Below are 144,179 nucleotides of genomic sequence, written 5' to 3'. Positions count from 1 at the left end.
GAATGCCCTTAATTTGATTTTGAGTGCCAATGCCGTGCAACGCTAGTTATATAAATTCTATTAGGAATTTAAATATTCTTACCAGCTACATGGTACATGAAAACTCGCTGACTTCGCGCGTATTCATTTTGCCAAAATGGTATACATAACATGGGGGTAAGTATACCAAGGTCACATTTAACAACAAGATGTGCTTTGAGATCACATGCTTTACGGCTCGGAAACGAACCGGATGGTCACGGATATTTACGTGAATCGAAAGCGAGAATCACACTAATCAATTACCGATAATTGACGCTGACCAGTTAATAGCTACGAGAGGGATTTGTGAGACAGGATTTTGTATGCAACTTGTACACGCTCGTGCAATGGTAGAGCTTAACAAACAACTTCGATTTATCGATAATTCTATGCGTGTAGTCGTCGCCACTACTTTCCTTCGGATTACATGTTCAGTGCACAATTGTGCCGACGTAATGAAGGAAACGTCTGTGCAACAGAGAGAGAGGATTGTGTTCCTCGAAAGAGCACAGCGTTTATTTTGGATTACAACCCAAATGCCGCGAACGCCAAAGACTGACGTCGCACCAGCTGGGGCACCGCTCATCAATACCACTAGCAACAAGATTGTTGTTCCACTCAGCTCGACGCCGAAAAATAGCTTTTAGAAATTAATACCTGCACCCAAATGTGCAACACAACCCGTTAGTATAAGATGCTCACGAACTTGTCGTGTGTTTTTGATATAGGAAAACACGGAAAAATTTTCAAATAGAAGGCCTTATTATTAGTGCAATTGGTTTTAACCATAGACATAAAGCAACGTAAAGCGATGTATGCAATTTCGTAGAGAATTTTTATCTAGACACAAATCTACAATTTTTATTAAATTCTACCTGAGACTATTCCAGATAATAACTTTCAAGACTACTCACATTGGTTTATAAGCTAAACAACATTTACTCGAAACGCATTCAAAAATGCAACCCTAAGCTGACTTTTTTTTCTAGCGCCTCCTAGCAATTCCAAGCGTGATTTCCAACCCTTTGAGGGTTCTATAATTGCAATGGTTAGCCTTATGAAAAACGAAAATACAAAATGGTACAGATAGCAAAGACACTACTAGACCGCATTGCGATACACGTTAATAATAGCCGTTACCAGCCATCTTATTGGCTTAAAGGTCATTATGTGCATTGTTCTGTTGCCGACTCGCCCATCGCTAAAGCGGGTTTCATAGGACTTAGTGCCGCCTGCTGGTTTAGCGACTGTCGAAGTTCGTTATACTCGGTCCGGCATATGAAAGAAAGCCGAGAGAAAACACTCAGAAGCAGCCCAACCCAGACGACGCAAGGCCACATGCGATGGCCAACCGCTGACCTTAAATAACGCTCGCAAATTTCGGCGGAATCGTTAGGGAATTTCGACCTAACGCGTCCATCTAGCATCATCGCGCTTTTAAAGCCGCTTTCCGACCCATTGCTGCTTACCGTTTCGTCCATCCCGCCCATCTTTATCGTAACTGTAACCGTAAAATTACAAAGACTACCTTTTATCAACAGAGTAATTTCTAAACGACAATGAGACGTTGCATTACCTATATAGATAAATGACTTTACAGATATATTACAGAGATGTTATTACGGAGATTTATATATAGCTAATTCGAGATTCGTACAACACAGAACGTTGCCATTATCTATCTTGTTCATGCGGAGACTGCTGACCTAAAAATCATCATCTAGAGGTGACTTAGAAATCAGAATCAAACTGGGACAATCCTGTCATCTTTTCGACTTCGCGATCACAAAGTCCCTGCCACATGACCACTTCTTTTCCAGAAGTCTTGCACTGATGGGAAAAAAGTGTGGGAACGACATCGTCAACCCACTTTGCCCCGATTAAAATTGGTTTTTTGGCGTCGGTTGCCTTGCAAAGCGGAGCATATATCTGAGAAATAAGAACAGCAGCTAAATTACAGATGTCGCATGGTTAGCCCCCCTTGTAAGCCACACCGACAGCATGTTATTAGTTAATCCTCTTGCAAAGAACACATTTTCACAAAGAAAAATTGGGCGAAACGAGAATTGATCAGCGTACGACCCGATTACGATTAGCAGCTAGCCTTAGTCAACCGTACTCCTGACTCACTATCTACCTTCTGATCCGCCTATTGCTGATTTTGGTGTCGTCGATAAGCGAGCAAAACCCGTATAGTTGTGGAAGACAAATATGCATAGATAAAGCGAGCTTATAAACTGCCAAAATATTGGCCTTTACCAATATAGAAATATTTTTAGCAACATCGTTACATACGTGAATCGCACGTAGCAATGTAGTCAATGCGTGATCAAGAAAGGGTACAATTGCATTTCGTCTGTAGAGATGATTTTCAAGATTCGAAAACTTAGTTGATCTAAAAGAAAGTGAGTACGATACGTGGTACGCGTGATTACCGCGCGTGTTTCCCCAACGCTCCGACGACTAATTTCAGACACAGATGCACAAAAACAAATCCAGCGATTAAAATCGGCTTCAAAGATGGTTGCTGTGCTTCCGCTAAAATTTCCGCTATGCTGTTATGTTGTTTTACTTACTGTTATCTTGTACGAGAGCGCACGGCTATGCTTTGACCGTGCTTCCGCACTGTATTAAAAGAACTAAGGCTGAATTAAGGAATTATAGAACTAAGGCTGTTTGCGTCTACAAGGCAATTACTTAGGTTATGGGTCTGACCCTCAAAGGAAAAGACAGTGAGAATGTGAAGACTCTACGTACTGATAAGCTACTGGTGTTACAAAGGCCATATGGTAATGTAGGAAACCATATCTGTCGACAATACAAAACTGCGCTACCAAGTTGGTCGAAATCAGTAGTCACAACAAGGTTTGTTTTTTCGACCGTGCTGAGTGTTCGCCACAATGGGAGTTTCTGTGCATATTACTCTTTACCTAATAGCCTCCTCAGGCTATTACAGTGACTTTCTTCCCAAAATGTAGTTTAGCGTTACATTAGAAGTACCAGGCCGCTGGTGGGAGACTGGGAATGTATCGGCTACCGGCTAGGACTTGTTTTCATTTTGAGGCTTTTTCTGGGACAAGTGTGCAGCTTGTCGTCCAGGCCTAAGCTGAAGGTATTGCCTGTCTGTATGTGTTTCTTATGGGTCTAGGCCAACCAAAGCCGTAATGGTCCTTGAAGACGTGCGGAAGTCCATGAACGAAGTGGCTTTCCCCTAACAAATTGACCTTCTGTATGTTAATATTGAAATCCATACCGCCTCGGTTGAAACGCACCACTAACAAGATACCTAACGTTTTTTCCTAACCAGAAATTATGCTAAAAGAAAAAAAGACTATGCACCTCTACACGAACGCTTTAGTCTCTCAATCGTAATTAATAAAAAAAAAATAAATTTTCCTTGCTTCAGTTTAAAAGTCAAGCTAAGCTATGACGATGACAGAGTGACGAACATCGGAGATATCGATAATTGTATCTAGAGAGAACTTGCTACTACGAGAATAGATGAGGGAACCTGTTCGGCTTGCATGAGATTGTAGTGTTGACCGTTGTCCGAATAAGGGGAGCATTGAATTTATGATCCGTTATTAAACTCCAGTCAGGATAACTATGTAAGCTGACTGCTTATAGCAGTTCCTCTCTAATTATTCGTAAGGCTGTTCCATAACAGACTTCAAAAATGCGCGATGACGGAGTTACGGAATTGGTTTGCAAAGACGTAACATCTCTAGCCATCCAATCCATTACGGTTGTAAGCATCAGAGCTAGAGCTGCACAACAGTAGTGCAATCTTCCATATATTATAATCTTTACACTAAGTTAACTTCGTAGAACTTACTTCGGGGATACCGAAAACAACGAGGCAGTTTTGAATTAAAATTGAGCCTTAGATTATCAGGTACAACAATGAAAATACGAAAAAAAAATCTGTTTCGAACACTAATTAGAGCTTGCAAAAGCTTTTTTTTCTGCCATACCGATAGACAGAGTCGATAGATAATACGGTAGCTAGAGATTGGGGTGGTAGATTGGGGTCGATCGAATCGATCAACACTAACCCAGATATATTCCTAGAACATTATAATTTATGCAAAATATGTGATAGAAGTAATGATCTAGCTATGTTAGCATACAGAGTCAGGTAGCTATCGTCGCACGGATGAGAGATCTAATTAGAAAGTTAGCTGCTTGTTTTTGCAGTGAACGTAGAAAATGAGCGAGAAGATTTGTTTGTTGTGCTAGACTTTGCTTGTTAGAAATTGGCTGAGTCGCGTAAGGTACTAATCTAGCTACACATGCATGCACACACATACATACATACGTATATATACATGCACAGAGGTGAGGTTTCGAAAAGGCGGCCGCTTCTGCATTCGGCTTGCCCCGTTTTGGACCGATGCCTTTTCAGTGCTTCGTTTTTTGCACGTAACGACCCTCTTATTGTCACCGAACGAAAGCATTTGCGATTATTCCAAAGAAATTTAATAGCAAAAAAATGCCCATTCGTCGTTTAGCCATATTAGAACAGTTGAATCCGTCTAACCCAAACTACTTATAACAGGAAAATGTCAAAAAGACGATGAGTACCGCAACGTAACCCTGTTTAAAAGTAAAAAACTTATATTGAAAAAGAGTAAAAAATATTCAAATACAAAGATTGGCTAGTTTATCATTAGTCCACAATAGGTCCTGTTATGAATCCTAAAAATGCAATTAAAATTAATTTCGGTGACGTTTGTACAGTATAACGTTTGACACGTTCTGGACGTATTGTATTCAAATGAATTAATTTAAAAAACTTGGTAATCGCCAATATTTTATCCAGGAAAATTGTACTATATAGGTTAAACGCAAGCACAAATTACACTAATTTAAAACGCAGCCTAACTATTATATATTGATTCGATGTATTCAATATAAACCAGCTTCGACATGTATATGTAAACTTTCCTACCGAGTTTAGTAGAATTTGGTAGGAATTTTTGCCCGAGCAGATTTGCAGCCTCTTCGTCCAGAGGCTTTTTTTTCACACATTACGCTTTCTACATTTACGCCATCGCCATTGTAAACATCTTCCGTGACAAAGTAAAAATACATTTCAATTAAAATAGGTTACCCAGTAAGCTACAAAACTCGGCGTCTAATTACGATTGATGCCGGCCTCCCTGTATGGGGATAGACCGCTTAAATCATGCCATTGGTATTTTTTAAATTATTATATTATAGAAATTGCAGTTACGTTATTCTCTTGCTATTTAGCTTTGTAAACGTTTACTCTATGGGCTTTGTGCGAAAGTCTATAGTAGAAGCCTTTCTGGGCTATAGCGAAAGCCACACGAACGACTCAATAGAATGAAACGATCCATGGGAGTCAAAAAACCAAAATGAGGCTATCGTATAACTGCTTGGAAACATTTCGAGCTTTGATTTTCATCATTCAGCCGCTTTCATTGATATGGAAAAACAAAAAGAAAAAAAAAAAGATGTGTAACTTCACCACCTGCGCACCGCTAATCGTTCATCGGAAATACTTCCCGGATTACGTGTGCGTGTAGTCATGAAACAAATCCGTAATGAAATAGAAGTGATTAACGCTAAATACGTTCTCCGAGTATCACTTTCCCATCTAATGGCCGAACTCAGCCGACCAGGATTATAACTGCCGCTGACTTTCTGCATGACTTTGCAGTTACCTACGGGACAAGGCCAACGTTAGGCCGAGCATTCTCTACTTGGCTCATGCATGAGACCGATCAAAGGGTGAACATTGACTTGGCAATCGTGCAGTCATATAAAAATAGATAGCGAAGCCAACGGCCAAGTCAAACGGTCACACCAGCCGCTTCTTATGGCCTCCTCATATTGTTTAACAGTAGCGACTATATCATATGATTGCAATTGAATGAGCCTTACTTATAAACCCTAGTAACCGATCAGCGACAGGAGCACCTCGTTTGACTTAGATAGAATCTAAATCATTATTATTATCAAGAAATTTATAAAGATTACTGCTCTGGTCCAAATCCGTATGTCTCAAGGTCGATTCGTCAGCGTTCTTGTTCCCATTTAAATAAAAAAAAACGTAAATTATACGAGCAGTGTACATGTGTACGCACATTTCCTTCAAACCTCAGTGTTTTCAAGATAAGAAAATAAAACAATTCTGAATTTGAGTAATAAAACAGATGGTGTGTAAAGCACTAAGCATTTTATAACTAAAAAAATGTAGATGGAGACTCGAGCATTGTACGTTTTCACCCATGCCCGGCCAACAAATACGATCGTTGTGAACCCACACCGGATTGCCTTTCTCTGCCCGTTTAAACTGGCCGTTTGTATATCAACAGCTAATTTAAAGTGGGTAAATTCTGAAGGGATTTTAGAACTATTAAGACATTACGCGCTTGCTCTTTACTTCAAATCAGTATTCATATTATTGCCTAATTTTATTTTTTCGACGACGTTGTTTTTTAAATAGGGCATCCAAAAATCATACATAATCGGACTATTACGGATCTGTTCTACTGGCGTGAACGTACTCATATGGCATGTTATAACCATTTGTCTTAGGATTCGGCTTCTTTGCGCCGCTTCCGAGTGCCATGGAAGCCTGGTGCGGATCAGAGATTTGATGTGGCGGCGCACCACGAAGCCCAACGCGTAACTATTCTTCTACCCATATTAGCATTTCGTTCTTTTTTTTTTCACGCGGACACTAACTTACCGTGAGACAGACTACGGTAATTTTGCGATGGCGGCACAGTTAGCGAAGCTCATATATTATTTTGACTCATTATGAAATGGAATGGAAACAGGCGCCCAGTAATACTGGGGTGCTTTTCGCTTTCTCTCATGCCTACGTCCCTCAAGTCAGCGCTAACGGCCAGTGCACAGCTCACTTGCTTCGTTAGTCAGAGTCAGCCGTTCACTATTAAGGCATGTACTAATAACATTCCTTGGCTTCGTCTCGTCCGCGTTTGTGTTTCCACCGAATTCATTAAAACTTTTCAAATTCTACCAAACATAGCTCCGGCTTTATTCGTTCTACCGGTGGCTCTCGGTATTGCTGCGTACACGACTAATTTCATGAAAACTATTCTTCTCACAGCGAACTCGTAACAACCGACTATAACGCCGTTGTTTATTGACTGGCTTCATCGTTAGGACGTCCTGCTTCGGCCGGTCGCGTGTTTTCCGCGACTGTTTTTCCCCCATCTTTGTTCAGGAACTGACGCAAGCCAAACAGAACATTTAGCATAGGAACGTGATCGGGTGGTATCATGGATAACAAAAAAATAATAACCGGATGCAAGGAATAAACAAGGAGGTCGCGTTTTCTTAGCCATATATAATGGATTATATTGATCTAACAAAAAAAGTACTGACCGTTTTTCTAGTTGGATGCCTTTTGAGTCACATACCCCCAAATCATACGAGTCACGTCAGGTCGGCATTCGTGTTATTTAAAATCTGAGATTTGGTGGTAAAGAGTGCTGTTTTTGTCTGTTCTCTTGAAATATTTCTATATTAAAGTTGTTATTGTGCTAACCTCTATTCAGACTTAAAATAAAAACAAGGGAAAATTCCATAAGAATTCGCTGTATTTTACAATTAAGACAAAATGGTTATTAGGAAAATAAAATATTTCTAAAGTTAGATTTTCGAAAATAAAATTATCTCAAGGAAGAAAAGTCTGTAAGCGAACGATTAGCTAATAATAAAATTATGTTATTCAGGTCCATAAAAAAAGTTCCGCTGTTTGTGATTAAGGCGCATTATTAGAAGAAAAGTTACTGCCAAGCTTGAGCACGATGGATGCGTGAGTAGGCACCGTATTGCCATCCGTTACCAACCAGTTTTCAACCAAAGGAAGTTGGCTCCCAAAAGAAGTTCGAAATTTAAATACCGCACCAACTGACGAGAAGGAATTGCTCGATCATCGATGAATCTCTACAGAAAGGCAAAACAATCAAATCGCAAATGATAAAAAGTGGTACAAATAAAATAATATGCTTCAAAACCCAGGGAAGGTTATGCCTATGTTTAGTAGGATTTATAAGGAATCGTGCATTATGAATTGCTGCCACTTAAAAAACAACAATTATTTTTTCTGCTATCGACAGTTACCACGATTATAATAAGCGGTCAAAAAAGTCGAACGGAGCTTGCGCATACACATACATACTCAGCTGTCCGGCAAAAATTGAAAGAACGCGAACTGGAATTTCTAATGTACTTGCTATATAGCCCAAATCTTGTATCATTAAACCTGTTTCGGTCTTTATAATACCCTCTAGATAATGTTTCAATAAAAAAGTGTGAAAATCTTTTTTGCCAAGACATTATGGTGTCATTATAGAAATGGTGAAGGATCATTGACTAAAGTGACGCATATTTAGTATTTTAGGCTATCAAAAATACTTGCTTTAATTTTGTATAAAAGCGGTCAATAGATTTTCAACAGCCTAGAATGGATGTCGTAGAGAAGCAAACTTGAAAGGGGTATCTGGGCTTCGACCCCACTAACTACGATACGTAAGAGAGTATACATCTGTCGATATGCTCACTCACGTAATTATAGAGCTTTTTCAAGAAAAAAATAAAAACGTGATCATTTTTCTTCGTTAAATGACATTAGAATGGTGTCTCTGGTTTCCTTCGTCTAAGCGACCTTGGATAATTAATTTATTATTATTTAGAGCATGTTTAAACCTTGCGGTTTTGTAGGATTTAAATAAATACCTAATGTCTGTTATTATACTGAGCAGAATGCGTAAAATGCCTTTTCGCGTGGCTGTTGAAATCATATGTGCGACCAAATGAGCTTTTTAGCGAAATCTCTATGGCGCGCATAGCTTCTACTACCGGTAGAGGCGTCTCAATGCAATCCCCACAAAACGCAATTTTTATAACCCACTATTTTTTTGAATATGCAACAGCTTCAGCAAACAGGAAAAGCATCCATCGCTTCTGAAGTCGGACGAAATCAGGGTTTCGCAAACATTTTTTTAAGTAATGTCAACAAGTCGGTTTATCTGAGGTGAAAGCTACGTAGTGAACCTGCACGTTCAAACGACAAACGGAACAAAGTTTCATGAATTCATAGCTACATGTAAATAGAATTCAGCGTGGTTTAGCCTGGCATGCGGGAAACTTAGGAAAATTTCAAAAAAAACATATGTCGTTCAAGGTGTACCGGAAAAACGTCTACAAATGGAAGCGCAGACTACAAAAATAAAACATGCTTGTTCGACCATATCGTGTTGTGCAAGCATCTACGAATATTATAGGACTCTCAATGTATTAACACAATCCTGAAAAGATATCCTCAGCGAGTAAGAAGAGTTAGCAGCAGCGTGTTAATCTAGTAAGTGTCCCCGTGGCGAGCTCGTGATCATGCAGTGAGCACTTGGAAGACGTCCTGTATGTACTACCATGTTTAGCAAACCTGTATAATGGATGCATTCATAGTGGTTGCATCCGCCCTGGTTGGAGTAAAGCTTTAAAGATAAAACGAAGCCAACGATGTTCATCTTCTGGAGAGATATTATTAATAAAAGGACACATTAAAAACATATTACCTCAAGGTCATCGAGAGACTTGAAAGAGTATCTTAAATGAGCAGTATGGTTTCAGGATCGGCCGCTTATCATCTGCCCGATTGCTTGATGTTAATTGACTAAATACGGCCTGCTATGCAAGGTCAGGCGTTTCTATATGAAGGTATTTAATGTTATTCGAGCTTCGGTTCTGCTTCAAGAGGTGGAATACCGCTGAAACTTATTCGGGACGCGCTATTTCATCGTTGCAATCCTTTGCTGCAAAAACTCGAGTTCGATGAATGTTATTGAATATGAGGCCTTTCTACAAGCAGCAGAGCGTGCTCAGGAAGATAACCTGGGTTGAATACTCTTATATTGGCAGAGACTTCGGCTTATATAGGTTAACGATGTTTAAATAAATCGATGCCGATAACGTTGTCATATTCTCCTAAAACATCTAGGCTTCAGAGACAACAAGCGGTCGCTAAGTTGCTACCTTATTAGCATTAGTTAGGCCCTGAGATTAGGCTAGAATAAACGACATCAATAAAGTCCTATCGAAGAGATCGTATTGGTGTCATAGATAATCTGCAACTTTACCCAGTTGATCTATAAATCTATAAGGAATTTCGAATCACTTCTGTTTAATAATTAGTACGATATTATTGCACCAATTAACAAATGGTCCTTCAAGAAGGTAGAGGATGTTTTCGTGGCAGTGTCTGAAATTCCCCCTTTCCTTTGATTCAACTTTCAGCCTCATATAGTGAATAAATAATCTGGTATAATTTCTAACAAATCAAGTTTATAATCTGGACGGAATAAAGTCCGTGTACTGTAAGCGGCTTCTGCATTTACGCATGTTACGATGTTACAGGACGAGGTATCTCCTCAGCTTACGCCATTCAAGTCATAGGATACGATGGCTAACATAGATCCAACTTTCCACGAAACTAAGGCTATAACATATAGTATCGGAAGAAACTCATACCGCACAAATCTCTACGCTATCACCCGTTTCGCCGTTTATGAATTTCATTGCGACATACATCGGACTGCGCGTGCAGAATAACACGTGCTAGGCTATTTTCGCGTGCAGTACATCAATAGACCAAATCATATTTGATTTCCTCTTAATATTATGCGCTGTAGCATTAAGGAAGGATATTTCACAGAAAAGCAATATGAAAAAATAGACCAGACAAAAATAGTCTATTTGGTCTGTCACAAAGGACCACGTTTGTTCAAAGGGTCGAAGCAGACAAAGTGTCGAATACTATCTGCGTTGCTTATTTAACTACTATATATACATAATTAGAGCATTGGTAAGGCTACATTGGCCACTAACGATTTTGTGCGAACGAATCGGATTTTCAATATAGCTAATAAGAAAATTATATAGAAAAGGTTATGATTAAGGTCAAGGAAGATGCTACAGTCCTGATGCGTAATGTAAAGCTGAGTACCGAATGACTGACGTACGCAAAGGTGAGTTACGTTGCGTTTGAAGGGTGAAGGTCTAAAAACAACTTAACCATACTGAAGTCTGCAAAACATTCATAACTTCAAAATAATTATCTAACTATGGTAAATTTTAATCCATGATCTTGATTATCCACGACGGAAAGCATATGTCAACAATACCGTTTTCTTGTTTGAACGATGCGTTATGCCGACAGAGTCATCGATACATTTCTATCAACCTGCAACACGACGTTGACAGCTACGACGTGTGAAATTAATTTGTAAGCTTAGCTGAATCTTCGGGAATTTTCTCATTGAATAGCTTCGACGGTATCCGGTACCATTGCAACAATTTATGATGCATTTGTGTGTGTGTGTGTGTGTATGTATATCTAAAAAAAAATCAGAAAGTTGAACTGTATTATAATTTGAAATCAACGTATACTTGCTAGAGAAAAGTAATGGATCATCTAGTTTTACCTTCCCCTGTGTGTGTACATGTATATATATATGTGACTGAAATATTGTCGAATGAATTGGACCGAGGCAACTTCTTCATTCGCTCAAATCTTTTTTTACTTTCGTTACATTCCAACTCGCCTCATTGAATCTTGTTTCCGAAAAGCTTTCCTTAGGGTGACAGACGTACACTATTCTTCCGTGATCTCTTTGACGGTAGATCGCTCGGCTCTAGCACGGTAGGAAGTACCGGTTCTGTTTTGGTCCTGCTTCCCTTCTGAGAGGGTTTCCTTTTTGCTTTTATTAGTCGTTACTGTGGCTTTTTTTTTCTGTCCCTTCATCGTCTTGGCGTTTAGTTGAGGTACCGGCTCGCTAGCCAACTAGACATTAGACCACTTAGTCAACCCTTAACTAGGAGTTACACTGCCTATCCAAATCCTCAGCTAGATTCCATGATCTCTCTTCCACACGAGCACTACTGTGCCTTTTCCATCTCCCACCGCCGTCCTGTTCACTATGTGGGATTTCCTTGGCGATCAGGCGGAACCAATCGCTACCCAACTACCCCCCGGTTCTTGCTTCCCGAATGGCCATAAACTGTCCAACCTTAAGGCATCATACCCTACTGTTCTATGGTATAGTCTAGATCGAGAACACAAATGCGAAAAAGCGAACGGAATAACGAGAGTAGATAGTATTAGGATGATAAATCGGATGGTAGGGGGCGACTTGCCTCAGACGCCTTTCTTCGCTAGTCGACCACCCCGCGGCCATAACATCTTCCTGTAGATCGCACCGTTAATGTACAATAGATGAGAGACGCCATGTTTTCCAGTCACGCGTTGACGTAGCCTGTCAAGACTTCAGGCGGCAGCACCTCGAGTTACGCCAGGTCATATCGTGCGCCGCAGCTTCCCAGAAGGTTGAATAATCGACGTAATTCTCTTTTCGCTACCCTTGTTACCGCAAGCAGCAGTGGCGTAGCAACAAAAACAGTTTTTAATATACAGTGAAGGGCGACGTCTTAGCGGTCAGCGAGCTACCACCGGCTATCTTACAGGGTAGAGCTAGAAATGTTATGTTTAGCGAACGAACGGAACCACTAGCCGATTGCTCACATTATACGATTTATTATACATTTATTATTTTCAATTTTAAGAAGTAGTTTAGACGTTTTCGATCGGATATAATAGACACATAGGAAAAATAGATAAAGCAAATAGGCTCTGGAAGAACGTGGTTCAGTTTTATATAGATGTATATAGATGATTGAATGGAACCTTGGCGGTTCCATTCAAAGGGCTTCTAAACGACGAGAAATTCTAAATAAATTTATAATTAGACAAATTAGAATTTTAATTCTTTCCAACGCGTTTCCTCCGAAGATATCGCTGTTAACGGTGTTTTCAAGTCGTTGTTCGGTTGATCACCGACTGGAAATTGATTTTTTCCGCTGTTTTCAGCCAGACGTTCTCCACTGCATGCTTTTACCTGGCATGTTATATCTAGAGTGGGAAAAATTTGCACCTAACTCACTCTGCAACACTATTTATTCATCCATATCCTCACAGGGAGCATAGTTCGTTTTCTATATAAACGGCTCGCGCAGCCATGTTGTGTAGGGCGTCTGAAACTAACGGCGTACACGGTACATAGTAAACGAACGGAATGGTGTTAACAATTTAAAAGAACCAAACAATTTTATGACGCTCCATCAGATCAATAGGACCGTTTACTGATTCACACAGATGTCCGCAGTAATGGTATAGAGGGTGGGTCTATTGCACGCGTCCCATTCTAGTTAAACTGGCCTATTGAGGGCAGACCCTCCGTTTAAACAACGAAGCGTACGGGCCGGTCATAACAATCGTCTCCGTGACTAACAGTGGACGTGTGCCTATAGTTGTCTTGCAGCCCCAATCTGTCTGCAGCCTGAAGAGCTTTTCGCGTCTGTCTCTAACCGCCACTGGCCATCCAATGATATCATAGTGAAAAGGGCACATTTGCTTGAAATTGCCGATTCCCTAGAAACATCCGAGAAAATAACTTGTTCGCTCGAAATATTGAAATACACAGTGCAAAACGAATTGATCGGTCTGTATGATTACGACTCTGCATGCTGCCAGAACCACTTATCCGTCACTTGATCCGTTCCTAGTAACAGCAAGAGTAGTGGAACTTTTTTTATTTGCATCGATGCTGGAAATACTGCTTATTGGTACCGTGTTGGCATGTTTCGCTAACACAAAAATGTTAATATAACAAAAATTCGCCCATATATATATTATAGGCGCTATTCTCAATTGGTCTGTTCGTTCAGATTAACCCAACACCTGAAGCCGAGCGCGCTGGCCTGATTGGCACACAGGTGGTTCTGGTGGCCACTAATCAGAGAAGGCTAACTCTAGCTATAGGTAGCGCGAAGGCGGAAACTAGGTCACGCCATGGGCCTGATCTGTTTTGGCCCATGCTCTGTCGACAGCTGCCGAAGCCAGCGTATGATGTGACCAGTTCCCCGGAACTGTGCTTGCAGTGTGGACGCGGAAAAATTGTGACAACGAAATATCGCACCGATGACGCGTCACGGATATCTAAATCAAAGATGGCTACCCATAAGGAGACATTACGAGATCAAGATGCAGACTGACCTGTAATTATTTAGAAAGCACTAGCGTTGCATCAGGCAGCCAGCCTACGAATGGATACGCGATATGCGTCGCGCGCCTTTAGTACCTACAACAAAACAGCACTTCTATTACTACTACGAGACGTCTGTAAATAGAGTAAGCTAACGGATGCCATATATAACGGACAACGGTCAATGTTTCAGTAGCACGATACCGATGCGCGTATTAGCTTTGTATCACAGTCTGCACACATACGAATGCGTAGACGTACCGTACAATAATATTACGTATAGGTATAATAATTACTATGGATCTCTAGCTGGAATGGGTCGACCTTTTACCACAATTGCATCATCAGCATGATCAGTATTTAGCAAGAAAAAAAAATGGCAAGGCGTACTGTATCATGTACAGTATACTAATATATACAAGTAGTTATAGGTACGTGTAATCAGTAACTAAAAAGGAAAAACACGGTAAATAAGTTACGCACGTAGCGGCCACTTCAGAATAAGCCAATGGTGTTGAGTAATCAGCCGCATACAATGTACGTATGTGGTTACAAGCTATAGGCATTGCGTATTTTCCTCAGTAAACTATAAAGCAGGTGAACGCCAATAGATATTTCGCCGTCACGCTATTACCATATGCCTCGCCTTTAACGTAAGCCAGATACATCTAACTGTGATCCGTGAATAACATTCTAAGGTAGAATGGACAACTGATGCGCGCGTCCTCGGCGTTTGGAAGGCATTAGATCGTATTTGTGGATTCATTTTACCGTAATTATTGATCTGGCTGCCAGTTACGCGAAGGTAATCTGAATATATATTGGTAGATCACAGACAAAATAGAGTTTTTTTTACTTGCGTTTGTTCCGCATTTCATACCACATATTATACGTATCTGCTAAGCACGCCTTTTGCCCGTCACAGAATGTTTAGAAGGTCGCACAGTCTTGTCGGAACTTGATCAACATTTAAATTATACCGTGACTGCTATCTAAATGCAATTTTGCAGAAATGGCATGAGTAAAACGTTTTTACATAAGGAAAAAACGTCCACAATGGAGACCGCTTATATTCTATTGACATGTAGACCTCCTAAAATCGGGGAAGGGTGAAGAAGCTAAGGTGTACCCCCCTGTTCACAAATCATACGGAAAACGGTTTTAAAAATGATGCCCCCAGCCAATGAGACGAAATTTTATAGAATCCTGACGCGAAACTATAAAATGTCTCGTAGAAGAAAAAATGCAGCTTACGTCAGCCAAAAGGACACATGTGGAAAACACGTGGCTATGAAGTTGAGCCCTCACATGGCCAGTAGCCATGTTTTGGAAGTACTAAGGGCTTTAAAAGTTGGCTGAAATCTTCAATGGTTAATGCGACTTCAATTGAAATTCAATATGCTGTAACGTATGTTTTTTTTCGCTTTTTTTATATTGTAACATTTGATTTTTTGCTTTGAATAAAAAGCCACCTTTTAATAGAACGAAAAATTAGAATAGATTTCACCTATGTTTGCTCTAGCAATCGTCAAACTTAGATATATTTGCCTTTATACTTCGCAGCTCCCTGACAGCGGTCGGTAGTAAGTAAGAAGTTGATTTAGAATAAGCAGCTATGACAACAGGTTCATTTAATGAATGCGTCATTAAGAAATGATATATCTCGAACCACAGGATCTGGTCGCTAAAAATGTTTCCGAGGCGGCGATTTAATCAGGCAATCTCTATAAGTGGCATCGGGTGATGGTAAAAACTTACTAATCTCGCGTTTGCTCCAGAGTGCATTAGCAATTAGGAAAATTTCGAATATAAGCATTGATGTTCGTTGGGGACAACTTTGACCCGTACCTATTTTAGCTGCGGTGACGAAAAGCACTGGCGAAAATATTCTACCGCATCTCTGTAACGTGGTAAGATTGTTTGCAATGTCAACGTTTCGCTTAAACTGATAAACTTAAGTTAAAAAATCATTCACTAAACACGTCGTCTAGTAAGTCTTCAGCGTTCAATTCAATGAAGAACTTGCACGATCATTTCCACTGATTTGATTTGGGCATCTATATAAATGTAGCACCCAACGTCGAGAGGGTTTTTCAATAGTATTCTAAGTCAGTAAAGCTTATGAACATACCGGAATCTTCCTGGTTCTTCGCCTTTTCAAATAGTGATCTTTACGTGTTTTCGGTTCTCATAGTTACCGTTTTCTGCTATTACTACACTGCTATGGTTTACCGATAAGTTTGCAAATACTTTTTTGTGTGAAACCATTACTACGATTGGTACATTAGTTCCCTTGTTTCTATACGGCACTCTACTACTCTACTTCGTACCCTTTTTCTTACTGCCTGGCAACATTTATTTACTTTTGAAGCAAATAAAGTATATGCATAAACAGTTAAGGGGCATCGACGGCCTGTTGCTGCAACTTGTAAGCTGGCAAGACTTCTTTCCGTCTGCGGTTTGAGAGCATCATTTACATTGCATTCTTTTTACTACCGTATGTACATGGTCGGAGCGCTTCGGCTTAATACAAATGCTTTAAGTGTGCTATTTCTCAGTTCGACTCTATGGGCCGTGATGTTTCAGCATAAAAACCTAGGCAGAGTCTAGGTTCTCGGCTGTTATTAGTAGTCATATTTTTACATTTTTCGACACAGCCTACAATACTTCTAGATTTTTCGCCGACCTGTTTAGTCGGGTAAAAGCACCATTACTTTTTTTCTAGCAAACAACTGACTGAAAGTACGTGCGATAGCAGAGACATCCCGTATTTTGCCTAAACTTAATTTGTTGTTTTTTTTTTTTATTTTTCTCATGGAGGTCACGTGTATTTCTTTTAGCCTAATTTTCTATGATGTAATGACTTATTTTTTGCGAATCTAAAACCTTTTTTTCGCAGTTTTTCTTTGCAGTCGGCTAAAAACACGAACGCAGTGGCAGTATGCGATAGGCTCAAAATTTTACTAGTCTCCCCAAAGGACAAAACACAGATGTAGACATAAATTAGTAAGGGAAACTATCATACGACAGAACGAATATAATAAGAATAAGAATCTGAGCATGTCGGGCTAACTCCTTTACAAGAATGTTGTCTGAAGAATAATTTCTTCACACATCTTGCGACTAATACACTATCTGTATGTGCAGTCAAATTGAAATGAACCAAACAACTATAATAAGCTTTTAGCTCAAGTATTTACTGAATATCTTCCCGACACTCCACTTTCGTACGATTGATGCTGTTTTTGCTAGAAGCAAAACGAGCAGAATACGGTCAAAAGCATTAGTAGGTACATACGATACCGTTTTCAGTACGCAGAATTTGTGCAAAAAATGAAAACGATATTTGAGCGCTGTTATCTCAGTGAGGATCGATGTAAACATTGGAGTCAAGTCGTATGACCATTTTCTCGAAGGAAAACACGGGCGTCAGTTTAGGGTTAATGATCAAAGAACGCTTCATATGAAAACCCGAAAGGAGGTTCTGAAAACCACTATATCTGCTTGAGCATCAACGCCCAATGTTGATATGATGCGTAGCCCATTGAACTGAGGCAGTCGCCCGTCCTGACCGCGTAAGAATTCTCTATTGATACGCGGAAGAGCCTAAACATTAATAAGAGTCGGTGTCCTGCTGGAAGGCACATTAGCTAGCGTGTTGGGTTCACTCGTTCTCTTAGTCATTTCCTGTAAGGGCTATCCTGGACCTTTTATATCAGTGATTTTTTTAGCACTGGTCGTTGTCTGCTAGGTGACACGGTAAAAGCTATCGACGGGCCGGACGAAAGGCTCATTCACAATCTATTATGCATACTAGAATATCAAAACGTCTGCCATTTACGCGAGTCGTATTGCAACCATATACATGACCCAAGCCCTGAATGTCGTACATATATATATGTACGCTTGCTGGCAATTGATTCGCAAGAATTGTAGCTATAGAAGGTACGATGAAGCTAATATCCCTCTCATTCTATAAACATAATTGGTTAAATTCAAAGGTATTGAGTTTTTTCGATAATAGAGCTAATCAAGTTTATATATACATGAACCCCTTTTCATACTTTAACCATTTTTCAAGAATGTTTATGCTGCAAATTTCAGCTAGATATTTTATCAGATAATCGTATCCATAATAAGAAGTAATAGATATATATATATAATGCAAAAGGAGCAAAACATTGAATTTTCGTCCTGTCTATCACCCTTTATGTGCATCATCCTGTCCCCTGCAAAGGTATGTGTTACCAATACATATAAAACACAGCGCCATGGAACTTTCGTTATTATGTAAACTAAACTAATTGGTTACGGATAAGGAATCGGTGTTTGATTCGTGATCGGCACTTCATTTTTACCTTCGGTCGTTTACAATTTATTCTGAAGGTGCGAATTCTTACAAAATGATGCTTTATGGACATCGTTCGCTCCTGCCGTGCGCATTCTCCATTGTTTCTTGTTATATTGCATCCCGTGCGTTCCATGGCGAATCTGCAGTTAGGACTTCCCGACTGAAATCATATTGCGTTGATCTTGTGTAAGAATAGAAAAAAATTCATTTGTCGTTCCCGAAAATCAAACACGAATTTTGACAACAAACGTTGGTGAAAGCTGACATCCACGTGTACGCGTTTGATACGTACCATTTTTCATAGCGATTTCGCACGACGCACCCGACGGCGGTCTCTCAGCAACAGTACAAAATACGTGTTTGTATTTATGCGACGCCGCTACAAGAGAAGCAGCTGTTTCATGAGACCTACGTGCTTACAACACTGACATCAAACATGCCAAAACATGTGTTTGTTTTTCTATGGAAAAACAACAAGCAAAAACGCAATTATTATAATGAACTGTATGCCGACGCATATATATCATCTCAGCAGCTTTAACGACATTGGAAGCAATATCAAAAGGCGATCCTGAAAATGTATGCAACTAAATTGTAGTTCAGGATCAGCCAAGGCAATTTTACTTGGCCCTAGACAAGCAACTGCTACGATTATATAGCAGTTATATAATATATACACGATTCGAATCCAACAAGATCTACCTGAACTATTTGCCCCTACATATTGTCAGAGAATATTAAATAACTTCCAGGAGACTAATTAATGATTTCCATGCCAACTTTTATGTGGCCTTACATTCTAGGTATGGCACCGTACATAAAAACAAGAGATGACCAACTAGAAAAATGATAGATGACTAGCTAGCTATAAACAGGGTCTGGTTGTAAGCCTCAGCAAGAATATTTCCAGTGTTTAGTCGTACGAAGGGTCTCCCATATCTGCTAGGCATTTATGTGGGTCGGCAGCAGCAGCTTTCATAAACGTAAGATCGACGTTTCTGTTAGCTTCTTTTCGGGGTCATTGTTTATTACAACTGGCGTTGCTCCCTCTCATTTCATATTTTCCTGCCCTTCCCGCGCCTTTCTCATTGGTTGTAAATGGCCAACAATGCACCTGGCGACAATACAGATTTGCGATTCTGGAATGATGGCCATCGAGACTGCGAAGCGAATCGGATCGGATCAGATGTTAGCGAAGCCGATCGTAAATGCATTCCTGAATATATCCCCAGGACGTTTCAATGCGTTCGTTCTAAGTTATACCGTTGGTCTATTAATTGTAAGCGATTGTTCATTCAAATATCCTTTAGTATCTATAGTTTGGTATCTGGTAGCCTATATTGATAGCGATAGATTGCGTTGTGTACGAGTCGAACGACCTAAATACAGTATGGCATTATTATATGTGAAAGACATCACTGGATTCAATTAGCCATATTGTATATTAATCTGCTAATCAGACAAATTAACTTATCCAAAGATTTCCTCGGTCTACACATACGATAACGCTTACTTGTTAGCTAATGCATTTTACGTTTAGCCGGATATGCTGGATCTGAAGATCGTCGTAGGTACTAAACGATCCACAATATCAAAATTAGAAACGCCTAAGGCAGATAACTTACTTAAATTCAAGTGGTTCGTACTTGTTTATCGCACGACGAACGGAGAATCGGGCGTTCCATCTTGATCTGACCAGAAATCGTTCAGTATATATTGCTAAAAAAAAAAAACTACGTTAATAAAATATCTGATGAAAAACCAGAAATAAAATGTACAGATATTAGGTAGAAGCGCTACAGCTAGTGCAAGCTTTGCTCTAACCAGTACCCAATCACGTACAACACCTGCAAGAAACGTTTAGTTACATGACCACACCGTCGGACGTCAGTCAAAGTGAGGAGAAAAGTACGCTATTGCTTCTAGAATAACGTATACATAAGTTGTTAGGTAAAATTCGGACTAAATTAGCACGGACAGTCCGAACTTACTGAGTTCCCCTGCGTCGACGATTCTATGTCTGCCTCACATCTATATATGAGATAGCTAACCAACATCTGGCTTTATAATTTTCGTCAACGAGTTTTTTTTTGCTGGGATCGCCCACCAGAAAATGATCACGTGCGCTTCTAGCAAGCGACATAGTATAAGCCATGGAAATTTGTGAATACGAGTAGAGTACAGTAAACGAAACAGCTTACTGTGTAAACTTTTCTGTCGGTAAAGGATCGAACGTGAGTATCGTGGAAGACTTTATGGAAAGGTTAATGACTAAGCGTTCAGACTAAGCTAAACCGTACCCAGTACCAAAGTGTGTCCACGTTCGAAACTGGACTCAGACCACCACGTGTCCCTCAAGTTTCACTACAGCATCAGCGGGATCTGTAGTAAAACCCGACCTCTTTCAATGTTTTCGGGTGTTAGCATTCGGGTTTGATGTACATAGAAACGGTACACTTGCCTAATTCGGTAAAAATAATACGATAAATACATCTTGGTTTGGGGGAGCTTTTAAGACGAAGGCGTAAAGACGTTAGCTCTTCTTATGTTACTTCTGATTTGTGATGAAATAATAGCAGACGATCATATTTGCGATTATATCTGCGAAGGGATGCAATTGAACCTGAAGAGCACCATTTTGGAAGGCTGTATAGTTGATGGTGGCTGCTTGGTAGTCTGGGAGAGGTGTTATCCACCACAGCTTCGTGGGGCTGACTTTGTCGAACCATACAAACTATGCAAAGACTATTGTATATATACATATATATACAATAGGATAATAAAAAAGTCAGCTTTCTTTTGTTTTGATAGCTTCAATAGAGGTTTAGAATTATCAGCTCACTATATGATTGACCATAATTGCGCATGAGAGCTTTAATTGTACGCGAAAGAAAAACCTTGTTTGATGAAGGCAAATCGTACGTTCACAGGCCAACGCCAATAAGATACCTAAATTAGTTAGATTACCTAGAATTTTGTTCAAATATAGGTAACCAAAGTTTCTCTTGTCTCACTGCTCACATTTGGACAACTGCGTTCAATCCAACAGTCCCATGCTCGACACGCTATTATGTTGAGCGCACGTATTTTCTTCGTTGGTACTTACCCAGCAAACAAGGATGTATTTCTCTCAAAACTAATCAGTAGGATATGAGTCCTCCTATTAAATCCACTGTCACATCAGAGTTGTTGGGAACTCGCTGTAACGGATACGTAGGTGTTTTTTTTTTTCTTTTTGAAAAGGTCACAGCTTTCGATTTATTTGACTCGTAGGATATATCGATGCGACGCACGATTTCACTATTGTAGAACTGCAGGTCTTTCGTTGGTATCCGAATTCATATCATGCCTGTTAAACTTCAACGCGCCTTCGGTTGTAAACATTAGGTATAAATCGCTAAGGTTTTCTCACTGAATTTTATAGCAGCGGGTAACACAAGCGCGGGCTCCCGTTCGATTTGATAATGCCGAAGATGTTACATAAAAGTCAATTGTAACCAGTCGCAGGAAGCGTTTTTCGTTCAGAAAAAAAAACACCGTAATATAGCGTCTTTGGTAAAAATATATAAGGTAGCGCAATGTTTATGTTTGCTAAGAACTTGGTGGTCATGACAACAAATTTTACTATGTCGCAACTATATCCATTGCCTGTAAGGTTGAAGTATTGAGAGTGACGCGTTTCCCTGCTAAGTTTCCGGACCGGAAAGCGGTTTGCAAAACCGGAATCGAAGTACTATTCAAATAATAACTGTGCAGAAAAAACGTCACTTCAGAAGGTATTGCAATTAAAAAATGATATCGACTACCCCTTAAAAGTAGGCCACATGAACGCCTTAATATGAAGGCTTGAAATCTGGCGTAAACACAATCTGTTCCGCGTTGGGAACGAGCAGTGTCAAGCGATTAGACGGAGCACTTATTGGACGCTGGTGTCTCGTAGAACATATGTCACTATAAGCGATCACAATGATAGGACAAGAAACAGTAAACAAAAGGTCCCGTTGGCACGTACTACATCAAAGTAGCATAGTAACCTTCATCGACTAATACGTTTTTAAACTACTCTTTTCTCTATTGTAAAACCTCTCATTTCATTGTTTATGCTTTATTACCTCCCTTATAACATTCTCTACGTAATACTACGTTTTTATAATTTTTGAAACCTCTCACCACGAACGATGCCGCAATGGGCATCACTTCCTGAAGTATAACAGCCATCAGTTTCGAATATATTACCGGTAGGGGCTATAATTCCGTGACAATTTTTAGACCTGTTTCTAATTACTACGTCCGCCCTGCTACCAGAAGAGCATGAGCCACACCTACTACTGTATAGGTTATTAGGGTATCCCTTTGCACTTTTCTACTTGAACTTCCGTAAGCCGCTAGTTGCGTTGCGTGCAGCTTTTGCTTGCGTTTCCCATACTCGGCAATAGGAAGTCTCTTTTCTTTTTCCTAAGTTTCTTAAGTGGAAGTAGTGAATACGCTCCAATAGCCAACCATTTGTCATCGATTTGACGCGAGCACGGACCAATTCTCGAACGTTTGTTTGTCGACTCTGCAATTTTGCAGATTCCTCACTCGAATTACTAACGGATGAACGGATATTCCCTACCAAACGTACCAGCGGTGCGTTCACCCTTATAAGCAGCTTAGTTGGCAAAATCCCCTCAGCTCGCTACGGCGATGCTACTGTGGCTAGCAACGTCCTGATCCAGAACGATTCCCTATCACGACGCGTGTACCGTTAGTGGAACTAATCAGACATTTTATGACCATTTTCAACTGTTGCTTCCTATAAACTTATTCTAAAGGATTATTCGATTCAGAGTAATCCCAGAATATCGATTCAGATTGTTCTTCAATTTAGTGTTTGTCAGAGGTGAGGCAGTAACGTGCCAGCGCAGGGGATGCTGCAGTGAGTATATAACGAAGAATTACCGCACTGATCGTAGACGCCATTATCGACATCAGTAACTAAAGATATCGATAATAATGAAAGGTTCTAGTATTCAAAGTAGAACTGAGGGGCCAAAAAATACGCATGTGTCTTTTATTTTGCTCTACATATATGGCACACTGACTGTAATCACCCGCTCTATATAATGCTCATGTTAGCATTAACGGCCTTCGACTCCATTTCTTTCTTCATGAAGAACCTAACAAGATATATCTATTTTTCACTCAATAGTTATGGGGCTCAACTTGGGGCTTAAGTCCGCTACGCATTGACATGATACTAATCAAAACACGGCTCAGTCTGGATTACGACCCTGTGACCGCCCTGTGAAACCTCATGCGCCAACGAAGTTCTCTTGAGTTGTTTTCTACCTAGGCCTCGCTGTCTCTACCGAACTTTCCGATCCAATCATTTGTCGCTGTCCCAGACCGATATGGGCCATTGGTTATTGAATCTATCTTCTAATCGCATTACATAATGGCGCCGCCCTCCTCACTAGCACCTACCCATCTCCGATTAAGTAATCCTAATAGACAACTAGCTTGATGGGTGGGCCAGCACAAATGTATGCTTGAGCTGTTTAGGGGGGCTGGAAATAGTCAGTTGGTCAAATAGTTAGTAAATTAATCGGTGATGAAAAAAGTAGCGCTGCTCGTCACCAATACACGGGCACGGTATACATCATAACTAGTGACGTATATGTATATGTCTGTCTTGATATAGAATTACGAAGTATGACTGTACTTTAATGAGTAAGTGTAAATAACCTTGATCTGACGTAGGCAAAGCTTGCTTGATGAAGGCATGCTTGATCTGTTGAGGTCTGAAATCGTTATAATTTTCGTTATAGACTTTCGTGAGGTAAACGTACTTCGAAACTTCTCTTGCTACTATTCAATGCGTATGTTTGGCCTCATTTAATTGAACCTAAGTATAAATAAATAACCAACCTGGAAATACGGTGTTCCCCGCTGTCGGCTAGCCCTTGGTAATAGTTCTCGGATAGTGCATTATAGAAACTGAAGATTGGTCCGTTTAACAGAGAATGACTTCAAAACTGATCCGAGTAGTCTTCGTATACTCACTATGACTGATATTGAATATGAGTGAATATGATGAATTGTACAGTACCTACCGCGCCACTATGTCAATTATCATCGATTTCTGGCACAAATACCTACATCGTAGGTTGAGTCCTTTTTGTGTTGTGTCAACGAGTTCTAATTAAATTATTATTTAACACGTTCAAGTTAAAACTGTTATTAATAAATATTATAGATAGAGAATAATATTCGGTCATTAGATTTCATCAGCATCGCACTGAAGTCCTCAGCTGCTTGGCGAATCCACGTTATCAGATTTATGATCAGACTACTCATTGAACGAATACATATAAAAAAAAAAAAAGAGAGATTTTCTAGAACTGCCTTCCTTGACTTGTCCGTCTTTCAATACTAACAACGGTTTTTACATCTCCCTTTTGAAGTTCTTATTACATTTATAATTCTCCCCTGAGAGACTTTACGTCTCATGACGAGCACTTTGACTTATTTCTTGGGCTAGATTTGACCTAATCCAAGTATCTGGTCCTTGACAGGTTCTCTAGATTCGGCGCGAGATGTCCTTCTTTTACGCGTATCAAGAGCGTCCTTGATCGGGCCTCTAGCCAGCTGCTGAGAGTTAGAGTGCTCTCTGAGACACACAGCAAACAAGGCAGTGCGGATGGCTAGTGAGAAAGAGAAACGAAAAGAGGCATGCTGACGCTTAGGGGTTAGAAGGAAAAGATAGGACAGGTAGCAGCAGCAGCAGTCGTCCAAAAGCGCGTAAGCGTGAGATAAAATCTCTCCTTCTGAGGAAAGCTCCGCCGCTTCGTTACGCGCGAGACCAACGTTTGCAATGTGCGGTCGTAAGGAGATCTGTAGCTTTGACTAGTTCGGCACAGTCAGTGCCCAGTCATCTCAGGTTTGCTACTTGTAGAGATGATGGCGTTTCGAGGGCAACTGCCACGAAGCAATTTCCTACAAGACCTTTTGCTTGCCCGACCAGCCGGAACGCCGGAGGCGGTCTCTTCTGATGCTACTCTCACGGAAGCCACTGCTGCCGTCCTTAGAAGTGTTTTTTGTCGCTGGTTGTCTCTTTGATTGCTTCTTGCTGACGGTCTTCACGGTGGTGCACCAGCGAAAGGCGAGGACGAATAGAGTACGAAGTGAAAAGAAACTTCGGAAAAAAACTGCCGTTATGCCGGGTTGACGTCGGCAGCCCCCGAAACAGGATCGAAATCTATCTGGACAAAAAGACACAGCGAAGTAAGCTAGAGTATCACGCTAAGAATTTAGAGGGAATGCGAGAGAGAGAGAGAGAGAGAGAGAGAGAGAGACCGCACGTAGCGTGTGAAGGTCAAAAGCCATCAGAGCTGCTTTAGCTGCATGCTAAGATGGCCATGGAGCGCGGTTCTGAATGGACACCTAACATAGATGACGGGAAGCAACTTTTTCGGACTTGACTACGTTTGCTAGGTGAAATCTTTGTACGTAAGAGTATATTCTAGCATCGCAATTCGTATTTGTAAGCTAATATTGAATTAGGTACTGATACCAAAAAGGTCCCCTGATCGTAGGAACGAGGAATACGACGTTTATTTCGTCTAAAAGTTGTATTACACTAATGCCAAAAGACGTTCCCAAGCCACACGTTACGACACAGTGACATAGCACGATAATAGGGTTTGGATAGGTTTCTGAAATACTTTGCCACTGCTATTGCTTGGTTATCAGAACGTCCAAGGGCACATTTATTAGATTGCTAGAATATCTGGCATATTTGTCAAAATGATCGGATAACATACACTCTGAAAAGGTTTTTATTTATTTTTTTTTTTTTATTGAATGCTTGACCGTAGTCTATGTGTATTTTCGAGCTGGAAAGATTGTTAAATTACTAGTACGCTTTAGAATCAGGCAGGAAGCCTTTTTAGGTTTTAAAATTTAACAAAACCTACCTAGGCAGAAACATTCTGCCTAGCTGGGTAGTGAGGTCTCTTCCATGGAGGAGATTCCTACACTCTGCTTTAAAAACTGTTATTTTAGGACAGAGTTTGACGACGTCACCCAACGGAGCAGTCCTCCAGTTATAGAGTAGCTTTCCCATCATCGTAGAAAATTCTTTTCGAAATAACAAAATTCCTTCCACTTTAATGACTTGGAACGGTGCTACAAAATTATAGCCTTGTTTGGGTTCCTGTATAATCTGCGGCACATTTTGTCGCGGAAGTGCGAGCCTGAAGAGATAAACTGTCCTTACTCGTTGAATACTTTTTTCAGCAATGATTCATTTCATGTATCTGAGTGGAAATACGGTTTGCTTATAGCCTACTGGCTGGCGAGTGTAGTGATAGGCCAGCAAGGTTTATTGTGTAGCTATGGCCGTTATTACAGTCGACCGTACGCTTATTGGCTGTATGGAAACATAGTGCAAACTGACCACCATGATACCCCGAACGAGTTATTCTCTGAGAAACTACAAGCCTTTAACCGGAACGCGAAGTGGCCTTTGTGGGCAACTGGCATCGCGGCAAGATTCTAGCGGATATTAAAAAAATCTTCAAGAAGGTATTCTTGCGAACCACATGAAGGGACGACATCCCGCCTCGACGGACAGATGCTCGCGCCATGCACTGCGTCTGTACTTCTGTTTGCTGAACAAAAAAAGGACCATTATCAGCGAAAAACAAATAGCAATAGCCTACCAAGAGTTGTTGTTTAGAGTATTACGCAGAGTAGATGCATTAGGCGGCTTTTCGTCCTAGTACAAAAGGCACTGGAGCCGAGTAAGGAGGAGAGGTGAGCGATGGGGGCTGCCAACGAAACTACAACTGGAGGGAAAATTGGCCAACACGAAACAGAAATGAAGAGACAATCAAGTGTACACCTTCTGCGACATTTTAGACACCGTTTCACTAACAGCATCTTCGGCGCTTAGTTTAATGAATGTATCATACATTAAAGTTAAGAACAGCGCAGGACAGTGTGTTTGTAAAATGCTAAAGAATTGTTTTGAGTTTCAAGTCCGGTTCTGCCCTGAAGCGTCCCTTCAGACGACAAAACCACCTCGCATATTCAAACAATGCCGTCATCTTTGAAATCGTAGTACCAAATTAAGCTACGACACGATACAATTAGAGCATACATAAGAACTGAATATGGCTAATGAAGACCGAGTGATGTCAAATAGCGAAATCAGCTGCTCCTTTCTACATCTATGTTTGATTATGAGCAAAATGAGGAAATACATAAGTGCGCTGCCTAAAGAGTATTTGGGGTTTCGCTGCTGGTTAGCTGAGGGTGCCATTGACTGCCCATATTACTGATTAAAGAACAGCACAACGGTGTTCTAACTTAAACTATTCTCTTATTTAACTGAAAGCAAATTAACAGTAATTATTCTACAGAATACTTCGAAATGTGTTATGTCTTTATGTAGAATTGATTTGTATATTCTAAATTCCTCCATAAGTAATGAAAGTCTGTGAGGTTGACTTTGGAATTCAGGTTTTTCATGCAAAATAGGCTTACGCTTTATGCTAAGCCATCTAACAATAATGATGATGCTAGCATATGGCTATCAACGGATTTTTATAAAGGCTGCAAGATCGATTTACAAAAGGCTTGATTCGAACGGATCTTGCCAAGGTGGACTTCCTGATGACTGGCACCCTTTTCATGACCAGTATAACAATGCAGAAGGCAGTACACGTTAAGTGTCATTCATACATAGCTACACGTGCGTACATTGCTTACATACTTAACGGTCACAAAAAACTTCAGCAACATAACAATTCTACTTTTCATTTCTGTTATCTGTTTCATTAGCAGTTGATAATTCTAGAGAAATGCATCGAATCTTAAGGAGTGCCGTTGTTTCAATACAAACGGCAATCATTTGCTAGGCGTCAAACGGATTGAGTAGCTATGTTGAAAAAAGCCCAATGCTGTGGAACATGTCATTGAAATCCGTTACCCCTATGACGCTTTTCCTCACTTTAGTGTGGCATTCCGCTGAGCTTGAGAAGCAAGATAAAAATTTTAAAATGAGATCATTTTTCTATTAGTCCTCTGTTTGTTTGCTGACAATATCTGAGGAAGCGTAAAAGGTACTTACTTTTATTTAGATTTGGATTTCACGTCCAGTGCTGCTTCTGTTAATCTTTGTCTGAACTGATTGGCCTCAAACACAAAGAAAAGCTAGTCAACTCTAGGCTTAGAAGCTAAACCATCTCACGGGTTCTATACAAGCACTTTAGCATTACACACTGATGGAGCCACTATATATGACACTTCTACGGTTTCTAATAATCACGGTACTTTACCGCGTGTGCTCAAAAATATAAATTACTTCAATGAAAAGCGCAAATCGAGGGTACGGGGTAAAGCCTGTACGTTTTTGACGTTGTCTTCCGTAGTTGAATAATAAGCAATTTTTTAGCGTTATCCTTTTGGCACCTGTTTTTTTTTCTAAAAATGAATTGCTTTGAATAAAAATTCAAATCTTTATCAAATGTGTGCAGAAATCTTCTGCTGCGGAAAGATCGTCAAATTGATACAAGCAATTAATGTGCATTAGTTTTTTTTTTCATTAACGTGCTAACTAAAGGCATATTGATAGATATAAACAACTTAAAGAGGGTTGATGTACAATGGATCAGCTGATGGCCATGGCTTTCATGTTTTAAGGGTGTTGACAAGAAGGTGTGCACAGAGAACTATAATTTTTTTTTATAAAAGCGAACTGATAAGGTTCATTGAACTAACTGGCTAATTCGTAAATAGGTTGTAATCATGTTACGTGGCTAAATAGGGATACTGCACCCTAACGATCGCTTTTCTTTTAAAATTAGCTCACCTACATTACGTGGCACCTTAACCGAAATCGTAAAAGTTGAGATTTGAATCGATTTATATTTTCCATTTACGGCTTATTTTTGAGTTCACAGTGAAGCCCTAAGGTGTCATCTCGTATTTGGCGGATTTTGTCTTTGTACAGTCTATTGAGCGGTAAAAAAGGGCCAAATCTTCTTACAGCAAGATTGTGTATGAGGAAAAAACAAGAGAACCTTCATGAAGGAGTGTTTGCATAAGCACAGACTTAGTTGCTAGCGAGAAACGATAAGAAAGTTAGAGAAGAACCAAGTGGCTGGCTCGACTGAATGCATGCATTCATTGCTACTGAAGAACACCACAAAGGTTTCGAAATAGAGAAAATTATCAAAGTTACTTCCAATGTCGCCAAAACGATTAGATGACGTCTTACCTTTGGGCGCTTTCAAACGCCAGCATGCACTTATCAGGTATGGGCTGTTAACACTCAGCTAGGGGGCCAAGGTTATCGACGATAAACTTGCAGTATTTCGAAAATCTTCGATGGACTGACTCGGATATTGCGCAACGCTGGTTTCTCCTGCGCCCAAGCTTTGCTGGACCAAACAGAAGATATACGTGCCAGTAATGTCTCACGTCCGCAAACCCTACAAGGATTATTATGTGCACCACATATCTAATGTAAATTAAACTTGATTGTCAGGTAACACCTAACACTATCAGCTGCAGCCAACTTGAACGCTGTAGAAGTTGTCGGCTTCAACTTATAGGCTGTATTTGCCGATATTCGAAAATTGTTTGTTGCGCAAACATAGGCTCGGTAACATAGCGCAGCTAGATTAACATCGGTCTGCGATAACTGCAGAACTATGAAATAACAGGCTGCAGTATCGATTCAATGTTCAACATATTGAGCTATTAATGAATAGTAACTGAGATAAAAAGGAAAAATCAAATTTTTTTGACAAGGACGTGTTGAGAATCGATAATATCAGCTGATAACTTGCAGCCATCCTCTCGAGTGGGGTGCGATATACCTGCAACGCATACATTGAATTTGCAGGTAAAAAACATTCCTGACCGCGTATTGTGTAGCGAGCAAATCGATTCAGGATCGAATCTAAAAGAAATGCTTGCCTTTTGTGGACAGCGTCATCAAAGCAGAGGAAGTCACCAAAGCAGAAGTAAAAAATCGTCGAAAATCATCAGCCACTAGCGACTGTGAGGTAAAAGCATTGGATAATATGTGCCGGACATTTGCCTGCGTTATATCCGCAACAATAAATATAGTAGATATGGTCTAACGATAGGTGATGAGAGACTATCGATGTACTGTAAGATTAAATCAATAGTTTCCCTTTTTTAATACTTACTCTTCTCCATAGAAGCCAATAGATATTATAGGAAAATTAAACATTTTCGTTAACGCAATCTTTGTAAAATAAAACTGGTAGCTTATATTTCTTGTGGTAAACTCGTTTTGACCGCACGCACGGATCGGCTTAGTACAAGTGTGGCCTATGTTTTCGAGTAAAGGTTTATGCAGATGTTTCTGGCAGACCGTAGCCAAAGACAGATTTTATATGGGCATTTTAAGATATCGTTGCCCGTTTTCGAGACATATCTTTTGACTGCTGTTTTTCACTAAATATATAGGCTTGAGCCATCTGGTTCCCTCAAGTTCCCTCTACAGGCAGCTATCCAGGCCCTGATTTGCAGGTACCTGTCTAGGATCGTGTTCAGGCGAATTGTTCTCCGAAACAAATGTCAAACCATGGCGGCTGAATTTTTCGTTATCTTTTAACAACACATGTTACATATCACGTATCAGTTAGGCTACAGGACGATAAAGACGATGATTGCTTAGAAGCTTAAATTACTATAGCCGTATCGATCGATACATGTTTGTACCTGGCATTTTCCGTGTAGTATTATCTGGATTCTATAAAACCCAAACGGGTATCACACGCAGATATTAAAGCTATCGAAAACCACCACGAAAACACATCTGGCTAACTATAAATACAGAGAATAGCAATTTTAAAGTTTTTTTTTTTTCTAATTCAGAAACTATTTTGAAAACATGGAGATTTATACTAATACAGTTGCTACAGACTTCTTTTTCCTCTTTCTCTTATCAGCAACGGTAGTTAATTGCTTAAAACGTTACTGGATATATGTAGCAAGTGGTGTCCCTAATAATTCTACTTCAGTGTTCCGTAGTTTTGATGGTTTGAGCGAAAACCCCATCACAAATATATCCCACCCAACTTTCAATTCCTTTATAAATAGCTTGGTCCACACCCTTCAGACTTTCACGTTTGACAGCTATGATATACCGACAACTGGTCCAAAGCTTAAATGGCTCCGACCAGCCGGGCAGCTATAGCAACGATGGAAATGAACATCCTAGCCCACCACGAAAAAAAATTACATTTCTCGTCATTTTGACCGCCTTTTCTTGGCCAGAAGGAAGAAAAAGAAAGTGAAAGGCTATGCTTCGAAAATAAATTTTTTAAGGGTTTCTTCGACCGTCACACACCATATCAGGCCAATGAAATGTTTCAACTAGCTCTGTAAGCAATTCAATCTGAAGTTGATCCGATATGTATACGTGTATACCTACATAGACTATGCAGACATAGGCTGACCAATCAAGTCAATTCTGCTTTGGCGTTTGTGACTTAATGCACAAAATTCAAAATCAAGAGTCAATTTAATTAACGAGTCATACTAATACGGTTTAGTTGGAAATGATTACCAAGTAAAAAAAACACTATTGCCATATTATCTCAGAAGTATGCCTTTCCATTAAAATGAGCTGTATTCAGCCATTGTTTAATAGGTAAAGTATGTCTAAAAAAAAATGTCTAAAATAGCGATTCGAGAGATAATCGGCAGAAATATTGGGCTAGCAATTTGCACCATCCAAAGCATTGCTATACGAAAATAAGATTTATTATTGTTAAGATAAGGCATGGGCACTACGTATGTTTACTACGTTCTCTTACATTTGTTTGTAAAAGCTTCGTTCATTTTTATCAACGTCATTTTTATAGAGCGGTACGCTTGCCTGATCTCTTCGAACGGCCAGACAAATGGCGTCGCGGGCCGGTAAGAGCTTTCTAAATTTGCCCTTACACAACGCGAGTCCTTGCTTACCCAGAACAATGTATTATTTTGCATTGACACACGGTTCGACCACACACGAAGTCACTATCGTAAATACTAGGAGGCTACGTTGACTTAGGAGTGAAATCCTAGCTTATCAGATTCGTATACAAACTTCGAATAAAAGCGCTGCTTGCTATTGAATCGGGGCGCTCTAGACAAAGATTCCAGGTAACGTCGAGCGTGTGAATGATAAATCATCATTTGCTTTATCTGTGAGTAAATAGAAGGTCGCACTACGGAAGCATAGTAATTTACTTATACGTACGTTGAATTACCTAGCTTCACCGTAAACATTATACAATACGTGAAAAATAATTACTCCGTTTTTAGCAGACGCCTATTGTTTCTTCTGCAACGTATTTATTTTCTATTCGTTCACATTATAGAAGTTGAAAGGCGCTAGAGAACATACATTTTATAAGAGCCAGTTTATAAGAATCACAAGCGTATCGATCGAAGATAATGTCATCCAAGGGTTTGTCCTGCCTCTTGACCGCGACTGTATCATTTAATTTCGGTACGTGCGGCATCGAATTTGTACTGGAGAAGTATTTCAAAGGGAGAAGGCGAGGAATTGTAAATCAGCCATCAAGCAGCTGGCCCGACCCCTGTCGATATTCAAACACCGTGCTCTGACACTCGATAATCGTAATAGCTCGAGCCATAATGAAACTCTATTCTGTATAATTTTCGAAAAAACAACCCCCTCGATGCGGCAATATATCTAGGTCTGCCCGTAGCAGTGCAATGAATTATAGACTTTCGACCATGCTTGCGAAAATCATTGTTTTTCCAACAATGCCAAACGATTTCCGCAAATTACAATTTGTATTTGTTAGAAAAAAACCACGTTGCATAAACAAAAGTATCTGGGGCAATTTTGTCCCTTGTTAATTTATTAATTATAGCGACTATAGAAAGGGTCGTTCGTTGTGTTTAGATAACGGGTTGTGTCGAAATGTTTAGATAACTTGTTTGTATTGCATGATAAATTACAATTGTGAATTGTTTGACAGTAGCTCAGTTGATAGCAAGCCTACCAAACGAGAACATTCAAAATGGGAGTAGTAATAGGATATAATAATTCCGTTCAGCATAAACGTATACATATATCTATCTGTTTTGTCTAATCTACCTGCCTACCTATATATGTACCTAGGATTTGTGCTGGTATTAGCAGAATTTTAGCCTGTAAATAGGGACTAGTCATAGTTGAATACGAGTCGTTGCCACCAACTGTTAATTAGAATTCGCGGCGTCTACAAGGTTCAACTTATTCATCTCCGCAAGTAATTTGTCGTTGAACAAATGCCCAGCATGACTTATACACAGATTTAGATATGTTTCTATTAAATATTTGCTTCTTCTTACATCTGCTTCTTATTATGTATATATATATATATATATATATATATATATATATATATAGTGTATGGAGCTTATTAAGAGACCAAGAATTTATTAACTAGAACAACGCTTTATAGGTACTGTGATGCGAAGGCGCGAATAGGAGCAAAATGAAACCAGCACCATAGGCTCGTCGATAAGTTGTAAGTAACTTAAATCGCATTGTTGGTAGTTGTGCTACTATAGTCGCTTGTCGCTGCAAAGATCGCAGTGTTTGACGCTGCTACTGTCAAATAATAACGATGTGATCTAGCAGCGACTGAAGATTTTTTTTACCTTATGGCGCCTCTTTATGCACTAGATGCAGTATCGTCAGCTGACTTTGGCGGCCACCACCGCGCCCTGTTTACGGCCCTAGCGATGTATAACGCTTAATTAGGTGGCGTTTAGGTGGCGTGAGCTTTCGCACAGTGACGGAGTACTAGATGCAGCTGGCTAAGCGAACGTCGCATAGTGTTTGGCTTGGCCGCAATAGGTTGCAGTGACAGCGTCTTCGAGGCTCATGCACACATGCGTCGCACAGGCGCATAAGCTCGCTTGCCAGCCAGCCAGCCAGCTAGCCAGCTAGCTAGCTACCGATGAAGGCAACTCTGTCAAATAGTTTGGCAATACCACGTGTGTTCGTAATTTACAACGAACGACGAGATTGCAGTGGATCGGCAGGCTTGCTCTTTTCTCCTCTCGCGTTTTTGCCAAAACAAAGGCCAAGGTATCGGTAGCACTGGCTGAAAGGGTGTCGAGGACGAATTTAGATATTCCAGGCCATTTGCAAGCCTTCGTAGTAGAGCTGGACGGGCGGATGAACAAGCGAGAATATGAGAGAAGAGTTAGGTGACTGGTTAACTCCCACAACTTTTAGCGGTAAGTGTTCACGTTTCGCTTGCTTCTTTCTCGTCCGCTTTGTCGCCCCTTTGCTAACATATAGTATAGTATGTTTTCCAGAAAGCGGACGGTGGCAATAGGCGAACAGCGCAGTAGCTGCTGCTACTACTGAGTTTTTCGTCGAACTAGTCAGCTGGACTGAGGCAACTAGAAGGCCAACTAACTAGACGGGCCTGGATCTCTCTCTCTCTCCCTATCTCTCAGTTCGGCCTTGTCCGACCAGACTCGCGTCATACAAAAGGTCGGCAACGCGCGATTTCGGGAGCGTTGCTCGATCAAGCAAACTTAACGGCATCACTCACAGACTCGGAACCGGTGTCAATGCAGTCGGCGACGGCATCATGCGACCAGAACGTCCAACCACAGAGTGAAACGGGAAAAAAGGCAGAGAGCAAATCTTTCAGTTTAGTCGGACACTTTAATCTTGCAACGGAGTAGACAGAGTCAGACGAGAATGAGTCATTGGGTTTTCCAACAACACACAAGCCATTATTCTGGTAAATGGCATGGATTACCAGCCCTCCGATATACCCTTGTCAAGTGTTTGTTCATGTCTTTTTCATTGTTATTGCTCGCTACAAGTCTGTGTGTATGTATATGTACTACGGATACAATGGGTATCTTTACCAGAGTTTATCAGATACTTGACACCTGACCTATAGCGCTGTGATTATATCAAGGATAATTGGAACCGCGGTATTAATAATAAAGCGGAATTTTAATTTATTGTTTACAGTGTACAAACAACTACTAACAAAGCTAAACGAAATAAACCGAATGGCTCTGATACGAAAGGAGCACAGTGTTTCTAAGCCTCGAAGACTTCCCTGTTTGTAGGCAGGTTCTTCTACAAAGTTTACGCCGTATGGTTTTTATTTCTATTGGGTGATTGCTTTTGGAAATAATTTCGATTTTGTATAATACGATATACTACTGCGGAGCACGATCTGTGCTTTGTTAATGTACGTACCATACGGTATAAAGAAACTGCTGAATCCCTTTTTCTCTTGGATCCTCGTATGGGGAAACGCAGTCTTTTCACGTTCATTAACCGGTATTGAATACAACTCTTAATCTGCTCATTAAGCCAAAGTTCGTTCGAGTGATGATGGTATCCGAACAGCATTTGACACCGTGCACATGTTAGAAAGATCAAAGCAATGCGGAATACAAGGAGAATCTAGGCCGAGGTATCCAAGCAGGCTCAGAGGCCACTGACGAGTGACAAAAGAATGTACAGGCCAAAACGTCATGAATCCTTTTGCGCCTGCGTGCACAGTTAGGACTTACCTTCGGAAGGAAATGACCGTCATAAGCAATGTTTAATGCAAGTTTCGGGCTGTGACATGCCCTTACCTAGAAAAATAAAGAAGTCGCACACGTGACAAGGATCCATTAGGACTGGTCTATAACAATCGGGTGCAGTACCCAAAGTAATTTCTTTCGGAAAAAGTCTTCTTCAACATAATTCGAACAGCAGGCCCATTAAGCACTCCGTCGGGCTAATGAAAAAAAAATGATTCATCGAATATAGTGTGATTGCTTGTCAACCTCAAACCTACCTAGTTTGGAGCTCGCTTGAACCGTATGGAAAAACCCTGTATACAAACCCAATCCAGTTAAACAATTAGCATCGTATTACGTTTGATGTTACTGAGAAATGGTCGCGGTATTTATTGTGTTGTGACACTGGCGTTAGTAATGGCTGAGTCTGATATCTGAGGGTTCTTACAACAAGTTCTCGCTTTCGGTGTAGTTTATGTATTGCTAAATGTAAAGATGAATTACCTTTATGTACTTATGGAAGCAGTAGCTTTCGAGTTATGTGCGTTCGTACTTCATACATAAGATACAGGTTTGCGAGGGCCATATAAGGCGTTGTAACCTCCCAGACCGCATCTCGGTGTCTCCACAGCCTTTGACACGAAACACTGTACAGCGTAGTGGAAATTTCCAGCGGATAAAACTGAGCATCGCGATCATCTCTTCTATGCAGCGGTATTTGTCCATTCCTGCTCATTAATGTCGTCCAGCAGCCGTCACACTACAATGGTGCCAGATGTCCTCTTGAAGGCTCTCTATGTTCTGATTTTGGATATTGAGCTATTGTATGATGTTGCCTATATGTTCTCGTCTGTCTCTGAGCTGCTGCGTCCCTTTATCATTTCGTCTTATCCCCCTCCCCCTCCCCCCATCGTGCTGTTCTTGAATTCGAGCAAAGATAATCGTTGGTAGGGTATCACATGCTCCTGACAAAGTATGGTTTCTCACCGACTGTGGCACTGTTTCTAAAAACACTATTTCCGTTGTGTGTTGCTTAGAATTTGAGGGAAGAGCCAGAGGAAGCCCAGGCAGCACAAGCCGAGCGGAAGGATACGGCCGTTAGTTGGCGTCCTTGTCTTAGTGGTCTGATGCAACCGCGACGATAATTTGGAAGTGACAAGCTAAACGGGCGCATGGGAACAGTCGATCAATCGAGTCACTTATAGCAGTGATCCTTGCTGTTGCCATTTAAGTCGTTGATTCAAAGCTACCCTAGTAACGAAGTGTCGTCGGATTCGGTGGTAAGCGTCGGCGATATCGCCGGAACAGTGGCGCCTCGATCCTATATCGTTTTGCCTCCTTCAGTTGTCGTTGCGGCTCCGTTTTAGCTTCATTCGTGCTTAGTGTTCGCGTTCATTCGATTTCGTGTCTTGTTCCAAACAGAACAGAATATTCTCGATCTAAATTTCAGCTGTGGCCAATCAGAAGACCGAGGCCAAAACAAAGGTAAAAGCGGTGGTCAATTTAGCTCGTTGGAAGTAAACTAACTTGATTCTTTTTTTATCTAAAGAAGTGTTCACACATTGTGTTGCCTTTATCGCACTACAATACGAGCATTCAACCAATTAAGTTATTTGAGTGAAAAAAGCTACTGACATTAATGAGCTTCTCTGGAATAGCACCAGTATCGCGTCTATTTATTCAATGAGACATTACCCACCTATCAATTAAGTAGCTATATAGTTAGCTACTATTTTAATTGAACGTACCCAAATTAAGGATAATGCAAAACTATGTATTGGCTAAAGCGAGTGACACGTTCAGTTCTTGATTCTATGCAACAAGGCACGTGTGAAGTGAAACAGCTGAATCATCGGTGGCGCAACAATCGATGGCAGCTTAACAGAAACAAACTCCATTTCTCGAGTCACCTTTTTAAACTTTCAAGTTTCCAAAGTAACCCTTAAAAAAACCTCTACGTACATAAGCATTAATTTCGCTTATTTTTTGGCCTTCGAATCTAGCTTGTTTACAATCGAGGCTTAGTTCTCTTCTGCTCTGTACGACTACTATCAACAACAGCTCTGTCCAGGATAGCTCTGATTGGCAAAAGTTAAGTTATCGCTCCCTCAAGCAATTCTAATCTTCTTTTGTTAGTATATACAGTTGAAACATCAAAGCAATCTGAAGGTTGATGAACATGCTAGACGGCTGGCTAACGATTAATCAAATATAGTATAGCGAGAGAGAACAAAATATTAGGAACCTCTGTTATGGTCCACAAATGGACATCTTGAAGGAATAACTATGGCAGGACCTCAACAGAGAGCAGAGCACATTTGAAAATGTAAGCCGGCCTCTTAATGAGTAAATAAGTATACAATCTTCTCACTGGCTGCCCCGATCAATGAGACTAGGCACTTCAATAGACAAAAGGGATGCGTTGTCTTAAAAAACGGCACACACCTTGACATATCGATCCTTCATAGGGAGGCCGTGTTGCATAATACCAAAGATACTGGCTGACAGATATTGTGAAGCTGTTCTACGCGATCAATAACTATCACCTTAAACCCGACCTGTGGCGGATCGTCTTCCTAAGCGTCGGTTGCGATCACGTACTCGAAGGTTTTACTTTTTCAGTGAAAAAGTGTGCTCTTCTTTTTTTCCTTTTTGCTCAAATTTTGGCTTGATGCCTGTTGACGTGGCCTCACTTTGTCCTTTTAGAAACAATGGCAGCAAATGTCGCTGCTACAAGCCGCATCTTTGAGATGTGTGCACTAGCTAGATCTAAGACAAACAGTATCAGACGACGGCCGCGAGCGAGGCGGTGAGTGCATTCATGTACCGTGTGGATCGGCATAATCAGGAAACCTCCACGCTTTTCAGCGTAGACATGTACTTGCTATAGGATCGTGTTTGGGCCCTCTGGAGGTATCATTTGCTTGTTTGAAGTCTTCGTACCCAGCTTAGTTCAATTATAACGGTTGAATGAAATGCAAAACATCTATGGTACGGATAAGTACGGTTTATACTCAAGATGAATCCTAGAAAAGTTGAGAATCTATACGCACGTTGTTAGTAAGTAATAGCTTAACATTTTCGGTCGGGTTACTGGAAACGTTAGTATATGACCATCAGTTACTGTATAACGCCTATATTCGTCAATCCCTTTGGTTAAATACACTGCACTTGATCAAGTGGGACCAATATTATTTAATTCGGTCAACATATACCTACCTTCGGTGCAGCAAACATGGGTCAGGGCGCGATACCGTCCATTTACAATATCTCTACACTCTCCAAATGCTACAATATCAACCTTCCTTTCTAATATACATTTGTCTGTACTAATAATTTGCAATCACTAGAAAATAGACCAGCTCTGTTGCCGTATGCCAGTCCGTAGTAATAATCATCTTTTCACTAAACTTAAAAAAAGACACGTGAGGCGCTCTAGATTCGAAATCAGCCGTAGACGCAATTCGTCTTCTGCTGAGGGCCAGCCGTCTGAAGCAGCGCTTAAGGGGAATTTGACCTGGAGGAAAAACACAGTACTATCTCGCTGAGCTCGAAACGAGCCGCTTGAGCACGCGTGTTTTCCACGTTTGCTCGCTGTCTTCGAATCAGAGTGGTCGGATATAACAAGGTTGCTGTTATGGTAATAGTAAGTTACTTATCATAATTAAGTTTTCATGCTCTGCAACAAAGGCACACAAATTCAAAACTGAATAGTGGATTATTCGTGGTAGGGAAGCGTTTTCAAGCCTAAAATTAATGAAGAGACTTGTCTTTTGGGGAGTTCATTAATTAACTTTGTTTCAGACGTCTCACCCATTAGAAGCTTGGATGCACTTGGGTCGGTGAGGAAGTGTCTGTAAGTGTAACCATTTACTCGTTCTGCTTTTGATCACTCAAGGCACGTAATACATCGGAGAAAATTTTTAATATCTCAAAAATCGCAGCTTTACGGTTGACAGGATGCCTTCGTGTACTGTGATCACTCGATAGAAGCGACAGTTATACTTTCAGTATCCGAATGGAATATTTTCATTGGGGGTATATTGGGGGTTCACAGTACTCCTTTACAGCTAGTAGGGGAGGGCGGGTCAAAAATACTATTGTGCTTTTTCATGTGCAGTTCGTCGAAAAAGTAGGCTTATAATTATTCATATACAGCAACAGAACGGGTTTACAGCTTCATAGTGATGGCGTTAATCAAGTGATTACTCGTCATTGATTAACGAGGAACAAGTAGTCGGTAATTGGGTCGGAATTTTTGGTTATGATCGTTTGCCCTCGTATGCTATCAGTTTGTCCAAAAAATCTACATCCTTACGGATATCCGTTTTGGTCGAGGTTTTCAGCCGTTGGGGCTGCAACACGTGATATTCGTGAACATAAATCGACTTAACGTACATCCACGCTATGATATTCATGTATCACGCACGTAGTCGCTTATCTTACGCACGTTGAACGATGGGTTTCGTAGCTTCAGAATTGGCCCAAGATGAAAGTGTAAACGAGACAAAAGTAAATAGAACACGGGAAAAGGACCACTTTCGTGCTCTACATATAGTTAAGATTATAGAGAGAAGAGTAGAAAATCCTATAGACGGAGAGCTATCATAATAAAGCCCCTAGAAATAACAGTTGTAGCCAAATTCTAGTACTATCTCACATAATGCGGTTTCAACAGCATCATTGAATTTCTCAAAAGCTGCTTACTTTAGGTTTACATCTTAGCATAATATTTTGGTAAAGGTCCTGTAGCTTCGGCAAAGATACTTTGATTTCATCACACTATTTCCTATATACATATATATCTGACACAGTTAGACGGAATATTTACAATGCTCTAACAAAATCTTACACACGAACCTTCCTACGATATTATTGACTGTCTTATCATATCGTGGAACTTCCAGTTAAGAGCTTTAATCCGCGATGTAAACACTCTTCCTTAATCTACGGGTCAGACAGAGATCGCCCTTTCACCAGCGTGGCTGCGTTCATCCGATTAAGCTATCCAGTTTGCCCTGACGTTCGTTACCTGCAGACCGATTCAGACATTGGTACGAAATGCTGAAAATAAAATTACAATGGCTACCAAATCTTCTACTTGCCTATTACTTCAGATTAATTCGCCTAAATGGATATAACAGGCACCAGTTGATTAATATGACATTTCAAATAAGCGATTGTTGTGTATTTAATTCAGTAAAAAAAAGAACTAATTAAACACTGATTTAAGATAGACAGCGGAATTATTTAGAGGGCCCATTTCTTTTTCTACAATACACACAACATAATGACCCAATTACATATGTAGAGATCTTACGTAAACAGCGGCTGGGTGGTTGATTGTCGCAGTGTTAGTGCATTTCTTGGTATTCCAGAGCGCGCAAATTTCAAAAAAAGGGGCAAAGCAACTGACGAAATTTTCGGAAAATTAATGTAGCGAATGTCATTACGGTAAATACAAGACAAGCTTTTGCGATAATGTGATTATTCGCTTTCAACAAGGGAAGCATCGGCAAAGTAGCGAGGATATTAGCCACTTCAAGTTTTAACCATGCAAGACAAGAAGTTCGTGAAAATTGTCAAGGATGGAGGCATACGAGACCGCAAAGCCTTGAACGGATCGAGCCATAATGATCGATTGGCTTGAATTAAGCTTTGGGTATTCGTGAGAAAGTCAAATAGATTGCTGAACGTCAAATTCTGCACACGAAAGTCTCAGAAGCTTCCCTCAAGGCCATACGGTCCTATTTTAAGATCATGGAAGTTAATGTCTGTAGAAAAATTTCAGTTCCTCGTTTCATTTTTCCATAGTGCCTCAGACTTTAATCTGGGTCAAGTGATCGAGATCGTTCCTTCCATTGGGAAAGCACGCTGTGCCATGTTTGTGGGAAGTATAAGCCGTTCGTTGCCAACGACTCGGCGATTCACAGAGCTTTCGATTTCTGATAGTACACCTTACCTCTTGTGCTGCCGACGCCGTCATAAATGATATCCCTGCGTTTGGCTCAATGACTTTTTATTGTTATACAGGCGCACTATGAGCTTTTCGAAAGCTTCGTCAGTTAATTTTACGTTTGTTCCTTCGATATAAATTGCGTGAGACATAAAAAAAAAACTGTCTTCTATCACAGGTATACATTATGGCGGGTTCAGTTTTTTACTCAACTAATATATATTCATTACGGTAACAATAACGCATTATTATAATTCAATTAAATTGACGTAGGTTACCGCGGTGATCAGGCTTTCTTGATCGCCACAGTAGCTGTGTATTGCACCCATTTCTATATCGGTCGTTGTAATCAGTTAAGCGTTGGTTCTTCTTAGATCTTCATTTTGGTCGCTGTCAGGTACTCCCTACTCAACCGTCTGCACTGCATGCTGTACATATGTAGTTTGTGCAAGAGTAATTATATTAGGCTGCACAAACCAGGTATCCTTACAGTGAAATATATTTGGCAGAAAAGTTGAGTTTCGCCATTTCTCCCTATCTACACTCTCGAATGAGCACCATGGAAAAGAAAGCGACGCTATTGTTTCTGTCAGCTCAAGGCACCGATGCAATTCCATGGCATTCGTTGATGCCAAAGTGTTTCAACGATCCCTAGGTTGGTTTACGTGTATGCGGGTGCACGTGTTTCGACGCTCGTTCAAGACACGCGCTAAACCCAAATTCATCTTAGGTAGGTGGCCATTTGGGTTAAATGGCTGAAAAGTTGAATAGCTGTCTCTTGTCAGCCATTACGCAACGACCCGTCGGCGTGCAAGATAGGTTGTCTCCGATGACCAACGGTTGATGAGGTTGACTTTTTGCTTGAGCTGCAATACTGCGGCTACCTATGCCGTACAGTGATCTTGGGTTTCTCTAGGGCTATAGATTAACTGTAGAGACGACTGAGCAATTAACCAGGGGATGCCTAAACGTGCTTATGCAACGTATAGCATAGCCTGTTAAGGCCTAAGCTTCCTACGCAAGCCCAAATTTTAAGGCACGTGGATTTGAAACAGAATTTGGAATTTGATAGAGATCTTTGATAGGTTCTATGTTGTTCCGTGCGAACTTACTATAGTATGTGATCTGTTACAAATCGATCATGTTTATCCGGCGAGACGTCTTCATCCCGCGACCTCTATCCTCAGCATCCAATGAAATTAATTCCACATCGTGCTACCCGGATCTCGTCACGACCTTTTAGCAAATTGTGAAATTGTCGCTTAAACGCGCAGCTGAATTATACAAATTTCGGCGTCCGACGCCGTCGAAGGCGTCCTAGAGTCATAACGGCCCCGTTCGTCATGATGCGTACTTTGCTGTCATGAGCGCATTTTTAGCGATAACGTCTACCCGCCATATTCAATAAGGTTGACGCATACGTATTTCCCGCGGAAGATTAACAGATCTAGGATAGAAAAAAAGGCCTTCTTCTGGAGACATCACAGCCACTATACGTTCGCATGCGTTACAGCCTAAATTGTCCTGTTCGGTCAATACTGTCTTTTCAATGACACTTTCCTTTTGCTCGGAAATATAAATCGTTATCTCTTTTGACTGGAACGGTATAGGGTGATTTGCTTATAAACTTCTCGTAGTACATTGATCACTGATACCCATTGATGGGTTTGCCGCTCGATGCTCCGTCACACCATTTTTGAGCGATGCTATCGTGATTGCCGTAGAGACGGCAAGTTATATCCCATGTATCTGACTTAGCTCCTGGCCGGGTTCACCTGTTTAAAACAGGTTATCATCAATAACGTTCGTAAGTTCTCCATTGCGACTTAAAATATTCCCTGTACCCTCACACCTCAGTATGTGCTGACAAAACTAGAAATACAATTCAGTACGGATTTAGTAATGCTCTGCGTGTTTAAGTATAGTGATAACAATGAAACCTCAGCATTTAGAAAGCTTTCCTGCTAGTTGTAGGCCACCCCTGACAATGATCTACAAATAATAATTGTTTTTTTTTATCGGTGAATTGATGTCCCTTGAAAACAATAAGGGTTGTTATTACTGTGACTGATTTATCCAAGCATAGTAAGCACGCTATATGATACGAACAGCTAAAGACGACCGACAGGGTCGATATATACACGCGAGACGAAACATCGCTGATGGTTATAGGTTACCTCACAAGTTACTTTACGACTATTTGTGGACGATGAAGTTTTCAGTTTATAACGGTTTATATCTCAGAGGTGAGCTTGTTTACTTGTCAAAGCAAAGAAGTTCCGATAAGCGACAGTGTGGCTCCCTTGTCGACCTGACGCCCAAAGGGAATTTTCTTATAGTAATAGTAATTATTAACTATTATAATCTGTCGGTAATATTCGACACTGCTATCCAGGCGCCAGCGAATTACACTTTTTTTTTGCACTTATTTTGTGCACACATTTGCACTTAAATTGAGAATGGAGATAAAATCGTAGTTTTGTCGTAATACAGCTCGTACTAGTCATTACTAGTCTTATACGTCACATACTGAGGATGGGGCACACGTTTTAAATCTAAAGCTGGATTCAATTTGCCGCTCATTAGTTTCGTAGCATCAACGAAAAAAAATATATATATATTAAAGCTTTCCGAAGATTTAGGTGAAGGGGTAATTTAACGCGCTAGTAGAACCACGTGGAGCGTTTGTGCTCGCGTAGTGGGCTGCGTGTTTGGCTACTAAAGCAGAGGAATACGTGGTAGTCTAGGTTCGAATCCGGGCATGGGTACCTTTCGTGTCATACTAAAAATCGGCCCTCTGAGCGCTTAATGGCATTACGGTTTGTATAACTCGAAATATTTAGGTACATATAGAAATCCCGAGTCTTTGCTTAGTTCAGTGTCCATGCTCTTTTTTTTAGAACTCTATTTATTCATTGTATAAACCAAAAGGCATCAGAAAGCGTGAAAATTCCAGATGCCAGCTGGGAAGTCCTAACGAGCCCTCCTATTTCCTTGCTGCAATTATTACAGTCAGCCACCTAACCTAAACAGTCTCGCAATATGTAACGAATTACTCAAATAATCGCGACATCGACTGATCGTCTCGTCTGGTCTTGTCAGTCACCAGCTTGAAGTTCTAAGCTTTAGCACTGTATAAGCCGAAGCAGCTGTTAGCTCAGGGCCATCGAAAAATCCCAACTGCAACGGTCGCTGTAGCTGTAGCTGAAGCAGTGAAACTTCCATTGAAATCGACTCAAGAGGAAACGACGTAGAAGTTTGTCTATCTGAACTCGACTGTCTGCCTACGTGCCTCGTCAGCAGAACCTAACCGATTTCACTAACGCAGACGCGAGGCCACTGCTGAAAAGGTGGCATGGAAAAAGTGCTGGTCCGACAGCTTCACTACCTATTCATCTTGGAGAGCGCACGTCCTATCCACGCATTCCTACCACCGAATCAGCTTTCGACTTTTCTATTATTGAGTCGGGTCTGTTTCGTCTCGTGCCGTAGCAAGATTCCAACTAATTACTTCTGGACGCTCTCGCCCAGACATTATAACCTGGCCATGTATTTAGCCTCGGTCCTAATTAGAACAAAATTAGTCTTGACACCATCAAACATGAGTATACAGGCAAATATCCTCCTGCATAAATCAGTCATCATAATTATTTGGATAATTCGAAATCAACAAAACCTAGAATAGTTACTGTTCAGGCACGGTTTCCCCTCGTCCGTACAGGCAGAATTATTCAGGACCCCTATATATCAATGGATCGACGGTCAAATTGCGATACTTTTGGTGGGTGTTTCATTGTGGCCGTTCACCTCATTGCATTATAGAAATGCATAGATTTGAAAAGAACTATCCAAAGAACCTTTTTGACGGCAATCTATGAGAGTGTTCAATTTATAAATCGAGTGTGATACTGAATATTTCGGCCAATTGCTCTAATTATCCTTCAATGGACAAACAATTATTGATTAACAAAATTATTATAAGGCACCATACGTTTCTAATAATGTTCCTATTATTTTTGTTATTAATCGGACTTTCCAGTTCATCGTACAATGGCTTATTTTTATTAGAATTTAGCTTTCAGTATTTAACGGAACAGTTCAGCCGAACGCGAAGTATGTGGTAAAGCGCTTTGAGTTCTACTGATGTTGCCTTCTTAAATATCATTGTGGACGGCATATGCTGTTTAATAGATTCATATTTTCACCAGAGAAACAAGTCAGTATCAACTATTTGCGAAAGTACTATTTTGTACCACAAATTCTCTTTCAAGCAGAACTAAGGCTTTGTTCTATAACGACTTAGCGGCATGGGATTCACCCTGACAGGCCCAGGTTGAACATATACTTAACCCGTATTAGAAAAAAATTAGCATAAAAATAGGTTGCGTAGCAAAATTCCCACAGGGTAATAAAAGGAAATTCGCAGGCAGATCTCAGCCGTCAGTATAAAAAGGACATATAGAAAAAAGTATCCAGCTGACGGGAAAACCGTCAACGTCTTTAGGTCTGGGAAGTTAGTGAAATCAAGAAAAAAATAAACGCCTTTTTTCGTCAAATGACCATTGGCGAACTGTCTTAATTTCACGACGATATCCTACGTGTTTGCAATAATGTACGAATAAATGGAATAGTGTTTTGTATAGTAGCGGGATGTCGCTCTTCGGTAGAGTATATTTAGGCCTTTTGCTCTTCACCTACGGCCCCAAGCAGCGTCCAGATGCATATCTGTCTACCTATAATTTCGGAATGGGCTTCAATACAGAACTAGCTTTAGACACATATTGCCCTTTTTAAGGAATGAGATTTAAGAGATGATTTAGAGCTATAGCGAAAGGGTTAAGACTTGCGGGGCCGCCTACAGCAAACGCTTTCTTGGTGCTCATAATGGTTACCTCCATTGTATTTGACTAAATGAAGCCCTACCAATACCCTGAATGTGCCTGGTGCGACGGTGACGAGTTCGAATAGAAGACTCGTAAGGAAAGAGTTGATACCTAACCTTAAATTGTATAACCAGTTCTAGTTATTCCGGTATAGATTCGAGCACGACTCTGCACGCTGAGATTTACTCGATGAAAATCTCAGCGTGCAGAGTCGTGATGATCTTCTAACGACTATTGTAGTGTTCTCTATCCCAAAATGGAAGCTTTGACGCGCAGTTCCTATGGAAGTTCGAAAGGGGTCCATCAATGACTAATAATTATTAGTTTCTGTTTCACGCTAACATCGGATTTGGTATGCTATTGTGTGTTGTTAGTGGCAATCTAATTTCACATCGTTTTATTTTTTTCTCGAGATTGACGGTTTTCTCAATTTACGTAGACTAGTATTGCGGGCCTTTAGAATAAAGTTCAACCACTGTCGACCCAGATCTCTGGTTTCCAGTACTACGCGTCAACAGGAGACATGGTAGATGCATGTCGGATCAAATAGCCGGGGTCACTCTGTGTTCTCTACCACACTAGACGAGCTGTATCCTTACATCTATGAGCCTATTCTAGTTGTAGCATTGTCTGTTTGCAGCTCTCTGGCCCTTCTTAGTTGGCTTAGCCGTTCTTTCTTTCTTTCTTTCTGAAACCCTCGAAGGCTGCCGAAGCCCAAAAATGGCCTATCTGCCTGTTGTGTCGCAAATGAATTTAGCAGTTTTAACCTATCGTTTGGCATATCCCGCGGGCCTTGGTTTTGGAGTCACCTTCAGGTTACCGCCCCGTTTAAGCCTTCATTCTACCGATGTATCTTGCATCTTCCAACCCATGACATACTAACACCATGCGAAGAGCATCCGCGCTAGTGGCAGTGAACGCACGTGTCAGGCGAAACCCAATCTGCGTAGAACTGATTAGAAGTCGCTGCGCTCTGGCAGAATTTGAGTGGCCTACCTAGTGCCCAAGATAGTATAACCATATCGTAATCTTCAGTATAAGATCTTTAGGTCCGGCCCTGGACTCGTTCGCTTGAGTGGCCGCTCGCTCTGCTTGTTTTATTATCAGAGCTGTGGCTTCTCGTTTTTTTTTACTCCTTTCGGTCCTGCTTTCCGGAGTCTTCGCCTTACTTAGCTTTCACATCCTACGACAAAGCTCTAACTAGGATTAGGGTCGCCGACGTGCCGACTGTTCCATAGGCTTAAAGGACTCGCATAGCCATAGTTCACAGCATTTTCATCATTTTATGAATCCTATTTTTCTGATGTAACTAGTTCGAGCCATATTGGTGAGCCAAAAAGACCTATTAGCTCAGCCGCCAATGTTCAATAGCCTTCTTCTCACCTTTTTAGGACCGTGTTGAGGAGGGTCCTAGCGTTTTTTGCTTTGTTGATTTTACCTTTGCTACCTAGTTGCAGGTTTAGATAGCTAGCCTGTCGATGGCTGTCGAATCCGACAGATGAAGAAGGATGTTTGATAGCTTAGTCAATTCACTCTAGCAGTGTCTTTAGTGCATGCATTGTCTTGTTTATCTATTCGAGATGTATATCTCAATAAACCAATAAAATGCTCATGAGGAACTCATACTTACCCGAAGCCCCGACGTTGTAAGACAGATTTGTTACCTTTGGCACACGGACGGACCACATTTCGCTTCGCATCACAGGAAGCTCAACCCAATTACCAGCTGCCGCCTTACGGAGTGGCTTGATATATAACAAGTCGGTGATGCTCGGTACGTCTCTCCAGAGAGTGCTATGAGAACGCTAACTGAAACCCTTAGGAAACATTTCATACAATAACGAAATTAGTACACCAATCGAATCGTCAACGATCTCGACTTGACCATGTAGCTAAGTAGTGACCTAGAGTACCTTCGTTATACGTATATATATACAGAGGCAATCTTTTGACAGTTGGAGAAGCAATAAAAAAAATCTAAAATGGTCAACACAGTTGACACTCAGCAAAGGAATCCTTATACCATTTATATGTTCCTATTCAGCTATTTTATAAATATATATAGTACAAGGAATATAATTAAATGCATCCTGGATGCAATGCATGCTAATGTTATTGTATTGTCATATAGCATTTGCGGGAGAAATGATATGGGGGTGACAATGTTATAATAAGATTCTATCTTTGTTGCCTCCTGTGACCTGATCAAATATGAAACACTCTCGAACCGTTTGCTCGTTCGAACCAAAGAGATTTTTGCCTTACCATGTGTATATTCTAGTTATACAACTATTATTGTTTATTCTATTCAATACATTTGACCGAAATATTTAACGTCAATCGCAAAACTAGCTAATAAAACTTCAAGGAATTTGGAGTCCTCTAAGCAGACCGCCTAACAACAGGTTGAAAAGATCATCTTGCGTATGGATATTTTAGGCACGCTCGGCCGAGCTGTTGTCAGCATGTCCTTCTTTCTATTCATCCGTTGAAAATGCGTTAATCAAGTTGCTTCGAAGAACCTGTCTTACAAGTACAATTTTATAATACGCTATATAGGCGTCGAGAACGATTCTACGCAGCATCGCGTCCGACATGACGGAAAGACTAATTCAGGCCTGCTGCTATTCGTGAAAATGCGGAAATGGCGAACGCCATTCAGTGACGCAACACGTCAATCCGGAGAACGGAATATCCGAGCAATAACTCAGAAACAATCCTGATATTCGGATAGGCCTTTTTCAAGCGCAAAACACGTTCAACGCTACAACTGTCCATACATAATGCCTTAACGATATATTGTTTCTACCATTATCTCCTGCCTTTCCGTTTTGATTCAGTTCTCCAATGCTGGTTATTATCCAAGCTGACTAGAATCATCTTAAATTAACAGATATGCTGTGTTTGACGGGTATGAGAGGGTTTGTAGGCTGTTGACAAATGGCATAGCGACCCACAGAGCGAATATAAGTTGAATGATACGATACGATACGATACAATAAAACTGCATCAACTTCCGTTCCGTCCCGTAGAAATAAGTTGCAGTGCACGCTATTTTATCGTTGATTATATCTGCTATGGCACCATACAAGTGGAATATTCGTAATCAAGGGCAAATTCAGTGTGTTGATTACGCAGAACTGGATGTTAGTGGTAGTAACAGAGTGCTAAATTTATAGCTGTAGTTTGCACAGGGCCGACAACTAGTATATAATACACTAGAATTTTTTATTACGGGTACAATTATCCTCGCGGAGAAGGCTGTCGAAATATCTGAGCTCTTAATAACAGGCTATTAGAGTTGGTAAAATGCGTAAGAGAGAAACAACACATTTTCAGGGCGGCTTCGAGCATTACCTTCAATTTATTTTTCGAGCCCCAACAACCGAAAGCATATGAAAATAGTCGGACTCATTAATCGTTGCTACCATGCTTTTTCTTTGCTAGAACTCAGATGTCGCTCAAATAGTCATATCTACATGGGTGAACATCTTTGTTGTTTGTTGACGTAAGATCTCGAAAACGTTGTCCGATACCTTAGGTGATGCTCTGCTAGCAACAAAAGCTTTTTTTGTTGAAAAAAAAGCTTTTCTCGAAAAAAAAAAAACAAAAAAAAAGTATTCTCGACGCATCAGCTTCGCTATTATGCATGAAGCCTTTACAGCAGTGCGCAAAGCTTTTATTGCCTACTCATATCTAGAGCAAGATCTATATGAAAATGAATAACGTGTCCCCTGTGCTGTAATTTCGCAATTTTAGGACTTTTATTAGATAAAAAATATATATAGGCAAAACTATACTTGTGCAACAACAACAACGAAGTGATTCAACTAAAATAATTTATGAGGTATGACCGTATTGAACCCCTATAAAGTTTTTACACTTATGCATGAGTTCTAGTACGGACAAATGTGTCAGTTTATTCCTGCGAAGCGCAGAGTTCGCTCTGAAAGTGTGAGAATCCTCCATGGCTCGACTATCGAAACAGGGGGGTTCGTAGTGTTAATGTGTGCTCAGGCGCTGATTAAAGCACCAATAAAGAGCCGTAAGATTTTTTTCTTGTTCTAATTATTTTGGAAAGAATATTTCTACGCCTAGAAAGTCTAAACAAACAGCTTGTTAAATCAATAAGTGCCTCGTCACACGTCTGAAATACTCTACCGAAAATAGCGTTTATCGTCATTTTTTGGCACATCGATCATTATTTGTTGCTTTTGCCAATAAAACGTTCGCAGACGCCTGCTACCCTTTGGTCGCGCTTGGTGTCTAAGATGCATCCGTAAATACGACGATATGTCCATTCGTGACTATACTATAATAGTAGGATATTTCAATGAGATATTTTTTAGTTAGTCTGCCCGCATACCTAAGTATTTTCACGATATAGCAAAGTAATTGGAAGAATTTAGGTTCTCTTTTGGACGAATTTGTTTAGCTTAGTAAGCAAAAAGAAGCAAAAATTGCAGGCAAAACCCACCAGGTCAATAGCAGCGAGGCCTATTGCATATTTGTGCATCGAATCAGAACCTTTTCCAGGACTCAGCTTTTTAGTTATTGTCTCCGTGTGAGACAATAGTGTATTAAGCGAAACAGCGTATATCTTCAGTTTATAACGACATTCACAGTTAACTCTATATATAGAGGATATAAGGCTAGTTAGTAAGGCATGTAAAGATTGAATAGGAACAGAGTTGCTTGACTCAATCCAATGATGCTGTTAATATAATCTAATGTTACTATAACCTAAATATTTATTGCCGAACTGTTGAAGATCGAAAAAGTAAGTTAACCAAACAAATAGCCAACTTACAGTTAGTTATTTCGATAGATATGTAAACTGCAACTTAAGCGAACGTTCTACCGAAAGCTTTATTTGTTCTCGAATAAAGATTAAACGTTGTTCAAATCTTCTCGTACCTAGTCAAAATGCTATCAGTAATGTGTACGCACATTTGATCTAAGCCTGTGGCTGCATAGCATTGACAGATGGCTTGAAATAGCCACAGATCGCAGACTACAGGTTCCACCATTATACAATGGATAGATGATCCTCGTAAGACCGAGTATCTCGCGTGTTCAACTGTTCTAAATGTACCCCAGTTATGTATTTCACTCATTAAATAGATTTCTTATCCCTCTCCGAAAACAAATGTACAGACATCCTCGACGAGCAAGCGAAGTAGCATAAGCTAGCTACAAAGCGATGCTAGCGCTTAAAAAGGCTTTCTCTGACAGGTAAAACCTATCAGACTTTGATTACGTGCTTACGCAGTATAGGCACGCAGAGCTTTCTCGCATTTTGGGTTAAGCTGCACGTTTATCGTATTCCTAGCCGAGCCCTTTCGGTGAAAGTTTCTTTTTTGCACTAGTCTCGCGTGCATCTATAGATTCACACGTGGACGCATTGGTATCTACAGAGATGTTGAGTTTCGAGTATTGAAAAAGAAGACGAAAATGGCCAAAATCTCACATTGCCCGTCATGTTCGCAACGAAGAAAGAGAAAGGATATGCTGCGCGTTCGTCTGTGCTTCAGTGAGCAAAGCCAGCATCTGAGAAGCTTATACCGGTAGTTTGTCGCAGACGACCAAGTCAAGCGAAAAGTGCAACTTTGGCTTTGCCTGCGCAAGTATTTGAAGTTTGGCGGGGAAAATCCTGAGGCGGAGGAGTAAAAGTTGGTCGGCGCTCGGAAGACTCTGTGCCAAATTCGAAATAGGAATTCGAGGACATAGTGCTTTGAATTAATGAAATACAAGGGAAAACATTGTAGTTATTTATAAAAGACACGAACGAAATTGCAAGTACGTGCTGCAAAACTCAACCATACAGCATATTTGTGGTCAATAGCACATTAGGTTTGCCGTGCCCTGAATCCTTGCATAGATCGATAGACGTTCAAATATTACAATATTAATTATAGAACATATAAATGATATGAACAGTTATTCATAGGATAGGATAGGAGAACAGGATTCATAGGGCAACTCTTCTAGACTGCGCAGGAAACAGTATTTAGCAGTCCATCAAGTGGAAAGATTGCGTGCATTGTTAGCCTTTTAAGCTTAATTCTTTCGGTCTAGACTTAATCGATATCTCGCAGGAACACCACCATTCCCTAGTGGCCCACCCTTCGCCGTTTTCGGACAGCATCACCGACAGATGCCGTCTATAGGCATCCCTACGCGTCAAAGCGTTCTGCTGTAGATCGCTTCCATGACAAAGCCAGGGAGAAAGCCCCAGTGCCACTCCCTGTTTTCGACCGTCCAGGCTAAGTTGTCCTAGGCTTCGGCTTGATACCGACGGTCATTTCCACGGGAAAGGGGCCAGGGGCCCATTGTTGTTGTAATCAGTAGGATGTGACCCGGCCGGCCAATGGAATGCAGGACGTAACAACGAAGTATATATATATATATTATACACGGCCCGAAGTGGACTGCTGCGGCTATCCTACGCGTAACTTATCCCACATTTTCGGATAGACGTACATTGGCTCAGAAAATGCTACGCGGGATGCTACTAGCTAACACATGGAACAGCATGATCAGTATCTATGACCACGAAGCTATATGATGCGGGACGGCAGCTTTCTCAACCTCCAAGGAAAGCACGCAGACAGATAGATCGCCGTTGTGTGCTATGTCTGATGATATCTGAACTGGTAAAAGGTCATCGCGCTGCTTGCATTTCTCACAGGCGGTAAACAATACAACATAGTAACAGACTATGTAACGGCAGTTGTCGTATACTTTGTAAGAAGTATAGGTTCTGTAATACTTTATTTATCTATATGGTGCTGCGATGGTAAGGTGTTTGCCTCATGTAACTGGTAGGACCGAAAGGTTTGAATACAGATGCGACACTTTCCCCATAACAAAACCCGGCGAAAACGCTTTCCGCCGACCTCCCCAGACTACTTGTATTGAATTGCGTATTCTAATAGCTCCTTAAAGCAGCACGAAAACATCGGCGGCACAGTTTGTCGCAGAAGGCCTGTTGTCCATACCATTGAGTTTAGCTAAAATGATTTGGATCTGCATAGGTATCTAACAACGGGGATCTCAATAATAAGGGCTTATTATAGGCATGCATTACTGACGCAGGTCGAAGATTAAACAATGCAGCTTGCTATGTCAAGGCTGGTAGCAATGTTTAGGTGCCAGATGGATAAGGAATACCAAAGCGCTTTGCACGTAATCGCACAGCGACTGGTAGTAGTAGTAGCACACGCTGATCTATTGTTCTTGTCAATTGTTTACGCAGGTGAGCGTGCATACAGACGTGCGTAGGTACGTAACAGCAGTCATGCTGCATGCATGCCGCCATTCTTTTACGGAGGTAATTGGGAAGCCAAAAGTGCGATACGCGCAGTTTTGTTCCAGCCGAATGAATATTTCCCGACTTTTCACCAACAGATTGCTCAAATTAAATTGATCCAACAAACCACATGGAACGATTTATAGAGGGTAACGATACTGCAAAAAAAGTGCCGTCTTCAATTGAAAAGAACAGGGCCACTGTTTCGTTAACATTGATCGTACGCTTGCAATCGGCAGTTGTTAACATGCGTACATCTGTTTAGTGCACGCACCGAATAGCGTAAGCATCCATATGCAAAATGCAACGCGGATCACAAAAGATTCCTATTTGACAAACTACATCGGACTGGATTTTTTGATGTTTTTTTACAAATCGTACTTTCACTGTTAATACAAATTATAGCTTAGATAAAATCAAATTCACAAAACAGTCACTCGAACATTCGTAAAGCTTGTCGAGATCACAGCGAGCGAATGAGTATTGCGAATCATCGATAAATAATAATATCCTGCACTTATTTAGTGCGAAATTAAAAACGTACTGCCGTAGCCATCTTTAATCCCGTCAGACCATTTATAGATCTTTGTTTCAATATTCTGGTCAGCAGAGTCATGGGCTTGTTATTAGCACCTTACTCCTAGCACTAGGTTCGGCCTGGTTCGTGTCGGCTTTTGTTTATCAGTGTACGTTCTATTTCCAAATCACGTTCTTCTAAAACATCCCGGCCAGAATATGGGAGACAATATTGCCGTAAAGTTACTTCGTGAATGAACGCCATTCTTGCCCTATGAATTTCGTAAAAAGCTAGAGATTCATACATTGCGTAGATCCTATTGCGTTCTTAATTGTGCAGGCACGCTCGGTAGGCATACACGCTAAATATACTACGGGTAGCCTTAGGTAGTTAGAAACGAATAAAGGCGAACAGCTAAACCAGTAACGTGTCCCGGTTCGGTCGATATCATAGATTAGCAATATCATAAGCATATGTCGCCCGTCAGCGGAATTGTAGTCGGGAACTTCTGCAAGCTTCGGACAATTTTCTATGTTACATATCTAAGCATTACGTACACAAGACGAAGTCGATTTCCATATGAAAATAGATACTTCATTTTCGGCCAATCGCAGGAGGTAATACTGTGCTTTCTTTTGAAGGCATGCGTTCAGGTAAAGGTGTACAACAAATTTACCGACTTGGCGCAGTTAAACTTCTATTTTTCGTAATATGTTACGTGTGTTTTATGCAGAATTATTCATATACATTCATGAAATTCTCATGGAACGAATATTGCCTCAAAAATACCTTCAACAAAAACCTAAATGTTTTTATTTGTTCTGTAATTCTATTGAATATTGTATTTGGTCTCCATTTTTTAATACTGCTAATAATTTTCTATAGCATTTAATTTTATCATTTCAACACATATTGATATTGCTATATCTAGATGTCTTCTATTACACCATAACGCGCTCAACCATACGCTTGTGAATTGTTTGCTGAAGTATAGTCCGGCGATGAAGATTATCAGATAAAGAAGACAACCTAAAATAAAAGCATGTATCTACGGAAGTCATTACCTTGTTAATCTCGCTAGTAATGAAGAGCGACAACGTGGAGAAGGTCTTGCCAAGAGAGGCGCCATATGTAGCACTTTGTCAAACAGTTTCGGTTGGGCGTCTATACAGCAGCTTACAAACGTCATAGCATATGTCAAACACAGGTCAGGAAACTATCCAGGACGAAGTTCTCTATCGAGGCCCAAGTCTGCGTGTTTAATCGAGTGCGGCAAATTCAATTTTGACATGGGTGGCCTATGGTGGTTCTTTCCCGATCGTCTACAGGCCAAATCAAAGACACGGGGAAAAAAAAAGCAGTAAGAAAACAAGACGCGTACAATCGCAGCTAAACGGAAAAAAAACAGGAACACTAACTTATATTCAAACGTCATTCGACTTCAGCTACGCTTTGGCAATATAGCCTCGCGTTGCCCATAATAAGAAGCTTCTATATACATCGAACGCCAAGCGGCGGTACCGGAGGTTAGAGTCGAAATGTTTAGTACAAGTCTAGCCATATATGAACGAATTATATATTGAAAAGTAACCTTTTAAAGCAGTTCAATCGTTAACGTTGGATCACCTTGAATGTACGTTTTGCGGAGCATTAGTCGTATACATGTACATTTAGCCAGATCCCTGGACTGCCATTACATTACAGAACATTTAGAAGGCTATGGATACGTTAATTCAGTTTCGAAAACAAACAGATGACGATCATGGAGTACGCGGACTGAAGAGTAGTGAATAATGTAGATGTGCGTAGCGAACTAGTTTTGACAATGATGCTACAGCCGGCAGAGATGTATTTCTTTAAAGCGGGTTCATGATCAGGTAGATAGTTCTTGATCTGTGGGGCTTACCTACGCATCTCTCCAGCAGGTCTACGAAACAGCATGGTAACAACGGGATATAGTACGAATTTAGCAACGTTCAAATTTGTGCTAGCGATGGCCGCATGTTTGTGCTTACCATGGAGGTGCCTTCAAAGAGGTACTCATCAGCCACCCATGCTACGCCGTTCCCTGTCAGTGATAAGGTGCTATACAGTCACAAATTAGGGCGGTCGTAAATGTCAATGCTGCGCTAGGTTAACATGGTTAAAAATCACAATTACTAACTCTTCTCAGCATTGAGAAAATCGCATCGATCAGAACTGGAGTAGATTTTACGCGCCAAGTTTGTCTGCTGTCCTATATAAAGAAAGGGAAGCCAATGTACTAAGTATTGACAGCTATTTAGACTGACGTGCGCTAATGACCGAGGAGAGGGTAGGCAGTGAGTATTTCTGATGGTTCTTTGCGCTGATCGTACGGGGCCTACCAGGTTTAGGCTATCCTTAATAAGGCATCGTTGTCCCTCTGGTACGATGCAGACCACACCACAATTCATATTGCACGTTGTATGATGAGCAGTGATTCATACCGCAAAGCTCATAGATGCATAGAATACACGTAAAAAACTATGTGATGATTTTCCTTTATTAGCTCGGGGGACGCTAATGACTGTGACCTGGACGGAACAGTTCTTTATGCCCGGAGTGGAGTAGTTCCGCAGCTCTGTCATTAGATATTCAAGGAGCAAAAGCCACCTGATTCTCTCGATGGAGGCGAGCAATGCGTAGTATGACATATAGTATTGTGGATAGGCCAAAGGAATACATACCTAATATTCACAATGAACTGCTACGTCTCTGAAACAATGGTACACAAGGTTATCGAACCCTGTCGCAGAAGCACGACATGTGAGCGACACCACTGAAAGCATGCAAGTTGTTACCTACAAGGGACGACTGGTTCTGCTAGTAGACAATGGACGCATGTCTCTTTCCGCCTACGGTGAGACAACATCCTATCCTGTTTAGTAAAGGTATTTTTAAGTGTAGATGAGGGGTCTCGAACAGAAATAAGATAGGTCGTATATGTTGATTTCGAGGAACCTTATAACGTCGTATATTCACAAATTATGACTATACGTATACGTAGCGTATTGTTCAAAACGATGCTAAGACAAATACTACTGCGAAACAGGTCCTACTTGGGATGCGCACCTTGTACAATAGCGCATTATAAGATGGGAATAGCAAAGCTATTGGTGCGCCTCTAAGCATTTCTCTGACATAGATTTTGTTCCAGATACGATCTTTGGCTTGCTAAGACGATTGCGAGTTGGCGTTTACAGACCAGCTTCTTGAGTCCTGTTTTAGACGTCGTTGTCGTCTACGTACCCATGTTAAGCAGTTGCGGTCAACATTGTCTCGCTAAAAAAGTGCAACGATTCATTAATTCATTTGGCGAAATTTCATAGTTGTAGGCTGAACAATTATATGAATTATTAAATAGGCAAATAACAATTAAAGATAAATAAAAAAAGAAAAAAAAAACACTAGTTACTTTGTCGATATCAGCCGCGAAGGGCTTTTGATGTAAATCACCTTATACGAATGAGCTCGTTGTTATATTGACGAAATGTACCTAATGGTCGTGTGGCCCTGTTCGAGGTCGGTCAGTACTCGCTCCCAAAGGAAGAGACACGCTAAAAGGTAACATAACTTACGCGTTCTGTACTTCCCTATCTACAGTTCGTAATATTTCCAATAATTTGATACAATTAGAGAAGATACCGCACGTTCGAACTGATGCGGTGACATAATTGAAATAGCTAATTCGGACGGTCGTTGCAATAGGAACCACAGACAACACTGCAATTTGCAATCGCAGGTTTGATTGCATTTTGCTGTAGTGGTCGAAACAGCCATGCTGTTCTATATATATATATATATAGAAAAAGACCAGAGCAATTAACGTTATCTAAGGGTGACACAAAGGGAAAATGACGGGCTACACATGTCCATGGCGTGTTCCTTGAAACGATGCTTACACGAATTTGAAGGCACACCTGGATAATTCGGCCATTCAATATCTTCATTTTGCTGTTGTTGTTAGCCGAGGCTTTTTTTTTTTTTGTTTTTGACATAATTTCACTTCTGCATACGCGCAGAAATTAGTTGGTTAGTATTTATAGTTTCCATTTCTGAAGAGATTTGTGGCGTTTTTCTTATTTAGCCTTGTAGAAATATTGTGTGTTCACACAGCTATCTTGCCATAGCTCTAATTATGAATATTTTATTAATAATTTATGTTTATTTTACCGGGACCATTTGCGTTAGGTGTCGCGAGTGGTGAGCGAATATCGATCACCGTACTGAGAAATGTTAATGATGTTGTTTATATTTGACGTTCGTCAAAGAACATAGAAACTAATCATATATAGACCTTGTAGTAACTACCTGTGTGCTTAAGTCTAACTTGAATAGAATTCATTTTACGCCAAAAGATTACACTTTTTTTTCTGCGCATTGGTTTGGAATAGCCACTGGTTCAAGCCCTGTCATCAGCAGTAGCTAGGGAACATTTTCTTTTTATACCGGTAGCAAGTAGTTCGATGTACAATTGACTTGTAAGCCGTTTCAGTAGAAAAATTCTAGTATCAATTAAGCGCTAGCGAAAAGCTACACATTTGTCTATAAAGATTTTTCATGTCCAACTGCATGCCAGACGTAAATCCCTTCTAACACAACTTCATTTCAACATGTCTACGTTTTTACGCAATTTGAAAATCCTCGCCAATCTAAATGTATTCAAGTCTAATATGTTCGTACACCTAAAAACCATCGCACTGTAAAACTGCAAGGTTGAAGCCGCCCGTTTGACCCTGTTCTACACGGTGGCTTTGATTGAACTTAAAAAACTCCCTCCCATCTGGCTCACGCTACATGGCCGTGCTTGACTGTTCTGATTGGTGACAATGCTTTTCGTGAACCTGCTCTGCAAGGACGTCACATGCTCCGATGGGCTCGATGGCCCACGTACTTCCGGATATTGCAGGGGCTCTAAGTCGCGTCTTATTCGTTGCTTCAAGCTCCACGGAAGCACCAACGAACAGACAAGGAACAGTCGCCTGCAGGCTCGCCGTAGACGTCCTAACGCCAAAATGATCAAACCAACAAATTCAATATTTTCCGAAGGTTCCCGTCAACTTTTGTTTGATAACTGGGTCACTTGAAATGACTTGTCGTCTTTTGTGACGCAGCCTAGCTAATGAGCGCTATATGCTGCTGTATACTGTGACTTTGAGGGGTCAGTATTTCAATGGGCAGTGATGAATTTAAAAGCAACAGAATATTTTAGAAGTACGGGAACGCTATTGTTTGCCGTTATTATCTACACTATGGTTACCTAATACCGCTTGATTTCATTTATATATTGCCCCGACACTACATTTAAGATTTGGTCTTCATTGAAGATAAACCGGTAGAGCTAGCGGAAGTTTCTACTTCGACGCAAGCTGTCGACGGCTCGATTTTTGTGCGTTACAAGGGCATCAGGGCTTGGAGCGTCGCGGACGATCATTCAACCGAAAATACCACGAGTGCAGATACTTATACAAATAAACAGCAGCTTAGGCTGAAACGATGTGGAGGGAGAGGGAAAACGTAGAAGCACAGATATTTGCCACGGATCGTTGTCATCATATTATCTGTGCATCATTTTGCAAAGGATGTCAACCGTTCTGAAACCTAAAAAAATCCTGGCCTGAAAATACCTAAACGATAATTCGCTAAATACCTGTATACGATGTTGAGAGGCTGTATGACTAGGCGAAATTGCTTATATTTCGCCTGTGGGACTCTTTCTTCAACCCAGCCAGCCTAGTAAAAGGTAAAGACAAAATACGGATGTGTTCATGTTAATGTAAGCGAGTTAGCTATTTGCAGTTAGTCCTATACGGGAAATTGCCTGTGGCTTAGTGACATAACGGCAAAAACGTCTTTGTTTAACAAAACTAAAAATATATACGTATGCTTAAATACAGTTTTCGGCTATGACGAAGTCCAGTTCTCGAATCAAAGATTATTATTTTGATCCACCTGCTGCTGTTGAAGGCAGCTCCTCAAAATAGCAGTCAACCACTCACCACTAATTGTTAAGGATTCGCTAATTATTTCCATCTCCTCCTAGACAACGATTTCCGATTGACCAATTCAACATTTTTTCCAGCCGCCTCCGTTATGTTTCGGCTTTCGTTTGGATACGCTGTAACTGTTTTTTAGTTATTTGCCGTTCAGTATTTCTAAATAACCTGTCTTTTTGCAGGCCTCTTGCTACTAAGGTATGAAACCAGGTTATCTGACAATGCCTTTTGAAAAGAAGTGGACGAGATGACGCATAAACTGCAACAGTAGGCACTGATGCGGATCAGATAGAAATTTCATTTGCTCATGCTGTGATAGGCACAATCTTTACTTAAACAGATGTTTTGTCCTCCAGCCTGCCAGCGGGACGACACAAAATTGACTTCGTTTTTCTTTTCTATGAAATAAATATACATAGATGATGGCGTAAATTGAGAGAAATAGAAACGCAACTGCTGTTTAAGTTGTTCTAAAAACGAAAACGCTTTAAACAGTAAATTTAGTCAAGCTGCCTATCGAGAAGAAGCCAGTAAGATTAGGGATGATTTCTATACAGCTAACTCTGTGATTTCAGTTCTCTTACCGTTGGGTCGCCAGTCTTTAGCGTCTGCTGTTGCCCGTCATGATCGTCCGTCAATTTTGCAACATCGAACCAGACGCGGCCCTCTGCTACTGCGACTATCTCTGCTTGGGTTGCAAACACGAATGGGTGGCCGTACACACACACACATTCAGATTTTATCAACAGCCCAATAACGACCCTAAAATTTAATGCGTTTCATTTAGGTGACTACCTTAGGTGGTGACCTTAGGTAAGATCAGATAGCCAAAATACAATAATACACGATACGGTTTTAGGTCGTATTATACAAGTGCAATCATACCAGTTGTCACTTGTATTACTGTGTTACGCGTATTTGCTTTCGTTTCATAAAAATATGTTTCGGTCTACTATTCATACGCAAGCAGCTCAGTAAAAATTCGCTCCTTTATAAATATATCACGTTTCATTAAATGGTCTCTGGTGTATCTAATTTTTAAAAAATGAGTTCGCTTCGAAAACTGTTAAGTTCAACGCCGAGCTAATTTCTCTTGGCTTGAGCTCCGCAGAGCAGTGTCTATTTGCTGTGCTCTTCACCGACATCCTCAACGGACGCAGATAGGCGTATTGATTTTGTAACCGAAATTATGTCGAGGCGCTGTGTCAGCGAACGTGGCGAACCTGGACTTGCAGAAAACGAACGCGCATACAAAAATTGTCGATATTCGACTTGTGCCTAAATAAACCATGGATAGTAGTTTATTTTATCGTAGATTTTTTATGAGGTTCAACTGTTTCCGCTCTACGGACTACATGCTTAGTGGTAGCATAATTTTACACAGCGGAGTATACGTCATATATGCCTACATAGTTTATATCGCGTATGATCTACTTGATATAGCTAGAACTCATATGCCTATAAGTTCTAACTATATCAAGCGCGCGGGGAGTTTCACAAAGCATACGACCGTCAACAAATTGTGGACATCGAAAAAAACGTTGTGCAACATATTGTAGATAGGTATACATATGGACTACAATGACTTAACGCTGAATTATGTGTGAACGTACAAGTCTAACATTGACGCAATATCAGTTCTTAAGTCTTTATTAATTTTCGGAGGAAAAATAATAGGGGATAGTGGCACTAATAAAGTCTAAAACTCACTTTTGCTAAAGTGTAATGCTATTTCAGGAACAGGTGTGTTCCTGAAATAGCATTACACTTTCCTCCTGCACGCTGTTAAGAAAAACGTCTTTTTATTTACTGTATTTTCAGCGTGACTTCTGCCAGTTCGCTGTAGCAGTATTGCTCGTGGATAGTTAAGGTCAATTTGTCCATATTGCATTACGTTTACATGCTCATATATAGAAAATGGATACCATTTATATAACCCGGACCACATGGTCGATCGATCGCATCAAACTCTCCGAAGTGCTGAGAACCGGTAATACATCAACAATTTTTGTTATAGAACCCCACGACTTGCAGCCCATTTTACACGAGACACGTTTAGGTGATTTCATATTTATCAGTATTTAATTTATGGATATCGTGTCCGTAGATGAAGGATGGTTTTCAGTGAAGTGCTGTGCAAGTCCTTCCGTGCCCCGTCCCAATGAATGTCGATAGGGGAATGCTCCTAATTATGGTGGCATGTTAGATGCAATGTGTAATTTCCTTGGAACGAACCGGGTCGAGTTTTCTCATTCATCAGAGTCGCCGCACTGGGGCAACTGCGGCGTAGGCGCGGCTGCCACTATTCCAGTGGATGCCCCCTTGGAGAAAGAAAGAGTCGACATCGTAAGACTAACGGACCGACTAGGCCGTCAGACCGTTAGTGACGTTATGACTTCCGGTGAAGTTTTATTCGTTGTCCTTAGCAGCTCCCTAAGGACGGTAGCAATGGCTTGGGCTTTTCGCTCGTCCTGTTCGAATTGGTTGCAGTAGAACTAGCATTTTCTACTGTATATGCTAGCTGTTTCATGCGTAACGACAACGTCCGCATCTGCCCTGGATTTTGTATGCACATTCGTTTCATCCCGGGAACGACAATGATCACGTTGCCAAACGCCGGAATAGACCAAGGACTTCTTGAGAGGAGTAGCAATTGAACGGAATAGGCAAAGGCGTATGGTTCAGCACTGCCTCCATGGCGTCTGACGACGTGGAATCAGCATACTCGTTGCCCTTAGTCGTGTTACGCTCGCGACTAAACGCTGAGCAAGTTTATCGCAGCTTGCGCTAACATTGGCAAGTAGAAATAGTACGAGTACATCTGAATGCGTACGCTCGAATAGGCGAACGCCAATGTCGCCTCTATACAGCGCGTATGAATTAACATTGAAGCTAACGTTGCATACGGCATTGTTTTTATCTGATACATTTAGCTATCAATTATGTCACTGTACATAAGTGAACAGTCTGGGACCAACGCTGGTTATGGTGCAACTCTAAAAATAGCAGAGATGCTACTGCGTTCGGTACCTAATGTCGAACTGACACATGGCTTCGGCGGTAGCTTCTGTGAGCAAACGAACTATGTGTCAATGTCAGTACACAGCAGGGACAGGGTTTCCAGACCCTAAATCAGCTACGGCATATTCGACCTACGGGGAGAATCTGAGAAACTGCATTTGCCCAAAGGTGGTCGCATTTTATCGCAAATCGAATGTCCGTTTCTCATCTGTATAGACCGTGTTTTTTTTTTTTTCGGGTGGAGATAAAAATTACTGTACAGTATACAGCCATACTGTTGTCATCCTTTAGAGTTTTTCCTTCTGTAAGCTACAAACAATTAACTTGTAATTCAAAACTTAATTCGACATATTTCCTATTGCTAACTTTTTCAAACAGGAAATATATTCAGATTAAGTTTTTAGTTCCTTTCGCTAAATACTTTCTAAGTTTGTCAAAACTAGTTACCTACCGTTTAGTTTTATACACACAAAGACCACACAGACTCTGAGGATTTCCATTATGTGCTGTCTGTTCTTGTCGAGCCTGTACAAGTTGGTATTTGTGCGATTATCCAGAAATTGCGCATGTGGTTGCGCTCCGTCAGTTTTTGCGATGTACTTTGCTCGTGTAACAGAGTTGGGCGGGGCCTCTGAAATAGAGCATACTCAACTAGCAAATACGAATCTAATGTGATTTCACTTCAATGTAGCAAAACGCCTCATAATAAATCAATTCAGCACACAGATTTTTTATTATTTTAAAATCAAGCTAATTGCCACCCACCTAGAACCATGGAACTAACTACAGGCCTTATTAAGGTGTACGTGAACTCACTAATGGAAAAGTAACTGGTGCAAACGGAAAGTTAATGTTTGTAAGGCACGTGAACGAGATTTGTGAATACAACGGAAAAATATGTTAGATTCACTATCCCCCTTCCGGTGGCTATAAACGAGGTGCCAATTGTTTATGAACATTATTTGCCTTATGTGGCTCCGTTCAAGCAACAAAATTAAAATAATTGCTTTTTTTTTTTTATATTTACACAGTCGATCTGCGGGAACAGTCGTATTTTTACTTATAACGACACCATGCTATTGAGTGGCTTTTCTGCGCTGGTCTATCCGCCATTATAGACAGATCGTTCCATAGAATTGGCTTAAGGCACTTCCTAGGCAAAGAATTCCGTGTACCCCCACCACCTAGTAAAGGACCCTCAGGCGCTAGAAGAACCGTTCGATCTATGATAATTTTATTTGCGGTCGCGTGTTTTCTAGCAATGCAGTGACTCTCGCAGCTTGTGGCTTTAGCTCTAGGTTGATAAGCTCTTTGGTAATAGTATGTAACCGTATGGTGTTAGGCACAGACGCCGCTATACGGATACAGTTGCTCATAAGGATATGCGATGGTTAAAATCCATAATGCATACTTGCAGTTCTATTGTTGTTATAGTCACCGAAAATTGCCATAGGTTCTGTCGTATCTAACTTATAACAGAAACTACATTGTCAAATTCCGATTTCGGATTAGACATACATTCTTTCAGCTTACGAGTTTTCTGAAGTCAGAGAAAAATACAGAGTGTCATGAAGCAGTCTATCTCCTTACAGAAAATGATACCTATAAACGTATAAGCTTCTATCAGACTATATTCTCTTAAAGATTCTTGGACTGTTCTCCATCGTTTCTGCGTGGCACCAAACGCCGGCCATGTTTGACACACCTTGCTTTTTCTGTTCCTCGGTTTTTTTTCCCGCCAAACATTGAATACATCCACAGGGCAAGGCAAGGTGGGATGTCTAGCTGACTGTTGGCCTGCGACAAATGGCTTGTGGAGATTTCTTCGATGTTGGCTTCATTGGCTAAACAGTGAGAACCGAAGGCCGATAAATCACCAAGTAGATTATGTTCACTCATTCTGCCTAAGACAGAGACGGGCCAAGCCAGGGAAGAATTAGACGAGGATATGCAAGACTCGTCTCATGATCTTTTCTCCGACGTTCGAATAGACTTCTATAGATAAGAATGTCTCCGTATATGAGTCTGCGAATGTATGCGAGCTAAGTACGTGCGAGGAACATGCTTGCCAGCTCATATGAATGTCTAAGACGTAACTTTTGAAACATTTTCTAGCCCAAAGTGAATGAATCGGAGGTAATGGAAGAGGTTCCAGGGAGCGAGGTACATTCTTCTCGTGTGAAGCATACTTGGCCTGTCGACAAGAGTATTTTTTTGGTGTATATAGTATACACTGAAGCAATGCTTATTGGCAATACCAAATACGGGACTATAAACATTGACTTCATCTAGGGTTATGGACACGTCAAATCTCCAGATGTAATTCTCGCTAATTCTGGATAAAATATGACTATTTACATACCAATGCCGATCATATGCAGTACCGGTCACGCGTATTTCTAAGCTTTGAATTACGTCAAAAAAAAGTTCAAATACATTACCTGTAAGAGTGTATGCTAGGTTTAATGAAGCATAATTAAAAATTCGACTCCGGCATCTTTTTGAGGTTCCTTGCAGTGTCAAGTACGTGTATATGCCACGCCCCAGTTTAAATGGGATATAACACGCTAAACGCGTCTGAGGACACTCTCTAGGCTATTTTAGAGCGTTTAACTAGCGGCCAGTTTAACAGAGATTGTCTCGGATAGGACCTTACACTCGTGTTTCTTTCCCTATTACTATTATTACAGTGCCAATTACTAGGCAATCGAATCTACCCTATCCTATGATTAGTTCTATGATAGCAAACAGCCATGCCGTATAGTCATATGAAAAAAAATTGGCCTCGTTAGCTAGGTTACCAGCAACGCTTCTTCAACTTTGATCATCCGTACATTTTCGGTTTAAAGTAAGTAAACTGAACATTTACGTATAGTAGGCTTTGCTTGAAAGTAAGTTCAGAAACGGCGGATGCATCCGCTCAAAAAAGCCTGCTCAGTTGATTTCTTTATAGCCATCTTCGAAGATCCTGAATCGTCAAAATACTTAGAGAAAGCTTCAGAGACACTTACAAATAGAGACGACGACAACAACTAATTATACAAATAGAGCTTTCAAGTGAATTTTGATGAAGCGATCTATTTTTCCGTATTATACAAGCCGTATTATACAGGCTGTTGAATTCAACCGTATCACAGGTTAAGCCACTTCATGGGAACAGCCGAAAGAAACGTTTGTAAGTATTGACAAAGCAAATAACCACTCTACTATATAACGCGCAGGACCGCAGCTGAAAGCAACGAATCGGTTCGAGTTTATATGTAGGTATTTGAAAAAAATACCCCGAGGAATCCCTTCGTAGTGAAAACTGTGAAGCTTCAGGTACAACGTATCGTCTACCTACGATGGAAAACTCTGTTGTTATATGAATGACTGTATACGTCTGCTTGTTGAACGCTTGCAAAAAACACCATGCATGCTGAAAGCCGAGCTCTTTAGGAATCGCGTAATTTTACCAAACATTGGTAGCTTGAATAGCCCATAGACTGAGTAGAAAGAAACACAACTTATTGTCGTGTCCAACCACTTTGCCCGGCACTGAGAAGGATGCAGTCACAGCGACCAGGTTCTATATACAACTGTTATGGATAATGTGTAGGCGATAAGAAATGGTGTCGCGGAAAAAAATCGTTTAGAGGATAGCTTTAGGCTCACAGTTAAGGCAGATCTCCATCCGAAAAACATAGGTTTAACGGGACCGGAAATGTCTTATGTGTTTGGAAATGCTTGACAAAAATTAAGCTAGCATAATATTAGCAAAGAATACTGATAGGATTTTAGTATGTACATCCCGAAAGCTCCTTTAACAGGTGCATCTAAATTAGCATCGTTAATAGATTCAACGGCTTTCAGATAACCCGAACAGTAACATAAACGGGCAAAAAATGCTTTTTACTACTAGGGCTCTTGTGTAAGATCGTTGGATGGATGTTTAACCAATATACATAGATATGGTTCCTTACGTATAAGCGAAAACCGTACCGCTATACAGTCAGTCGTCAATTCAGTTTGACCCGAAACATTTTGTTAGTATATGATACACAGGTACCTGGCATGGGGCAATCAAGCACTATCTAAGCTTGATTTAAATTATAAAGTGAAAGGGCCCCGAGTCAACGTTCTGGTGTACTGGAAAACTATCTTTTTTAACTTTGTATAACCCACTCTGTATATGTACGTCGCAGCGTCTAGGTCAGCTAAATCAACTCAAGCCACATTCAGATGCTAATTGAAATTTACCTGCTTGGTCGTTGTACAAGTTTTGAGCAGGTCTTCGTCAATCAACCTCATATAGTTTTTTTTTCTAAGTTATTCGTAAAATCATCCTAGTATAGCTTTAGAGAGCGACATATCAAAATTGCTTTGTTACATGGGAGAGAAGGAGTTAGTCGTTTAATTTGTACATTAAACTTCTAAGCGTTCATTGACCTTATAGCAGGTTAGCGATTAAGCATTTTGTAGGATGTCCCGAAGCTCTCCGTAAGTGGGCCGCTATCCTGGCGATAGGTCGAGGTTTGGAACTGACAAGGGCAAAAGTTAAATATAAGATCAATTTTGAGTTCGATTAGGCATTATCGTTTGGCGCATTTTATAAGCAACAGGGACGAGTCCGCGAAAAATGTTAATTCGAAACCTTCTAGAAAAACTCGCGCGAGGTGTTGTTTCGTTCGATGGTTCTTCCAGTTATTCGGGCATGTTTACAGATGTTCTACGTACGTCAGAGGAAAAAAAACACTGTTAATTTCTTTGTTTGGCCAATAGAACCGTGCTATTCCATTGGTAACGTCGGGCGGACGCCGTTCGATTGAATGTGATTTGTCTAATCGCAACGGTCTGTAAATAGATACGTTCATTAGGGTATGCCAACGTCAAGTGGGTCAACATGTGGCGCTTATTAATCTTTCTTCTTCCGGAGCAATGGTTTCCTTTCTGACTATATCCTTGCGTGGCAATTAATTGTAACAGCTTCAATAGGATCTATCGTTGGCTATGCTAATGTTTTTTTCTATTTTTAGTATAATAATAAATCATGGAGAAACTATTAGAGATGAAAAGTGAGCTAGAACTACAGCTACCGGTTATTGAGGCGCTCCTATCGTAGACATGATCAGAATGCGGCACTAAAAAGAAAAGCCTAAGTTGTCTTCCTAAGCAACTTCGACTCAGGATTGTCGCAAAACGCCCTTAAATCTATTCCCCATTCAATTAGGACACTTGGACAAGAAAGGATAGCAAATAATATGAGACAACGATCAATTGCTCTATACTTAAACTTACTTACAACTTTCTGTAAATATTTATATACCTAGAGGATCGTACTTGACGTTACATAAGGAGCATTTGCCACTCGATCTGTAATATACATACGAATAGCTGGACACGATAATTCGTGGTACTCTACCTTTGCCAGTAGGTACGTTGTAATCGTTCAAGTTACATTTAACTACAGGGCTCAGTTAGAAGACGAGACCGTAAAGTTATCGAAAGGAATACGACTAACGCAATTGCAATTTTTCATAGTGTTAATAGCGGCAGATATGTAATAACGATTTAGCGTCTTTTTTTTTTTGTTAGTCGTTCGTAATGTTAATAAATATAGAAAATTTGATTTCTACACAACTGCACATGTCTAAATTGTCAAGAAGCACACTGTCAGCTAGAGTTAACTACATACTATCAGGAAACTGTGAATAAATGAAAACAAATAAATAAATAAATGAAAATAAATGAGAAATAGATGAAAACCTATGTGGTGTATATTAGTGGAATTCTAAATCTGTCTGAAAGTTGTTTTCGAAGTTGTTGAAAAAGTAAATCTACCACGAACTAATGAATTTTTTGTAAACTATTCCTAAGACCAGCTGGCTGCGCATTTGTCGACGAATTTTCATATATAGCTATCTGCCAATTATTTAGGTGGAGACGCGGATCATTAGACAGCAGCATTCACTGCATAACCTCGCCTGAAGGACCAAAAGTTTTGCCTTTGATATGAGTATTATATAGGCAATACTCAGCAACGACGGTCTTCACGTACCTGTATAGACCGCGATACATGCGAACGTGCCAACCCCATGTACTTGCATACCGATAGCCGTAGAGAAGTAATTTCAGGTTAGATTTTATACTTAATTTAGGCCCACTTCTATACATAACTCGCATTTAGATCGCCTAAATTTAGGTCGACTTAAGACCAAGGTCAAGCAGTCTACGAAGATTATAGGCTTTGGGCATATTCAAGAAATATTAACTGAAGAGAAAATATTTGTTAATATAGAACAAACGAAAATACGATAATTTTAGATATTTGTTGGGTACAAATTGGCTAGTGACCTGACGTTTTTGTGTTCTAATTTGTACCTGCCGTAAACTGCTATCGGTGGAACACATGCAGTCTGAAGTATTTCTAAGGTATATTTTTTTTATCTGAAATATACATCCATAGCACTCTTGTGACGAGCTATAATCTTTTCATAGGATCCCCATAATGGATCATAGAGAGATAAAATACCTTATTTCACCAAATCTTCAGGTATTTTCACTAATAGCATGACGTCGGCTCGAAAATGCTCTAGAAACTTGTTGTTTTAACGAGATTAAATTTTAACCCATTTCACAAGATAGAGACTTAAAGCAGAAAATCCGAGTTTCTATATATATCTACAAAATAGATAAAGTTTATATCTACAAGAAGCTAAATATAGCAGCAATAGAATAGAATGCCTATATACTAGTTTTTCTAACAAATTGATTTATTTAGCCCAAATGGTAACAACATTTATATCTCCTAAACTTTCTCGTAGTGTTTTTCTATTTGCTCTATTCGAACTGTACATTTGTTTACATCGGTCTATACACATCAATTGTACATTGCGCTATTTAGTTTACTAAGACTCTTCAATACAGACCTCATTGTCTTTTTCCTTATAATACATCATATTGTGCCTAACCCCAGCAGCCGCTGTGCTCATATTGGTTATTGGCAGGTCTTTAAACACAGAGTTTCGCACAGAAAAAAATCTCAATGTCTTACGTAAATTTGACACATAATGAACCAGCAACCTCCGCCCGGAAAAGAATGTTTCACTCCCGCGCGCTCTGCCCTCATTTATATGACATCTACATCTGATATAGATTTCACTCGTCCCCGATTTCCCTGTCGGCACTAGCTGATAGCAGATGCATGGTTATCGTTAATGCTGCCCTGTCATTTTAAGCGCTCCAAAGGGTAGAGCTGTATTGTCTCTGATTACCCCGATATTTTGCATTGACATTGTTCCTTAGAAAAGCATCCCTGGATCTCTTTCTCTGTCGGTATTTCTTTGTTTTAAACAAGTTTTACTTTACCATGTCTTTCTTACACACATTCCGACCGCGCTTGCCTTCCCCGCCCGATCCCCCTTCATTCCCTACAGAATCCTTTCATAAGCGAAGTCAACCGGTCGTTCTATGCCAAATCCACAGCCAGCTTCCTTCAATGGCCTACTGTTTACCAGGGCAAAAGGGCTGTTCTCTTGTAGTAGTTTTTTTTTTCTAGTACAGCCGCGCTGGAAATGTAAATTAGTGGCCCAGCTTGTTGGTCCAGGCAGTATTTGGCGAAGGACTGCTCCGCGTTAGCGTCGCTGTAGAGAAAGTGTTCAGAGATGTGTGCGAGTGATAGGGTCGCGTTGGTGGCACTTGCTGCGCTTGTAATTGTTGTTGCTGAGCTTGGGGTGGACGCTGCGGCTGCTCGTGACGCTGAGGTGACTGATTTCTTCGACGTTGCAAAGTATCTCTAAAGACACTACCAGTTGAACTCATCGGCAAAGGGTTCGTATCAAACGGCCCGAACCCAGTCACCCCGCCTGTGAGCATTGTCTGTGCCTCAGTCTGGGGAGCAATTGGTAAGGGTTGTTGTTCAAGGATGAGCGAGTGACCCAGCATCATTGGACCACCTAGAAGAAGTATAAATAAACAACTACATATGGATTACGTTTTATTCGTTAATTAATAACCGTGTCAAAACTATAATTTCCATATGATTCTATTGAAACAACTGTGTGCTCTTTCGTAAAGCTCGACATCATTCCGTGCGTGCGTGTGATATTTCAAGATCAGGGAGACTGGGAGGGTGGTCAGGTTTATTGACCGAACTTAGCAGAGTCTATGGCTATAGCTTGTTAGGTGCAAACGAATTTCGCACATGCTTCTGTATGTGCAAAGCAATTATGTTTAGAATGCATTTACCATTTAAAATGCCGAAAGCATTCATCGTTAAGTACTTATTTCGAAAATTCGCCCGCAGGGGCACACAGTTCCTGCACCTTTTCGTAAGTTTTTCTAATCAGTGTTATTCAAGCCGAATACGCCATGCACATTGTGGCCAGCTCAAAATAGCCCCTCTAATCTATTCTATTAGAACTTTTCCTTACCTAATTTATCCTTTTACAGTTAGTGCGGGCCATGTTTCCCCGTTGTGTCAAGATATTTATACATCTTGTTTCGGGCAAACCATTCACTTTTTACCATAGGACTCAAGATTTCGTTTATTTCTCCTCGGCAATAATATGCGAATAAACATGATCGACTCCTAATCTTATACCACACAATTTAAAAGGATCAACAACAAACATATATATACGTGAAAGAAAAAACAAATATATAAACACTTCAAAACGATCGATGTATCCAATATAATTCGTATATGACTTCACTACTTTTTGATTTTTCACACTTGCTCTCCTTACTGCGCTAGATGTAAATTACCTGCAACGTAAGAGAACTGTTGAGTAGGCCCTGTTTGGACATTTACTGGCAAGGGAGTCTCGTGCATGGTGATGTCGATATGAGACGATCCCTGGAGAACGTCTAGTCGTGGTGGGCATCCCGCCACGATCTGTCGCTCACCAGGATCAACGCCAGCGATTCCACTCGTCTCTAAGCTTTTCTGCCTTCCTCGCTGCTGTCGCCACTGCTGCTGGTGCCGTTCGAGCGGAATCCGAAGCTGCGTCATATCGAATGAGCGCATATCATCCTCTCCGCCTCCTGAGTAAACAGAACCATCATTATTTCGTATATGATAACAATGATTGGCTAGCTAGTATTCAACAATAACCTAAAAACATGGTTACTAACAGGCATTGCAAACAGATTTAGGGTGGTGGAACATAACAATAATTTCAATATTTTTTAAAACAGCTTTATTGCCCAGTTTTGAAAGGTAATCTCTCGACCTATTTTTGTTCAATGTGTGAGGGTATTTATGTCATACACTTGAGCTATCCTTATTATAGCCACTGGTAAAATCATGGGCGTCCAATAGGTTGAGGCTGATAACGGATCTGTAGACCCTCTCAACGATGAAATGCCAAAAGCCATGCTTCCATTTGAAGGCAAACAAACACCCATACAATGCTGATTAGTTGAGTATACAGAACACCGACTTGAGTAACCATTCTAGCTTCTATGTGGCGCGATGATGTACAGTTTCTACTAGCGCTATTTCGTAACTTCTGCAATTGAGCAAAGATGGCCATGGATAACCCATAAAACGCCAAGATCCCTTTCTGGTTGTGATCGTTCGAAACATAAACGTACGTCGCCATTTACCGTTGACAAAATCTTTAGCCACTCCCTGATAACCGATTCAAACTATAGTATTTGTACGTAGAAAAAACTAATCACGAAAAAACCTTCATATCTAATTGGGTCGAACTGTGTTCCTTTCTTAGTTCGAATATTGGATAAAGACAGTCCATTCAGTATCACTTTTATTCCTTTATTTAATGAGTGATTAGAAACTAGGTGATTTGTCAAACTCAAAAAGTGGACACACCTAAGATCGACGTATTTCACAATATTCAGAGCTCTGTGTGTAGCGACTTAGCAAATTTGACCTTACTGCTCAAACCGCCAGGAAGTTTGGTACCTACTACCACGGCGTGTTCGACAGCTTAATTAAAGGTATGGGATACAGTGTACAACTATACATATGCAGTTCTCTAGCTATCTTCTCGGTTTTTCATAAAGGAAGGCAATTTTCATTTACTTTATTAATATTAATTCATATCATATTAATTTGAGCAATTCCTCCCCAATAGGTCTCGTAATGTAGCACGAAATACGAGCATACGGTTTGCTCAGATTCTGGTGCTATCTTGGCCAAGAAGCCTATGCGCAAAGCGCCCTTGCCCAAGAACAATGCACTCTTTAGCTCTCTCTCACTTTCGCACTTATTCTAGTGCCCTTGTCGGGGAAAGGAAACGCGTCAAGCTGTAAAGAAGACACCATCTAACATATCATAGAGCAATAGGCGCACGAGAAATAGAAAGAAACTCGTCGAACACTAAATCGATCAGTTGTGCTTCAGTGGACAGATCCCTCCCACGCGAAAGGAATCGGGCAGTGCGACATAGAAGTGCAATAGTAGCGTCAAAAGTAATCAAGCGGATGTGCGCACAGCTACTGTTCAGGATCAGAAGTTTCCTAACACTTGGGACGAGGTTCAAGACACCACTTCCCGTCGTCTCATCTTACGTCCTACCGGAGTTGCTTCCAGGCTTTTTCTCCACAGCGGCGCCAGCTGATGCTGCATCAGTCGTTCGCTTCGACAAGCCCTGCAACCTCTCCTGCGGCCGACAGCACGACCACCTATACGGAAGAGCGCCTGAGTCGGCGACACTGGCAAGATACGGCCTAGTAGTAGGCTCGGAAATGGCCAGGCTATCGAAAGTTGAACAGAAAAGAAACACTTTGCCCGTCCCTCTTATTAAAAGTGTCCAAAGAAATGGGCGAAGAGGCGTATATAATCGAGCGCGAAGGAACGGCCAGTAGAACAGTAAAATGTTATGGAATGGTCGACGGAAGCACTGAATTGTACATCTGTAATATCATAACGCTATATATGTGCCAGTCGAGGGCGCAGGATCCCCACTGTCCTTTATTCAGCTGGCGTAGTCCTGTGTTAGAGCTCGTTCGGCAAACCGTAAGTCCATCGTAGTAGCGTGATAGCAGGAACGATGCATCGACGGGACCAGCTAGTTGGCCGAAACTAGAAAACTATTATCGACCACCTACGCAAAAGGGCTACGGATACACAAACTGCAGGTGTACGGTCCTGTAGCTTTCCATTCATATAATCCTGCCCGATATATTCAATCGAATCTTCAATTTAAGATGAACATAAAGGGCGTTTCTATTTCTTGATCATAAATCAATTCAATCAGCTTACTTCTTTTTAGCGTAGATGGGAGTAATACACGTCAGCTGACTCTGAAATGCTTAAGGCGTTAAGCAGCTATGACCATAACTCGTAGACAGGAATAAAGCGCGCAAAAATATACTTATCGAACGAATTTTTAAAAACAGAAATGTTGCATGCAATCAAATGAAGATGAGTTAATTAAATTAAATAAAAAGATCGTGAGAAATGCTCGATTGGTTTTATTCAATTCATCTAGCTTTCATGTTTACAGTTGTCGTCTATTGGCTAATCCTAATAGTATTATACACAAAAGGCTAGACGCAGCCATTTTACAGTGTTTCTAACTTTTTAAAAAGTGTTCAACCGCTTATGGACCCTTATTTGTCATATTATAGTTTAGTTAACACCGGAAGATTTTATTTAGAACGCTACGTTAGAAAATACCTTTGACGCTGCCTTTAACGCTACCGTTGATAAATTTAATCTGGAATTCTTAATTGTGAGTCACATCATTTTTCTAGCTGCATGCGACATGTAACTAGTTAACTACCTAGATACAACATTATACGTTTTTGCAGCGCTTCTGTTGCGAACGTAATGCTATATAATATATAAGTCTTGATTATTGATTGATCAGGCTAGGATTGACCGTTACCTTCATCGTGGTAGGCAATAATTGTCTCACGTATATCAGGCTGGTTAAGCTGACCGTCTTCGTTCGAATTTTTTTTTCCATTCTGGTCCTTCTGATTCGCTTTGGCCTGCTGATCAGAGGTCTTCGGGCGACGAGCTCGCAGATAGGCCACGATGATAAGTAACAGAACTGGAAGCAACAGTTGACCAAGACGATTAGAAACGGGCCAAGAACAGAGGCAAAAACATAAGAAGAAAAAATGAAGAAGAACGCGAGAAAATTAAAAGCAGACAGAAGGGAAAAAGGCAAGCCATCTAAACTACGAGTGGATCGAATCCCAGCCGCTAACTCGATAACTACCAAGTTCCCTTTGCGACCCATTCCATGCTTCATCACCATGTCCGCCCCGTCTAGCTAAGGCTATCTTGTTTTTCTCTTTCCCTTCCTCCTTTCCAGCGCTGTCCACGTCTCCTTAAGGGCTTTGTCTAAAATGCCTTGTTCTTACGGCCTCATTAACCAAGCAACTTTTCCGCTCACGAAAGTATTGACGGAAAATCTACACGAGACAGGACATGGGTTCATGGATGTTGAGAGAAAACAATCGTAGAGGGAGTCACCTATGAAAGAAGCTTTCATTGACAACGTAGCACTAGCGATGACATCGCTGCACCCAGATTTTGTAAAGAGAAAAAACGAGACGGCGGACAAGAGTGGAAAATGGGTAATCCTGTTAAACGGTAAGCTCAGAGGGGTATATGTCATGAGGTATAGAGAGAGATATATTGTCGTCTATTTAGGGACTATTGATCAATGCATTATACCTATACAGGTGTGTGCATTTCTTCCTCTATACGATGTATGAAGCATCTATATACTCGCACGTGTGAAAGTTAATACAATCGGCGGAAGTAAGTGAAATAGTAAAAAACTTACGCAAACCTAATATGTATCTGTATGCCTATTACTATCCCAACGGAATTAATAACAACCGAGCGCATGTGTTATACAATAGCTACCGTTAGAGCATTCTTAACACATGAGTTAATGAACATGAATGAGTAGGCATAACTTTGTCTAAAGCCGTAGTATCTTGCACACAGATGCGACGAGAAACAACTAGAATGTTAGGCTCCTTTAAATATGTATAATAAAAAGCATGAAGTTTTTGCCTCATATTATCTCATAGCCACTTAAACTTATTGTAACTTTCGAACAAATAAACGTAAGTAACGTTCTTCGCTCTTGTTTCTTTTTAGCGTTTCGCTCAGCCTTTTAAAAGCTGATACATCCCGTGCAGTAAAAAGACTTCGTCCCTAGAAGTGATCTTTTCGTTCACTCGTTTGCGGACTTCAGTCTTTGTTTTGAAGTGTCTACTTTGTTTGTTCTAATGCATTAACCAACACAAGTGGAAATCAGATAAAATTATGTCCAGACTGCGCGCATGGTGGGGCAGAGTACTCCTTGGAGGTCTGTAAACACTCGCTGGGTCGCTGGGTACCATTGTAATGCAACAATATCACTTTGCATCGCCCCTTTCCAGATCAAAGCCTTTTCTGTCAAGTTAGTGGCTCAGGCGGATGAGTTAATTTGCATAACGGTCTACTTTGTTTCTCTTCTGAAGTCTGAGTAGGTCATTGTACAACACTTCCTTTCCGTCACATTATATGTCAAGGCGCAGGTTTTAATCATGAATATTTCTTTGTGGCGTCCAATTTGGGGGTCTAATCTTCCTGATTTGCATTTAGGGTATTATTATATAATATTATACTATAATATTTGCATATTTATTGCATTTAGGTTATCATCGTTATCAGATTTTTTTTCTGCCGTGTGGGCAACGAAAGACGTATTTTCAGGCCATTTTTTTGGTCGTTTTCACGTAATAGTTTCGGAAATTCCAGCTGGATACGATCAATCGATCCGATGCTAGCGCCATATGCCTAATGGCATCTTTTCACTCAACGTAACAATGCAGCGTAATTAAACTAAGGTATATAGAATAACTAGATAACTTACTCTGAAATTCTGAAGCAATCATTCGAATTATAAGGTGACTAGCACAAGACGTGATGATAACCTTAAATAACGCACACTTTCAAACTAACATGAGCTATTCTATTTATTTTTCCAAATATGGCTCCGAAAAGTTTTGCGCGTTTCTAAGGGAAAATTTAACCAGTTAATTGTACTACTTTGTTAGCTCGCTGTGTAAGCAAGAATATTAATAAAAAAAACCGATGAAAGGTATTAGGTACTATTAAAACACGAGCAATATTTCACTCACCGATTAAATTGAGACTACAGACGAGTAGTGCAGAGATAGCCGCCATATTGAACTGGTCGAGCTGCTCAACGGGTACGGGTTCGCTGCATACCTCCCCGCGGAAGCGAGTCGTGCATTGGCAGAGAAAGCCTCGACCGTTCGGACGGTTAAGACAACTTCCACCGTTCAAACATGGTGACGAAATTAAGCATTCATCGAGATCGGTGCAGTTAGCGGGGCCGGACTGACGAAAACCTGGTGGACACCTGTATCGGCAAAAGACACATTAGATAATTATAAATGTAATATGTTTACCCAACATAAGAGTTGAAATGGTTCGATCTTAACAGCACAAAAAAGTACAATAACTAACGAATGGACGACCTGACATTGAAAAACATTACGATGTTTAATTACTCCAAGTATGCCTGCTACGTATGTACGCCCGTAAAGCATCTAGAAACGCTCTCGTTAGTAGTAGTATCTTGGAAGTGCTTCATGCACTTCACAAAATAGGGCCCTCCCTAAGGACCAAACGCATTTAACCCTTTCCCTATGATGTAATATTTTTTTCGCCAAATCAAAGTACCCTTTGTAGAAAAGGCGACGTTATCTTAAACACAGTACAGTCTCTCGTTGGCTCGTGTTTTGTCGGCACAAATCCCGGCACAAAACAGAAGTAACACTTATTGTACCATCGGGGTTTGTTTATGCACTGCCTGACTGCGACAATCAGCGCGAAACGCGCCAATCCTCAAACTTAACAGAATCAAGTGCCTAATCGTTAATAGTAATTTGATTTCAAAATTGTACTTAAGCTTCGCGGGTCTATAAAAAACAAATGCAACGAACGCATGCTACAATATGTCGGTAGCAGAGTTCAGCTAAAGAACCAACGATACTATAGAACAAGGCCCATTATCGGTCAACGAGAATAATGAAGGACTAGAGAACTCAAAAACATAAGCTCTACCTTAATCCTTTTTGAGAAATTAATACGAATAATTACTTTCTGACGCCGACATGAATGTTTATACACCTTGTCATTCTACCTCGTTTTCCTCACGTTTGTTTGCACTCACCTACAGACGTGGTCGTTCCAAAGGTCAATGCACATAAACGGGTTACTACAGATGACACCGTGACACGGATTCGACGAGGGACAGCCCCGAATAACGTTACGCGCTTCTAACACGAAACCTGCCGCATCCGCCAACGAGGTCACTGTTGTATCTTCTAGCGGAAGGACTCGACCTTCCAGGCGGACATCGCGCACGCATGTTGCCATCAAGTCACGCTCGACCATCATCACACCGCCCTGGTTGTAGTGCATTGTTCCGCCGACAGTGACACGGTGCCGATCGACCATAAGAAGGCGAGCGGAACAGGCAAGTTCGTTGCTGAATACGGCGTATCGTGGACCTTGACCATCGTCAAGCTGAAGCGATACGAAACAGCCGTACCTCCGGACGCGCACAGTGTGCCACTGCCCATCGTCAATAAGAGTATGCTCGAGTTGTACGCTTCTCTCCGTGTCCACCGCACCGCCTTGTCCTCCTAGGCCGGCACTTGCGCTGGCGCTGTTGTTACTGCTGCTATTGCTATCAGCAACAGCGTCCTTTGTCGGCCGGTCGAGATTGAAGCGAAACCGTAGTCTCCGCTGGGAGATCTCGAGAATAGCATACTCTCGTCCCTTTGCTGAAGCAAAACTGATGAGTTCCCCCTCGCGTTGCCGACTGCGGAACTGCATCTGGATGTCTGTGCGAAATGGATCGGGATCAAAGTTGAGTGCAAATTTGATGAACGATGCCTGCTGCAGCATACGCGATTGGGATTCACGATCGCAGTGGGAACCTTCCCATCCCGGCTGGCATATACAGATTCCGCCGCCATTGCCATCGTTACTGGTATCAATTTGATGACTGCTTCTAACTGTGAACGACGACGACGGCCTAGAATCTCTGCTTTCGCCTACCTCACAATGACCATGAATGCAGCGTGTCTGCACGCACAAGAGGTCTTCTGATGGACAACCAGTCCGGCTGTTGAGTGAGTGCACAGGGTTGTCGAGGTCGATCAGCTGTGAATTGACAACAACTTGACGAACGCACCCCGTGAAGCCACTGCTCAGGTTGGGCCTATGTCGCCATCCATGACTAGCGTAGAATTCAGTTAGAAAGGCTTTGCTGTTGGCGTTATAAGTGCCATCTCCTCGTGAAATCAGCGCTCCACCGATCTGAATAGGCTGCTTGACATTAAGCAATGAGGCCATCGGCGACGAATATGACACAGCAGCAGCTACAGCTCGCAGTGACGCGGGCAACGGAGAACTTGTAGAATCTCGCCCATGGGACGAGCCAACGCCGCTCATGAGCGACCAGGTTTCCGGAGTAGTCTGTGTTAATGTCTGATTAAGACACTTACGAAGTGACGTCCCGCCACGGTGACGATATCCTGCACCGATTGGTCTCTCTCGAGCTGCGCACATGTCCACCATCAGTTGCGCAGTCTGGCCGTTAACAAATATATCCAGCCGATGCCAGGTATCATCAGCGAGTCCCTCTTCGGTCTTTACCGTAAGTTCATATGTACCTCCACCCAGGTCTATAAGCAGACGAGGTCGCCCCTTCCACAGTTCTAGAGATAACATATCTTTCAAAGCATTACTAGACGACACTATCGTAAGCGGCCCTGTATAGAGAAGGAGCCCATCTTCTGATGACGTTTTGAACTCTATGGAGATGTGCAATTGTTCGCACGTTTCTACTGGCCGGAACCATGCAAAACCATCACCTTTGAAAGAACGTGTGGTTTGCTCACAGTTTGGGCCATTGTAGCCAGGGGGACATTCGCATGCCACCATACCCTCACCCTGTAAACACCGCCCTCGTCCGCTACAGCTGTTTCGATTACAGGTGTGCGTCTCATTCTTTGGCAGTCGTGACGTGCACTCACACGTGGCGACGTTCGTTACGTTGACGCCTACGAATGATGTCCGATTCGCGTTTATGACAATATGATCATCTGATATTAACAAATGGTTACTACAGCTGCCCTGCTCGCAGACATCCTCTGGTTCTGTAAAGGAACCACCAACCGCGTTATAGCCGCTGTTCTCTCGAAGGCATTCGTTTATACCGACCTGGCTGATGTTGAGCTGTAGCTTTCGCTCCAATAGCTGCCGATTCATTTCGACAAGACCGTTGAGCAATTCAGGCCGAACATGCTCATCCGTCAATGACCGAACGAAAAAACGCACTTCCGTTTCCACTTCTGGCGACTGGGCGTGCACAGATAATCTAGGCCCCCCGACGTTCCCACTTATTGCCAAAGCCGGCCGCTGAACCACTGAATAAATATGAACATGATTTACATCGGCCTTTACAATGTTGGCTAGCGTCTCACGAAGAGCGTCGATTCTCGCCATTTGCGTCTGCTGTGTCTCCCAATTCCAGATGCGTACGAGCTCATCAGCAGTAGTGCCTCGGAGCGCGATCGAACCGCCTTGTCGAACGTCTTCCCTCGTGATTTCGCGCACGATGACGGTAACGTTCGCGCCGACCTCTATTGAATGTTGGCGGTCGTAGACGAGGAACTTCAGAAAGTACGAGCCCGGCGTAGCATTTCGCATGACAATCTCGCCGCTACTCTGGTCGAGATTGAAGTTCGGATGAGCAACGTTATTCTCCCAGAAATAAGATTTGTCGACGGAGTCCCAATCGTCTGCATCCTCGACATGCACCCTGCCCATTGTGATCATTCCTTTAGAACCTCGTAACGTATACGCAAGAATCCGTTTTGAACCTGGATACATCCGGTTGTCATTCTTATCGCCGATAATCACTGTTAATGTACTTGCACCGGTTAGCGGCGGGGTTCCTGAAACGAATCGATTAAGAATTGAAGCCACAGTTAAAGGATGTTTCCAGTATACTTGACCTGTTTTATATAGAAATAGGAGCACAAGGATTTTTTCAACGACCAGTGCTGCCTGACCGCTAATATTACCTGAGTCCTTAATAAGGATTGGGATTGCGTAGCTTTTCTGTTGCTCTCGATCGAACGCGTGCCTTGAATACACAACCGCACTGCCATTTCCATCTGAAAATTACAATATAGAATTGATGATATACGTATATGGTAAAACACTATAACATAATAATTATAATGATATTGAAACATTCGTATTACTAAACAAATGGCGACTAACTTGTCAACCATACATGAGCTGAATTATTTGCGTCGGGCCGCACTCTAATTTTTGTATATTATTAAACAACTACAAAAATCTGTTTCTCAATATTTACATATTATTATATGAAGCTCACGTCATTGGTGACTGAAGATCTCATGGCACTTACTTGGGTTGTTATCGAGACGAAAAGCACGACGAACCTCTTCCGGAGCATTTGGGTCGATCGAGAATGCGAAGGGAGGTCCGTTCGGCCGTTCGTCGTCATCAACGGCGCGGATATCGGCCACTTTCGTTGCACTCTGGTGTTCAGGTACCACTGGACGATAGTCTTCGGCAAGGCGGGGGGCGCAGTCATTTACATCTGATAAAATTACAGTCAACGTCGCTGTCGAAGTTCGAGCCGGAATGCCGTCGTCCGTAGCCATGACGCGAACCTGTCAGCAGGAACGGACATAATATAATAGCGTATCGAGAAGATGTAGCGTTTCAAATAAACGCCAATCACTTCGGGTGTGCTTGCTAGAAGAAAATCGTCAAGACACAGCTCTAATAAGCCAGGACTTGGCACACCGGCTTATTCAACTATTTGCTACATCATTCTACAATATCACGCATGTAGTGCATACTTACATGATGTCTTGGAGATCTCTCCCTGTCAAGGGGCCTCTGCAGGGTAACTACTCCGGATGACGATCCAACCCTGAAATGCCTTCGTCGATCTGAGTCCTTTTCAATGGAATACATAACTCGGCTTCCTCCAGACGCGTCTATATCAGTAGCCCTTTAATCGAAAAGACGTATCTCCTTAGTTCGAACTTTCTAAGAGGCCTCACCGCCTCTTGCCGAAATTGTGAAGCTGAGGCGAAATCGAGGGCTGTCGGACTGTTCGTTACTGTTTTAACTTGTGAAACGTGAATTGCACAAAGTCTCGAATAAATAATGTATTTTTCTCCTTAAGATGTTTTTTTGCTTACAAAAGTGTCTGTTGTCGCCGTCTTTCTACTGACAATATAAGCTAATATTAATAGTTATGCAAGATGCAACATCTTTCATATGCAAAGAAACAGGATTGATAACGGATGCAGCATTGTGGGAAAAAATGGCTAAATAGTGAGCCACTCAGGATTTAGTCGGATCAATGGCACCCGTATTTTTACCTGAAGGTTGCCAGAGTGGTCCCTGTTGGCGTGTTCTCAGGTACTGTGATTTGAATATGAGGATTGTGAAACTTAGGTGCATTATCGTTTATGTCTTTAAGCCTGATGCGGACCTTGGCGTAGTCCAAATGTCGGGGATCACTACCAGTTACATCGTTATTATCTGATACCATTATTGTTAAATTGAATCCGTTACGTTGCGACGCCACCTCGTAGTCCAATTCCTAAAATGTATTGAATGGTTAGAACTAGAACGGAACTAGATTAGGCCACAAAATGCAACAATATGGCCCACTGCAATTAAGAAGTTCACAAATATTCTATTATCGAGACAACGTTTTGTTAAAATGTACGCAAGATGCTTCAGCTAGTATTGAAGGCGTAAAATATTAAAAGGAAAATTATGTTTTCTTGAGGAAATTGAGCTTCGGTCTGAAATAATGGCGAAACCGATACTTCAAAAGTATGACGACATGCAACGGTAGAAGGCAGTTTATAGCAAAGAGAAAAACTGACCTTTATAATTTTAAGAGATCCACTGCCATCAGGATTTGTAATCATGGTAAACTTGTCTGCTCCGAATGCATTTTCGACCACCTTGTACCGGAAACTGTTAGTTTCTGGTAAATCTCCATCGATGACACGTACATCTAGAATGGACTCTAAAGGGAGATCGTTGCCATTTGTCTCATCAATTTCCAACACCCTAAAAATGTAGATAACGGTTAGACACACTCAGCGGAATTAATGCTCCTGCGCGAAAAACCTAAATCTATGAGCCATTTTATCTTCCAATTGCAATTTTAAGTTTCGTTTTACAATTGATTCTATGATAACTTTAAAAAAAATTAGCTCTACAGTTTAAGTAAAGTGAAACGGAATAACATTGCATTCCTGTTTGTGTGTTCTTTATTGTGTGCTCGAGGGATACATTACGCTCCAAACCTCCTATACGTTGAAGGAGTTCCAACAACCAGTTCTCTCTATCAATTCCGCACTGGCGGAAGCGTTGGCCTTAGACAGCTAGTTCTAAAACTGTATCCATTTACAATGCTAAAAAAAGTCGTTCAACTATAAAGCTCGTCCATAGATCCCGATTAATCGAAAAACAAAAACGTGCGTATAATCGGTTCTGGTAGTCTAGTGGGAACATGAATGGCAGCCTTTGATCTTCAATGAAGAACATACCCGTTTGCTTCAAGTGAAACTCTGATTGCATTACATATTAGAAACTATTTGAAAAGCAGCCACAATAACGTCTGGAAAATCAAAGGAAGACATATGCTGAAACTCATCTTCAGAAAACGGGTCTCAATTTTTCAGCTGAAATGTCTAATGAATAAAGTACCGAAAGGCAAACAGCCTTGATTTTTACGTCCAGCCATTTTAGCCGTGGATTAAAAACTAGCAATGCAATTTTTAAAACGCTCATAAAGCAGTTAGCTTATGCCGCAACCAAGCGTTACGGCACACCCTCGACTTTATCGCTTATCTCCTTTCGGAAAGCTGTCTGTTCCATTTGCAACGTTTGAGCTTTTACGGCTACAAAAATGCCTTCCATTAACGTACTCGGAATAAGTTATAACTCGCACATATCTTAAAGGCGTTGTTTTTATAAGAAAATTCAGAGGAGGCAAGTCTATAGGGGTATGCGAACTATTCATTCCTTGATTTAACTTGCAACACACAATGTATTATATAATATGATTATTCTTTGTTGCTCGTATTGTCTTGAGACTAAAGCTTAAACGTGTTCAGCCTTGTTGATGTGTATTCACGTTTGATTGTCTGCGGCGCGTACTGGCAGGAGCGTTGTCGTGACAAATGTATGTACGTAGCTATACTAGAAATCTGACAAATACACGTGAAACAGATCTCCAACCTTTGACCGCACTTCTACGATCTCATTAAAGTCAACTGGAAATTGCAATAGAAGCTGCTTTAGCGGCGTGGGATTGCACTAGTGTTTGTTCGTAGAAAGGACACGCTCCGTATTGAATGAGCACGAGATAAATAAGGGGAAACGCTACGTATCCGTGCCTAATCTTCTTGCAGGCGAACGCCAGGTCTATTACTAGCATACAAACCTTTCAGCACTCTTACTTCAAGTAAAAGATTCTCGCCCAACCCTCGCAGTTGTACAAACCCTACAATTTTACCAATTAGCTATAGAGTGTTTTATTATTATTAGTTACTGAGTGCAGACGATATTCGAGGATGGGCATTTCTTATCTAATTAGCGAATCAGTACCAGCTGTCCTGGCAAAAGAACACTATTGTGATTAAGAGACACTATCGAACGTTGTAGATAATGAGAACAGTGAAGACGGCGATATATATATAATTACGTTAGGTTTTCCCGAAAATTGTAAGACATTGAGCATTTTGGACAGCAGTTAACATAGTAAATAGCAATCATTTTAGGTCATATAGAATAAATAGGTTCGTCAATTGATGTTTTTTTTTTACTAATTTTTAATTTTAATACCTAGACTAAGGACATTTATCATGGTGGCCTAACACGGACAGATCGTGGTAGAGAGGCACATTTTCGATTGTCAGTTAGATAGCAACTCACCATTCTTTTTTGACAAAATGCGGTGACATATCATTTTCGTCCTTGATCTGAATGGTAGCTGTGGCGGTCGCTTTGTGTGATGGGTCGCCATCAGAAGCTACCACCTATCGATGTGCAACCATCGATCTTTGTTAGTTCCCGACCTAAGTTGTCTACAGCTGATTATCTTTATATTATACCAGCAGAAATCAGTAAATGACTATTCTTCATGTTCATCTGCTGGTTATCCGATAGACGTTTCGAACTCAAAAGTAACGCTACGCAAGCTACAAACTATTTACTTTTAATTTATTTTAAATACACTAAAGATTTCTAGGTAGTTCTTGCAGGTAATAAAAACAGACTAAGCCTAAGAACCCTACTTGAGTTCAAAATCATCTTTATAGGTACTATTGCATGGCCAATGTTACCAGTTGTACCCGTAAACTGATTTCCTACTGGTGAATGCTGATATCACAATATTAGACCGCAGCAGAAGAGCTTTTAGGGTCATTGCCTTCAATCTAACAAAGGAATGAGACGTCCTATGGTGAGGACTCAGTATGTGTTGAGTAATTTTAGCTGCGTGTGTTTATTTCGTGTGCATTTGTTATTATTAGCTACGCTCTAGCAGAAAATACTTGCAAAGCCTTGATTAGATGGCTATATCAACCTATGTTTACCTTGCATCTGCAGCAGATGTCCTAAACGTTAAATGATACAAATAACTGGTAACAAAGCTACAACGCTTATACTATGGCACAGGGAGTGCGAGCACGTACACGCAAATGTATGCTATAAATCCCTTAAATGTAGGATCTAGATAAGAGACATAAACAGCTCCATCATATAAGTGCTTCAGGATTAAATTTTGTAAAGGATAGGAACCAACAACTGAATAGTCTGCAAAAAAAAAAAAAGATTTTTTATATCATTAAATAACTTCAGCAGTATAAAAGAAATAGAAATTGTTTGCTAGGAACGTGAATGGCAGATATGCAAACAGACTTCCGTTCGCTTGACTTGACATGAGTGGCACTACACCATGACGGTTAACCGCCCAGCACTGACTAAGCGAGCGGTGTAATTGAAATAGTGCAAAAAAGGCTTGGCCACTTTGGAGATGGGAACGGTTTTTAAGTAATCGTTCCACTGCTCATACCTTGCGACGTGTTTAGACTCGTAGGTACGTGAATAGGACCTACCCAGACATATGGCCTTTCGAATCTATAGAACATCAATCACCGTTACCACTAGCATTAGGTCTAGCTGATCCTTTCCTCCTGACGTATACATATACGCTTACCTCAGGATATTTAAACACTGTAACTACATAGCTTTAAATTTGCGTCCTATCAGCATTCTGCTATCAACATAAAAGCACTTACCTTTATTGAGTAACCAGAATTCCTCTCCCGATCCAGACAGCATACGGCCGTGGAAATCGTGCCCGTGTGCTCATCTATACGGAAAATGAGCTCCCCATTTTCATTCACCTAGATAGAAATATGTTTAGATTGCCGCAAGGAAAAATACCTCGGTTAAGTTATCTATTGCATCTATGTAGTTTCTACTAATGTCTTAATAGTAGTAAGAACCATAAAGTGCCTGTGTTGGTTAATGCCATTCTCGAAATATGTGACCATTACTTTTCTAGCTGGTACGTGCACGACAGCACTCGCATCACTAGTTTATCTCGTGCACTTTTTTGTGCATTATGATTCCGAAGCATCCGAGTGGGTTTCTCGGATCTCGGGCTGGAAACTGCTTAGCCGAACCCCGGGGCCGCAGCTAGATATTTCCCACATCTTATTCAAAGAAGCTAGCACCTCCGACCGGCCACTACCGCTGAGCTTCCGAGTAAAGGTACCTTTGCCGGAAGCCAAAAATGATACGCCTTCCGCTACTGGCGGCGGTATTACTGCCGCCAGAGGTAAATCAAGTGAGGCGCTAACGGAGGTCGCCGGCAAACACGCAGATAACATTTCCATGGTATAAACGGCCCCTGAAAGGCAACCATTCGGCTCTCGGGAAAGAAGAAAGGATGTCAGGAACGTCCTAACAGAAGTCGTGCTAGGTAGCTCAACAACGGCCGTCAGCTAACGTCACGTATATGTTTGAAACTAGATTCAAACCCACTGAACGTTTAACGTTGCTGGCAGCAGGCATCATGGCAACAACGCCACGCTAGGCCGGCATATCATTGTAATGCCAGCCGAAGCGATTAGAAAGGTAGACAGCGTATAAAAAACGCAAACAAAGCTAACAAAAAAAAAATAGCCAACTAGGGAAATGTCTCAAATTCATTTTTTTACGAGACAACAAATCTGTGTAGATGATGTAACGGCTGCTCCCACTCTGAGAAAAAAACATTTAAGCATCTATACCTATCATTAAATTCGTGAATAATTTGTTGGAATACGTGATATGATATGCACCCGATAAGCCTATCATTATTACGAGAACAAACAGGGATTTTTTTTAGCTAAAAAGGTTCGATTAACGTTTTACAGAAGTTTGATGTTTCTTATTTATTTTCTACCCAATTTCAGCCCCCCGTGTGTTATAAACGAAACAGTTAAAAAGACTACGAGATACTGAATTTATGCAACGTCATTTTTATATGAACAACAATATATACAAGTAACGGTCTTTACCTTTTTTCATAGAATCATGCTTGCGTTTCGTTTAAATATTGGTAGACTGTTATCCGTTTTGAATCAATAGATTAGGCAGCACGTACCTTTCTATTGGGACTAACCTGATTCTGTTCTATGGAGTATGTGATCCGGGCATTAGTGCCTTCATGCGGGTCATCGTATTCGAGCGCACGCATATTAAGAACAATCGGTGTGCCTCGGGGGGCGTTCTCGCTCACATTCCCATAGTAAACACTTTGAGGAAAGAAGGGCGCGTTGTCATTCAAATCTGCTCGAAAAATAGTGAGGAAACAATTCAGTTTTTATCGAACAAGATGAATCAACATCAGAAGTAGTATGTCGTGAAAGAGCTAATTAGCTTGAATAGAAGTATAATATCCGATTAAAATAGACAGATTTTACATCTTCAATACAACTTCTAACGGGAGTGCCGTTGTAAAATTCGAAACTTTTTCGTCACTAGTCAGTGCCAACGAAACAGTCGATTTAGAAGAATTAGCATGCCCGTTCGGATGATGCGTTTAGTAATAAATAATAAGTCTATTTTCCAAACGATATGAAGTTACCTCTTTTAAATTAGGCTACCTGTGAATGTTATGAAATTTAGGTTTAGAGTTGTTTTCGAAATTCTGCCGAGACTATTCATCTAATGGCAAACACTGAGTTACTAGGCAAGCACACAGTAGTGGCCCATAAAGCAGTTGTACTCGTTACGGCAAATTCTGCATAGTTTGCACACCTTCCTAGCCAGGGAAAGTTTGATATCTTCGTTTCACTGAAAACAGTAACTTGCTATCAATAAGTAGCAGCATCTAGTAAAACCGCGTCGATCATTGTTATATAATGAACAATTTACCTATCAGTAGCAGTCGCATATATTTTTGAGATTTATAATATCTATCATTAATGCAACAACAAAATCGTTTTTGGTGTTGTTGCTGCTGATCTAATCCGATCTCCTTAGTTCCAACGTCATCTAACGGGAGTGGACCAATCGAGATAATCTGTATTGTGCATTTCATGTAGAAACGTGCTCTATTTCCACGGCAATTCAAAATATTCATTCTCGGATAGGGGGAGACGAGACGAATTAGAAAACTTAAAACTTACCTTTCAGAATAACGTATACGTTGGCGCTGCCAAGCCTTTCATGTGAACGTGCGTCCTCAGCGTATACGGTAAATGAATACTCAGCCTGGCCTTCAGGAAAGTCGCGGTCCAAGCTTCTGAGGACAAACACTTCACCTACATAATCACCATAGGCAAGCACACGTTGGTGGAAATGTTCAATAAAACTAGGACCCTGGTTGAAAAACCGAACTTAAAATTAGCAATTGCCTTAACTAGTAGTTAGATTTCGTTCATGCACTTGATTAGAAAACATATGGGGTTTACTTATTTGACTTAGAAGAATGCATGAACGAATACTATAACTATAATATTTGAAGAGATGTTTCCAAAACAGCCAGCATAATGTCTATCTTAGCGGTGTCTGATACGACCTGAGGTACTCCTATTTAATAGTACGATAGAATCCATACACGTAAATAAAAACTCCGTAGGCGAAGTCAACGTGAACCGTTGTGTCTGAATTCGCTTTTTTCTTTTGGCAATTACTAACCCGTTGTAGTATTGATCGAAAATTTCTGCTTATCCTCTGCGCGATCAAAGGTACTCACGTCAGGTCCCTCCATCGAGTAAACGACTGGGCCAGCCACTCCATCAGGAGCAGTAACCTGAAGATCAATTTATTCAGCCATTGTTACGTCATATGTTGTCAGGCAGTCACTCGAATAGAGTAAGTTTTCTGGAAATTTTCATTCGGCAGGATTTTCAATTCACTTTTTGTACGTCCTAGCAAATAAAGATGTACAGTATATGTATTATACATAACTTACCAAACTCGACCGAAATTAGTGACACACAACCATTTACAAGATGGACAAAGTAAATACTTGCTCCGCCTCTGTAATAGTTAGAGCACTTCCAAACTGAACGTTAATACGATAATTATTTCTGTGAGATCTATTAGATGCTCTAGAAAAATCTGAGGTATCTGAAGATTTAATAAATATTCGATATTTTCAGTGAGAATTTGGAATATACGTCGTTTACTGTGGTAAAAATAGTTTTACTACAGTTATTTTCTATGCAGAAAATGGCTGAAGAGTGGACTAACGAAAAATGCACTTCGTTGCGTAAACGAGAACTATAGAAGTGAATACGCTTGTTTGAAATTACGGTTAAGCTCAAGTTAAAAACTCCGAAACGTCACACTACTAGAAAAACATTAACTTCAGAGGACATCTTAGAACATGGCTTGTTAATTAAGAAAAAAAACATCCCATAAGAATTCAGTAAGAAAATATTTGTTCAGATGGGCGTTTGCCCCCGGTGTATTGCTAGAATACATTGTTAGCAGTAGAAGTTTTATAAGGTAAACGGTATCGATACAGAAGATGCTTGTCGATGTATAAACCGTGTGTGCTTCACTACACAGATGAATATACAGGATGATTTGTAGACGCTCAACCAGTAAGTAACTTTATTAGTGTGCAAGTCTATTAATTTCAATACGCTGATTGTTATTTTGCTATCAATGAGGTTTCCTATCAACGAGATATTATAGAAATTGTGCTGCAAACACATGTTCATGTATATGTCTGTGTATGATGTGTACATAATATATAGTCGTTTGGTCTTGTGCAGCTTATGGCTTAAGGAACTTTAGCATGAGTAGGATTTACGATTGAGTAGGATATTAATAGTGTTTTTTATCTTTTTGCGGCTGCTACCGCTATGACGTCAAACTTTCAGCCTATGGAAAGCAAAAGAAAAAGAATATCTTGATCAATCCGTGTGACTTTTGCCGGTGTGTGCTTATTTCCCGACATATACATTTCAAGGACGGTAAATACTTGCGAATAGTCTCGCTTTATTTTATGAAAACGTTTTCGAGTCTTGTGGCATGTTTGCCATATCTGTAGGATTAGCAGTGGTTTCGTTTGTTAGTTTTGTGCGTGCTTTTAACAGTAGGCCATGCCCGCGCAACGCTGTGTCCACGTGTACCTGCTCTATATCACGTACACAGATAACATGACATTTAACTAACATATAAGATAACTAAGTTGAATAGATGGCATAAATTCATGAGGAGATTGTGTGTATGGTTTGCATGGTCGGAGAAATAATAGCGTACCTAACAACGCTAGCGCAGTGCCGCAAATATCTGAATGCATCCGATTGTGAGCACATTTATAAGTCACATGATGAACTGCGGCATCTATACTAGCCAGTCTTGTAAAAGCTCTCCTCACCGACGGATTGATCATCACAGACCAAACGGATCGATCTAAAAGAGCGAACAAAGGATTGAGGTCCAGCTTTGTGTCAACAAGACACTTAAATCTAACAATATCATTAGTAAATGATACACAGGGGTCCGGATTTGATCTGGATATGTGGTTCATCCGGTGATTCTAGTACTAGAGTCTATTCCATTTTTGGTTGTAACAACATAACGATGGTTAGAAGTAACAGGTTCTGATACGAATCTATAACGCAATCGTATAGCATCACATAGGTCGAATGGCTCTTACCTGTAGAATTTTTTGGGGCACGTCCCGATCATTTTCCTCAACAAGTTCGACATGATAGGTTGGAGGTCTGTCAGGCGCTCTTGTATAATGCTGGTCTTCGAGATCTTTGCTCCGGATAAAGTCTGATGTGAAGTCACCGATACTTCCACCCTCACTACCTCCTCCGGCACTCTATAATGCCATCGTAGGAAAGTTGTAGTAAACTGAGTGAGCACAGATGGCTTGCACTACATAAAACCTTCCTTGAATTAACAACATAGTTACACGCAATGTCATTTGAAAGCTAACTTAAATATTTAGAGGCACACCACAGACACAACCGTCACGAAAGGGCCTTTTGAATATCTACAACAATACCACGTGACGACCGTTTTCAGAAATTATCTCAAAAATATTGGATGGCAGAGTTGCCAAATTTTTTGATGTATCGAAATTTAATATGGATATCTTGGTAGCTTGGCAGCATAGGTACCTGCTTCTATCAAAAAAATCCAGGATGATGATAAGGGCCCCCTGAACAATGTGCCTCCTGGTATACGTAAGCTAAAGATGATGCCGTATATGAGCTTGTTGTAAATTTTGAAATAGAAACTGATTGTTGAAGTAGAAAAAGAAAATCGAAAGCTATGATTGTATCCAGAAGTCTCTCGGCACGTCTTTCTTTATTTATTACGAAAAGGATAGTGTAAACATTTAAAGTTCATCCTAAAGGAGTGTACTACAGCTACTTCTGTAATACACTCCTTTTATAATAAACAAATGATGCACATCAGCGTGATAAAAGCATGCCAGCATAATAGTATAGCCATGTGATTTAAAAGCGGTCATATATTAGATTTGATCACATGTCCCATGACTTGGATCGTTGTTCGGCGAAATGAATGCCACCCTACTAAAGGCCCGCAATTAATACGTACATAACTTAAGTTAATAAAACCCAACTTAATAAATTACAGCAGCACAGCTGATCGATTCTATAAAAAAAAAAAAAAAAAAGGTGAGCGTTTTTCTTGTCGACTAATAGCTTTCCATCGCCGAGCTATGAATTCATTATATCCCCTGGTATCGCGCCGAGAAACACGGTCGTACTGTTTAAAAGATAGGAGCTTCAATCATATGCGCCTTCACTTCTCACGATTAAGCCAAAATTATCAAGCCAATCTCGACGTTCAAATACAAAGTTCCCAAATTCGGTAAATAGTAGTTAGGATTGGGCGCACCCTCTTGTTATATGGAACCGATAGATGTGATTAACTATATATATATATATAGCCAGAGATAAATAACTTCTTCCACTTTACGGGCTTTTGTTTCTAGCACACATTCTTTTCCCTCTTTTATCTTCACAAAAAAGATTGAGTAAGATATGCGCGCCCACACGGTTTCGCTACGCCCTTGAATTTCCCAAATTTGTGTGTTTGAGACTGCTGTCTTTTATATGATATTAGAACCTATTTATTTTTTGTTTGTTGTGCTATCTCCTTGTTCCTGTAAGCTGTCTCCGGTCAGCCGGCCTTCATGCTGGTAAGCTTGACCAAAAGGCGGCAGGTAATCAAAAGAAACGGCATAATTCAAAAAGTCATAACCGGAAGTTTCCAGCGACCCGAAACGCCAATCTGCACAAGTTAGAGCAAAGAGTAAATCGTAATTGTTTCGTCGTTATTTTCGAAAAACGTTGCCACGCCTTTTTCCATTTGTTCTATACATAAAAATTTATATGCGTGTACAGGAAGGCAATACACGTAAAGAAAAATTAAATAAACCAAAAACGATACGCGCGCGCTTCCTATTCGATTTCTGCTATGAATATGTTTATAAAAATAAAACGACCGAACTCAACACTTGCGGTCAGGCTGATACAGGACCGACGGTTTACGTCTTGTATGCTTTTTTTCTGAATTCGCTCCTGACTGCAATGGCGGCGGGAGCAGCAGACACGTCAAGTCCTATCGCGCCGTAGTATAATAGAAAAAATATTGTTATTTGGCAGAAAGACTGAATGGACAACATGGAACGTTGCGAAACGGTGAACAGCCGAAGTAGGCAAGCGAACCGGTAGCTCGAAATCTTCATAGATCGAAGCCAAACAAAAAATCCGCTCCGATAAACATAGAGTAAAATCAGTGGTACAAAAAGGAGAGTAGAAACACCACTTACCCCGGATGATTCGCTAGACTGGAACGATGAGTGGTTTTGACGAGAATCTGCAAATGAGATGATTAAATGCAATAGGTTTTGGTAAGTAGACGAGTGTACCTCGATTTGTGTGACTGGTGAAGGCCGCCAGTTAGGGCGGAAGACATCCAGGGCTCATTGGTCCAACAGAGCGGCGACTGTGCTGGAGCCAAAAGCAAACTATTGTTTGATCGAGCCAGTACGGTTGATTGCGTGGGAGCGGGAAGGGTGGTGACTTCTCGCATCAGTAAACGATAGGTACAGCGCAAGCTCCGAAGCGTCTCGTTTGGCTTCGCGTCCTGGCAAGAACTCAAAAATAATATCAGGGACATTGGCAAAAATGAGGCGGGACCCAGCAGGCTAATAAAACACTGCTGCAATGACTGGAATTTGACCGTCTCCAGTAGAAATAGCTGCGTAGAAGAGACGACAGTCCGCCTGAGCAATATGTAATTGTCTGATATACCACGAATTAAAGCAGGGGGCGGAGCTGTATATAGATCGGAGAAGAAATCGTTGAAAAAAGAAAACCAGCTTGATACCAAAAAACGATTGCAAAAGAACAGATCCGTTATATATCTAAGTGTATGGTAAGACACAGTTGTAGATCCCGACATCTCTCTTCAACTTCCCCACCCATCCATAGCCCTCGTCAATGGCCTATCAACCGGCCGGAAGCAACACCTACTGCATGCCGGCGCTCTAACTCATAATCACTTCAATGAAAGGATACCATACGCATTCTAAATGCTACTTCCGTCACACGAAAAAATATCGGCAGACGGGGCAAAATCGTTTGGACGTGTATGAGGTGGATGAAGGGGTCTTTATAATAGCTATCGTACGTGGTAGTTTTGAACTGCAACGGCATTAAATGTAATAGCTTCGGAACTTTCTTTCTATAGAGGTTTTTTTTTTTTTTTTTTTTTTTTTTTTTATAGATAGCTTTTATAGAGGGATATGGGAAAGTCATATTGTTGATGAATAAAAGGATAGATATCTTGCACTTAGTCGGAGAAATTGGAAAGAAGGTTAATTCTAGTCGAATTATTGAAGTCATGTATTTCTCTATCCAATATAATTGATTAGAAAATGAGATTTATCAAGTGAGATGAGCGTAACAAGTATTACCACTCAATACACACACGACAAGCAATACGTATTATTGCATAGTAAATCTTGTACACAGTCTCTTTTGTCATTACAGTGATTTGTACCTGTAAAGGGGGACGAAGTGCCATCTTACTGCGGCTCCACTTCATACGCCATAATTCAGCCTGACTTGATTTTAAGCTAAGGTAAGGATTGTCGATGAATACTATATTGTCTATTATAATACTGTATGTCTCTATCTAGGCTGGGCTACATCATTATCATAGACATATAAAAACTGATGATACTGACAATTCGGATCGGAGTCGTGTCGGAACGCATCGTCGAACGGGTTGCTGGTGTCATCGAAGTCGTAGTGAAGAGCTGTTCCGTTGGCGAAGTAAGCGCCGCCGCCGACGCCGTTCATTCCGCCAAGTCCGTTTGTGTGAGCGGGCGGCTCGGTATCATTTGCATCGGTCAGCGGTCGCATGCCGTTCTTAGATACTAAAATATTATGATCCGAGTCAAACACAGGGACAGAACGATTAAAGTCTTGTGAAAGTAAACAGACGACACGAAGTAGCGTGGAAAGAAGATCGTCAATATCAACAATAGGACTAATAATAACAGATTAAAAGTATTACTAGTGATACTATACCGCTGGAAAGAACATCGATGTGTTCTGTAGTCAGTTTTGTCATCACAAGCTTCTATGTACGACTTGAGAGCCAAAGATGCTTTTCAGAAGGTGCAACGTAGGCACTGAAGGCGGTGCATTTGGATCGAATCTTAATGTTAACAGATAAAAACAAGGGCAATAAGGGAATGCTACGGGTTAATGGCTGCAATGGTATCTGGAGAAAATGCCGAATACGTTCAGCAAAGTCCCCTTTGTCAATCTCCAAAGCAATATCGAACAGTAATTCCAAGAACCTGTCTACATAGGAGGTACATGCAGGTTTAATTAAAAATAACCAACACTCAACAAATATATTTGATAAAATAATAACAGTCTCTCAGTACTACAAACCTAACATGCTAATAATACATTTCAAGGTCATGTATCTGGAAGAATATGTTTCCTTTTGTTTAATTATTTAGGACCATATAGTTGAAATAAGAGGATATTAGCGGCGACTCTGAATTCCTCGATACAGTTTTTTTTTCCTATCTCAGGCCACGTCTTCTTGCTCATGGCCGTGTGCCGCACTTAGGTCTATATAAACCTCACACGTGAGGTAATTCCACCAAAAAATGTATTCCTAATGGCCATGATATGAAAGCCGTAGTTACAGCCTGTTTATTTTCAACGATCAGATTTTATATCTGTGGTGGCCTAAGCTTGATCAAGTCGCGGCAATCGATTCGAATTAAAATGACGTTTTACGTTAGACTATTGGTGGAACTTGCATCCGCAGCAAAAGCCCATTGCATTATATGCCTTTTAGAACTTATAGCGTATCGGCGTCTGTGTCCGGAAAACTACATCTCAAGTGTAATACCAGTGGAGGCAATAGAAAGAGAAGCAAGATCCCTGTATTTGCACATATACGTATGTACATAGACACGCGTAAACACTCATGCTATCTCTGGCACTGCGCTGAACAATCAAAGATGCTCAATATCTGTCCCGCATAGGGGAGCAGGGATGAATACGGCAACAGCTAATGCACAAAAAGGCTTGCTCTGACGCCGCAGATGTGTACGGCAGGCCATACTGGGCATTATAAATCAGGCTGTAAAGAGCAAACATATCCGCGTCATCTTTCGACCACCGTTCTTTGGCCTTAGTAGTTAACATCTAGATATGACTACAACGATGGTACGGCAAGGCCTCCTAGTTCTAACATCGAGAACATATGAAATAGATAGCGGCTTTCCGAGGGCCGTTTTTGGCCTGTCACATATATTTTTAGTCAACATATATTTACGCAGCAGCAATTCAACGCCTCCTTCAGAGACAGTTCACTCTGAGTCAAGTGAAGGAGGCTAGGGGTCCCTAGCGAATATGCGTTAAGCGTAACGGAAATTGGATAGTAAGCTTTGCCAAAATTGTCCTAAATTGTAAAACTGGGATATTAGTTACAACACTGTCGGACTGTGAGAGTTTTTTCTTTTAGCAAGGATGACATCATGAAATGGATGATACCACTAATACAAGTATAGAAAAACGCCAGCGTTACTGCTGTGATTAGTGGACATCCATAGATCAGGCGTACAACGCTAATTAATAATGCCTTATGTTAATGTTGAAGTACGCAAGCTTTTGTTGTGTAAACGTCCAATATATTGAAAGGTGTTGAATCTGTGGATGAGTATGGCTCCACTTGAACGATGTGCATATCCAGCTTGGAAATGCCAAAGCAATCGGCTATAAATAAAAATCTTATTCAATCTAATAGGCAATCTATTATCCGTTAATTATTTGAATGATGTACAGATGGAGTAGCATTTGTCTATCTTGATGATCGATATAAAACTGCCGAGATGATCCAACATTTAAGCTAGCTTAAAAAATGGCACAGCACATATATATGTCGTATATTACCTGACGGGAGGGAGTTCCTTGCATAATAACTTTGTTTTCCAAGCAGCCGCTGAAAGAATGGCCTCAGCACCGATGGACGAACATCGAATCACCATAGCAATCTAATCTGTTCTTTGGCAAAGGTCCAAAAGTCCTTGCCCTTCTCAAACACTGGCGCGTTTTTATTTGCGCCCGTTTTTTCCTTTAAGATTTCATCCATGCTAACTAGCTTTCGCAATTAACGTACAGTCAGCAAGCTCCATTGCAATAAATCGAATGCCCCACATTATCATTTAGCCCTCTGTCCTAATCCGGTCGGCTAGGTCGGTGCGGTGTCTAGGTGGGGCAATTCAGTTGACATAAACAAAACAGATAAATCAAGTCATCATGAGTTGATTGATGCATGTGACAATATATTTACCAAATAATTCGCGCTTATATTTTTCCCCGTTATACATGGTTTATTGGCCCTCAGTAAATCAGGTGCGCCATTGTCAAACTACGTTAGACAAAAACACTCTGTGAATAGAAAAATCGAACACTTGTTTCACAGCAAGGCTATTTACTGTCGTGACATGTCCTTTCTGATATGGTACCTATGTACCCAAATCGTGGCAGACGCTCTTTATTTATATTTAACCGCAGCAGGGTTCCTTGCCGGTTCGGGAAGACCGCGCCACATACATCAGAGGAGAAAAAATGCTACAATGACGAAACTGTTTGAGGCTCGGGATATTATATTATAGCAAATAACCGTTTTTCATCTTCAACGACTGCACACTAACGTTGTTCCAAGCTGTTTAGACAGATTTCATAAGGAATAGTTTGTCTTTATCCTTCTCAAAATAAGGCGTGTTTCTGCTATTAGACGCTGCCAAAAATCGAAATAAATTTTAGAAAATATTAAATTAAATAAGATCGCTTGATTGTGTGTTAGTTAGATAGCTGAAAATAAGCTCTCGAATTTGTGATTTCGGAGATGAATACTTCATCCGTCGAGCTACAGAAGCCGATCGCCGTTATATGGAATAAAGAAAACAACAATACTTTAAGATTACGCAGTACAATATGCCCACTGCACACGGGACAGTAAAGGAAAGCAAATGCGGCTGCGCTGAGGTGGCCTATTCATGTTCTATTTTCCGCCTAAAAACCTTCTAGGCATAAGATTTGCAAAAAACGCGGTCATGAAAATAACTAAAATAAAATAAATTTATTATTTTCTCACGAATCTTAATAATGTTTGTGAAAATATTACACTAGTTAGAGTGATCACAAAATCTAAATAGTTTTTTTTTGGCACTGAAACACAGATAGTGTTGTGTATCGAATTATTTTACACTGACGCTTTTATATTGTATCGTACGCCTTCATTTGTTCCAAGGTCCTGCTGACGCCTGTTTGTTACCTAAGGATATTTCGAAGAGATGCGGGCGGAATAAGCCGTGTCTGCAGCAAGAAAAAGAACAATCAACTACCAATAGCAGAAGCTAACAATTTTATTTTTTTGCTTTAAGGAGCCGATCGGCGAAATGTTAGTCTAAACGGCAGTCCTGCTGATTTCGATGCATTGTGCTTTCTGTTCTTAGAAACTCGTCCTTAACAGCTAGCCGTAAAAAATCTAGACGGCAGTAAATTTATTCCAGATTTAACCTATAAGCTTTTTGTGAGCCTTTACTTTATCAACTGGTCGGATTGGTATCCCATCCTCTGACTGGAAAGTTTTCTAGATCAATCTCTAATTTAGCTAAAAGACAAAAAATCATAACCAGTGCCTTTTATGTATGAATGAAGCACGACACTTCCTATGGTTCAGCGGTTTGACGGGTTCTTTGGAACGCCATGTACGTTACGCGCTCACTCGTTGTTCTACTAGCCTTTCGAAGCTTCTATGTTCATTCCAATTTTTATTCCTTTTATACTAAACGATTTGTTCACGACATCTATATACTGCTTCATTGCGTGCCCTTCTACGCTATATAATTCTTCCGGCGGACGTTCGCTAGAAATTAAGTTTGCCTTTTCTAAGACATCCAAACAGTCTTTTGTCGAACGAGGCAGTACTATACATTACCCATCCAAATACCCTAAGCGTGTCGTATACAAGCTTCTGCTTAATGTCTTCCGTGCCAGAATGTCAATAGCAGTTAAGTATTGCATCAATTCAATTATATAAAAGCCATATCAAGATATAAAAATAAAAAGTCGATAGAAAATATAGTAGCTAACCAAACTCTCCGGGTTGGAAGCAAGATGGTCGGTTGCCCTGGTCGAATGATACTGCAGCCAGTAACCAAAAATAAGGAAAATGGCCAAGCAACATAAAAACACCGCTTACTGAGGACCATACGCATCGAACATCTTTACAAGCCTGTAGGAACGAAAGGCAACTCGAATCCTGACGCTACGATGCTAATTAGTACGAGTAATGTTGATCAATTTGCACACATTCGCTAAATGCTGCCCCTAAGAAGAGGAAATGCCTAGGTCGTTTTGAATCACATCTTTTTAAGTGTTAGTTTGTTTTTCATTTAATGCACGGGACCAATGACGCCTGCATTCGAAAAAATATTCTTGTTTTACTGTTGTCTCGTAATCTCCGATGTGATGAATTCCAAACCACTTACGTAGAGCCTCTTGTCTGCTACTGGCCACTCAGCGGTCTGATCTAGTTACCGCTAGAAGAGACCGGTGGGTGAGAATCACTATTGCCTTCTGTAACAGAACCAGTTGAAAGTATTGCGCACGGTACAACATCGATTGGAAGTCGCGTCAACGTGAACCGTATTGATGACCCGTCCAGCTGATGTCATTACTAAGCAGAAAAAAAAAAAGCTTCCTCAATACACTCTTAACGACAAAATGGAACGTACAGTCTTACCAGCACGTTACACCGTATTTACTCAGCGGTGACTTTCTTCTTGTGCGTACTTCATTGAAGCCTTTGGGAATCATCAGTAGTCAGTTGTCATCGTCGCTGTTTTCAGTATTTCTGACGACGACGACGACAGCCAACGGGGCTATTATAATGATCAACGGTACAGCTGTGCTCAGCATCGTTCAGTAGATTCAACTTGTCTATTTGTTAGGTTTGCTTTTCCTTGATGAGAATATGAAGGACATCTGTCAAATGGCGTCACAGGCCGTCCGCCGAGCTAAGCAAGGGGCAAGTTCAAACTGGTCAACCAAGGGAGCCACCAAGATGGCGAAGGCACGATTTTCGTTGGAAGAATGAGCTCGGACTAACTAGATCTTGTCGTCATCCTGTACCGTGTCATGTTTGCTGGAAGTTAATATGACAGAATCTCTGCTGTTACGGGCTGGCAGTCACCATAGTTCATTGCTAAACATCACTTCAGCGCGACACACCACACTCGTATGACCTCAGCTTCTTAGATAGTTCCGCCACACCTCATCTGTACCTATACGCCACGATGTATTATTAAGGTATTCTGTCTTGATGCTCGGAGTAAAACGAAACGACCAAGAAAAGAATTCAGGTGTATGACTCCGTCATTTTTATTGCCTACTATCTTTCGAGTTGGAAAATACGCAGACGCGCAATAGTTTGTTGGCGCGTACGAAATAGCCTTTAAGATAACTGAGACATCTACTATCCACAGAAATCGACTGATGCCGTACTGTATGCAAGGTATATCAAAACGGATCGGTACCTGTACAAAAATACGTCGCTATGCAAATGTTTATAAAGAGGAACGGGTCATTTGCCCCAGATCAAGAAGCTAGCAAGTTATTTGCGAGAACTTCTCTATATACTAGTTACTTCTTAAAAGAGACACCCTTATTAGAATTCCACTTAAACGTTCTCATCTTTAACGTGTTTACGTTCCCTGAAGTAAAAACGCTTTAACAAAGCGTCAAACCCGTACCCAATGAAGTCATGCAGCACGGACCGAAAACACTTCATTAGACTCAATAGAACACGAGGATGCTTTTTATAGCACATTACGAAGACCGATACGAACAATTTTAAAGTGTCTGAAACTGCAAGTAGAAATGAAAACTGTGTGAAATAGCGTCATTGTTCGAATTAACGAAATCCACAAATTTCTTTCTCGTCTTCAGAACTACATCAGATCCTGTACGTGTTACAAGATATCAAATTAATTTATAGATACTAGTCGAAATTACTGTGTACGCTATCAGTATAATCAGAGATATTATTCGCAATTACGAAATATATAAATATTTATTCTGGCCATGTTATTAATAAACTATCTTATTATAAGCTTGGAACTGTCTTATCAAGCGGCACTTTTGCTAGCGAAAAGTCGCCATTAACGAGGCATCATCACGAGCACCTTGAGACAATTCGAATACAAAGATGCTTAGAGAAATTACCATAGCTGTGTCCGTACCAACAAATTCAGTGCCAGATCGACGGCGCCAGGATTTCCACGGGTAATATTTACTTTAACAAAAAAATATAGTGTCAGAAAATGCCCTATATATCGGACCAGTAATTAGTAATAGTTGGTCGAAATCGTTGTTATACTGCTTCTGGCAACCAAAACCGGTAGATCTGTAGGAACAGCGTATTATATTCAAATATACAAAGAATAGCCAGAATACGTCAAGTTACTCCAGCTGTTTTTGACGTGCAGACTTTGCATGTCCGTTCAGGATTGCAGTTGGGTTGCCTTGATGGACATGTCATTTAGTGTTAGGCCATCATCAGTGTCATTAGGCCTAGTGTTTGGCCTAATCGATGCGCGGGGTTTTGTAAAGGCTCATGACGGAAGCGTTGTTCAAATTTAGCAAAGGTCTTTCTTATTCAGAGAGGTAGAACGCCACCAGATGGATCATGATTATTACAAACCCCTTTTAATTTTTTCTCCTTGACACGCTTCCGCTGTCCTGAGGAATTTCTCTGAGTGCCTTTTTTGCTACCCATAGATGTTGGGAGCCGATTTCTGGCCTGAAACACCGACGACGAGGGCACCAACAGCAGAAGTATGACGGCCAGCTCAGTGATGCGAAACAATGCCGCAGGACACAAAAGTTTTTGACTCTATAATTTAGCAAGAGCGCTGTCTACGTCCAATTGTAGACGAAGACCCGCACGGTATAAAGTACTGCACCGTTTGCTATAGTACACGTGTATAAGGTATGCGGCACACGTCTAAATCTACGACTTTCATCAATCAGATCCCGTACGTAACGTTTTTCGCCGCCTGACACGCTGTTGTGATTCAGCTAGCTGAGTTTATATGTTCGGCCTGGTCACGTCTGACATAAGACAACTGCTAATGGTCCTTACGGCAGCTGATCTTAGTGCTGTTAATACCGTATCGCAATAGACAAGAACAGCGATATCATCAATCAATCAATCAATTATAACGGCAGCTCCATTTACAGGATCTGTGTTTATACAGTGGTATTTGCAGTTGTCCAAGCGAATGAATTGGTTTACGTTGCTGAGAAGATTGTTGGATCTCGATAATGCTAGGTAAATCACAACCTGGGGCCATATCAGTATATGTGCGAGTCTACTATTCGATGCGATAATGCTCAGCAATAGAGGACTGTATAATTATATGTAATGATTCAACAGCTATGCTATATGTCTCAACGACTTCAGCTACCCCTAATGCTCCATGATTGATATGTACGACGAAAGCTCCAGTATTGATCAGGTATAAATAATCGATGTACGTTGATTGCTATTACGTTACATCTAGACCACGCTATGTTTCGTAAAACTAGTAAATGATTGAAATTTAAATGCTAGCTTATGCGATGTGATGAGTGTACCTCAATATTAGCTTCGTTATGGGGTTTCACCTCCTACAGGACTCAATGAAATTTCTAGCAGAAGAAAACATAGCAGAGACATAAATTAAATGGACGCATATTTATCAAATATTTTACCACACACTTCCTAGATTACTTATAATTAGTATATGTATACGCGATTTATTCACATGGGAAGAAAGGATCATGTGCTTTCAGCGACGCGACTACACAAGCTCCCACTAAAGAATTCTAATGTCTTCTTATTAGGAGATATTCTCGTATCAAAACTCTTATGGAAATCGTCCCGTCGCGTAATGTGGAGTGGCTGTACGCCACTTAAAAGCTTCCGAAACATGTGTGGGTATATCGAATGATATATGAATGCTTTTTAGTTATTTGTCATCACGAACGAGATCGGTTTTTCGTTAGAGCCCTACGAGATTACGTAGAGTACCTGGGTACCGTGTTGCTCTATTTGCCGTATTAAGTTTCTAAGCATTAAATACATAGGTAAACAATATTCATGTACTCAAGCTAGCAGAATGTTAGTGTAGTGAAAAGTGTAGTATGTAATAAGAAGAGACGAAATGTTTATACGATTGTTATAATGTTTACGCAAAGCAAGCTATGATGTCGTCTGCTCATGAGATCAAAATGGAGCTCCAAACTATTTGTTGCAGATTGACGATGCGTAAAAATGACAAGAGTACTACTGAGTGCTTTAAAAATACACACTTTTTCAGAAGCAGTATACTTTCGAAGTCCAATATACTCAATATATCACCACCCATGACAATGTACGTTTACTTAGAAAGGGTTTTTGTAGCCATACGCACGGGAGACGCGCACAATATCGAAAATCTAGATCCACAAATATAACTCTTTGCTAAAGAACAAGAACTGCTGTAGCTATTTCTAGTTTAAATGATAAATGAAATCAGCGAACCATGTCGATAATATACATAAAATATTTCACATATTGTAGCTATGGCCATATGATTCTCCGTCAGAGCGGACGTGAATCGCTGATTTTACTTCTGTTTAGCTTAGCTAAGGAGCGCATAAAAATGGGGCAACCGTTTTGCATCCACTCCGCAATCGTAACCAGTATACTTCATACTGGTACCGTAAATAAAATCTGTTGTACGCATTGTGACATATCGTCAAGCTGTGGCATTTTCTCAATAATTCCTCTACATTTATATTCCCGTGTACCTTTGCCATATTTTCACACCTTCAGCCATTTATATTTAATGATCTGTGTCATCACTGGCGGTGATAAGTGTTTTACAACGAGAATATTTCACACAGATAATAGATCCTCTAAATACTTCAGTTTGTGCATTTTCTATATCATTGACCCCTTGTCTATTAAGTCACGTTTTTCAATCAATTGCAAAATGATTTTCCTATGGTCTTTCTCTAAACGATCTTTCAAATACTAGCTTGATCGATAAAGTACTATAATTGATAAATAACAAACACACCGCTTTTGCTCTGGCTATATCTTTCTCCTAGATGTCTTTAAATCGTTAGCCATAAGATTATCAGAAGCGATTGGGTACCTTGCTACGGGCAAGGTCACCTAAAAAGATTGATGATATCTGCGGAACGAATCTTTAGAATAGGAGGCCGACCGATGTGAGAGACAAACACGCTGTGGAAGCATGAGATAAGAAAGCTATCGCTTAGTTGAAGATAGTTTTGCTGGAAGAATTTTAAGAAAAGCCCCTCAATGTATTGTACGTGGGAGACAGTGAGATCGAATGGTGCGGAGCTCGAACGTCGACTAGGTGTGTATTTCGTAATTGTTGTAATGTAAACTATGTAATTTGCTTCCAATAATCAAGAAATATATATTAATACGAAGAACAGTGTATTTGGTACTATTTCTGGCTATTGAATAGATTAATGTGCATTATCTATTTATTGATAGCTGATCGCTTAGTAAGCTATGAAGGCTAACGGAACTCAGAGTCTGATTCAACGCAAAATCTACGCTTCCTTAAAGGAAACAGGATATCAGTATAATAGGCATGGTGTACAATAGTCGTTGTGTCAAATGAAGTTCTATTGTCAAGCGAATCATCTCTGATATTTAGCGGGGAACTTTAGTGTCGAATTTATCTACTGAATGTAATTATTTATCAGCATTCCCTACTTGGGGGCAAATTGTCGATTTCCGCCAGTATCTTATTGTCGTAAGCATAAGCCATAAATTTCCTTATTTCCTTAAAGCCTGCCTACAGAGCACGATCCAAATAAGCCTAATTCAATGTAACACAGAGACAGATAGATATCTGCTCACTCCAGTGAATATAACCTAAAAAGCCCTATCATGGATAGATTTATAGATGTTTACTCTTTTCGAAGGCTTTTCAAAGGATGATTGCTTATTGGGCAGCTAAAAAGGATCATAAAATGGCGCATGAGCAACAAAATATGAGTACCGGAAAAAATAAGGACTGCTAAACAACCCTTGCTAATGGCCTTTTCAAATAATACGATCTGAATTGTTTTTAGCGCGTACACATAGAAAGCACACAAGCTCCAATATACAATGAAGTTATCCTTCAACCTTAACTAGGAATAGTACGCACCTAAAATGCGTACGTTTCATTGTACGTTTTCCCTGTATTTATTTCTTCTGGACAATTATTACCGACAGAGATTCGGTTATACCCGTGTAGATATCATTTTAAAAATGTCTAGCTGCTAACTACATACGGTGTCGTCTCGTAGATCACAATGGTGTTCTAGGTAGGTAACAACGAGATCACTTACCGAGATAGGTACTAGCACCTGTTAACACGAACAAGACTTTTAACTGATCAAGCATTTTTATTCGAACTTGTTTAGCCTTCGGATGTTATCCTCTGGGGTCCTTACAATGACGTTGGTCTAACCGGGTAGAGCCACCGTGAGTTAGAGAAAAAAGATTACCGTCCAGATATCTCAAAGAGACGTTCGCGCACTTTATCCGTCGAGATCGCCTTTACTTCTTGCATTATGGCCGTTTCACTTGTCACGACGACTACAAGGTCAACTGAAAAAATTGACTAATTTTGCGAATTCGTCTTTGGCACTTTTTTTCTATCTATATTTCCATTTAAATACACTCCTTTAGCAGCAGCAGCAGTAGTAGTAGTATCATTACACGTAGCATAGTATGTTTCTCTCCTGTCTGATTATAGTATAACAAGGTCATGAATAGCACACTTCAGTTATACTGCACTTATCAATTCGGATTGAAAGATGCACACGTACACACACGACAACCTGTCACACCAAACCATGACAGATGATAGGGGTTCACACATATAATTAATTGTGCTTTAAGTTGGGGTATTGTATTAATACACAATCGTATGATCCATTTACACGCTGGATAGATAGACTGAAGCATCAATACGAACTCAACACCACTTTTATGTCGGCACTTTCTGCTTTTGTGTATTGTACCTACTAACAGGAACTTATTAATACCCGTACGGTCGGTGGTTGTGGTGGCAATCGAGCCGCCGACAATCGCCTGGGTGTCACTCCCATCCTGCAGACACGTAGTTAAGGAGGAATTAACCGATTCTGTACGGACACTTTAAGACTACGTTGAATAGACCCAAGATGTGACGACCGGGCGCCTATGTCCACTTTTTGTGATTCACTCGAACCACTTGTCTTCTCGTGCATAGACTCGGGGGCATGTCCGACTGCTGCAGCATGATCTGGCTTCCCGGGGTGCCTGACACTTGTCCTTCCCTTCCTAAAAGACGCTTTGCCCTCTCCCATGGATAGTGTCGCCCTCTAAGTAGGAGCACGTGCTTCCTCAACGACGTTGCTCAAATCAGATCGGGGCGTTAAAGAGAAAGAGCTGAAATGCATAGTGCAACAAGCGACAGATTGCAACTAAACACTTCTAATTTCGGTTGTCTGTTCATTCTTTTATGTACTCGTAATAAATATTTACGCTTAAACATTTATCATCGCTTGAAACCATAAAAAGTTCTAGAACCATAAAAGATTCTGATATTTTTACTATATATGCTGAATTAAGAATTCGAATTATAAAATTCCAAAATTAAAAAGTTGATTTTGATAGAAAAGAAAATTAAAAAAATTGAATTATTAAAAATGATGCACGTTCATCATTTGCAATTCCCATATAATTGAAACTAATCAAAGGATGCTTCAATACCAATTATCTCAAAAAGACATTCTTAGAAGAACGTCTATTCCAGATAGTTTGAACTGCGCGTAAAAGCCTTACTCGTTCATAATGTAAGCCGAGTGCCTCTACACAAAACTGCACGTTAATATATCAGAAAGATCTGCGTACTGTTATAGCCCATAATATGCAGATTAGTTTAATTTTTTTTAATTAAAAAAATTCAGATCATAAATGCTAAAAAACGTTCTACTCCGGCGTCTGCTTCTGCCCACAGTCTGATCCACTGGATTGTAAAGAGCTTATCATTAATCACTTTTAGGTATGCACGCATTCAAATCTTGCCTGCCAAATCGTTTATGATAAAAATTTTTTCTTAGCGTTTTATCTTGAGGGCATTCAACGAACATGTTGAGCTGTTACATGTTAATATTTCTTATATTATTTGAGAAAAAAACAGCAACGAAATTGAAAATCTTTTCTTACGAATTAACAGATATAACGTGCTAGGGATATATGTATTCTTAGCAAAATTCTGTCTACATCGACTTCTTGAAAATGCCTAGACCTAAGTCAAGAAACATGAATGGGCTATCGGCCGAGAATTGTTTAAGGCGCAAGGCCACTCAGTATTTTAGGATACTGTTTTGAGATAAAAATCGTATAAGGGTAGATTGCCGATGCTAGTTTTGTCCCTGGCAGACAAATTACGGATGTTATGCATACACGTTCTGCACTTAACAGTCAGTTTTAATGTATGATTACACTGTAACAACGATAAATATGTGCACATACGATAGTATCGTTCATTTAACTAACTGGCACTTAAAATAGTTATCATTCAAATTGAAATTTATAGATGCAGTACAACTTCCACTATCGAAGCCTGGATCTCTTCGAGAAGCCCCGCAAAATATCCGATAGCCCGTATACTTTTCTAAGAAAGTATTTAACACGGGATACCTTCTCATGACTGCTATCGCCATATGTACAGAATCATCTAAATAGATTTCGGCTTCTAGCAACTTCGGCTAAGTTCCGACCTTCGAATACAGTTGCAGTTGATTTCCGGCGGAGTCAATATACATTATAGATACGCAATGATTATATACGTATGTGCCGAACGAAGCCATCACACGGTGGCTTCGTGTTCTCGTACTGTCGTTCGTAGTCTACGTTAGATGGTTATTCGTAGCATAGGGTTTGACAAATTGTCTGAAACAGTCGGATGGAAACGGAGGGCCGTCTTATTTTCACTGTATACCACATCCGATGTCCGCTGCTGGTTACTATCAATTGGCCATATGCCTCTCACTCAGGCCATAGAAAGCAAGTCTATCGAGTCGAAACCTAACGGTGTCGCTGCTCTGACTTGCCAGCAAGGAGTATTTCGAAGTGTCATGCACAGATAAGGCGAAAGCGACGCAAAACAGCACGTGACTCCTATGTGAGACAACAGGGTCTGTAAATAGTAATCGCAAGAAAGACTCGAGCCGTTTAGAGTTTCACAATACAGAGAGGCCGAATGCCCTACTGGGGCTTCCTTGGCTCTGTTCTCTTGTCGTGTCCCCATTGTTCATACAGAGCCCTGCTTTGGTGGGTCGTCTAAGAACCTTGATTACGCAGCAGCCGGCACAAGCAGAAGATGTTATAAATTTTAGAAGACAACCAACCATTCTATATAGTCTAGACGACTATCCATAAAAATAGCATGTGCACACAGAGGTTTTAAAGTTTGGCTAGTGGTGATTATAACATAGTTTTATAAGCTGAGACGGTTCGGTCCCGTTGTACGTGACAGTTTTTAGACATTCGAATGGGTCTATCCTGAAGAAAATACTTTTTCTAAATACATATTGGAGCAATGGGAGACGCGCGGACCTTGGTCGACTCAAAAAGGGAAAGTCAGGCAGCATTATATTGTTGTATATGAGCGGTTGCAAACAGTGCGACGTATCAGAATGACTAGAATTAGCTTCGATCTTGGAAAAATCTCGAACAAGCGCTATCTCGAAGAGGATCTTTCATACTACTATCTCTAAAAAGATCAACTCTTCCTCCACCAACTCATATACGACACCAGCTTTCGTCGTGTGCTGACCTCCCCTTGACCTGAACTACGTAGTAAGTAGGTAAGGAAATAGAATCTGCGACATAAGACAGACTATTACTTTACTACTACATATTAGAGGTATTACTGTTATCTACTAGTATTAGCAAGGTCGACTTGAAGAAAAACACGGTCGTATAGATACTATGCGAGCAGGTGCATTCCGTGTTTCCGCATGAACTGTTTCCGTCGTAGTTAAGGTGTTACCTGAGTATAATCTTCTTTAGAATTTTCGACAGTAACCTTGAAGTTCAATTATACTATTACTATTGTAGAAGGCGGTCTGGTCGAAGCCTATTTAATTAGAAATAGTGAAAGGAAACTGCAAGAAAAACAATTGGTAAAAAGGATTGCATTGGGACAGTTGTGTAGTCACGGCCACCGTATCACGCACCTGTAACAGCTAACTTTTATCTTCAAGTACTTAGACGATACCGGAACGAACAAATATAGTAAAGGAGCGGACACGGTTAACGATGGTCAATTCGAGGCTGGATAGTTGTTACATCAAGCTTGCTCTTGGTTGTGTTTGAAATTGGTTAAAAGTGGCTCGCTCTGCAACGGGCTGTAACTCTTTCGTCTATGCAGAACTGTCTCGTCTACTATGGTATCGTTTCAATCTATATTAGTACTTGTAATAATGGTATTATTGAAATTAGTGAAGTATCTTGAAACTTGTCTTCTAGCCTGATTAGCTACGTACGTCTAATACGCAGATAGGATTTATCTAGGCGAGTCGAAGGTTTGCCTTGAGGATTCACGGGCAAACCTGGGCTGTAGTGCGAGAGAAGGGGGCATGGGAAGTAAATAGATGTTTGACAAAAAAATGCGGAGTCTCGGCAGCACCTTCCGGGCAATGGCATCAAACATCTTCTGTCCGATACGTCTGCTATGCTTCCAAGTGTCTAACAGTGGCAATAACAGCCGATGCTGGCCCTAAAGATTTTTCTCTGTAGGCTCAGATTTGATCTTTTTCGCTTGTTTTGTGTCAATCATTATAGTACAGCACTGCATGATACAGCGCATACGTAAAGCAGCGGCTGATTGCAGATCTGCCATTCGCCTCCATAGCGCATTTACGCTGCCATATGTTACCCGTCTGCACCCGATAAGGTTGTACGCGGTAAATTTAAGATTCTATTCTTTGAACTTAAGGGCCCATAATGACGAAGATTGTTATTTGCTTTTATGTAGCGGCTGCTCCGGTACGTTTACCACGTTGAGCAAAAAAAGGAGACGTAGTTACTTGGCCTTTTTAGCACCTTTAGCTTGGTCAATACTGGGTCGTTGGACGGCGAATACTACCAGAAACAAGAATCTACGAAATAGCGTTTAAAGAATTACTAGGTCGTTGGATTAAGGTATATTATAGATCATACTGCTTTAGCGAGGATCATTAATAGCTTGTTCATGGATAGTTTTGATTTAGAGGAGCCACTGGTTTGCTCAACTTCCATTGTACATATATAGCTTTCGCCGCTCTGTTGCATGGTATAAACTGTGATATTTGTCGAAGTTAAGTATCGTCCGTAATATAAGCCAATAGTCACCGTCATTCTATCAGTTACCAGCCGAACCAGCGCCTAATCGGTTTCAATCTCTTATGAAGGAGCAATTCACTTGACCCGCTACATGTCAGTCAAGCATAGCAGAAAGAGAGCAATGATCCATAGTTCTTCATCAACTATCATGATGCAATAAACGGTAACGATACAAAGAAAAAACCAAGACAACATGATTACGCATGCGCAATTGTAGTACCCGGTTGATATACTGCCCCATAGGCTGGTCCCATGGGTGAAGGGTTCCTATACATCTGTAGCTAAGCATAGATACTAAATCAGTCGACATCATCAACAAGGAAGATCTGTTGCAGATTACAAGGACGCTCTTATTACGTATGTAAATTTGTTTAACAATGAATGTTTTTTCTTCTCTATTCGATGTCTCTCGAGCCATTGCTCAGGAGTAAAGATCATCAGTCTTACTTTTTTTTCTTTTAATGAAAATTCGAATGAGGAGACAGTAATAAGACGAAAACCCATTCGGTCAGCGTTTGAAACAAATATGCATGATGAAAATAAATAGGACGGGGAGCTTTTTTTTATTAAATATCTTCGAAATGGCAACCCTGCGCAGAGCGTCGTGCATGCCCTTGTCCTCTATGTAATCGACAGTATAGAAAGCACTTTTTCAATGTGGCAACTTTTGGCACTGATATAAAATAAGGTACAGCACATTTTCCCTATTTCTATTCGAAATCATGACAATGGAAAGCTTAATTTATCGCTTAATTGAGGCTTCGACGCTCTTGCTGGCCTGTGAAGTCGTCGGTTGTACTTCGAATGTCGTATAGACTTCATAGCTTTACTAAATATTTTTAAGAGGTTCAGCTATCAAGACATGTATACATATTCAGGGTAGACTAGTCGGATGAGCGTCTTACTAATGTAAGTGGCAATTAATATTTCTATGGCTATGACAAACATGGCTATGGCTACAGGTAGGAATAAAGCGTAATAAAGACATAAGCTTACGCCATTTCCTGTGGCAAGCATGATGCGTGCTGCTAGACGCTGATGCGACATGTATCGCATTGTTTTCAAGAACTTTATGACCGCAATTGTCTTATAACTATATTTATATAAACATAAAAAAAATTTATAAAATAAAACTGCTTGTTTCTGCTGAAAGTGAACCCTGTAAATCAGCGAGCATACAGCGTACCGTACTATAGTCTCACTTTTATCACGATTACTTGTTTTCGCATGAGTACTGATGTGTGACTTTTGAAGATCGGAAAAAAACGTGATCGTCTTTTTTACGTCGAACTCAAATCAATTGATCTGAAAAAGGGCATATTAAACGAGCTTTTTGCGAGGTTATTATGATGTCCTTTTTACTTAGCTCTACTTTCTTTATCATCCGTGTCAGTAGCGGCATTCATCGGCTGAACAACCGAATAAGACTACCTTTTGACGTTGCCCAATGCTTATCAAAAAATGTACCTCTAATGCTGTGCTGACTTGAGGATGGGCCATATAACAGCGTTAGTTATCTATCGCGCTCTGGGAGTTAGGAGATCCTGAGTAGATTCCTGAGTAAAATTGCTGACACCATTTTGGCCGTAAGGCATGTTCATCTGATGAACATCATAAGCAACAAGCAAACCTTAGCAGAACTACCTTCCCATCACGATCACCTATCGCTTGTAATTAGGTTATAATGCTACCTTGGCCTTATCAAAAATCGGCCAAGGTGACTATGACGAGAGAAATTGAGTGGTACGTATAGTACGACAAGTTGTGCTGTCATAGATTGCTAGTTTTAAGGGTACATGCCCTCTTACATTCACTACTACACAGAAAAACTGCCATTTCTGATCGTGCTGGATAGATATACGTATGATGTGTATATATACGGTGATTTATCGCAAGAAGCGTTCAATGGACTTTTATTTTTGTATTTATTTATATGTGTATTATTTTTTGCGTAAATATTTTCTTGCTTCATCTATCCTGTAGAGTGTATGGTTAAGGATGGTGCATGGCATCCTAGAACAATTTTACTGCTGTAACATGTTACTACTAGTATATATGGCATAACCCAGTATTTGACGCATACCAAATGTTGAATCATGGTCATGAACGAAATCCCGTGTTTTTAGCAAACAAAATATATTTTAGGTTTATAGGTTAAACCTTTTTATTAAGCAGAGACTTACAAATGTAAGCTAATTATCTATTGGAGCTTGAAGCATTTAGTGATTTGTGAGTTGTCGCTTCGATATCATCGTTTTGCAGTTTAGGCGCAAAAATACGTCGGACGTCGAAGTAGAAACGACGGAGATTAAAAGGGCAGTTGCTCATGATATACATCGATCCATTGTTGAAGAGCTTTTTTGAGCAGATTGCCTAGCAGGGTATCAACGACAAACGGATAAATCGCTTCCAAAATTGAGAGAACTATCTTTAGACCGATTGTTAGAAGATAGGCTCCATTTAGTATATCAAAAATGGCCCCCGAATGTGAAGTGACTCCAATCGTATCTATCTGAAAGGTAAAACACATTATGTCACGTAATTTGAATCACTTCTAACAAACCTAACGTTTTTACTTGCAGGAGAAATTGCAGCGTCCTGGATTCTGTACTCGTTATAGGCCTGAAAGTTGCTGTTTTCTCCTTACCTTCGGCGAAAATTTAATTTTCGGTTTGTTGATTGGCCAGCGAGCGATCCCAGTCACTGAAGTCATTCTGTAATGGATACAAAGAAAGCAGTTAATTAAGGGGTAAATGAGGATCATCATTCACAGAAATGTGATTGCTACATCTCTCTCAATGTATGTATTGAACCCGTATGGGTTAAGTGGGTAATCAATCTCTTGAAACAAACATTAATGCTTAATTTATTATTTGTTTCAAGCTAACATTGCTATTCTACTTTACATCATGGCTCATTGAACACGACATGTTTTTGAGCATTCCCCCGAAGACCGATGCCATTCCGATAGTTCAACTTGATCAGAAGGTTGATTTTCTTATATATATTTACGAGTGCGCTTTGATGATCGTCTCCATGTTGTCGAGGTAGACTTTCAAAGGTTTACCGGTTAAGTCAGGTACGTATTCTTCGACTTAAGTATGAATTCAGAAGAATTTGTGTGCATATATTTTCGTTAACATGCCCACACAAACGCTTTTTGTATGACTATTCTTTCGCTAAATGTCGAGAGAACGAACATATAACATTATATTCATAAATAGGATGTGGTGATCCACGCTAGTCAAGATTCCTACAATATTTGCTGTTGTTTTTCACAATTTTTTGTTTTTTTGTTGTTTTTTTTTTTGTTTTTTTGATTGTTTCTTTCGAGATATGACTATTCTCCTCCCGATTCTACAGATATTTAGTATTTGTCTAAACTACGCGCGCTCATTTATACGCTGGGATTAAAACTAGTAATAAGAGATTTTTATGTAGGTAACGTTTTCCATATTCTGTGCTATTGTACATGAGTCCCTAACTTGTTTCTGTGAGTCATCGAAATTCAGATATAACGTTGAGTGATACGTCTTACGGAAATGTTAACTATACAATCTGATATACATTAATGTGGGCTATCTAAAAGGCATGTTCATGCGCTAGAGTCGGGTATCCTGTTTGGGGGTTATTTTTGAACAATCTAATCACCACCTGCCTAATTGTAGCCTAGGCCCAAATTAAAACTGCTACTTTCCACTCCCTTTGATCTTCAGTTCAGTTTTTCAACTAATGCTTTTAAAAAAGTCCTTCATTAGTCCACAGGTATTTTTTCCATACCAATTGTGCGCTAGTAAAAGATGTATTGGAAATCATTATTGATTTAAGCGTTAAGTTAAGCGTAAAAATGAAGTCATCATTATGGTTTGTATGGGTAAAACTAATCACTCATCGATTGCTTTCTATCGAAAGCTTGATCAAATCACTTTTGAGGCCGCACAAAATTCGGCAATTTCTGACAACAGTTTTCAGTTTGATGGGCCTTCGTCTCGTGCAAAGGTATGGGATAACTGATTCTGGCCCAAATTCCAAAGACAAAGCGCATTATCTGCCTTAGGTCATAGTGCGTGCCCATTAATACCTACAGGCCATTAAAATAGACCTATATTATATTTGTATACAATGAAAATTACATACACTAGATACGTTAAATATATATATAGTGCTCGCAAAAGCAATTTGTAGCATAAAAAGCATAATTGGGCCTTTTCAATGGATCAGCATGTAAGACTACAGCTTCTACAGATGAAGACATTAAATACCTAATGTTTACCTGAAGAACACCGCCTGTTAATGAAAGCGGAAACGACAGGTCCACGTGCACCTTCGGGTTTGGGATCACGATCTAAAGCAAGTGACATTGAAACAATTACATTATTATTATTGCAGCGCAAGTTGAGAACAGCATTGTAAGCTTATAGCATCCTCCCAGGGTAACTAGGCATTTAGCAAAATACGACTTAGGTTTTTCTCACGGATTTCACTAGTAAGAGTAACTTAAAAAAATTGTTGCGCCCGTTTTCAAATCGCGATAACATGTCTACTTCGAGCGGGGTCAGGTACCGTTCGTGTAAAGCCTAGAACCGATGTTCTGAGAACTGTAACACCTCGTGTTGATCGGAAAGCTTAAACCTACGCTGGACCAAAAACGATACCGAGCGGGATGCCGCCATCTCGCGGTCACGGTTTTTTGACGCACTACGCTTTTGCCATATTAAACCACTGTATCAGCTCAGGAGCCCGTTTTGAAGCTGTTGTAAGCGACGCTGTCTAACTGACTACATTAGGGGGTAAATTCCATTAACAGCCTAAATTGTCGGCGATAGGTTTCTTTAGGCACATCGCCGTACTACAACCCAGATGGCATATTTGCAAATTTTGGTTCGGGCACGAGCAGTGCACCGAATCTCGGCTTACCTTGTAGTGATTGGTTCCACGGGACTTCGAAGGGACCTTCCTTCGTTGTCGCACGGACTTTAAGGGTACGCCATGTCGCAATTGGCTATATGCTCTCGAGCTCTAGGCCAGATTTTCCTCTCCGTACAATATCGCACCTTTAATTTGCATATAACCCGAAAATGTTTAAATGACCTTTGGGAACAACGGTTTGACTTATCGTTGCAGCACCGTCCACGGCTCCTGCGTTCCTTAACAAAGCATGCCCTTTAAAAACGTGCACCGGTCAACAACGTACACCGGTGATCAAAATTGCCTGAACACCCTTATTAGCCAGTAGTAGATGTGAACCCCCTAGCTTACCTGATGTTATTGGTACAGCAAGAGCGGCTTTCTGTCGAAAGGTCTCGGTTTGCAATTGATACATTACTGCAATTGATACATTACTACCTCGCCGCTACTTATAATAAAATAAATAATCTCGAGGCTCGCGGCATCTTCCCAAGCTATCGAACCTTTGTGTGGCGGGTAGCGCTTTTCGACAAGTAGTCCAGGGCTGAACGAACCTCGTGTACGAATTCAGCCGCATTTTTATTAAGTAAGCGAACCACAGCCCGTTACGTTGGCTAAAAGTACTGTCTAGCTTTAGCACCTCAAGCAATTTCCGCAATAAATGTTTCCTCCGAGGCTTTAATGAGGTTGTGAAGCTTTCCAAGAGATCTAAACTCTTCCTCCGTAAAATAATCCGGTTGTTATTGAATCCCTGCCACGAGGTTTCTGTCTTCATTACTTAAAGGTCATACCATACCAGCGCGGTCCCCCTGAAGCTCTTTTGACCATTCGTACTGCTTTGTCCCTAGGCTATTGTTCTTCAGCTACTCGACGCTTTGTTTTCAACCCACTTTCGGTTTGTCACCGCCAGACGCTGAGCTCGCCACCCAGTCGGTCTCCACCAGGCTGCGTATGATTTCCTCGACTCCACAACGTTGCTACAAACTCGCAATGTGCTGATTGTACCTTCATCTTTAGTAGGAGAAACTTTTCTCCGTCGAGCTTTATGCATCACCCTAGATACCAGAAAAGTATTTTTTGTATTCCTAAGTATCGTTTTCCAAAATTTCTATGTTGCTTAAGAAAGCACAGATTTCAAGTTGACCTTACCTGACTTCGTTTGTGCTCCGCTACTCTACAGATCTTATTCTAGGTATGACGCACATTGTAGTCTGCTTTCGTTATCATTGTATAATGACGCTGTGTGTCTGAGTAGCACATGTATAGCGGAGTGAAGAACACCGAATCGAGCCCACGTGTTCGTATCGTGGCAAGCGGCTTTAAGCTTTTCGGGAAATACGATTTTAGAGAAGAGCCCACGCGCGTACTGCATACGCCTGAAACGTCGTCACACGAGAGATATAAATATATATTTGTCGAGGATGAAGGTATAAATTATAGTGTTTTCAATAGACAAACAATTAAGGAGAATTTTCAGGAAGCTATTCTTGTCATGAACATAGAACTCGCACGAAAAATAATACACCTGCTTATATGTCTATACCTTTTGAAAACATATATTTTGGATTGTATAATATCAAAAGGCGGTGCTGTGTTATTTAAAGGTAACGTTATATGTACCACGGATTATTTTGTCCGGAAAAATCAGTCATTACGCAACATCAGTGAATAGATGGTTTTTTTGTTTTTTTTTTTTTCCTAGAAAGGACAGTAATTATTTCTAGGAAGATTTTACTTTTCTTTTTTTTATATTTATTTAATGTTTTATAATTATCCACTGCTCAAATGATTCTGGTCTGAACAGTTATTCATGGTAAATTCTGATATATGATCATGGTTATATGGTAGATATATCAGCCATATCGCTTTGTCCGAAGGACAACGAATATTATAATGACTTCAAATGTCGTCACAATTTTATTCGAGACATCGCTGAACATGACGACATGAGATACAACAAGTGTCAAACTACTATACTTTAGTTTAGTTTAATTTAACATATATATGCATTTTTGCCAAGTTGAGTTGATAAAATTAATTAAATTAAATTAGTTTCTATGAAGTTAACAACCACAGCGCTGGTATTATATATACTCTAAATGTAGTGGTCCATCTATTCCCAGCCTATTTGACCCACAGAGCTCCCAGGACGATAATTAAATATGGTTATCTTTATATAGCGTAACTTCGTTGAAGCTTGCTTTTAAGCATAAAATTCTGAGACAGGTGAAACCGTAAAAAAAAAAAACAAAAAAAGACAAATTGTTATTTTGGAGCAAAAGTTTGATGAGATGCTAAAAAATATTCAAATCTTTCACACAATCTGATCTTTTGACGTTTGGTCTAAAAAAAGAATTAGTGATACGGACTGCTCTAAATTTTTGACTACTCGCAAAATTTCGCAATATCTAAAAGTAAAGTATTAATATTTTGAATAAAGGTTCTCTTGCTAGAAAAATATATATATATTAGGTTGTTGAAAGGATATTGACAGTATTTCTGGCTAAGATGACTTCAGAGTCATATATTTGAGGTAACGGGAGTCGCGTCAGCAAAAAGTTGATGTCAGTGAGATTTAATAAATAACAATTTTAGTAATTCAGATCTCAGAGAGGCTATTTTGTTAAAAATTTCTATCTGTATATTTGACGTTTTTATTACAATGAAGGCACAAGTGCCATACAGGCACATAAAAGGACTTGTGCTGTTTATCTTATCGGAAAACACAGTTTAAAGATGGTTCTGTGATTTTCGTTCTTCAAAATCTATATGTAAAAAAGGCTTCTCGTGCTTATCGCAGGGAAAGATAGGGAACTATACATCCATTACTAAATTGTTCTAAACCATTTGAAGGAAGCTAGCTACAAAAAAGATTCGAAATTGATATAAAAGAATATATTTATATTTGCATCTGTGGAACTCCGCAAAAATACAATGAAATTAAGCTATCCATTCAACGATAAGTAACGTGTGATAAAAAGTGGATCGCATATGGGTAAATAAAAAAGAAAAAAAGAAAGAATAAAAAATGTGGTCCAAAATTAATGACAAAACCCAGACTGATGCCAAAGAATGTGATGTTACGTATTTACTAGGACTGGAAAGGAAGCGTGCATTTTAACGTGCTACCAGCCTGAAAGAACGGTTAGTTCAGGCCTCTGCCGAATTAACAACACTATAAGTAGCCATTATGAAAAACTGGAACGTTTTCCATTGTGACAATAAAAGCCACATACACATGCGCTACATAGCGAAATTTTAAAAAAACTTGGACGGTAGATTTGAATGCATCCGTCGTATAGCCCAAATCTTGTACAATCGACCCATGATCTATTTCGATCTCTGCAAAACTCCCTTAATGGCTTTAATTTAGTTTCAATAGAGAGATGCAACTGTGACAGTTTTTCTATCAATAATTAAATAAGTTATATAACGATATTATCGGAGAAATGTCAGAAAATTAGACCAAAATTGCAGACAGTCAATTTTGCGATACTACTTCAAACACAGAAATATTTTTTGGCTTAAAATGGCCAATAATTTCCCGACAACCCCATATATAAATACATATATTCTCCATTAAAATTTAAAGCGCTTTAAGCTTCCCATATTTATTCTCTAAGACTATTAAAATTTTACTCATCTTTTTAATTTTATTTTTATATTTTTACCTATTTTTACTTGTATGTATTGTAGGCTTTACTAGCTAGAGAGATTGTGGAACATGGGAAACGCAAAGAACTTTAGATATATTGATGAAAAAATATATTTTGTTGATTTATAGACCATTATCTACCAACGAGCGTATGGGGTTTAATCGTTACATTTTTTTTTTTATAGATTCATTCACTTTTGCAATCGTTTACGTAATGTCACAGTATGTTATATGCATATTAGCACACTCTGAATATTGAGTCATCTGTAATTAGTAACTTCGCCACCTGCTTTATTACGTTTTCAGTTACTGTATCTTAATTAATAGTTCAAGCTGCCATTTACTATGTTTACGTGTTTTTCCTTCAGATATTATGGCTTGTTCGTTATTAAATAAACGATGTTATTAATCCTCACGAGTCAGATACTCGTACTTTAGGTAGTTAATTTAATAACAGTGACCTGTATTTCAGGTGAATAATTCTGTTAGATTAATTTTGATAAGTTCCGCTCGCTTATGTTAAGCGTGGTTATCGTTTATACTAGATAGTCTATTCGCCATTACCCTTTTTGTAACACACTGAAGGAGGGACCGTTGTTTCGTACGCATTGCGTATTATATTATTGTCCTTTTTAGATGCAGTTCAATCCCTTATGCTTCTCTATAATAGTATCTAAATGGACCTACGGCAAAAAAAACAAAGTGAAAGATGTTGGCTTACATTCTTCAGAGTACGAGACTCAAAAAGGGTTAATAATTCAGGAAACTCTAAAGTATGAACGGATATATATATATATATATATATATATAAGCCAGTGTGCAGAGCGCGAGTGATGATGACATCCCTATTTATGTCGAAAATCATTGCCAAAACCTGCATGAGACATAAGTACCACAATTGAGGTCTATAGACGCCTGATCAGTGTGGCCACTCCTGATGGCCAGGCTAAAACCATGCGTTCACATGAAGACCCATAATTTTCTATTATTACTTACTTACTTACTTACTTACTTACTTCGTAAAGTTCATCTGAGCCACATATTACACTAACCATAGATAACATTACTTCATATGACTTTTAGAGATTCTTCCATTACGTAATTGCGTATCACAAGGAGAGTTAGGTTCTGTAGGTTCACTTATTTGCATGTTTCGCTCTGCGTCAACGAACTATTTCCTTGCGCATCAGCTGTGAGGGACGTGTACGTTAGGAACAATATACGTGCGCAAAACCGTTCTAGTTGGAATAAAATATTTCGAAATACTGCTATGACAATCAGAATGTGTTTAATAAACATATTTAACTTAGTACTGATCCTCGGACGTCGTTGAATAGCATAAAAGTAAAAATTTACTTACACTCGCACACATCACTGTGGGCTTATTAATACGCATAGAGTATTATCTCGTTTTCAAACGTGTGTTGGAAATTTTTTAGACAGAGCGTATTTACGAATTCGCTTCCAAGACAAAGTAGACTTCCTTGTCCTTTTGGTCTGCTTAAAACGATCGTGCCCACATTATTGAACTGAGAGTTTGTTGAGAGAGCTATATAAAGCAACTCGGTAAGCAGCCATTTATATTTCGGATTAAAAAAGAAATTAGCTTTCAGAATATATTTTACAAGGACAAGCAGCATGACTCGAGATCTATCATAGGTACTACAAATAGAGCACGAATAACTTGGAATATGGTCACAAGCTAATAGGCACTGCCCCTCGATTAGCTTCACACTGACGCACCGCAGAACTCATCCTACGAGATTTAAATTCAATAGGGGGCTAGTGTATGAACTGTCTTCGCTGAATAACAAAATTATGCCAAAGTCCTGCTGCAAAAGTGGACAACGCTATTGATTTCGTCGATTTATCTGTACACTAATTAAAATAACGTAATAATTATTGTGGCATTCCTTTATTGTGTAATATATGGCATCAAGAAAGGCGTAACGTTTCGGTGTCGTCTCTAGTAAATAACGGTAAATTAAAAAAAAAAAAGGCATGAATAACTCAAGCGAAAAGCTTACGGACACACCGAACATTTCATAACCATGCGTCATCCATTATGGAGACCTATTTCAACGTTGGCCACAGCTGGAAGTAGCCAAAACAGTTACCTTCGGCAAAGGCGAAAACCGTTGGAAAAGAGGGAAACACGTTTCACTCGATGGCTTCAATTGGTCAGAGACAAAGGCAATTACAGTAACTTCAGAAAATTCAAGGCTCGCAAGCTTTAAAGAAGTTAAAGGATATAATAACCTAATTTATGAAATATAATGAAAGGCTATCGGAAAGTAGTCTTTCTTGTTTTGTATAAATAAGTTTTGTAATTGATCAGGTTCAATTTTAATTAATGAAATCAAACTCAAATGTCCATAAAGAATGATACGTATACATGTCATAACTAGTGTGACAATTTCGCCTGCCACTGGATATTACCTAGATGCCACAAGTCTACTCTTCCATAAATTTCCAAAGTCAGTGCAAAGCTGCCTCTTTACAAAGGTCACCTCTTTACGTTATACGCGACAAAGATACTAGAAGGGCATTAGATGTTATAAGACGCCCGAAGTAGAGAGGCTCAGATGGCGCCGCAATGATACTCCAGTTTGTTCCGCACAGGACGCGAGTGATTTCACGCCCAATATATTTTACAAGGCTGAAAAAATCGAATCTGAATTAGCCGACATCCTTGGTCGTCGTTTCATTAACGTTCAGCTTGAAGAATCTTTGTTTTGTTCTTCAATTTGCGGTATAGTAAGACGTGTCTTTGCTTTGAACTACGATGTCTATAGAAATTTAGTTGCGAAACATTTGAGGAAGCTTACACAATAAGTTCACGTGATAGCCCGAGTGGTGTTCAGGAAATCCGTAAGGATTATAGACACAGTGAACTAAATGTACTTGCAGTCGACGAGTTAGAAAACGAAAGGGATTAAGGAAAAAAAAACGGAACAAATGCCACAGATACTCATTTTAGTCATCGTACGGTCAAAAATTCAATAAAATCATCCTCTTCTCATTGATCAAAACCGCACGTCAAATATCGGTTACGAAGGACATCGAACTCTAGTGGTCAACATTTTCCCGTAAGACTGTCCTTCCACCGTCCCTACCTCATTTGTGTTTTCCTTCCGTCACCCCTTCTCTGCAGATCGCTGCTGGCGGGCAGTTCTTTGGCTCCATCCTCTGCTAAGCTCGTCATGGTAGAGAAGCACACTGTAGGGGACAACACAACATCAATGCCAGCCTGGCAGGGCTGGCCCACACCTCTGATGGTGATAGCAGTGACACATCAGAGGTAGCAACCCGTTCAGCTGGCGAGTTCGGCTTTGGGATGAAAAAAAGCTGGTATCTAGGGGAAACACATGGGCTAAGAGATAAAAAGACGATCGTATAGATGGCGGTTGTGATGCCTCTTCGGGTGAATAACAAGTCTGCGATCTCCCGCTCATTAGATAATCGTTACAAAGGGTTGTGCCTCAGCGGCTCATCCCGTCAGTTTGCCGTTCCAGTCAGCCGAAGAATATAGTGGTGCTAGAGAACAGTGTGCCTTGATCGTTCTTGTAGGTGGTCCGTGCTGTCGCGGCAGGTAGCAGTAGTTGCAGCGCCACTACGAGGCTACGACGCTGATTATACACGAAACGACGATGGATCTAGTGGTGAGGAGCAAAGGGTTCATCAAGCGATTGGGAAAAAGAAGCGGCATTATACCCGCGAAGTATTCGTTCTTGTGACGACATAAAGAAGAAATCGTTCGGCGATGGTCAAGGACACTTGTGTGAATGGCCGGTGGGAGACCGTCTGAATGGCTCAATGGAAAAGCGGACAAATGAAGCTATGGGGAAAACAACATTTAGGCATTGTACTGTTATATTTGAAGAAAACGTACTTCAGCTCGAGTAGCGAAACGTTTCATATATATATATATATATATATATATAACGGGATTAAGAAAGCTCGTGTTTAAAAACCTAGTTCTCGTAGTTGTTTTGTAAACTAGGCAGGTTTTTGTCTGTAAAAAACCAAAGTCAATAGAAAATTCTATCTAAAGGCATCGCGTCTTTGTTTAATTGAATTAAAGATTTGCTGTGCCAAAGGCATAGCAAGCTGTAAGCTTCAAGTTGATAGCAAAAAGGTTCTGCAAGTTTGTTCTGAGCAGAAGACGAGTTTTCTGATCTGTAGTGTTGCCAACATTAAAGATTGATTACCCTCACACTCGCATTATTCGCTTGCAGCGAGCAAATCGGAATATATTGATGCTGAAAAAAAATATACTTTTAAAATTGTCTACGCATAGTGAGAAGAGCTGGGGCTCCACAGACTTAGGCCACGCGTGACGTTGAGGTAGTATTTCGAAAGACTGATGGTTAAATCCATCCATCAAACCCGTATGTTGTGTTTCAGAAAAGTGAAATCTACCCTGAGCGTTAGCGGACAATTAGCTATTACTATTTGAGCTCGCAGTGTGTAAGGATGAGGCGGATTCGCTGAGAAGTGATTTAGTGAAGACCATAGAGGGAAGAAGGGCGAAACAACCGAGACAGATGCGTTAAATACTACAGATGACATACTACATTTATTCATACACATATTACCTTGGACCTTACCTATTTTGATCGTGAAGTAGGTCCATTTCTGCGACAGGTGTAGTTTGAATGATTTTCTCATAGGAGAACTTCTACCAAAGAAGTAACCGACCGAAGAAAAATCCATTAAGTTCGCCAGAGCCACAGCACATATGTATGAGTGTTGGTAGCTTTGTTTTTTTTGTACAACGGAAGTGTTTTTGAAAAACTCGTAATAGTTTAGTGCCTACGATAATTAACGAATCATGAGGAGGGAGGGAAACGTATTTGTATATGTCCTATCTGTATGGTAATAATTTGACATATGGAAACAGGCAAATTAAAAGGATGCGTAGTTTACTTTGATTCATTTATGCAAGCATAATGTGCTAGACAAAGTAGTTTAATTGCTATTCGGCATCAGTCGTGGTTGCGGCACTCGTCACCTAGATAATATCTGGTGAAAAACTTTTCAATGTAAGTAGAATAGCATCTTCAAACAATTAGATACTTGATCTGAAAGAAGCTTGAGAAAGTTTCCGTTGGCCAGCTCGAGCATTTACGGGGGGGTCGCACTGCGGTGTCCAGAGTGATCTAAACAGGTCAAACATTTAATTCGGTGCTACTGAACAATCGCAGAGTTTTTCTGTCTGCTAGGGTAGTGGTCGTGTGTTAGATACCATGCTAACTACACGGACCCGACCGTACCTAATCCCCGCCTGATATCTGCATTGTAAGGATATACCTATTACCATTGGACTGCGTACGATTTATTCAAAACAGGCACACGGCACAAGTGACGACAACCACCTGCACCACGGCGGGGTGTCCTCTCTCCACACTCCAGCCCTACGGTTCCTTGACTGACATCAGAATGTATTCAGCTTTCTTCCACCATGCCTGTACGTCCGCTTCCAACAGAGTGGTCTGGAAAGGGGAGTCTTAGCAGAATTGAATGAAGGGATGCCATCCGTATTTCGTTAGATGAAAATATCGTGGAAAATCCCATTGAAAAGAAAGGAGGACAGCAGGCGCGCGTATTGTTCACATCTGCAGTTGACTGGAATTGGTGCTAAATACAAAATGGAACAAATTCTATATGAATGGATGAATACGAGAGCCTTCGATTTCATTTTGAAATCCATACACATTGATCACTTTTACTGATGAAAATCGATGATTTATTGGATCATAATCTCTATTTCTGTATAACTGGCAAGTTGAGAAATGCGCGACAGCAAGGACATTGGCAATCGTAAAAAATAACTTACTTACGGCTCGTCACGGAAAAAGTTCATCTTTCAAACATGGCACATTTGGATTATAATAAAATATTTTTATAGTAGATAGTGTGTTCATACATATAATTATGTTACGCGTAAATTTTTAGAAAAGCAAAAACATATTTCCATCATAGTTAGTGCTAAGCATTCACGCTGACTGGTCGACCACTCGAAGTATACGTTACAGTAAGATAGTATTGGGCGTTTCTTAGAGTCTGCCATACTTCTCTGTTTTATGTATAATATATAAGGTCAGCTGTAAACAATAGCTGTCTAGCTAATTTTCAGTCGTAGTAGCTTAACATCTACTGAAATTTCAAATAACTAGAAGATTTAGGCAGGAGTCCTAATAGTGTGAAACGTGCTTTTTGCCTGACTCCTTTCCAATATTTTCGTTGATGCCACTGGACTGGGTTGACAAATAAGCCTAAATAGAGGAACTTGCATTTCTTCCGCCAAAGTACTCATGAGTAGTTTTGATAGGTAGCTCGTTCTTTTTTATTGATATATGCATCATCCTGCTCGTGAACACATCCAAGGTTTCTAAGCAGTGCAGTGGCAATGCTACTTGTTTAACACTACTAAGGTTCGTATAAGGCTGTAGGACAAGTATCCAGGTCGAAAAAATATCAGTGATGTCGTGTGGTCCTATCCAGGGTAGAAAGATACTAGATAGGATGGAAAGATGCAGTAAGCAAAACGCACGTTTACGCAGACATCTTTGCCGTTATGTTGTCCACAGGTTTGAAGAGCGAATCTTCAATTAAATACCGCCTCAAATCTTGACTGCGTTTTACATCTCTGTTATTAGTTGTATGGAAAGTTATTTCACAGGTAAATTTTTCCAAGGCCCGCTGTATAATACGCTAGTGTACAAAGCCTTGACATTTGTCACACACACATGTCTTTCTCCAAACAAGGCCATAGCACAATAGCGCCAGATAGAATTATGCTCAGATTTCGGTGCTAAAGAAAGATCATTACGATAAATACTCTATTATATAGTTCCCCCTACCAGAACGTCCGGATACGCTATCAACCGAAAGCTAAAGGCGCGTGTTTTAAACTACCAGAATAATCTATCTAGCGCATATCTATATATAGAACTACCTAATCTGCATATTTTGTAACAACAAAAGGTTTTATTTTGCCGGCCATCCTTATTGGTGTCGATCTTCTATATCTGAGCCTTAAACGATAAATTCATTAAGACAAATTAGGCCTTTGAAAGTGCCGATCTAAAGTAGCCTCTTTAAATACTAACGAGAGCTGCGCTTTTTTTGAAGCCGAAAAGTGGGATTTGCGTACATGAGCAGCTAAATATAAACACAGAGCACAACGTATAGTAGCACCGTATTATAAATAGTATTGATTACTTTATTTTTTTAGTACACAAATATTCTTCTTTATTTCAGCAGTTTGCTTAGTTCCAGCAGTCGACACTCTCTTCTCCTCGATTGATTTAAATGCCACATCAATGAGCTGATGCTCCTCAACCCTATTAACGTATTCCTACGGGCTTGTATTGGGTTATCATGGAAATGTTTTGCGTACAATGGTGATGATTTTACCGCTAGGAATAAGTTACCGTAGTCAGTCCGATGAATCTATCTTAATCGCTAAATGATCTACACTCCTAGCTTGTAAATATTTAGAGCAAACTATGGAAATATTTACGGAATGGTGCTTGCTCGTATAGAGCAAGGCCTGGTAGATATAGCTGTTGTTGTCGCGAGATAGAGCTGTTGCGTTCGATCTTCAAAAAATCCACTTCTCGATCCACTTAAGTCCCGTCTGAACCGGCTAATAATTCTCAGCATTAGTAATACGATAAAGGTCGACCAATTCTCATAGCTAGCTTGTGTTTTTTCAGGTTAGTGTTTAAGCGAGTACAAATGGACTTTTGTAACAAAGTTAATTTTGTAGACAAATGGCGTGGCAGCAATACCACGACATGATACCATTTTAAAGGCTTGAATCAATGTACAAACATGAAAATAGGACGATCATTTAGTAGAACAAATTTGTACAGTGGTTCATGTTTACAAGCGAAAACTACGAAATATATTACCTTGCCGTGTATAATAGAGACGGCCGTGAATTTCCATCGTCAGATTGCATCAGATGGATTCTATGTTTATGTTCGACCTGCCAAAGGGCACAGCTGCTTTTTACAAGGCTTAGGCACCAATGATGACCCGTATTGCATAATCTATAATAACTATTCGATTTTGCTTTACTAGCGACGTTTTAAATAATTTCGCTCATATCGTAACAGATCATCTCTTCTCGTAAATCTGATTATAGACATCTTCCGCTTTTTTTGAAAAAAAACTATTAATTTTCCTCTGACGTAAGGTTTTACAGTGTACGCGAGAACCTTGTCGTCCATTGGCATCGCACGAACTTTTGCCATAGCTGCTGAAAAAGTAATTCCACCCAATGTTCAGTCTAAGGGCATTTTTGCAAAGTGTCATACATTGAGCGGCGCCCGTTTTCTAAATAGTGCCAAACACTGTCAATAGTGAAATATTTTTTGAATAAATTAAAAAACGCGTCGACCGAAAGATTGGTTTTAAATAGCACATTAAAATTTGCGCTATTCAACTCTATCCACAACACTAAATGTGACACACGCAACAAAAAAAAAAAAAAAAAAAATAGATACCAATTTAAAAGATGCTGGAATTGTTTGAACGATATTGAATATATGAGGCCTATAGAAAAAAAAAAAAAAAAACTATTTGTGTTTTTCAGATATTTCGGATTAAAACTGAGCTTCTTAAGTTGGCTTATGTGGAGACGAGGAAGGTTAGCTTTGTTTAGTCAGACGTGGCAGACTTGCGAATTTGTCGACGATACATAATTCTTTAAAAACTGTAAGGCTAGATTCCATTTCTGGGCCGCAAATATGGGCCACCTTCGTCAGGACAATCTGACAATCCTTGGCTGTGTGTATACATATATTTTTTGAAGGAAAGATGTAGTTTTACAGATAATGCTCAATACACATGTGACTAGTTCGCGACTGAAAGCAGCGTGCGTTATAATTTTTTGCCAGTTAACCATCATTGAAAAGCGTCCTTCATTTGAGCGCAACTAGTTGCAACGGAACGGTGAAACAGAAAAACTGAACCTCTAGTTACAGTCAATGCATTTCTTTTGTTTACTCCTTAGATAATCATTATTTCTTTCAGTATTCTAATCCTCTTCGAACATCAATGACGCCTGGAAGGAGTTACTACTAATTTACACTCTTAATCCTCTAATGTTCTAGCTTTCTAGTCCATGCCGTTTTCTGAGTCTTGTTTTTTAAATTTTTTTTATAGATATGTATTTATGTGAATAAAAACTGCACGAGAAGTCACTGTGAAAATCGTTCTAGTACGATTGATGCCTGATTAAGCCCTGTCATTGTTTTTATATCTTGCAAAAAGTTCTGACTTGATTTAACCAGTATCAATCGCTAGTATGTCATTATATATGATACACGGGAAGCTATGATATCTACTTACTCATATCGTAACGTTCCACGGATCCGTAAGGCTGTGGATAACACTGCAGATGTTTATAACGTTCAGGAAGCGTTCAACTGCTAAGACAAATAGAATAAGGAAAAATGCGTAGTTCTGGAAAAAGTGATTTCAGCGTTAACGCCAAAACGAAGGAAAAAATAGGCGTGCACTTAGGAAAAACAGGCTTGCAGTTCATGCAGACATAGAAAACAGGTAGATTACGTTCGCCCTGATTACGTGCGGGTAAAAAAGTGAGCAGATACCGTTTGATAGAACTCATTTAATATATTAAACAGATGGCAGACTACGCATTGAAAGCGCGGTGCCTTGGACTCTGAAGGATGAAGACTGAAACAGCCAGGAATCACTGGTTTCAGCGCCATCGCCATCACCATCATACGTGCGATAGAATAAGGAAAGTACACATGCAGGGATTATTCTGCGTAAATTTTTACTGAAGTCTATGCGTACTGCAGTTTCCTTCATACATGTTTAATGGACCATCCCGAATAACGAAGGGCACGTCTATTCAACATTTCTTAAATCGGCTTATATATATGTTTTTTAAAATATATATTGCTATTACTTTCTTTAAAATGTGATGTAGACCACAAAAATCTACGTTCGTCTAATGTTTTCAACTATAAAGTGGTGATAGCCCACGATTAACTAGCAGGGTACGGAGAGTTCCAACAACAAGAAGCTTCAAACTTAATAAAAATAGCTATTTTTTCGCCAATTGTTAACTACTATGAATTCCTTTCAAAAATCCGACAGCGACGATTCAAGTTTGACGATGGTATTAGTACGATTATCTAATTGTATATGCACATATACAAACGTTATTACACAAAAATGAAAGGTTTGCCCATCAGGACAGTGTCATCTCACCCCTTTTTGCCGCATTTTTGTAGTACCCTGTTCATTCGACCCACTGACGCAATTCGAGCTTGGATAGCACCGACCTAAAGCAACACTTCCTGTTCTCATAACGCCATAGATAACTCTGTGGTGCTCCCATGCGTGTAATCAGGTGGCCCAGCAGAACACGTACGAAGCTCTTGCATAATTCGGGTTGCCCTAACCCGAGTAACAAGATGCCGGGATCAACTTTCGCATGTCTGCAGGCTACACTTAAATTATCTACTAACTGACAATAATGTTACAGGACTGATACAGGGTCTATGAGGCTTATTAGTGTTAAATACAGCGGATAATTACGTAGTTCACACCCGCTTACCTCCTACTTCGTCTAGGTCTGCCCCACAGCGGGCTTCGCCCTGCTGTTTATTCATCAGGGGGGGGGGGGGTCCTAGACCTCGTACACAAGTAGTGCCTGCTTCGTTTCATTCCATTCTTAGCGCAAAGAGGCAAATTCAAGTAGGTTTTGAGAACTAGAAAATGGTCGTATCCATATAGAACAATTGATAGGTATGTAGAAAAGACTCTTCATCGGCACATTTGTCAGTGATGCTGTTATAAGGCGACGATGGTGGACGCTCGCATGAAGCAGAGTGATCTCGTTGTTCGCATATGTACTATATAAGGAGACGATATAAGTAGGCATAGGCTGTTGAGTATAACGACGTTTGTGTACGAACGAATTGGCTGGCGCCTAATCGTAACAAAGACACCGATATCTAAACAAGACTAGACGAATCGTTGTAAAATCTGTGATGAATATATAAAACCACCATAAATAGTATCCAATTGCGCCGCTTTTGTAAGCGATGAATGTCCATTAATATATATGCGTTTGATTTGGGTAGATGGTACCATCAACCCCTCGAAGATGACCCCACTCTGTGTTTTAGGGGGTACACAAAAAGGTACATGGCGCGCTGTGTCTTCTTGGTAGCCTACTTGTTAACTTTCTCATAGTGAGGTAGTTCATTTTGACCAGAAAGCGGGTAATACATGTATCTGGACAAAATACTTCACAGAATGCTATAGATAAACTATAGATCACAAGGGAATGATTTACACTTTACTCTTTGTGCCATGATCAAAAGTAGTGCGTTTTTATTTAAAGGGCGTAGATTCGAACGTTCAAACAAAATCGGAATATGAACTAGCAATGCGTACCGTAATTGACGATAGGGTTTATTTTTATCTAATACGCAATAAAGCAATTAAATTTCTTCTTACGTTTTGTTTTATTCTGATATTTTCGCGCAAAAAGGCTGCTCGTTCAAGGCTTTGTCGCGCGTTAGGCAGAGTTCCATCGTAGGCAAAGGATGAAAAACCTGAACCGGGCGAACTCTTAGTGAATTTTCTAATAAAGACACATCTTAACTTGCGCGTACATGTTAAATCATCAAGGACATTTTGGATAGTTTCGCTAAGGCTTCGATGCTTAGGCTTTTTCGACGTCTGAAGGTATATTTCCCTGGCCTGCGTTTAGCGAAATTTGCCTCGCGTGGCAAAATGGAAGCGGAGTGGAAAAAATAGACTAGCACGAATTAGTTCGTCATTTATGATGCACATGAAGATACTCTTCAGCAGGCTGGAAAGGAAGCTTAGGTACAATATTTCCAACTATTTTCGGCATATAAAATAACATTCCTTCCTATTTTTTGCGTGTCAGTGTCACGATAATGATACTGTTACTTCATGACGCTTGATTTACGAGCTTCACGAATCTAGTAAGGCAGTAAGGTATGGGACCTTTAGCGAAAGTTTTTTTCATTAAGTGAACATCGGTGAAAATTCGATATATTGCAAAAATAAACTTAGCTAGCCGAGACAGACCGCTGTAAAAATAAGTCTAGCACTATAGACTGGATAAAGTTAGATTGAATTAATTGAACCATTCAGTTTGATTCATTATTCAACGAAGGCTGTACCCTTGACTAGTACACAGAAAGATCTAATGTACTTTAAATATTATAGAAAATTAGACCTTTACATGCTCGAGGCAATGGCCAATAAATTACAGAAGTATAAAGAACGATGAAAGAACAAATATTATGAGAGGAACAACGGGGCCCATGGCTTTGTCGTTTTACGACTGGCCTACATCACCTATACAAACATTTCTATTCAGAAATGTCTGTACAGGCTACACAGGCTACCTGCTAAGCCATAGAAAAACGTCGAAATTCGGTGGTGGAGACTCAACGTTGTCACCAACTGTCATTGAACAGCAGATAGTGGCTGCCAACTTTTCAGCAGCGCTTATGACTGTAAACAATATACAGACCAATATCCACGAACGCTGCAGGATGCCCTAGAAGAAATGGCTAGCTCATAGAGAGACCTGTTGCCTGAATCGGCGGCCTGGAGTTTTCTACGTCTTTCCTTTGGTGTCATCTACCTTGCCGACTAGGAAAATGTCGGAAGAGTCGATAGGGGTATGAGGCTATGTCGATTGCTGACTACGGTGTTATCGACAATTCAAAGATGCTTATGGGCAGACATTTTTGTAGCATTTATGCCTGCGTACATAGGTACGTATTCCACTAGAAAAATATACATATATATATATATATATATATATATATATATATAGATTCGTTTCTGATAGAAGAGATCGGAAGCTACTTTATGTGAAAAAATAAGAGGAATGGGACACGAGCGATATACGATTCTGTATAGTCGATCAACATGTTCTAAACATACCTGTAGCTCTCCTTGGTTCGTTGGGGCATAATAAGCTCGATCAAAATACGAACTGCTAACAAACCTTGCAGAGATATCTCGCAGGAACAGATGACTAACATAGATATACACAGATATTATCTTTTGCAAAGGCAGTTGAGTAGCACCAGCGTCGGTAATACAATATATCCTAATCAACTTTTCAAGTCGTTTAATATGCCGTACAAGAATAAGTTTCTCTTAGACTCAACGTACGGCTGGATGGTAAACATCGTTGCAAATATTGTCCAAGCGCCAAATTGCCTTTGCCAAAGAACTTGTATATAAAACGTAGATAGTGGATTTTGCGGCGTAGTTAAATCGTGTAGCTCAAGCTGTTGTCAAGTTCGCGTTGCTATTCTTCCCTAAAGGAAGCATTTATGCGGGTACAGCAGCCGTAGAATTTCCTGTTGATCTTCTCCTCTAACTTCTCGCGTTTCTTCGGCAGTAAGCCTAGAGGAACTAAAGAGGATCGGCTAGATGGCGTCCAGCGTAGACGTTTCCTTCTCATCAAGAAGGATTTTCCTTGTGCAAAACCGTATAGTCTGCGCTTTAAGGTCAGGCAAGCACTGCCTACCGTAAACGGAACAGCGCAAAGCCTGAACATCGCTTTACGGATATAAATCACAACGTATTACGCATCAACAGGAGGAATTATAGCGATAGGCTGCTTCATAATGGTTAGACCAACGCACTGGTGGCCCAAGAAATTTTTGTAGCCACAGAAAAACTCGTGAAGGATTATCAATCTGGACGAAGGTTCAACGTAACGAGAGAGCTATTTAATGGATGAACTTTTGCCATCTTTCCTTATATCTGTTCGAAACAACTGGTACACAAGCAGCACACGTTATGGATAAAAAATAAGGTTGTTTGATTGCTGTTCTATTGTGTTTTTTTTGTGTGCCCGAATGCAATAAGAAATACGTTAAACAGGTGACGCTTACTTAAAAACAAACATTTCCGATAAGTTAAATTGAATAGATCTAAACACCGTAGTGCAATAGAATTCTGCTTGAGTAACGCGTACAGGTATTATCTGTATGGCATGCTGTCACATTTAAAAAATATTTGATCGACAATTGGTGCTTGTTAAGACAACTTCATTTCCCACAGACGCTGCGGATGAAACTCAGCTGTTTCTCCACCCAAAGTTGATGCAAGAAGGGGTCCTAAAAGCGTATTTTAATTCCAACCAGGGTGCATTGAAATGCCTGTTTAGCTTCACATATATTCCCGGCAGCGAAATGTAAAATGTTCTCCAATCTTAGAGTCCTATTCTGTGGTTTTTTAGGTTAATGGCCAGGTTGGCACGAATGATAACATGCAGGGTACGTTTTCGCACACCTTTTGCACATTAGATCTAATTATCTCAGAAATACCGAATACGCACTTCTTCTGGGTTATTAGCGGTGTCTCGGTAGTTGGAGATTACAGATTTTTATTATATTATATATATATATATATATTTATTATAGTCTCATTATACGCATTTACAAACGACATTTGTATGCGTTCAACATTAATTTTAGTTTATTGATTCTCAGCCCCACGAGTTCGGCCGGGATAAAGTTATAGTTCCTGCCTGAAAATGTATTTTCATCGTGTTGAGACCAGCAGCGTTATCCGTTGCACGCATTATTATTGAAACAACAAAAGGAAGCTACCTATACCTCCAAAGACATAAATTTTTTCCTCAGCTAGAACGACCGTTACCAACTCAGATTCAACACTTCATGTGGTCGGCTATTTGAGCTCTGAGTGAATCTATCTTCATATAGAGTGTTCAAGTAGAATAGTTTGTTTTGATATCGGCAAACGCCTGCGTTGTAGATACCGTTAGCGCATTTGCATTGTGGTGCCTAATTCGGTATGATCAGTTGTCACTATGTTGGTGATCAATAGCGCAGTTAGATTTGGACGACGTGCAGTTCGTACGTTCAGAACGTAACACACAGTCATTTCTCGTACATAGGCCTATTCCAGCTTCTCTGCTAGGACGTATCGTGATTTCGGCGAATAACCGATCTTAAACGGTGCTTCTAGGCCCGATCGTTCTTCATAGCAGGCGGCTAGTCCGAGAAAATATATACAAGGTGCTTTTTTTCCTATCCTCGCCAATGCCTTCTTTTAACATAATTCACTGACCATTGAAAATATTGGATTTTTATGATGAACGACATATCGCCAAATATAAATTAGCTAGCGAAGTACTTTCAATCAGATCAATTTTCAATAAGAAGAAATCACCTGTCTCCCTGTTTTCGTCGTTGAAACATTTTTCGTCTATCTCGTTCAACTCCGTCTTTTCCTCTCGGCCCCAACTGTGCGGCAACGACTATGACAACGATAAAGAGGTCTATGATGCGGCGTATGGGAACCCTGCGGGGGCAGACGAAGATCAAAATGCAGAACGGGCAAGATCCCCGTCGCAGTCTTCCCTTCTTCTTAGAAGCGGGGCAAAGCGAACGTGTTTAGGCAAAGGCGCCTGTGAATAGATGGGCGGTGCCAGGGGAAGATAAAGCAATTTTGTGAAAATACGGTTTGCCTCACAGAAAATTGGCGTACGTGTGAAATAAAAGGTTTGGCCCCATTCGCTACCTCCGCTCGTGCGCTGCTGAAGCCGCAGCATCGGTGTGTGAAAAAACGTAGCAAAGAAACAGCCCCAAGAGAGGTAGCGGCATCAGCACTAGCAGTAGCGGAGGCATCCGCATGGGCATCGGCCACTACTGCTATGTCGTGGACCTACAAAAGGCCCTTGTCGTCATCGTCGTCGACACTCACAAAAAATAAATGGAAATTTTATGTGAACGAAGAAAAGCAAAGCGCGCCAGGAAGAAAGATATATTGATGATGCGCATCATCACTGCCCTTCAAACGCAGTCGAAAGAAGGATTGATGCCGAACGAAACAAAACGAGCATTTCCTTGCCAAAACTAACTGTAACGGCAGAGCTAGACAGCTACTGTTGCGTTGGTCCTGCTACCATGCCAACTATTGCCATTGCTGTTGAAAAAGTTCGATCAATATTTTACGCGGTGCAAAGATGGAACAAGAAAAGTGTTTGAGAGTAAGGTGATGATGGCGAGTTAGAAACGCAAGAAGAAGGCGTTGGGAAAGGTCAGAAGACACTAGAGCGTCCATGTACGTAGGCTGTTGATAAAGGCCACTGTTCCCGGAACAGCCTGGCACCACTGCCAACCTATATATAATAGTAAAGACCAACACTAATAATAATGAATATTATAGATAGGCTTGATCCGTGCTGGTTATTTAAAAACTATACTCGTTACATCTGGATGGCTAGCCTTTAAAAATGTGACCATAGTCGGTGTTTTCATATAGTAGTTTTATCATTGTTAGGTATTCACTGTACTGGCTGCGTGAACCTAATTTTAAGTTGTATTTTTAAGTTTTACACAGATACCCAGGGGCATGTGCGGCTATAGGGGCGGTACTATCTAATCGATTAGCTTATTTTGAACATTTGCTGGCACAAGTGGAACTGAAATTAAGTTCTTTATAATGTTTGTATTATTGTGCCGTTATTGCTTGTCTATTGTTGCTACTGCAAATGATTGCCCGAATTACTGTATCTTACTTTTGCTTATTTCCCCACTGGCTCCGCCACCATGTTGGTTTTTGATAGCCGATACCCACAAAACTAGCGGGAAGTAGCAGGATCCTTTGGCAATGCTGTATTCTGGACCTTGTGGTCATTTGCATTTAAGAGTCGTTCTCTTTCTAATCACTCTCTGAGCCATAATATTCCTCACGGAGAAGCGAGTTCAGCGAACGGCTGATAACAGTATATGCTTTTATGCATTCCAGGGCTAGCCTTCAAGCCCGATTATTAGATTTCAAAATCCCACGTATGCACAAATGATCTATACTTGAGGTATAAAAAAGACACAATGCCGAGGTAAGAAAAAGGTATCGCCCTAGGTCTGCTTGAGTATTGACTGGTTTAGTATCGATATTTCAATTATCTTATTATGATATCTTAACTATATATAACTCCAAGCGTAGCAACTACGAGCCATGAAAGAGAAACGCTGTTCAGCGTTGTCAATCGCAGCATTGAATTTGTCATATTGGAAATCTTTAGAGTTCAAGTTGTCCCCTCGTTGAAACATCATCTTGGACTGGTAATGTTAGAAGGGCTGTGCTGAACAAGGCTGTAGTATTTTAAGGCCGCTAGGTCCTTTTCGTTAGACATATTAGTATGGTTTGGGGTGGACAGCGTGGAAAACACTGGCTCAAAGAGCTGGTGTCATTTATATGCATCTCTTAGCATGGTAGAGCGAAAAAGAATGACACATTTAGCTGGTTAGCTAAAATGACCATAAGATAAAAATATACAATTAACTACTGGTAAAAGGAGGTACTATAGCGTATGGTAATATGGCGTATATTAGACAAAACGGCTTTCCTGGGTATCAATAAAAATAGCTGACTTGCAGCTCATTGAAGCTTGTGACACTGCTGAGGCATTTCTAGAAATGCTAAGTTTTCAGAAGATCGTTGTAATCAACATTGTAAAGCTTACCTTTACACTTAATGCAGATAGATATAGTAGAAGACTGACATCTCAATGTCTGCCTAAAAAGCCTTCTATTTTCGGTAATTTCGCGCGTCAGTTCAATAAAATTGCATCCGGGTGTCGGCTAGAGATCTGGGTCGATTGTTTGAAGTTTGTCAGAGTACTTACTATTCGCTCTCCGCTGCTGCTAATTTTTAAGGCAAAATCACTTATAGAAGTAGGCGTGGTAGTAGTGGCAATTTGTTCGTAACAGATGACGGCGATAAGGCAGGTCAATCGTTATTACGAGAGACAATTTTTAAGATGGCTCTGTATCTCATAGATTAGCCTGTGTTAAACAGAAACGTCGGACGCCTGCTGGACAAAGCAAGTAAACGGGCGGAATTAGCCAAATTTTCAGTACACTTTTTCTAGTAGGTACTTGTGGCTATCGTGGTTACTTTCCCTACTATGAAGGCATTTCGTGTGATTTTTATGGTCTAAGTATTTATATACGATTGTGGCTGGTGCGTGTGGTAGCATCTACGTTATGAAGAAGCTATTTCGATAATAGAAATGTCGCAGAAATCATTGTGAGCGTGTTAGGCTGTGTTTTCCAACAGGTAACTATACGCAGCAACGATGTGAGAGTTAACGGATTGGTTTTTAACATATGCGACCTACACGGAGATGTAGACGTACACAGATACTAGAACATTTTGAGACTCAATTAAACGAGTAAATACGTGAACAAACGAGTAAACGACAGCAAAATGTTTTATTAGGTGAGCATCACAAAACACGATCATTCAACAAACACATATAGAAGGGATTTTTTTCTTTAGTGCAGTAGTAGTAGTCTTTTTTCTTTCGGTGCCGAAGTATCCCACCACTGTGTTCTGATGAATCGATGACAGACTTCCAAGTTTGGCTATTGGTTTGTAGACGTAAAATAGCTGAAAGCAAATGCGGTCGACACAAACATATGTTATTATTCGAATTCGTTTGGCTTGAAACCGAAGACATTGTACCTTGCGCGTGTGTCGTCATTTTTTGAGGCAAACTGTTAGAACAGGACTGGAATGACTGCCCCGCCCATTTATATATTTCTCCTCATTTTCCCGTGTTACTCTTGCTGTCCCGGTTGTTCTTCTTCGGGAGAGTGAGAGAGAGGGAGAAAGGGGGGGGGGGGGGACAGCAGGGCGTCTTTGACGATTGGCTTCTTTGTACCGCAAACGCCGTTGTCGACAAAGAAATTGACGCAATTACGCTTGACCAGATCCTGCACATACTCGGTGCTTTCAGCGTCGTCTGTTCAGAAAGAGCAAAAGCCGACGAGGCGAATTGGGACTGCGCAAAGCGCGAGGGCGGTTGGCTGTTACCGTTTCACAACGCACGAACATGGTGTATTTCCTGCTGCTTTTTCATTCTTCTCCTCTATATCCTTTGACACAAGTTTCAGCAGTTAGGAAATCGAGCAAAACAAAACTTCAGAAAAACTGAATGACGTTGGGCTTGTCTCCTGCTCCTTGTGCCTTGTGGACAACGGGAAAGTCCCTTGGGGCATAGATGTGCATCGACACTTTCAGAAGGCACACCACTCGAAATCATGTCATGTCGCCATGCTTCGCCTTCCCGCTGTTGTAGAATAGAACCTCTTTTCCTAAATGTACCACAGGAAAGTTGGCTAGAAAGAGGGTGAAAAGGGGAGAAAGGAAGAGAAAGGCTATGGGGCGTTCCACAAAGGCACAGATGTCAGCGGATCAACAACAACAGGCCGACATGGCACACGGGCAGACGGCGTCTAGCCGCATATACCCATATATATGTACACAACGCCACTAGTGAGACGGCTGGGAGCTTAAGAGCAGCAAGCCATTTTCTGGGTAAATCGAACGTAAGATATTTTATGGAAGAAAGACAGACAAAGCTCCCCTATGCTGTCCCGTGCAACTCATGCTGCGCCACTAGCCCGTTGCTAAAAAACAAATAGCAAATCGAATGGATAGGGATACACTGATATGATGCGAAGCCCTTTTCGTATATAAAACTTACCGGGGTAAAGTCGATCCTATTATATCAGTATATTTTGTGAGAGAGAAAAATGACGACGCAAGATAGAAAACATGCGTTTACTTGAAAAAACAATTCGCTTTTTTTTTTTACAACGCGAACTCTACATGCTCTGCTATGTATGAGGTACCTGAAAAAGCTGTCCTGTCTATCCTGGCTGAATCACAGTGGCAATGCCGTTTATAAAATATTGTCAAATAGTGGTAAAGCAATAGATACCCTCATGTATTTCTAATGCATTTTGCTGGTATTACAAATGTCGTTTTTCAGCTTGAACTAGTAATATACTTGTTTTAATTATGCAATATAGTTCGAATTAGGGAATACTACCATATAGTGAATGCGCGTCGGCTTGAATTGTCTATCTTCAATTAGAGTCCGTCTTGCCTTTTAATAGCGTTAGTCGGCGATCTTGTGCATACTACCTATTTGTGCACGGCTAGCTGTTACTCATGACAAATTGCAGCAGGACTTAAAAGTATTTCCAATGCATCTTAGGTTGATTAAAATCAAATTCAGGCCGTGAGTGCCATCGAACCTGTCGCATCTGTGAAGATTTCGATTACACCAAATCTTGATAGTAACGAGCTCGAACTATTCGGACAATGCCTAAAGGCGCTTGCCTAAATATGCAAGAGGATTTCTACCTTTAAAATCTGGTATAATTTAAGGTCGTCTATTTTCAGGAGAATTTCAAAGCTCAGCTAGTTAAGCTCAAGTAGAGCATATGCTTATGGAAGACGTGAAATCGTAAAATTTACCCGATCGATATTAGATAATCCTATATTACTGTGATAAATGGTGTGATCTAGCTAGCACACCTAAAACATGAATTGTATGAAACTCAAGTATCAACTCGGATATACGCTAAGGACAGCTGCAGGCAGTTGCAAGATGTATTGACTGCACTCAGGATGGATGTACATGGGCCTTCGAAAAGGACTATGTACGAGAAGTAAGTCGCTTTCAGTTGACTCTCGGGTTAGTAATTGCATTTCCTTTGAAACTGTTGCCCATACGTTCAGCGGATAAGGCAGCAGCCCTATTTGAGCGTGAATGATCTTTAGGCCCAATCGTCTTAACTATGTCTCACTCTGTCCTATGAAGTGATTAGGTCTGTTACAAAGAAACTTTGTTTTAGGTTTGCTTGAAATGCTATTAGTTTTAAGACGTCATTTTTTTTGCCGTAAGAGATCCGTAAGAATTTTTTTGATTGGCAGTCCACAACATGGTCCGCTTTTTGTCTCTTCTTATTTATATCGTCAATCTTTAACACGGTTCTTTAGATCGTTGAACAGATTCATTGTCTGCATACATTCTTTTCTACTGCAAGAGTGGCTGCAAGAGTTCTGTAAGGAATCCCTTACAGATTCTACCAGAGCCTGGACAACTATTCGAACTTCACCCGCACTTTTTTGACGGAAGATTGACATCTTTTTTTCATCGTCGTTGCCGATTTTGTTTCTCTTAATAAAGCGTCTCATCTTTCTGCCGCTGTGCCGGCCATTAGTAAGAACACGCTTATTGAGTTTATACAAGATTACCAGTTTGCCTTTAAGATTCCTCCTGCTTCATGCAGCTGAGAATTCAGGACAGGAAGGCAGCTCTCGGTTGTGCAAATGGCTTTTGATGCAACTGGGTCAATCTGGCCGAATGTATAATTTGAATATATAAGTTAATATATAATACGTTTATGTTGACAGCACTTCAATACGCTTGCGAATTTTTTTTATTGATTCTTTATAGTAACATATTTTCTAATACAAAAATGTTTAGGACCGGGAAGCACTGAGCCTGCTGATATTCCAGTGAACACAACGTATGTTTATACGGATGGAGGTGTATGTTTTTCCGTCTAGAATAGACTGGCCTTAGCGTGGTGATGGTACAATCGCATTTTCCAATGATGCCTTATGTGTTCCCTGTTCAAGGGAACACACAAGGCACCGTTTTTTTTTTTATCTAACCGGCCAGCCCGCAGGCTGTAGGCTGCCATGTTCGTAAGAGGACGCACATACGATAGGCCATGATGTATGTCGCTGATGTATTCTCGACGCTTTCGAGAGCGGAAAGGCGCCTCCCATATGCTTATGTCACCGTTTTCGTGTATCTCAAGTAGGTCGCCACAGTGCATCTTCTGCAGTCACATCGTCCAACAACTTAAAGCTTCTCGCACAACGTAAGGCAGGAACTATAAAAGAGGCTGAACTAAGAGAGGAAAAAGCCTTTGGCCGAAAAATATATATGTACGACCTTTACGGCGAACGCACACTTAAAGTGGCGTCGTCGCGCAGCTTAGGACGTCGTTTTAGATCATTTTTAAGCGAGCATTTCTTCAGCTCTCTTGCCTTAACCCTCCGTGCTAACGTGAGCAAAGAACGTTCAGAAATAGTTCGGCTAAGCACGAAGGGAATGGCCGGCGGTTTTTGTCGACCCGATCATCCTTTATGGCGGTCGCGAAAACGAGTGCTCTAACGCACGAAAGCGACAAAAACAGAAAGTATAAAAAAAAATGATGTTTGCCTTTAGGCTGGGCTAGGCGCCCGATAGCGTTCTATAGGCTGGTGGTCATTTTAAAAGGTTTCACTGACGTTTTTATTCGTTATGGACTTTTACCTGTTTATCTATTTCGACAACCTCTGGAACTGCATCTGCCTTGATGCGTTCAGTGGATAAGGCCATTAAATGAATTATTACCAAATACAATCTGTGTAGATGTCAATTGGTCTCCAGCGTAGCTGTTCGGTATAGTAGAAACTAAAAGCTTACTGGGTGATCATCATTGTAAAATTTAATGGCGCTATAAATGAAAAATACGTTAGTAATAACTGAAGATTAAGCATCCATTGCATAGGAATCGAATCTTAAGAAATACATTTAAACCTATGAATGGCACGCATAACTATAAGGCCAGGTATAAAGCTAAAAAGAGGTTATAAAGAAGAATCTCCAGCTATGCGTTGTATCGTGTGAGGCTTGCAGTTCTAGCAGCCTATATCGAGTGCTCATAATACTGTGAACACTAACAAACTTGAACCAAAAACGGTAACTTCAGTGAATCTTTTAGTACTGAAAAAAAAAATAGAAAAATACTTACTGCTTTATTTGAGGTATACCTAGAATCACTGATTAACATGAACTGATTTTAGCATAGATGGACCTATTCGCGTTTCTCGTGCTGTTAAAGGTAGGAAAGCAGTACAGTGCGACAGCAGTGAGATATTTACCCATCTTTCTCTGGGTTTGTGTGTAAAAGCAGGTAATGCTCACAAGGCTGTTATTGAATAGAGCGAGTTACTTTTTTTTTTTTATAAAAATGAATAAGCAAATGAAAACTTTTTTTGACGATTTCAATATGCAGGCCGAAGTTTCTAACATTTTACATAAAAAATATGGGACCGCTGCAATTTAGGGTTAGAAGCGGACCCGGCTTTCAGAAGCCGGCAACGATCGAGGCTCCATCATCAATTATTCGAGATGTTAGTTAAAGCAAATTGACTGATCAAGGTCTATTGGTAAACATGCATTTAAGCAGTATCATTTCCCGTGTAATAATATCACAGTATTAACGAATCAGATGACTAATAGTCTGATTATTACGTATTAGGTATCTTGGCGCATCCCCATACGCCGTCAGGGTTATGTTGGTGTAGAGAAGTACCCAATTTGACGGGGCAATACCTCAACGGACTGACTCAGAGGTGACTCTTAGCAAGTTATTTCGCAGTAATAGGTAATTATTGACTTGTAGCTTGATGTTGAACGGGGTCGCCGAATTTACTTCGGCACTTCGGCCGGCGACTGATGTTGGTAACAGCGTCGCTGTGGAATTTCGGCGGAAAGAAAAGGGCAAATCTTCATCTTGTCACCACAAAAATTATAAATCAAGTAAATAGCCACGATCCGTTTAATGTATTTTTGTCTGAGCTGTCGCGCCATTCTACACGCGAGAATATTACCGACTCATATACTTCAGCGAAGCCACAACAGCAGATTTACAATAAGACAGTTAATTTTACCACTTCATCACGTATTCCGTTACATATATGTAACGTAAGACTTTATGAAAGAAAATAGAATAGAATTCCGAGTAAAGATTCCTATATTTTCCACTACAACTCCTCATGGATAAAGCAATATTGTCAGTGATATTGGCGTCTTAAGCGTGAACGTTATCCTTGTTTCAGGAGCATTAGATAACCCTTCACTTTCTGCCATAAAAATCTATTTATTTCCAGTGACTGATTTTACCATAAGGGTAGGACCCGATACGTATCTCCGCCATGTTTTCGTTCAGGTCAAAAATCCAGCCTTGCGCTGCCCTCCTAAAATGTAACGAAACGCGCGTCTGATAGAGCCTCTTTGCTATTGTGCCCGATGGTGCCCAATGTGTCCTTTACCGTTGCCTGATTAGCTCGCTCGCCAATGAACGATTCGATAGAGGGACGTTCCTCTTCAATTTGTAACGGCAGCTCATTGGTTCGAGTCATGGACGAGTTGGAAGCTCTTTTGAAAGAAGGTGACACGGAGAACGCAATCAAACTGGTACGCGAATGCCTTCGCATGCACCGTAGCTGCTTACGCTGGAGTGGGTTGAGATTCAGGAGCTGCGTACCTGTCGATAATAAGACAAAACACGAAAGCG

At 40.4% G+C, this 144,179-nt stretch overlaps 1 protein-coding gene and 5 long non-coding RNA genes across 14 annotated transcripts; 2 read left to right on the top strand and 4 right to left on the bottom strand.

Moving 5' to 3' along the window:
- Positions 1-18,454: 18,454 nt before the first annotated feature.
- LOC147756523 (uncharacterized) lies at positions 18,455-36,683 on the bottom strand. 2 transcript variants are annotated; one of them, XR_015324118.1, is made up of 4 exons: positions 36,556-36,683; positions 20,097-20,190; positions 18,764-19,631; positions 18,455-18,631 (listed from the first exon to the last, which is right to left on the bottom strand). It is a non-coding gene; the product is annotated as an uncharacterized LOC147756523 (long non-coding RNA). The 2 variants fall into 2 exon arrangements; XR_015324119.1 differs by lacking the exon at positions 36,556-36,683 and having other exon boundaries at positions 20,097-21,863.
- A 549-nt stretch (positions 36,684-37,232) lies between these two features.
- LOC147756522 (uncharacterized) lies at positions 37,233-41,148 on the top strand. The gene is made up of 2 exons (XR_015324116.1): positions 37,233-37,536; positions 40,959-41,148. It is a non-coding gene; the product is annotated as an uncharacterized LOC147756522 (long non-coding RNA).
- On the bottom strand, positions 40,952-57,109 carry LOC111248168 (uncharacterized). 2 transcript variants are annotated; one of them, XR_002672427.2, is made up of 4 exons: positions 56,735-57,109; positions 55,784-56,041; positions 48,521-48,707; positions 40,952-41,083 (listed from the first exon to the last, which is right to left on the bottom strand). It is a non-coding gene; the product is annotated as an uncharacterized LOC111248168 (long non-coding RNA). The 2 variants fall into 2 exon arrangements; XR_015324117.1 differs by lacking the exon at positions 56,735-57,109 and adding an exon at positions 56,311-56,476.
- A 13,376-nt stretch (positions 57,110-70,485) lies between these two features.
- LOC111246710 (putative neural-cadherin 2) lies at positions 70,486-107,170 on the bottom strand. Of its 6 annotated transcripts, none has more exons than XM_086983376.1 (20): positions 107,042-107,170; positions 106,340-106,601; positions 95,584-95,775; positions 94,162-94,208; positions 92,005-92,175; positions 90,027-90,141; positions 89,516-89,650; positions 88,507-88,673; positions 87,134-87,241; positions 85,767-85,870; positions 83,705-83,894; positions 83,189-83,412; positions 82,662-82,812; positions 82,198-82,465; positions 81,845-81,937; positions 78,919-81,715; positions 77,858-78,102; positions 75,595-75,762; positions 72,503-72,781; positions 70,486-71,691 (listed from the first exon to the last, which is right to left on the bottom strand). In XM_086983376.1, the coding sequence occupies exons 2-20, from the start codon at positions 106,392-106,394 to the stop codon at positions 71,318-71,320; spliced, it is 5,883 nt and encodes a 1,960-aa protein (XP_086839502.1). In that variant the 5' UTR covers positions 106,395-106,601; positions 107,042-107,170; the 3' UTR covers positions 70,486-71,317. The 6 variants fall into 6 exon arrangements, with proteins under 6 accessions (XP_086839502.1, XP_086839503.1, XP_022652490.1 ...); XM_086983377.1 differs by lacking the exon at positions 107,042-107,170 and adding an exon at positions 95,930-96,059 and having other exon boundaries at positions 106,340-107,034; XM_022796755.2 differs by lacking the exon at positions 107,042-107,170 and having other exon boundaries at positions 106,340-107,034.
- Positions 104,631-125,847, top strand: LOC147756521 (uncharacterized). Of its 2 annotated transcripts, none has more exons than XR_015323511.1 (3): positions 104,631-105,348; positions 113,954-114,171; positions 125,286-125,847. It is a non-coding gene; the product is annotated as an uncharacterized LOC147756521 (long non-coding RNA). The 2 variants fall into 2 exon arrangements; XR_015323510.1 differs by having other exon boundaries at positions 113,954-114,450.
- Positions 113,365-117,887, bottom strand: LOC111246711 (uncharacterized). The gene is made up of 6 exons (XR_002671765.2): positions 117,823-117,887; positions 117,429-117,655; positions 116,289-116,425; positions 115,645-115,716; positions 114,019-114,085; positions 113,365-113,883 (listed from the first exon to the last, which is right to left on the bottom strand). It is a non-coding gene; the product is annotated as an uncharacterized LOC111246711 (long non-coding RNA).
- Positions 125,848-144,179: the final 18,332 nt, after the last annotated feature.

Source organism: Varroa destructor, unplaced genomic scaffold (assembly GCF_002443255.2).
Source record: "Varroa destructor unplaced genomic scaffold, Vdes_3.0 BEIS01000003.1, whole genome shotgun sequence".
Lineage (NCBI taxonomy): Eukaryota > Metazoa > Arthropoda > Arachnida > Mesostigmata > Varroidae > Varroa > Varroa destructor.
Note: the sequence above shows the minus strand (reverse complement) of the source record. Positions and strands in the feature narration are given on the sequence as shown.

Bases quoted from the DNA above. Each gene is read 5' to 3' on its own strand.
- LOC111246710 (XM_086983376.1), bottom strand. From the start codon at position 106,394: ATGCTTGATCAGTTAAAAGTCTTGTTCGTGTTAACAGGTGCTAGTACC. The intron at 87,242-88,506 runs GTTAGTCCCAAT...ATTTCTATCTAG, and splicing joins ACTCCATAGAACAGAATCAG to GTGAATGAAAATGGGGAGCT. The intron at 78,103-78,918 runs GTGAGTGCAAAC...TTGCCGATACAG, and splicing joins TGGAACGACCACGTCTGTAG to GTGTCCACCAGGTTTTCGTC.